General features: G+C 38.0%; 4 protein-coding genes and 1 pseudogene across 9 annotated transcripts in view; 2 read left to right on the top strand and 3 right to left on the bottom strand.

The window, feature by feature from the left end:
* The first annotated feature begins 3611 nt into the window (after positions 1-3611).
* On the top strand, positions 3612-22919 carry ppp2r1ba (protein phosphatase 2, regulatory subunit A, beta a). The gene is made up of 15 exons (XM_079872761.1): positions 3612-3753; positions 4624-4714; positions 4853-4953; positions 5065-5297; positions 9325-9472; positions 9708-9863; positions 12450-12564; positions 13139-13209; positions 16267-16401; positions 18443-18616; positions 18825-18885; positions 19111-19265; positions 20750-20892; positions 20998-21089; positions 21835-22919. Exons 1-15 carry the CDS (start codon positions 3676-3678, stop codon positions 21849-21851), a joined length of 1770 nt encoding a protein of 589 aa, XP_079728887.1. The 5' UTR covers positions 3612-3675; the 3' UTR covers positions 21852-22919.
* Positions 22920-25737: 2818 nt separating this feature from the next.
* On the bottom strand, positions 25738-74702 carry sik2a (salt-inducible kinase 2a). Of its 4 annotated transcripts, XR_013821372.1 has the most exons (16): positions 74297-74688; positions 72957-73073; positions 71521-71584; positions 64370-64531; positions 44038-44162; positions 42729-42852; positions 42264-42490; positions 41278-41430; positions 40766-40924; positions 37246-37462; positions 34965-35213; positions 33627-33754; positions 33327-33446; positions 31115-31181; positions 28857-28951; positions 25738-28679 (listed from the first exon to the last, which is right to left on the bottom strand). XR_013821372.1 is itself a non-coding variant. In XM_079872758.1 (15 exons), the coding sequence occupies exons 1-15, from the start codon at positions 74432-74434 to the stop codon at positions 28250-28252; spliced, it is 2508 nt and encodes an 835-aa protein (XP_079728884.1). In that variant the 5' UTR covers positions 74435-74702; the 3' UTR covers positions 25738-28249. The 4 variants fall into 4 exon arrangements, 3 of the variants coding, with proteins under 3 accessions (XP_079728884.1, XP_079728885.1, XP_079728886.1); XM_079872758.1 differs by lacking the exon at positions 31115-31181 and having other exon boundaries at positions 74297-74702; XM_079872759.1 differs by lacking the exons at positions 31115-31181; positions 71521-71584.
* An 11581-nt stretch (positions 74703-86283) lies between these two features.
* Positions 86284-96412, bottom strand: layna (layilin a; the record flags this gene model as incomplete). Its single annotated transcript, XM_079870461.1, has 8 exons — positions 96312-96412; positions 95903-95920; positions 90474-90771; positions 90241-90398; positions 88777-88821; positions 87714-87800; positions 86718-86820; positions 86284-86635 (listed from the first exon to the last, which is right to left on the bottom strand). Exons 1-8 carry the CDS (start codon positions 96385-96387, stop codon positions 86284-86286), a joined length of 1137 nt encoding a protein of 378 aa, XP_079726587.1. The 5' UTR covers positions 96388-96412.
* A 3-nt stretch (positions 96413-96415) lies between these two features.
* On the bottom strand, positions 96416-116487 carry hoatz (HOATZ cilia and flagella associated protein). 2 transcript variants are annotated; one of them, XM_079870462.1, is made up of 6 exons: positions 116228-116487; positions 115879-115914; positions 115703-115776; positions 101736-101795; positions 98199-98254; positions 96416-96902 (listed from the first exon to the last, which is right to left on the bottom strand). In XM_079870462.1, exons 1-6 carry the CDS (start codon positions 116463-116465, stop codon positions 96836-96838), a joined length of 531 nt encoding a protein of 176 aa, XP_079726588.1. In that variant the 5' UTR covers positions 116466-116487; the 3' UTR covers positions 96416-96835. The 2 variants fall into 2 exon arrangements, with proteins under 2 accessions (XP_079726588.1, XP_079726589.1); XM_079870463.1 differs by having other exon boundaries at positions 116234-116487.
* Positions 116488-119982: 3495 nt separating this feature from the next.
* Positions 119983-121085, top strand: part of LOC307159613 (putative nuclease HARBI1) — a 1400-nt pseudogene continuing 297 nt past the window's right edge. The window contains exons 1-4 of the transcript in view: positions 119983-120404; positions 120575-120688; positions 120802-120911; positions 120999-121085. The exon at positions 120999-121085 is cut by the window's right edge and continues 297 nt beyond it. The product of the transcript in view is annotated as a putative nuclease HARBI1 (transcript). The remainder of the gene's footprint in view (positions 120405-120574; positions 120689-120801; positions 120912-120998) is intronic.

Raw genomic sequence — 121085 nt, 5'->3', positions numbered from 1 at the left:
TTTAACATTGAGCTCATTTTTTTGTAAATTTGGAGTGCTGTCAATACAGAGAACAACGACAAAAATGTTTTACATTTACATCCTGTTTTCGGTCGAAGCCCACAGTAGTTGATTGTCGAGTTCGGGCGAATGATCGTACGTACTAAACCTATGCGCGTGAACTCGACAATCGATTACGGTGGGCTTCGACCGAAAACAGGATGTAAATACAGGTATGTGCGCTGGCTGAAATATCATAATTTTTATTCATATCTTGCACATCTACTGCAGTCAGATTCACCCGCGCTCACTCTAAAGGAATCACTCAACATGGCTGGGCACTTGTAATGACACATCAAGGATGTTAAGAGGCTAAAAGCAGGTTTAAAACTTGCCCCATTGAAGTCAACAGGGTGCAAATTTTAAAAAGAGGATAACACGGTGTAGGCAACACCGATTTTTGTCGTTGTTCTCTGTACTGACAGCACTCCAAATTTACAAAAAAATGTAAATTTTAAGACATGAAATGAATGCTTACAATATTCAGGATAATGCCGAAAGAGCTGTTCTGTACTGTAGGCTAATCGTAATGTCAATGTGTCATGCAAAGAAAAGGGTTTAATTCATTGTAGTCTCACATAACCAGATATAGCCTAGTCTATAGTCTCAACTATAAAATCAAACTATCATAACAGTGTAATTTTTATTAGCCTACGTCATCTGTCCACATGATGCCGGTAAATGCTTTCTTGACTGACATTTTTTATTATTATTTCTAAGCGAAGAATGGAAAAGAATTTTGCCATGAGTATACTGATGCCTTGAATCACGTTCAGTCTCTTGTACGTTTGCATGAGCGATAAGTTTCTGGCTGCAGTTCACTTATCAGCCACCGGTGTCGCTATAACAAGAGTTTCTGTAATTCTACATACAGCATCCTTAATTTTTACATTTTATATAGATTTATAATATTATAAAAGTCAGATATTAAATTCATATATATTTTAATTTCATTGATTTTATATTTTTGGTAATTAATGGTATTTAGCGTAGAGTGTTTGTTTAAAATGCCATCCATGTATGGCTTATTTGATCTATATTAGTCTGGGCACAAAACTGTATCACACTGGCATAAGCACGTCTGTTGTTCCACTCATTATGTGTCAAGTCCACATTTAGGTCAGTGATCCACCATCTGCAAAGCCTCAGATATGATGAAAGCAGGTAAGTGTATTGTCCTCCTGACCATTTGCTTCTTCATCCTGGCAGGATCAGCCACCTGTCGCTGTCTGTCGGCAGACGACACGGCAAAACCAGGAATTACTCAGCCTTTTAAAACCGTAAGCTGTTTTTATTCTCTGTGGCTCTGCCCTTGCTCATAAAAATGCTATTTTGAGAAGCAGCTTCTTGCTAAGATCGTTGCTTGAAAATGCTTTGTGCATCCAGGGCTCCAAAAACTGATGTCATGTCATGGTGATGGTGGTCTGAGTTCCCTTTCCAAACCTGCACAACAACAAAAGAAACTACAAGCTTGATCTCAAGTCACCTTAATAGGGTGAGCTGGATCAATGCTTATGAAGATGAACAGCATCCTTTTTCTAAACACTTACTAACAAAAGCAGGCCCAGTATGAATAATGGATGCCAGTGTGTTTTAATTGAACACAAATTAGCAACTGAATGCAGAACAGATGGTACAGACACAGGCCCATTTAATCATACAAGACATTTTTCTGCGCATATTAAATAACCATTTTCTCAGTTCTCATGACCGTATTACTTCTGCAATGGGTTTGATTATCATTTTATCTTGTCTTATTGTTTATTTGGCGATCGAGTTTTTAAATGCACATTTGTATCTATAATTGATGTGATATGATGTTTTGTTGTTTGTTTGTGGTGTAAGTAACAGGTTGGTAATAAAAGCTTGAATATGCATGGAATACAAGCAAACTATCATTCCAACTAAACATTCCAAACGGCTCTCACAATATTGCTCTTGGAAATTTGATTAATTTTCATCCAAGTTTCTGTACATCTGTGTAAATTAGTCTGATTATGAGAAACGTTGTTATATTAATGGCATACTGTTATAGTTTTTGTTAATATTTGGATTTAGATTGTATTTTCTCTTTTCATTTCAAGTAAATGAAATTTGTACTAAAAGGTGAAGTTTTAGTAATTTTATTGTACGTGTTTAATATGTCTAAATTAAGTTTGAGTTTTTTAGTTAATTACCGTAAGCACTTCCACTTTGAAAATGAGAAATGTTTCATTGGCAACTGAAATAAAATAAGTTTTTTAATATATATTTTTTTATTTCAGTTAATGTTGTTTTAATGGTTTAGTTTTTATTTAAAAATAACAACAAGAAAGGTCTAGAAAAGAAAGGTCAAGTTTTGTGAAGTGCATTGTGGGATACAGTATTCCTTACAGTTGGCTGTGTAGGTGTGTGACAAAATAAATATGTCCAAATTCACAGTACTCATAAAAGTAGACAAAAATACCTGGATCACCTACTTCCGGTGAGATTCTGAAGTGTGCATAAGATGGACATTTTACTATCGCATGAGACCATGGGAGAGGATTTGTGAATGGCAGTGATGTGGCAACGGATGCTGGTAGGTCACATGATAATGACAACACGGTGAATGTAGTATAAGGATTACATTAATACTTTTTTTAGCGGTCACAAAGTAATTATTATTCAAAGTACCTACTCAAGAGAGTATATGATTTCGGAAGCATCCATTTGCTTTAGCAAATGTAAAGTCTCTATGTACATTATGTGGATACTGTAGCCTACACTGCAAACATACTATTATGGCAGAATCGTAAAAGTAGAGTAGTATGCTATTCCATTATATGAAACAAATTAAATGATTAAATGCTTCTTCAACATGATTTGCAACAATATTCCTGTAAATAAAATGGTCAAAAAAATTGGTAACAAGTCATGCAAATATAAAGGAAGTTAAAAGGTCCTTATATACTCCTGGGACAGACTTTCCACATGGGTTTTAGTCATTAGTGATATAATTTGTCCCCAAATGTAGATGCTTTTGATATAGCGAGATATTTTATGTAGCCTAACATTTAAATAGGCTAGTCTACATAGCCTGCTTATTAAAAAAAAGAACCATTTCAGCAGATGGTGCATCAATCATTCTTAATCACTTCTGGAATATTTCATAAGAACTCATGTATTATTCATTTTTCAGCAAATCAAGTATATCTTGGCAATAGTAAAAGCAAATAAAAAAAAAAAAAATCTTCATGGAGATCGGAACATAAAATATGGGACCTATTTCATAACAAATCTATTTCATCACAATTATAGACAACAATTGATATAGTTATTATTCTTCATATATTCTGCCTGCGTCTCCTATGCCTTTTTGACCCCAGTGGAGTTTTTTCTAATTCTAATAGAATAGCCTTCACCTTACATTTCATTTAATAGCCTACAATAAAACTGAAAAGCAAGTTTTGTCTCAAAATATATTGGATGAATAAATATACAACATTTTAAAAAAATATTAAATGTAAATATTAACAGTTGAATGTAGGCTATGCAACACTGGGGTGCGCGCATCTCGAGCTCGTGCGCTGTTTAGTGTACTGGGCTGGGCTCGTGCACAGGCATCAGTGAGAAACCCCGTAGCAGGAACTAGCTAAACAGCGTTTAGCATCCAAGATGGCGGGAGCAGACAGCGACGACTCTCTTTACCCCATTGCTGTGTTAATTGACGAATTAAGAAATGAAGATGTTCAGGTAAACACAATACGTAGATTTACACCAATTTCTACTTTAGAAATACACTCGAACGTGTATGTCTGACTTTACACGAATAGCTAAGCAACCGGTAAGATGGCCTGTCCTAGTTTAGCCTACTGGCTAGTAACGAGAAGATTATTCAGGAATTAAGACACTACAGTATTATATATCAAATTGACTGACAGCTAAAGCCATCCGTATGTCATTTAACACAACCAAATGTATTATTTCATCTGTGTAAAATGACCCAGTTTAGTTTGTAAATAAAGTGTGACGCAGAAAAGTTTGTGTGATTGCTAACATGGCTAAGTTAGCTGTTCTGTGATTTACCTGTTATGTCATTGACTAGCTTAATAGAGAATCCCATAATTTTAGTACAAGACATTTTAAAGCACGGTAAAGGTTTTAGAGAATACGTCTGACACGACTGTTGAATTGGTTGGCATTTGAACACATTCACAGTTTGTCATTTTCAAGAGACGATAATTCAGTAATTAAGACACTAACGTTACATGATGACATATCAAACTTATTAGATAACGTGTTAGTATTAATTAAATGTGGAATACGTATTGCACATTTTGTGCGTAATGTTAAAAATACATTAATGGTTTTCAGTTAACGTCACCAATAGGTGAGCTCATTTCCTCGTATTATAAAGATACAGGACCAAAATCAAGCAAGGAATTAAAAAGTTTAGTGTTTTTGGTCTCAATGTCATTATTCCTTAGTCTGTCATCTATCAAGCCATCATTTTAGAGAAGCATAGACCAGTAGTTTGTTTGGTCCCTCAGCAGGTCAGCTGTTTCACCATCAAATATATTTTAGACTATCTTCTTACAGGTTTCTTTTTTTTTTCACTTATAGTTACGATTGAACAGTATTAAGAAACTGTCCACCATCGCCTTAGCTTTGGGGGTCGAAAGGACACGCACTGAACTTCTACCTTTCCTCACAGGTAAGGTTTTTTGATGACTGCTGGTTTATTTCCTTGTCAAAAATTACTATAACATTTTTATTTTAGGTGTTGTAAACTATTTCACTCATGAATGCTTCTTGTACATAACTTCCAATTTGTCATGTTATGATTGATCAGATACCATCTATGATGAGGATGAAGTTCTGCTTGCCCTTGCTGAACAACTGGGGAACTTCACCCTGCTGGTTGGAGGCCCTGAATATGTGCACTGTCTCCTTGTAAGCTTTATGACTTAGGAAATTGATTAGATAAAATAATTTAACTGTGACAAACTGAATTTAAATTTGTTTGCTTGTGACTTTTCTTACTTGCGTCCTGGGTTTTTTCAGCCCCCTTTGGAGAGTCTGGCTACAGTTGAAGAGACTGTGGTGCGAGACAAGGCAGTGGAGTCCCTGCGGAAGATCTCCCATGAGCACTCTCCAGTGGACCTGGAAGTGCACTTTGAGCCTCTGGTAAAGCGTTTGGCCAGTGGTGACTGGTTCACGTCACGTACCTCTGCCTGTGGTCTCTTCAGTGTCTGCTACCCACGAGTTTCCAGTACAGTCAAAGCTGAGATCCGCCAGTAAGTTCAACATATTTGTTAAGAGTGTTTTACTGTAATCCTCCATTTAGGATTGATCTAGTTAATTCAGGATTGTTCACACAAAGAGCATATTTAACAAAAAAACTCAACAAAAAACAAACCATTTAACAATACAGATTATACTTATGCTGGGTCCACACTGCACGATTTTCGGTCAGATTTTCACTTGCCAACTGTTTTGTGGAAATTGCAGACAAATGTTCGAAATCTCAGGCGATTTAGTGTTTGTTTACGCGAGTGACAGTCATGTTGTGGTTATCAAAGACGCAATCTGAGAGAAGCACTGATTTGTCACAGACCTGCAACAGAACATCATGACTCCTTCATATTCTTCTTTATTTCTTTTTCGCTGCAAATCATTGCAGCGATAACTTGTATCGCAAGCTTCTTCCGGGTGACCACTTTTAACAGGAATAAATCTAATCTCAAGTCAAATCTAATCTGATTTTTCCTGAATCACTTCTCACGTGTTTGGTTGTGAAATGTAGTTTGTAGACCGGACAGATGTCGGCGATTCTTCCTATTGAAATGTTGTGTAATGTGTGACCCCCTGTGTGCACAAAAGATAGTCGTGTCGTGTGAGAAGAACAGCAATTCAACGACTTTGAAAATCGTGTAGTGTTACCGGCATTACTTTAAAAACACAATGAAATTAAAATGATTACATCATTTATCAATGATTTTTCCATGCACACCATTTGTTTTACATTCATGTGCCTTTTTGACCTTTAATTTTTGCTGAATACATATAGTAATTCTTACTTTTACGGTGAGAATCAGCATAAATTACAAAAGGCAGTGCAAGAGATACTGCCGTTTAAATGTATTAAGTTCTGTTTTTGCATTAGTGATGAGAATTTGGGATGAAAATGTTCTTAATCGTCATGTAAATAATCTGACAATGAATAAAATGACCCTAAAACAGGAATAATTTACTATAAAAATAATCGTTTTTTTGATTGGATTAAAACATGAACCAGACTAGGTATGCACGACCGATCTGATATTCAGTATCAGTATAGGCTCCAATGCTGTAATTAACCAAATTGCAATTGCCCCACTAAATGATATTTTTCCACTAAATTTTAAGGTTTTTAAAATAACAGTGTACCCAATATTTTTCCTAGAATTTGGTGCTTAATTGTCCATTCACCAGGTTTGTAATGTTTTTTTTTTGTTATAGGTTATGATTATCAGGGCTCGCAAAATTTCAAAATCGCTGGTAGCCCTTCGGGCAGGCACTCTTCAGATTTTGGTAGCCCGAAATGAATTTTACTAGCCCATATAAAAAGACTACAATTTTTAATGTAGAATATTTATGAGTCAAAACAATGAATCAAAAACTTTTTCAAAACACAAATATCAACAAATATGCATCTGGTAATAACTGAACTGAAATTTGTGTGACCAGTATGGAACATGAATCAGTCTGTGTCTGTGGCTCAGCCCCCAATGAGGGTATGATAAAATAAAATAAAAGTAACTCTTTAGTTTAGGGTCTAATACTCACTATTAACTAGTTTCATTAACATGGAGATGGCAGGGCTTTTTCATCACTGAGGTCCTGAATGTGAGATATGCTAGTTAGGGGGGTTCGGGGGCTCCCCCGAGAAAATTTTGATTCCTCTGATCTACATATGTAGCCTGGTAATACCAAACTCTGCTACTTCGCTTTGCTTCGTAGACAGAGTCTGGCATGGCATAATAGAGAAGTGTTTTCTCTCTCGCGGGGGGCGCTTGTCTGAAGTTTAAAATCATTGGTTACCCGTAAGCCAATCACATAACGTTTGGTTATGGCGTGTGTTATGCGCATGCTCAGCCGCATCTAACTTCCACTGTAAACACATGCATGATGCGAAAACAAAACCATTGAGCGAAATACCGGAGTGAACATGGCTGTGCGCGACTTTTGCAGATTATGTGAAGTAAAAATCTACGCATCCACTGTACAATCAGTGTCTACGTCACGGCTCTCAGCCCGCCTTCTGTTCGTTGATTGGCCCGGCTGTTTTCAGGCCGGAGGAAAACGGAAAGCTATTACGCTGTCTCAGACTGACTACAGAAGCGAAATGAAATTGAGCGGAAGTAAGAAGTCTGACGTAGTCAGGCTACTACATATGTGCATTTTAAGATGTTTTGAAGGGCAAAAAAAATTGGATAACAATAGCTTTAAAACCATGTAAGTGGGCAGCTGATTATTTTTCTCTCCTTATTTTTCGCATCACACTCCTATTCTCTTTGTTTTTCTCTTGCTCTGTCTCTTCCCCTCCTAAAGCTGAGCTTTGACTGATATAGGCTTTTCATTTTTGTCTGTCAGTGAAGAAAGTTAACAAAGGGTCAACTGACAGGTTGATTTATGAATCATTTTCTCAGACACGTTAATTTACTGAAAGCTACTAGGAAAGCTAGGTAGCCTAACTAAGTTGATTAAATTCATTCACAATATGTACACATTCATTATTGATCTTATTCTTAATACAGGGCCGTAGACAGGGCTTTATAATCAAAGAGGTCCTACATTTAAAGTTATTAGGGGGTTCAAATTTTTTATTTCTCTGATATGTCCATTTCAAGATGTTTGAAGGCCCAAAAAGGATAAGAAATAGCTTTAAAACCATGTCAGCGGGCAGTAGATGATACCTGCTCTCACTTCTTATCCATCACTCTTTCTTTTTCTCTCAGTCTCCTCATCTTGCCCTGGTTCTTCCCCACCTAAAGCTGAACTTTTTTAATTTACTGAAGGCTACAAATTGTATATTAATTCTCAACATGTACACATTCATTATTATTCTTGTGCCTATGATGAAAATGGCTTTGTTAATGCTAATGTCCCCTCACAATGACAGTAAACTAATTATTAGTCACATTACAGGCCTATTTTCAGTTCAAAATGGCGAAATTAGACAAAAGTATATTCATTTGCCTGATTATTTTTGTCATTTGTTTCACATTTATGACCTAAAAAAGCTGTTAAATATGAAATGTTTAGTTTAGCTACTTACATCTTATCTCGCACTTGACCGTAAACTGAAGCGAGTCGCTCTGCTCAAATTCGCGCTCAGCAGCTTCTTGTGAACATAAAGCCCGCCTACTTTGATTTGATTGGTCATCTCAAATATTCTGACATTGACGAGCACCACCGACCAATGAGTGACAGACCAATGAGACTCAGATGAACACACGCACACCCTGTTCTCTCTCTTTCTGACGTGCGCGCCGCTGCGGATTGAAGATAAATAACGCGCTGAATCTGATTATAACAAGACTGAAGCGAACACTATTTCAGATAGCCCGTCGGGCAGGCTGGTTATGCATTTTGGTAGCCCGACTGGAAAACACAACGCCCCGGGACGTCGGGCAGGCGATTTTGCGAGCGCTGATTATGTATTTTTATTCATTTGTTATAATGAAGTAGTGTGTATTTAGTAGACTGTGTTCATCAAAATAGTGATCATCAGTTCCACACACACACACACACACAGAGGTAAAGATATTCCACAATGATCAAGAAAAAACAGCACTCGTATCGGCCAAAACTCAGAATTTGGGTATCGTAATTGGATTAGTTATGAAAAATGGTATTGGTGCATCCCTAATCCAGGCATGTTTTTAATGGATTTCATGACATTCACCCCAGTATAAATGCATATTAAATGCATTCAGTCTTGTCACATCACTTCTTTCTCTTGCTTCTCTTGTATCGACAATATCAGCAGCTGTAAAACAGGGCTCCAGAACCAATAGCATCTTTTTGATAGTTGTTTTACAGAACCTATAATGCATTTTGTCATCAGACAAATTTTTGTCCCTGGTCTGACTGGGTACAATTTATGGTTTATTGTGATGATTATTCACTCTGGGAATGAGTAGCCATTTAGACTAAGTGTAATTATAGTTATAGTAGTGTTAATGTTAAAATAACCAAAGTGGAAAGGAATGACTACCTCATCGTCTTCATTTTCCATTTAATTGGACACATGTTACCACATGTACCGTCTCTCCTCAGGCACTTCCGCACCCTGTGTTCTGATGACACTCCCATGGTGCGCCGTGCAGCTGCCTCCAAGCTGGGTGAATTTGCCAAAGTGTTGGAGCTGGAGTATGTTAAGAGTGACATCATTTCCCTCTTCACTGCATTGGCATCTGATGAGCAGGTCTGGTTTCAGTAATACTAACTAAAATGTACACACACTAATTAAACCACATTAAACCACAGCTAAAACCACAAACCACAGCTAAAGGTTTTGAGCACACGTTGCATGACAAGACCAATACAGTCTTGAAAGGTTTTCATTGTGTTTATGTAACTCACTGCTGCAGCAGAATAGTATGGTAAATTTCAAAGTGTTTTCTTCTGACATCTGAATGCAAACATTTACATCACTGTAGGACTCTGTTCGTCTCCTGGCCGTGGAGGCTGGCGTCAGCATTGCCACTCTGTTGCCTCAAGAGGATCTGGAAGCTCTGGTGATGCCCACCCTGCGCCAGGCAGCAGAGGACAAGTCCTGGAGGGTTCGCTACATGGTTGCAGACAAATTCTCAGATGTAAGCATAATTATGTGTGTTAATCATGTAGTTAACTATGTGCAATTACATTTTATTGGAAAATCTAAGTGTTTACCGCAAAGTGCTGTTTGCACGCAGTGGGACAGCTCCCACCCCAAATGGTTCATAATTCTCCACATGATCATAACTACACTACCGTTCAAATGTTTGGGGTCAGTAAGATGTTTTTGAAAGAAGTTTCTTATGCTCGCCAAGGCTGCATATTATTGTGAAATATTATTGCAGTTTAATATAACTGTTTTCTATTTTAATATATTTTAATATGTAATTTATTCCTTTGATGGCATAGCTGTATTTTCAGCATCATGACTCTCGTCTTCAGTGTCACATGATCCTTCAGAAATAATTCTAATATGCTGATTTATAGGGGTGGGAAACTTTTGGAATCTCACGATTCGATTCAAATAGATTTTTGGGGTCACGAATCGCGATTTTGAATCGAAATTCAATTAAATGGATAGATATAATAATTATTTTAGCTCAAATTAAAATTTAACTGGAAAAATAAAGGAAATGAAATGACACTTTAAACACTATACAATAAGGTTTCATTAGTTAACTACATTAGTTAACATGAACTAATGAACTGCACGTCTACAGCATTTATTAATCTTTGTTAATGTTAATTTCAACATTTACTAATCCATTAAAATCAAAAGTTTTGTGTGTTAGCATTAGTTAATGCACTGTGAAGTAACATGAACAAGCAATGTACAGCTGGGTTTTTATTAACTCACGTTAACAAAGATTAACAAATACAGTAACAAATGTATTGCTCATTGTTAGTTCATGTTAGTTAATACATTAATGTTAACAAATAAACCCTTATTGTAAAGTGTTACGTCATTGTTTTATCAATCAATTTATAATATCTAAATATTTTATATTTAACCATTTTACTCATAATAAATTCCTGTCTTTAATTTTGTAAAATGTGGGTAATACTAGTTATATTGTTTATATTTGTTCCCCTGGAACTGTTTTGCCATGTCTGCTTATGTTATGTTTTTAGAGGGCTTGTTTTGCTTTTTTGTGTGATATCTGAATTAAAATGTCATTGGTTTATGTGAGCGTCAAGTTCCAATCAGTGGCTTATCGCTTGGAAAATATAGAAATATAATACAAGCTGTTGCATTCTCAATATTTAGTGACTTAGCCTCAGATACAGGATGTGTTCATTCACTTTTACAAGCATGTATTGTTCATTACCACAAACGCCTGTGTAAAAAGTACCTGTACACAGAGGCAGCACGATCACAAGAAAAGCTTTACGTCTGCTAGTAACGGTTAAGACTATTTTCTATTTGTTAAGATATTGATATGTACTGTTATTGTCGAGTAAGCTTCATTCATATGCTTCCCTGTAAACTGTCCGGGTGCTGGACTGCTCTTGCTGCCTTTGTTCCGAAACCATCACGTTATTAATAGAATATCAGTTCATATGTGAATTGCCCCCCCCCCCCATCCCTACTGATTTGGCGCTCAGGAAACATTTATCATCACAGATGAAAATGGTTCTGTGGCTCAATAGTTTTGTGGAAACAGATAATTTTTCCAGTTCAAAAGAACTGCATTTGAAATGGCAATCTTTTGTAACTGCCATGTGTGATAAATTTAATGCATCCTTGCTGAATAAAAGAAAATCTTGCTGACCCCAAGCTTTTGATTAGTATACAGTTTTAATTTGTCTGATTTTCCTTGCTGCTCTCTTACTCTATGGGAGCAGTTTCAAACAAATCTGCAATCTGTTGAAGCGACTGCGGCTAATTTGTGTGTGCCTTACAAGTGCAATGTGAACAAACTGCGATCAGCAAATTCTTGATGCGGACTGATACATCAAAAGCGACAAGCTTCAATCTTTTATTGTGAGCTTAACTTAAGTGAGTGATATAAATGGAGTAACCACTTTGAGCCAATAAAGGACTCGTCAGACTGATTCAAAACATTAAATCTTGTGAGGTTCATAAATTAACGTTGATTCAGCAGTGGCAGAGCTCTACCATTGAATAGTGATGTAGCAATCACTGTTATATGATCTGTATTTGTGCACCTTTTTTACTTTGTTTTATATTGCTAATGTTATATAAGCTTCCTGGAAACCTCTTCCCTAGTATGCATCAGTGCTAAGGTTCAACAGCTGGTTCCACAGTTTCAGGATGACACCTCATAACAGTTCACTGGTCTCTATAATCCTGCTCTGATACGTATTATTGTGTATTGTTGTGCAACTTGACCTAAATGCAGTTCCATATTATTTTGTCATGTCATTGGATGATTTTGGATTATCCTGAGCCACTTGAAATGTCAGATTTTACTGGAAAAGAAATGTTGAATATAGTCATATAAATTCCCAGAAATAGCCTGGGTGTAAAAAGCAATGAACAGGGATTTTGACCTGCTTTAGAACTGAGTTATGTACCTCATCTCACACACAGTGCTAGAATAGACTTTATTGTATCCTAGCATGCCACGGAAGTGCCTTTGTCCTTCAGTCTGCAGGAAACGCTGAGGTGCTACAGAAAAATGGAAATATGAAATGACATTCTTGTCTTTGTGAATTTACAGTTGCAGAAAGCTGTGGGTCCAGAAATCACAAAGAATGACCTAGTGCCAGCCTTCCAGAACCTTCTGAAAGACTGTGAGGCTGAGGTTCGTGCTGCTGCTGCAAACAAAGTCAAAGGTGAGAGAGAAGGCAACAGAGCAGCCATGTAATGCGTGATCCTGAAGTTGAATACCTCTGCTATTAATTTGGGTAATAGATTTAAATGGAAAATAAGTTATAAGCATCTGTCTGTCGCTATACAAATAAACTTGGCCTCACGTACATCTCTCATTAGTCATGAATCCTAATGAGGTTAATTGCATTATATGAATTGCAGCAAATTTCAGATTTTTTTTTACTTTTATTCCAGAATGTTTTTTTCTTCATTAAATATCACATTTTTAATTTGCTGACATTTGCATCTATTTCTTTCAGCTTTAATGTGTTTAGTTCTTCTCATAAAGAATACAATATTTAACAATTTTTGTAATATAATTAGCATTGCGTTATGAGTGTTTTGTTTGTAGCTGGTATTGTAGCAAACTGTGGTTCAAAGACTGCAGATGACTTCAGAGTCCCATCTAGTCTGCAGTTTGTTTGTAAATTTACTCTTAAGTGGGTCTTTCTCTGAAAATTGTGAAATTTTACTGGTATTGCCTACTGAAATTGGTTTATTGTGATGACCCTAATAGTTTATTTTTCTTATCCTTAGAATTCTGTGAAAATTTGCCAGAGGACAGCAGAGAGACTATCATCATGTCACACATTCTTCCCTGTGTTAAGGTAAAATGCTCAGGCAGCCAAGGCTTCAGTCGCCTTTGGCTAGAACATTTTTTATTTTATTCGCCAGACTTATTACATGGAATGCAAGAACAATGCAAAGTAAAAAAAAGTCTAGATAAATATAAAATATCAATTTCATACAATATTAAAGACAAATAAACAGTCTGTAACAAAATAAGAACAAATAATCAAGCTAAAAGCAATAGCACAAATAAACAATAGAACACATATACAAGTGAAATAAACAGTGCTTTTCAGGTTCTTTAGGTAGATCTAACTCGTTATATACAGATTAGGTACAGAAATTTTAATCAACTTATCAAATGTAAAAAAAAACCACTGCATGTTCTTCACTGTATAAATTAAATATAGATGAATCCTTAAAGGCATAGTTACAAATGTAATTCAGTCAAGCAGTGATGGATTTTTTGCAGTGTGCCTTTAGTAGCTTGATTTACTTTAATAACACAGACACTTTAAAGGTCCCATTCCATGGATTATTTTATTATTTTATAATGTTTCCTGGGGTGCCCTTATAATGTTAGTATGTTTTTTAGATCAATTTTTTTTTATAATTTAGAAATAAAAGGCATATTTCCTAGCCTGATTTCATCACCTGATTTGAACACTCTGTTTGAAGGGGCATGTGTGCTGTGAGACTTCAATGTAAACGCCCTCTGCTGTGATTGGCTGACATGCTTGCATATGAAATATCTGGCATTACATGTGGAACTATCTGGAAAACTTTTACTATTACAGCTATTATACGTTTTTACTATTACAGCTATCGGGATTAACGAATCGTGAGAAGTTTTTTAAGTATTTAGATCTAATCCCATCACATAAAAGGTTGCAGTGATGAGCACTGAGCAGATGACAGTCTGTTGATCGCGTGAAAAAAGCAACGCAGTTTCTGCACTCACTAATGATTTCACCAATGCAAACATGAGGTATATAAATACAGTAAAAGATTCGTTGTGCAGTGTAACAGCGTCATTGATTTCATAACGAGTTTTGGCGCTGTGTGATTGACAGCTTGGGCGATTGAAAAGGGATTGTTCTTTGATCGCTTTCTGTATATTAATCACAGTTTAAGTAAGATTATTTTCATCCTACTAAGAGAAGCGATGTGAAGAGTGATCGCTACTTCCATAGTAAATCACTACTTACCGCTTGCTGGAATATAGTTGAAATTGTCCCCTTCGTCAGTATGAAACGCTGAGAGAAGCCTGCTTGATATTATCCCAGGTTAGAAAAACAGTCCGTGGTGAAATGGACAGAGCAAACTAACAACTTCGAATTAAACTTTTGCGGTATCCGATTATAGATAAACATCAACCACGTCTGTTGACATTTCGCCATCAATACGCCTGTGTTCCTGTGGGCGGAGGTTACGGTTCTAGTGACATCATTAAAGAAGGAAGTAGAGGGATGTAGTCCAATCCAGCTGTTTTTTGTAGGCGACTTCTGTTAAATAAAATATCTCGCTTGGCATTGAACTTTGAGCTTTATAATTTTACAGATATTATTTATACTCTAACAACAACATTACACACTAACTAAAGTTTGAAACATGGGATCACGAAGAACGGGACCTTTAAGACATAATGCACGGATCCAATATACTGAATCTGTACATGTTGTCTTTCTCAACTACGTTTACTAGCCAAGACAGGATTTTTTGCATCATTTTGTTTGAATTTGTCCGTTCCATCGCAAGAAGACTTGAAAGAGACTAGGAAACGAAACGTGGCTTTCTGGGTGTGCGCTTTGAATGTACCAAGTACCGAATTGAGTTCTCCTTTGCGTCGTCTTGCGCTTTGTTTAAATTGGCAATGCTTAAGAACACGTGCAGATTATAATCTTCCATGACGAGGCAGCACTGGCACAATCAGCGATGGTTCCGTCAACTCTTGGCCATCGGGGATTCCTTATTGTGGAGGCCTGCATTTAGATCTAGCGCGTCTATTCACTTGTATGTATAAGCCTTTCTGTTTTTCTCATGTTGCGTGTACATATGTGAGAGAAAGCGACAGAGGGCGCTCTCAGCCAAGTGACGGTGTGTGAAGTTCAGAAGGCAATGAAATTATATCTGCACTAAATAATTTTTTGCCTCAAACTCAATCACAGGTGAGTGTAATCGTACGATTTAAGACCTAGCGGGAAATTGTCGCATATGCTGGTCAGCACTTGTCAACAACATCTCTGCAATCTATCACTTTTCAGGCTGATCGCTTGTTCCTCGTCGTTCCAGTGCTCATCACATTTAATTGGTGTGTTGTTCCAATCCTGGATCAGTTACTGACAGATAACTCTTGAGTCAGCATCTGTTCTTTAAGCGTCTAAGACTTAAGATCAGATTAACAGTGTGTCATTTTGTCTGTAGTCTGACCTACTGGCTGTAGCAACACTAGATCACTTTTTTCTTTGTGTTATATTCTCCTGGATTGTAAAAAGCATCTTGTTCTGTTGAAATGTCTTTTCGCGCAGATTCAAACCGCTGTTGGACAGGTGTTTTGGGGGCTAATATAAGTATTTTTGAGAGTGCCATTTGTTTTGTATATTCCCACAGCATGTCCAAAAAATGTCAAGATTCATGACAGCACAGCACATTTTATTCCAAACCTTTAGTGTAGCTGAGGTACATTAGAATCTTTCTCATGGTGAGAGCTGTGACATCCTTCATTGCAATAGAAACATTCAACATGTTTGTAATTATTATGTGCAGTATTTATTTTTATAGTAATTATTTTATATATTTTTTATTGCATTGCATTAAACAAGATCTTCCATTTTTATTTAATACATTTTATTGAACCCATTTTGAATGTTAGTGTGTGCATATATAGATAGAGATAGATAGAGATATATAGATTATAGATGTGTGTGTGTAACACATGTATGTAATAGTTGTTTTTGCTGGATATTTAGTGATGTTACGCTTGATTTAAAGTGAGATTTCAGTTTATGTAGCCCTCAAGTATAACAAGTGATTGAGAGTTGTATCAAAACATTTTTCTAATTGATGGCATTGTGTTGTTGCACCTCTGTCAACAGGAACTTGTCTCAGACACTAATCAGCATGTGAAGTCTGCTCTGGCGTCAGTCATTATGGGCCTCTCCACCATCTTAGGCAAAGACAACACCATTGAGCACCTGCTTCCCCTTTTCCTGGCCCAGCTCAAAGATGAGGTAAGCCGTGTGTGTGTGTGTGTGTGTGTGTGTGTGTGTGTGTGTGTGTGTGTGTGTGTGTGTGTGTGTGTGTGTGTGTGTGTGTGTGTGTGTGTGTGTGTGTGTGTGTGTGTGTGAGAGAGAGAGAGAGAGAGAGAGAGAGAGCCAGCACAGGTCTGGCTAAGGTAATTTGCGTCATGTTCCAGTCACAGATGATACTTCTGTGCAACTGCTCACTTTGATCCTGTCGAGGTGAGGCATTGCTAATGCTAGCCTTTTAGTGGAAAGCAGAAAGCATTGAAGTGAGAGATGAATGGATGAGTGCGGCACACTATCTCACGTCTCGTCTCTTTATTTTACTGGGGCTTTTTGTTGCTTGCTGCTGTCTGTATTGCGATCGCTCTTCTTAAAGTTGCATGGGAGTAGTCTTTGAACATCTGTCAGTTACACAGACTGCATGAAATAAATAGAACAAAGCCACCTCCTGGACTGCAGCTTGCATTGATCCATGTTTTAAAACAGGAAACGGTTTCCTACTTGGTGTTAGTTCTTGCACTGTTGTTCAGGAGTAGTGCTGTGTAAAAAACAAAAACAAATCCTGTCACATAGTTGTCAACCTGTATGTTGTGATAAATTGACGCTTGTGAAATGATACACTGACATTTAATGGTTAACATCCTTGCTGAGTGCATGCAGAGATTAACATATATTGCAACATGCTGTTGTAATTGCACTGCAAATTGCTTGATTCGAACAGTTTAATGAATCAGACCAACCATTTAGTGAATCATTTTGAATTGATTACACACAAGTAAAACACAAAATCTGCACTTTCATGTGTGGTATTTAAAAAAGCATATTTGGAAAATGGTATCAGTTAGGGCTGGACGAATAATCGAAATGAAACCGCACGCAATTTGGCAAAGGCTGCGATTTATTTTATGCTCAGCTTGTCAGTGAAATAAGGCTCTGATCAGTAGTAAATGCTGCTCCATCTGAAAGCCAGATGGCGCTCTCACGCAGACACGCCATATATACCCCACAGAAGTAGACAACATAAGTCATTCCAGGAAATCGCTGCAGCTGAATAAACTGAAGATTGAAACGTTGTCGATTTAAAATGTTGTCTTTTGTTGGAGCAGAGGTTCATAAATGCTTCGCATGTTTGGAAAGATGTTTGGCCTGTTGCTTTTTCAAATTCACTTAATAAGTGAATCAAACTCACAGTGCTTTCAGATGGACAAGCATTTACTACTGATGAGCCATCCGTCACTGACAAGCTGAGCATAATAAAATAATCGCAATAAACCAAATCGGTATAAGCGCGATTTCATGTTAATTGCGATTAATCGTGCAGCCCTAGTATCAGTGTTTGTCTCTTTAGTATTATTTATATACTATTATCAGGGACTATTATCGCCATTCTGGATCCAAAATACGTCCAAGCCTACGTGCTCGAAACGTGTGTGAGTAGTACCATTACATTTTTCACATTTTTGGAGCCATGGTGTGCTTTTTTTCCTTTTTCCATCGGAGAGAAGAGAAAGCAAGAACGAGAAGCTGGTAACTGTGTGTCAATACTGCAGAAAAGGAGTATTGGAACAGTTTCAGATATTTCAGTATCGATACATATCGAATTATCATTATTTTTGTCAACACTTCTGCACAGATTTAGCACACACATAACTCATGAGTCAATATGAATATTAAATATATCCGAGTTGCGCAGCACCTGTGCATTTCTGGCTTACTTCAACACAACCGCCACTAAGCAGTGAATAAATGTGCGCTGGTTTGTTTGCTTTGAAGGGAATCGTGCAGACCCTGAAGAGTTTGCACCCCTGTTTTATAGTATTTACTCTTTTTGAATTGGCTTATATTTATATATATTTTCAGTTTTCATTTTAAGTAATGAAAATTAAAAATCTTTTATCTTTTCGAAATATTTCTGTTTAGCCTTAACATATTTTGTATTTTAGTTTTGGTAATTAACACAAATGTATTGGTTATTTTTTAGCATGTTTTCTGGAATGTTACAAATTTTGTCATGTCCTTTCTGTAGTGTCCAGAGGTTCGCCTCAACATCATCTCCAACTTGGACTGTGTGAACGAGGTGATTGGAATCCGTCAACTCTCTCAGTCTCTGCTTCCGGCTATTGTTGAGCTGGCTGAAGATGCCAAATGGCGAGTGCGGCTGGCAATTATCGAATACATGCCCCTTCTGGCTGGACAGTTGGTGAGTCCTAACCGTCAATGTCCGTGAATGCTTTATCCTGAAATTGAAATCAGACTGGCCCGTTGGTCAGTTCTTATTTTTCAGTCTCTCTTAAAGCATTTTAACAAACCATCCTATTAACTTATTGACGGAGAGTCGCTTTGGGTCCTGTAAGCTGATCTAACTGATGAGGCATCTTTTTTTTTCTTCTTCTTTCTCGTGCTTCCAGGGTGTAGAGTTCTTCGATGAGAAACTCAATTCTCTGTGCATGGCTTGGCTTGTCGATCATGGTAGGTTACTTATCTTTTTTTTCTTTCTTCATAATTTCCTTTTCATTTAAAGTGTTAAAATGTGTTCAACTCTGGCACAAATGTCCCACACAATGTTAAATGTGAGACTTCGAAAATCGAGCTATTTTTGCAATTCCGTTTGCTTGTAATAGAAAAATTTAAACTGTAGTTATAATGTGTTGGAGTCTGTCAGTAGACTAACACTTTAGTCTCTGTAATCTTTAGTGTATGCCATCAGAGAGGCAGCCACCTGTAACCTGATGAAGCTGGTGGAGAAGTTTGGAGCCGAGTGGGCACAGAACACCATCGTGCCCAAAGTGCTGGGAATGGCTAATGACCCCAACTACCTGCACAGGATGACTACCCTCTTCTGCATTAATGTGAGTCAGACCTGATCTTTAACAAACAGCTGCTAAGTCACAGAGGAATGTATGGGGTTGGTGCTGATGTACTAGCTGGAAAAGCGCAGTTTGCCGTATGTTTTGACATTGAAATATATTACAATCTGTCTTAGTTTAATTATTCTCTTTGTAGAATGGTGCTACATCCATGAAATATTTGACTGTTATCTAAACTTTTCTTTGGTATCAGTCAGGGTTGTTGGACTCAGATTTTAAATAGACTATTATTGTGGACAAAATAATTTACAGTAACAATATTATTGTGTAATATGTAGTTTTGTAGTAATATGGGGCAGTCATGGCCTAGTGGTTAGGGAGTTGAACTGGTAACCCAAAGGTTGCTGGTTCGATTCCAGAACCGGTGGGAAATGACTGAGGTGCCCTTGAGCAAGGCACCTAACCCCTAATCGCTCCCCGGGCGCCACACAAAGGCTGCCCGCTGCTCTGGGTGTGTGTATCCACGTTTGCAGTGTGTGTGTTAACTACTCACTACTCTGCTCCTAATGTGTGTGCATTAACTTGGATGGGTTAAATGCAGAGGTCAAATTCCAAGTATGGGTTACCATACTTGGCCGTCACGTGTCACTTTCACTTTCACTTTCACTTTTGAAAAAAACAAAAGGCTATTGGTCAAATTCATCTTTAAAGGGGAACTATGCAGTTTTTTAGCTTAATTTACCTTAACTGAACAGCTTCAGAGTCATTGGAATGGTTATATGACTTTTTTTCAGGTTGAGTGGTGGCCGTCTCGCTTCTCTCTAGCGCCTGTGAGCGGAAAAACCACCCTTGCAACTTTGGGCCGGCGGGCACTGCATACATACTGCACTGCACACATACATTTATATGCTAGCCTTCTGTGTATCATACAAACCTCAGTGGACATCGTTCTGTGCGTTCGCCGGCTTCTTAGAAAACAAATGCGCATGACCAGAGGTAGAAGATGGGAGGGGGGAGAGTCGCCAACGAGTTTTGACGACGGTGTTGTCAAATATCTATTCCGAAGCTGTAGGCGGAGCTCTATAGAGAATCCGGCAAGCAAAAAGCGAGAAAACAGCGAAGAAATTGCCAAAACTGCATAGTGCCGCTTTAACTTCGTTATTTTTCTCCTTTTTTGGCCATTGAATCAAACTCAAAATACAAGTGTAGGGAGTGTACAAATTACTAGCAAATTACTAGCTGAATTTAAACCTTGTAATTGCAGTTTCTCAAATGGTGATCTTCAAACAAAACGCATGGGAAACTTGATCTGTTCGTATAGAGTTTGATGTTAGCATGTTGCTAAACTAATTGTGTGGTTCTGTAAGCATAAAACAGATATTGGGGCACATATATAAGTTGTTAATTAGGCTTTTTTTGGAAATTGACTAAAATACATCTATAATGGATCGTTTGGATCAAGCCTTCACTTCAGGAGTTTGGGAACAGAGCTCATGATCCCTGATGTGTGAAACTGTCTGTTTTAGGCTCTGTCTGAGGTGTGTGGACAGGACATTACCACCAAACACATGCTCCCTGTAGTTTTAAAGATGTCAAACGACCAGGTAGCCAATGTTCGCTTCAATGTGGCCAAGTCACTTCAGAAGATTGGACCTGTGCTGGACAGCAGGTATGTGATCATCCACATTTGGCCAGAAAAAAAATTTCTCTTCACATTTCTCTTAATGTGACTGACTCACTTTAGCATCATGTTCCCCTGATGTTTTGATTACAGCTGTCTGCAGACTGATGTGAAACCGGTGCTGGAGAAACTGGCATCAGATCAAGATATGGATGTCAAATATTTCGCTCAAGAGGCCATCAGTGGTGAGTTCCACAACTGCTGCTCTTGAGTGTTGTGCAATCAAAAATGCAAACCTAAAAGCTACTGTCATTCTTAAATTCAACCTGAATCGGTGCAAAATGACAACATTATGTAACACTTGAGTTAAAATCAAAATATCAAAATGGGTAGTTCAAAAGGTGCCGATATAATGATGGCGAAGTTCTTTTTCGTTCTTTGCTTGGGAGTTAAAAGAAGTTCAGAATACCTGAGCAGCTGTATACTGTTAGCGAACATCCCGATGCTGCTGGGAGTGACGTTTAGTTAAATATGTTAATGTGCAGCACGCTTTCCTCTCAATAACTAAATAAACACACAGCAAAAATGTCACCAGTGAGTAAAAAGTAGTTAAGAAAGCACCAGATTATAGTGATGTGATGTTTTCACAAGCTTTGCAATTCGGCACTCAAATCATGTTTATGTATGTAGCACATCATACAATAGATTGCTTTAAAGCAAGCAGCTTTACGGTATTAAACATAAAAGAACAGTGTCGCTTTCAGTTAGAATTATATAAAGCAGCCCTCCAGTGTATCTGAAAGCGTTTGGACACGCAAACCATGACGTCATGACTTAAGCAAACTTTTCTGGAAATTGAGCTTTGGTCTGGCTGTTTTAAACTCCAAACAAACTTCCTTTTGGCCTTGTTTTGTTTAAAATGACATCAAACCAGTTCGCTCTTCGATTTATATCAGATTCTTGATTTTTCTTTTTGTTCTCTTCCTACAGTTCTTTCTCTGGCCTAAAGTACCTTCTTGCTGAACGTAAGACCCATCTCAAGCTGACCTCCATTGTATTTATTGACATCCAAGACCATCCACTGGACTGTTTATGGAGAAACAATGTGTTCTGTTCCCTATCAGTGAGAAGTGTTTTAGAGAAACTTGGCTTCTCTAAGTGTTTTTTTTTCTCCAGCTATTCACCACATACCATCTTGCTCTTCGTTCTTACCCTGCAATAGGCCCGGTGAGCCCCTCTTGCTAACCCTTCACTTGCTAACCCTCAGCCTGGGGTCACACACTTAGATGGCGTTTTACTATTCACCTAACAATCTTATGAAGCATCATAGGTTAAGAGAAAAAAATAGATGTATTGATGCATCAGTTGTCTATATTTAACTTGCGTCATCTGTTCTGATGGGCTGAACCATGTTTGCTCTTAGTGCTGATTTTAAGCTCGAGTTGACCTGCGCATGCGCACAGCATGACAAAGGGCCGAATCACTACTGCAACTTTCAACTATCATTTGAATACTGTGCTCCTGTGCCCCGTCGTACACAGATTGTTGTTAAACCAAGACCCCATAAAGCACTAGCCGATGTCTAGTCTTTCAGTGGCGTGCTCTCGTACTGCTCTCAAAGTGCTTATCGTCTTAAAGGGACCACAACAAATTTCCATCAACTGTTTTAAGAGAATGGGCATTCCTAAACGGCCCTTTTTATCTTCAGAAGGCAAGCTTCTCCATTCTGTGCCATTGACCATATTGCACATTTTCTTTTTTTGTTTTGTTTTTAAAAAGATGTTTAACTTTTGTCCTTTATATGAATGCATCTGCATGCCTCTTGCACACAGGTTCCGTAGGCCGTCTGTATATTAAGAAGCTCATTAATCACAGGGCATCTTAAACTCTCTCCCTCAACGCAATGCTTTTTGCCTGTGATGTTGACTGTCCGATTCTTCAGCTTCAGAGTGCAGTCAGTATAGTAGCATATTCTATGTAATGAGTGTCTTTAGAATGTGCTTCGGGTTTTATATGAATATGGTCTCATTGCCCTTGATGGAAGGGAACTCAATAAAGAACGTTATATAACCCCATTTCACTGTGTGTGGACCTTCTGTTATCCGTCAAGCCATATACAGTAAAATGCAATATAGCGTGAGGATGCCTAAACTGGGAGTGGATTGCAGCAGAGCTGTTTATTGAAGGAGGCATATCATGAGAAATCAAATTTTCCTTTATCTAGTTTTTGCACTAAGTTTTCATAGTACATTGAACTTTCAGAACTCAACTTCTGTCCAAAAAACAACAACAAAAAAACCATCCAGAGAATGCAAAAAAAGTTTGAGTTTTCTTTAGAAACTTGCTTGTCCAGTCACAGTGAGGTCATGGCAGGCGAGATAAAATAATACATAAATATGAATAAAACAGAGAACATTGTAACTAGTTTATTATTATTATTATTATTATTATGTGATTTTATGTACACTATACTATTCAAGAGTGTGGGGTTTATTTATATCATTTATTTTTAAAGGATGCATTACATTGATCAAAAGTGACAGTAAACATTTATAAACCTTACTAAATATGTATATTTTTATTTCAAATAAATGCTTTCAATTCAGAAAATAATTCTGAAAATGCATAACAGTTGCCACAAAATGTCAATATTGACAATAATACAATCATTTTTTTAACAAATCAGCATATTAAAATGAAGGACCATGTGACACTTAAGACTGGAATAATGGCTGTTGAAAATTCAGCTTTGCCATCACAGAAAAAAATTACATTTTATAATGTATTTTAAATTGAAGTTATTTCAAGTTGTAATATTTAACAATATTGCTGTTTTACTGATTTTTTTTTTTTTTTTAGCAAATAAATGAAAATTGAATGAAATAATAAAAAAAAATTAATCCAAAAATCAAGTGATCAAGTTTTTGAACGGCATAAATATGCAAAGAAAATGGTTATTGGGCTATTAAAATAATACTGAGTTAATATTTATTATTATATTGTTAAATGTAATTTTTCCATCACCTCTTTTCGTTTTGTTCTCAAAATTGATACATTTCTTCTTTGCAGACAATGAATAGAACATCTCTTAGTGTTGTGCTGGGTCTTCTACAACACAAGAAGAACTAAATGAAAAGTCAGTCAGCCCCAGCAGCTCTGCATATCTTCCTGAAGGATCCTGTTCTGAAGAAAGAGTGCTTGGTTTATTTTTAACCTGTCAAACTCACATAATTGGTATACTCAGTTTGGTTAATAAACCAAAGTGCGTCAGTCAGATTTTTTTTTTTATTCGTTTAGAAATCCAAATCAAGATCTCATCACTAAAGTCCTGGCAGTTTTAAAAACTCATTCATGTTGACACCGGCACACACTTGGCATGCAAGGTCTAACCGGCTGTGAGAGTGGTCACGGCTTTGAGCGTTTGTTCTGACAAGGCTGTTATCTGTCTGAATTGTGAATGCTGTTGTCGTGCCTGCTGATGAACGGTTTACAGCTGGAACATCACGACTCACATTTGAGTGTTAGTGCCATTCTGCACAGATTAATCATCAGGGGAAATTATCCAGCTTTATGGAACACTCCTATTCATTCAACAGCTATCTATAAAGTTACATTTCACACACGATGGCTGTTCTCAGGTTGACATGATATTTGCAACATTTCTCCAATTTGTATTAGGATCTAGACCGGTGACAAATTGCCTGCATCAAATGGCAAATTTAAGAAAAACCGAAGTTTCACTGAAACCTACAACTAGATTTTGTTTAATTACAGTGCTGACAAAACACATTAGTTATTCTCCACACATTGTATTCTGAATGAATTTACAGACAGCGACTGCCACTGTTAGAACGGTGTTTGGATTCCTGAATAAATTTGCATGTTGAACTAATTGTTTGAGAAAATGATTCAATTACCCATTCTTGCTTCTTTCCTGAATGAATCAGTCCTTTTGAGCGAATCGAATAATTGAACGACTCACTCCCAGACAGCAACATAGTGTTGGCCCAGATCCGGGCCACATCTGGTACATGTGGATTCAACGCGTACCAGATGTGGGCCGGATTTGGGCCGACACTATGTTGCTGTCTGGGACACCGTTTTCAACTAAAAACGTAAAAATTGTTATGCATTTTGGCCGTTTGTTTACACGACAACAGTGTTGGATGTTTTTGAAAACGGTCTCTGTGTAAACAACAAAAACGCTAATCTCTGAAGACGATGTCACGCATATTACGTGTTCAATCTATTCATCTCCATCTAATGGCCGGGCAGAAGAATACAGCGTTTTAGTTATTCTCGCGGATCCGTGTGAATGGGGATCGTTTTGACATTGGTGCCATCTGTACCCAGAAAACTCATCTATCAACAACAACATCGACTTTAGTTTCATATTTAAAAAATACATTTTCCCATCATTTTGTATTTCTATATTTAAAAAAGATATATCTGTATCTATGTAAAAATGCATATCTTAACATTATGCAATTTTAATTGCAATGTAAATCTATTCATAACCCATTCTGTGTTCACAATGATGAACCAGTCACAGGTGAAGGGAATATCGATCATCTAAGATTAGATGGTAATCAAACGATCAGTTCTCATAATCATCATGTTGAATGCTGGAGAAATGGGCATTCATAAAGATCTGAACGAATTCGGCAAGGGCAAGCAAGGTGACTGGGTCAGAGTCTCTCTGAAAATGCAAGGCTTGTGGATTGTTCCCAGTCAGCAGTGGTTTGAGGAGGGACAGACCACAAACCAGTGACAGTGTGTTGGGCGCCCAAGGCTCATCTGATCGCGAATGGAGTCTTTTAACCACATGGTCAGAACTGAGGTAGTGTGATGTGAGATGGTATGAACAAAAACATCACTCGTACAAATGATTTCAGTCAAGGAGAGTGTGACCTTTATTTCCCCTTGTGCAAGAAACTCAGCATTTTCAACTGAGTATAACAAAATCCATATTGTGATTACATACTGGGAAACATCTTATCACTGAAAACCGACTATAACAAAACAGTTCACTTTTCAATGTCAGTAATAATATCAACACTAGTCAAAGACTGACTACAAATTTGAAATAGTCACGATAAGATCTTTTTCCTCCAAAGGCATAAAATGACAACACTCACTACCAACACCCATATTTTGAACATCAGAACTATTTCTCTAGATATTGCTATACTTTTGAATATAATGTAGGACCATGACAACTATCTCATGTAGCTGGTTCCAAAAAAAAATCCACATAGTGGACTTTAAAAAAGAACCTAAATGGAGACTTTGGTTCAAGGTATCTTTTAAAAGAGAGTACTTCATACTGCATTTCCAAACAGGAAGTTTTACTTGAAGAATTAAATCTAATAACAAGACATTCTTCGAAAGGAACAACAAGAATTGAAAGGCACAACACGTTAAGTTTCTAAGAAAGAAAAAAAAACAAAAAACAGTTTGAGTAGTAGTGCACGCTGTGTGAGACCATTGTATGTTGATTCTGATTGGTGTAATCCACGTATCTCAAGTCTGAATGTTTACAGTGGCTCTAAAAACAAACATACTGGTGGAAAAGAACAAATACTGTAACCTTGTTCTTTTCTACTTTTCCAGTCCACTTCAAAGTGTCCAAAGTAGGTAGTGTAATTGTAAAGTCAACATGAAATCAAAATATTTCTTTATTTACTTTAACACATGTTGTTTGGTCTTATTGTGCACAACCATCAGTGCATATTATTCCACAGATGATTTGTTTTTGTAATATTTTATCATTGCTCAGCACAACTTTTGTCTGCTGACATCACCTAGGTCATGCATGCTTATTGGCTAATGTTAACCAGCCGTCAAAAAGCTGTTTAGGCAATGTGGTAATACTTGCAATAAGTTTGAATTTCTTACCATTAGTTACTGCTTTAAGTATCATGAAATAAGCGAATAACAATATTTTGCAGCATTTATTAATCTTGGTTAAAGGTCATTTTGTAAATCTACTTTTGTGTATTGTTAATTCATGTTTGTTCATAAATGTTCATTTATGTGAATATAAATAATACATTTTCAACTGCTTTATATGTCTAAATTAACATTAACCTAGATAAATAAATGCTGCAAATTATAGTTTGTTCATTTATATGTAATTATCAAATGTTGACAAATTGAATCTTGAATCAAATTGTAAAGTGTTTGAGGCCATTCAAACAGAAAGCGTTTTTTTGCATTCCACTGCTCAACTTTTCCAAAGTTTTACTATGTAAACATGCGTTAGACGCAGTGCTGGAAATATGGTGGGACTGAGTCCAGGGAGTGAATTTTAGGAAGGGATGGAAGGATTCCAGTTCAAAATGTAGAAGATTTCCAGGATCCACGTAATAGCCGCCAAATGCTATACAAATTTCATACATAAATTTATTGGGTTTTTTTCTGCATCTATGGTTTAAAAATATACAATATGTCCCCAACTAGGAAATATAAACTCGCAATTTCGAAAGAAAATCTGTATTTTTTCCTCTGACCTTGAAACGCACAAAATTGCGAGTTATAAACTCCAAATTGTGAGATATAAACTTGCAATTCAGAGAAAAACTTAGATTTTATAACTCACAATTGCGAGTTTATATCTCACAACTGAGAAAAGAAGTCAGAATTGCGAGTTTATGGTTATATCTCATAATGCTGTTATTTCTTACAAAAAAAGATGTAAACTTGCAATTGTGAAATAAAGCACATCGCAATTCTTTTTACATTTTTTGGTGGAAACAAGCTTCCATAGAATGGCATCTTAGTAGTACTTAGGTCTCGCTCTATATTTTGTTCTCCTGTTTCACAACCCAGACAACAACATGTGACTGGGCCGTGTGGAATCTACGTGTACCAGATGTGGGCCGGATCTGGGCCGACACTATGTTGCTGTCTGGGTAACAAGTACATCATTTTACTAAGGAAAAAATGTCATGCTGACTTTTTTTATCGTACTTATATTTACACATTTCTTTGTTAATGATCTATAATTAAAAAATCACACACTACCAATAATGAAAACTTAGTAGCTACTAATCATTTAAGTATTAAACAAACTACTTATAAAAACACTGAAACTCATAGAACTCTAGAGTATTATATAGGAAAAGGAATATTGCTTCAATACTGATTTTTAAACTCTATGGTAGCTGCACTACATTTCGTATGTGCTTACCGGAAAAAAACAACAACATATCAGGACACTAGCGCATCTCACAAACATCTTTGAAAATGAAGGTCTGTAAGGGTCTACCAAAGGATCAAGTGCACATCTGTAGCATCTGTAAGATGTGACCCAAACCATGGCATTTTGTTCGTCCCTGAGGGAGCTTTTTTTTTTTACCACACTTGTGTCTGAGAGCCAGCCTCAGAGTGCTTTATTTCACATTTAGTTTACGAGTACACACCCTTGTGGGGCCTCTACGGTCTCCACCATCTCGCAGTCCAGGAAAGAAGCTTTAGGTGTGTGTTGTGCCGATGGGCTCTCTGCTTTGCCCGTGGAGAGAGGCGGCTGGGCAGGAATCCATGCGTACAGGGGCTCTGCAGGGAGGGACGGGGTGTAGTTTGTTTGATTGTCTGGTGGCGGAGGCCAGTCTGGAAAGCGGGCTGACTTGGGGCCGTAAGCCAGGGACGAGGCTCCAGGCTCCAGAAAAGGGGTTAGGGTTTGGGTCCATGTGAAGGGAGGGCTGGACAGGGGACTGCTCTGGGGGTCTCTGCAGTCCTGGGGAGGGGGGTAACCATCCTCTGCCAGCTGCATCTGGTGGAAGTAGGCCTGTACCTGAGACTGCTTCTGGAGATAGAGTCTCTTCTGCTGCAGTCTGCACATAGGATTCCAATTGAAAAGGTGTCATAACTGAAAGTTATAGTGTCACCCAGATCCGGCTCACATCTGGCACGTGTGGAATCCACATGTACCAGATATGGCCCGGATCTGGACAGACACTATGTTGCTGTCTGGGCAATTTCAGGACATTTTGAATGCAGTTGTTCCTTACCTGTGCTCTTGGAGTTGTTGCTCTAAAGTGCGTGGTGCAGCCTCTTTACAAAACATCTGCCCACTTCCAAGACCACTTGCCAACTGACTGGCCCTCTGAAATAACAAAAAACAAAACAAGCCATAATAAAAATCTTTTTCAAATAAATATCTTTTTTATTCATGAAACTCTAGATGGTACAGGCTGATGGATCCTTTACATGCAGTCACAAGATTTATTACATGGCACAAGCGAATTGGCCTCCACTGATTCTGCAGCCAGTGAGATTGCTTGCTCAACACTTAAAGGGGTCATGGACTGATAAATCTAATTTTCTTTGAGCTTTTGGCATATAAGAGGTCATCATACTATACAAATATCCAGTAAGTTTCAGAGCTGAAAACTTCCATGTTAGTCCAAAAAAAGCTTTTATTGTAACCAAACTGTGACGAGTTATTTCTGCTATGTAATGATTCATGTAGCTACAGTCAGATGTTCTTTGTCTATGTGTCAGTAAATCAAACCAGTGACTAAACGGTCAACTTCACATTGTTTCTCTTAGTAGGATGAAAATAATCAGTTAGAAATGAGGGAAATCTATTCTAGGGGCTCTATTTTTTAAGTCGACCATTATTTTAGAACGTATTACTTCCTTGGCGCCGTGCCATGCAGCCACACATGACACATGTATCACGTTTATTATTAAAATATTCACAAACGTGTTAACTACATTATGAATTATATGATATATTCCGATTATCAAATATGTGGAAGTGAATGTGTTGTGTCGTTTATAATGGTCATGTTAGTTGATATAACGCGCGATGAGTTTGCACTGAAATACAGAGGATCTGTCGGCTTTACATTAGGTAAATTCATCCATTTTTCCCGAAATACACAAAAGTAAGTGGCCGGTGAACTGGGAGAAGAATAGAGTAAACTTTATTGTTTCATACACAATGTGTATCTGATATGAATATAGCACTTCGTCAAATTATAATTGAAATAATTATTATTGCAGCTTCCATAGACATCAGTGTATGGAACTTGAATTTAGCAAACAATAAATGTATTTTTTTTTTTAACAAACTTGATTTAAATGTCGGAAACCTAAAATAAACATTATGTGGTTGAAAACATTGAATAGTTGTGATATATGAAAAGCACTGAGCATGTCTCTGGCTCAGCACCAGCCAAAGCATATTAGAATTTAGCAGTGACGCACTGAACGTTCTAATCACACCGGTGTGATCATACGTGTCAAAGGGTTAACATAAATCCCGTTTCGGGGGTGGAGGGGGGACAATTTGAAACTGAGGGGCACAAATCAGATCCCCCTGCGGCGCCGACCCTGGTGCAGAAATCGAGTTACAGTGACGAGATCTCTGCATTCATGCGCTCAACATGTCGGATTGGCTACAATGCTCATCACTGCAACCTTTCATACAATGATCTAAATATAATGATATAATCAACAATTTTCACAATTAGTTAACAGAAGTAATAGTAAAAATGTGCTTAAAGGTTTTTAGAGAGATCCACATGTAATACTTAGCTATTTCATATGCAAAGATGTTAGCCAATCAAAGCTTTTAGCCAGAGGGATAAAATCAGGGTAGGATAAATGACTTTTATTTCTAAACTATGACAATTTTAATTTGTAAAAATCATACTAACATTATAAGTGCACACCAGGAAACATTATAAAACAATAAAGCAATGCAGTTCATGACCAATTTAATCAGTGTTTTCTGTAATCTGGTCCTCTGAAACCCTCCACCTCCCCCAGCTCCACCTGTCTAGATCTGCTATGGGATTTATCTATGGATATTAATGCAGCAGTAGCATATCTTACATGCTCACAGCAGCATGTCTGTAAAAACTGTAAACCGTAAAATACGATTAATTGGTTGACAGAAAGTTTCCGTACTATATACGTTGACTAACCGTAATAGATCAAACCTGACATTTAATGTAATTTTACAGTAAAACACTTAAATTTACAGTTTTTGGGAGTGAAAAACTGTAAATTGAAATTCCCAGAATTCCCTGCGTGACACTTCACATTTGATGTATTTTTGTTGAAATAATGGTTTCTTCTTAGTTTTTTTTTGTTTTGTTTTTTTCTAATTAGTTATGCACATTAGGGTTTTATGTTATCTGATGTTGTTCAATTAATGTTTATTACATTTTTATTTTTATGTCATGCGTATTACCATGATGGTGTTTAGTATTTGTGTGAATGACACTGTGCACCTTCTATATATATTAGTATTTACCTTCTCAGCTTGTGGAAAAGCTGCTTGTGATGAGCTTTGATTCATCATGTGACTTTTTCATCACCACCTGTTGGGTGGTTGTCAGTATATTACAAAGGTACAAAACAGATATTAGTACTTCAATAGGTTGGTTAATTAACATTATATCAGTTAATCAAATACTTTTTTCCCCCTGTAAATTTAAGTTAAATTTGAACAACCTAAAATGTTGCTACCGTATTTTTTACGGTAAATTTCTGGCAACCACAATTGCCGTTTTTTACCGTAAATTTAATGATTTTTTTTTTTACAGAGTACCAAAAATCAAGTTTATATAAATAACCAGTTTTAACAGTTTACATGCCAACCAATAGTCCTGCAACATATTTACACATTCCACTTTATTAGCAGAAATACTGTTTTTGTACATTTGCACACTGTGATATCTGAATCAAAGATATGATGCTTATATTTAGTCTGTATCTATTAGTTTATTCAATAATACATAAAAAAGTTATTCATTTTAATTTCTGAATTAAAATTCATAATTGAAAAAAAAAATCATAATAAAGAAAAAACCTCAAGTAATTTGACTGATCTTATATGATCATTTCTCAGAAAAAAACTGCATCATTGCTTATTGATATTTGAAAAATGTTTGTCTGCATGGCCAAAGTCATGTGGTCTAACCAACACGCATAATCCAGCAAACGAAGCAGATCATTTGAGCTTTTTATGATTTAGACAAGGTTAGTTCAGGTATTACAGTTTTTCTCAATCGATTAGACACATTTCTCCAAATGAATGTGGTTGCTCTCAAAACAGTTAAAAAAGCAAACTAGCCACACTCTTATGTTGGCGAAACAGCTCAATATTCACTTCATAATGAAGCACTGCATTTTATTCTAGTAATGCATTTATCAAAAATAAATACTAACATCAATACTACAAGTGTTGATTTGATAACATATTCAGCTATAGATACACAGATACAGGAATGAAAATATTTTTATTTTTCGCGTTCTTGCATTGTGTTCTTCAAAGTTCTTTAATGACGAGTTTAGTTGTATAGCAATGAGTTTTAAAAATGAACAAATAAATGTACTGCAAACATTCAATCAGTGAACTTTATAGATCTTGCCTCTCATTTACATCTGGTCAAAGAATTTCATCAACATCACAGCATATAATTCCACGAGTCATGGATCGTGGGTAAAAAAAGCTGTGAATGCTGGGTCCATCCTTGTGCCTTAACTTCTCCACAAGACTCTTCCATCGTTTGAAGAAGACTTACTTGGTTGTAAGAAGCTCTTCTTGCTTCTCCTAAATCCTCCATTCTTCTTGCTCCATCTCCTCTTCCTGTACCATCTATTCCTTTCCCCTCTTCTCTTTCTACCTCTTTCAATGTTCCTCTCCCTCTCAATATTACCCTTCCTCTCCAAAACCTCTCACTCTTACACCTCTTCCTTTCCCATTCTTCTTCCCATTTATAGTTTTTGTAATTGATAGCTTGGTAAACAATTAGGGAATTCGCATTTCCTGCGTTGTGTGTATTTCTATCTCAGCAGATATTTATTTGGGGCTAACTGAGAACACTCCAAGTGCAACTGAGAATTTAACAAATAATGGAAAAATGGTGCACAAATGATTTTTGTAAAACCAATAAAAAGAGCTGCAATTGTTTTTTCCTGATATATTAAAGTTTTGGTTGGCTGTATGAACTACTGTGAAAACATTTGAGAATTTGATTCAGTTTTTAAAAAAAATATGCATGTGATTTGTAATTTGCATGAAATGAAGGGAAATGTACAACCTGTTTAGGACAACTACAAAGTGTTCAGGTTACTGTATTAACTGTTTTGAGAACACTGACCTGAGTTTGGAGAAATGTGCCAAATCGATTGAGAAAAACTGGTGCAACTCCCCACAAACTTAATGAACACTTAAACAAACTCTTTATTTTGAAAAGTATTATATGATTTAGATATGAATGTTCACATAAATTCATAGTGTATGTAAAATAACCTATTATATTTTACTTGGTTACACCACATGACATTTTTAGAATAATTCAATTGAAACTTTTCTTGAAAATGATAAAAAAGTTTTTCAAAACCATAAGAAACCAACATTAACACAAAGATTACATTTCTAAAAGCTTGGCTCATGTGATTTAAACCATTTCCCCCCCCCTTTTGTTTATTGTGGACACTCATATACACACTTTACCCACCTGCAGTCGTTGAGCGAGGTACTGCGTCTCCAAACTCTGTCTCCTGGATAGCAAATAAGGGTGCATTTTACCCGTGAATGTCAACGTATCTTTTCCACTTAGACATTGGCGTCCTTCTCCCTGAAATTATTAAAGAATAGGTTTTTATATCAGCATAAATACCTTAGTCATCGGTCATCTTCCAAGACTCTTATCTGTATTCTGCCACCTATTTTATTTCAAGTTCAAAGGCACAATACTTATGCTTAAAAATGTAAAAAATAGAAAACAAACTGAGACCAGCACAAATTGCTCTCTGACCTGGTGACTGAATGGATAGTCCTGTGGACTGACGGTGGGGAGTCCTAACACTATCTGGGCTTTGTTCAGCTCCAGGAAGCCCTTGGTTCTGGCCAGGTTCTGAAGGTGCTGTCTGAATGCCACTAAACCTGTTAAACCATAGGTTCAATAAATACAACAGATTTCGAGTCAGATGAACTGGTAGAGATATTCCTGTGACTGCTGCAGGGGTGGTCTGACTCATTGACTACTGCTATAATTAGTACAGAAGTGAATCACTGTGATTATATTCTGCTTTTAAAAGTAGCCATTATTCATAGAAGGTCAGATATCAGTCAGAATGAGGGTTATTTTATCCACTAACAATAAATATTCCAAAACACTGATTATGACATGCAAATACATGCCTGCAGACAGTAAAGTGGTGGGCATGTTTCAATCACACACAGAAGAACAGATGCAGTAGCAGATTTTTTTTGTCTTTTGCTGCAAACTATAGTTTAAGTTTGGTGACTTCTGACCTGTGCATTTCTATAGTGAAAAGACATTTAACCAATAAAGGATCTATGTAACAGAATAACCTCTTGGCTTAACCTCTTGATCCCCAATCTATATACACTTGCAGTCATGATAGTGTGCTCTCTTTAAAGGGATACTTCTCTTCAAAAAGTGAAAATTAGCCCAAGATTTACTCACCCTCAAGTCATCCTAGGTGTATATGACATTCTTCTTTCAGACGAATCAGAGAATAGTTGTTCATCTATCCATCATAAAAGAGCTCCACACATCTCCGAGGGGTTAATAAAGGCCTTCTGAAGTGAAGTGATGCGTTTGTGTAAGAAAAATATCCATATTTAAAACTTTATAAAGTAAAAAAGCTAGATATTATATTTAAATATTTACCAACGCTTCACTTCAGAGGGCCTTTATTAACCGTGTGGAGCACTTTTATGATGGATAGATGCGCTTTGATGGAAAAAACAGAAACGGCCATTCACTGCCATTATAAAGCTTGGAAGAGCCAGGACATTTTTTAATATAACTCGGATTGTATTCGTCTGAAAGTAGAATGTCATATACACCTAGGATGACTTGAGGGTGAGTAAATCATGGGCTAATTTTCATTTTTGGATGAACAACTATCCCTTTAAGAACACTGAATTGGCCCTTTATTTCATTAATATTATATAAGCTGAAAGTACAGTTATATATATCCTGTTGCACATATATGTTGTCCAAAGTAATTTCGCAAGCATAAATGTAGCGTGTCCACTCCTTGAACAAAGTTTGAGAGAAAGGTGATGGATGAAAAAGCTAAATGAAAAATAATGTGCACAAGAAAACACAAATCATCCCGACCTTGAGTGAGAGAAGTGTCTGAAGCCCTTCGCCCCTCTCTGAAACTGACTAGTGAGTGATTATGAGCGTCCCGCCCCTCTGTGTTGAGCGGCTGCAGGGGTTCAGGAGGCTTCTTGCTGAGGAAGACTGGAGCTGTGGAGCTGGCAGGTGTAGTGCTTAGAGCTGGATTCTCTTCAGGCAAGCTGAAGTCACTTTGTGTTGAACCCATGCTGTACTCTGAGTCCATGCTGCCGAGGGACGGGTTCAGACCTGTGGAGAGTAACTGAAGTTTACTCAAGTATATAGATGTAACAGTATTTATTCAGGGTCCAAAATGAATGGCAAGACTCAAATGCAAGTTAAAGCTGACTTTGGAGAGTACATAAACCTTACCAAGTTACAGTGAACTTTAAGAACTGCAACATAATGCATGGTTTACATTACAATGTAAAAACAATAATCCAAGCCTCACTGACCACATTCCAGTCCAGACATAAACATAAACACATCTGTTTACCTGTGAATTCTCTGAATATGCACTTCACCTTACTGACTAGACTGCATTTTTAGTTTTTCCTTTTGTTTATACTTTATCCTTTTTGTTTTAAGATTTAAATTACATTTCATTTCATTTTCTCTAACTTTATTTTATTTATCTTATCTTATTTTTTCTCTTTATTATGTAAAGCACTTTGAATTCCCATTGTGTAGTAAATGTGCTTTATAAATAAACTAGTCTAACATTGATGTAAGTGACATGAGCAGAATCAAACTGTCTACTAAAAAAGTTTCACTGTGTGTTAATGTCAGTAGTAGTTTAGCTAGAATTCCAAGTTTTTCTCTAGTGGGCATAAATAAATTAATTTAAGTTTAATTTAACAATATAATATTAGAGATGCACCGATGTATCGGCCGATAAAATAAATTATTTTCACGAGCTGATGATCATGGCAGATTATATCCTGTCAATCAAAAGGGGGCCGGAAAAACGTGTCAGATTGAATCTCATATTGTCTGTGAAGAAAATCTCTGGTGTTGAATTTAGGGCAAGTTAACGCACCAATAACAAATTAATAGTTAAAAAACAGCAACATTAAAGCAGGCTCTATTTGACCCAATGAATCACCTGTAGTTCAAGCCAGGGTTGCCAGGTCCACGTTTTTTCCCTACACCAAACATTATTTGTAGTGTGCCTCCCTTCTAATAATCACAAAGAGGTTGTTACTTCTGATGAGAAACAAAGCCTCTGCTTTCAAATTCTGGACATTTCATTATGAAACTCAAACAATAAAACAATAATAAATGAAATGTGACGTAACGGATCGATTTAGCGCCTCAGTTTAAGCGGCAGCATGGAGCGTGAGTCTTTTCTTCCACTTTAATACATAGCACAAAATAAACATGAATGAACATCAGAAGGTATATTGAAAGTACAGTACAAGTTGAGAAAAAGTAATGTAATGTAAGATTACATTTATCTCAGGAAAGTTATCCAGTGTTCACAGATCTTTAGTTGGCTATAAAAAATACTAGAGAGGAGCTTATTTACTGTTAATTATATATGTATATTTTGAATACATTTTTTGAAAGAAAACTATCTTATGTGCAACTGAGTTGCATAAAATATTTCCTTTTTTTATTTGAGTGTGATTATTACATAATAAAATAAATACCAGTAGAAAATAATAGCTCTGTTGTTAATTCAAACCTCTAACATCATAGTAATGTACCAAATGAGAGAGTTCCCTGTATAGTTTGCAGCATTATTTGGGAGATTTTTGTCCTTAAGAAAATCAAAACTCTGTATCGGCAAAGACATTTAGTATCGGTGCATCTCTAGTATATATAGTATATGCATACTAATCTGAATTAAAGACTTTTACATTGTTACAAAAACGTATATTTCAAAAAAGAAAATTCTGTTCTTTTGAACTTTCTAATTGTCGTTGAATCCTAAAAAGAGATCCTAAGAGATGTTTCTTGAGCTCTAAATCAGCATATTTGAATGATTTCTGAAGGATCATGCGATGCTGAAGACTGGAGTAATGATGCTGAAAATTCAGCTCTGTGTTCTCATGTATAATTACATTTTAAAATATAATTTCAAGATATTACTGTTTTTACTGTATTTTTTATCAAATAGTCTTGGTGAGCAGAAGATAAAAACATGAAAAAAATCTTACAGACCACAAACTTCTGATCAGTAATACAGTATGTATCTTTAAGACACGATATTTCAATATATATGTGTCTAGACTATAAATGCCTCGACTCAACATACAGTACAAAATGCAGAACTAACCTGTGATGGGCAGCACAGCAGGTTGGTTGGTGACCTCAGACAGAGTGTGCCGGCGCTGACTGAAGCGAGCTGTATGAAAGGCGGCTAGGGGCACAGTGTGCTCCTCCTCTGCCTCAATGCCCTCATCAATGGACGTCTCCATGACGTTGCTAGGCAGCGAGCCGCTGACCTTGCGGACAACGACCGGAGGGAGTGGGTCCAGTAAGCAGCCATCCACCTGAGATATAAATACACACACACACGCACACTGTTGGCAAAACTATTTTGGGCTGAAACAGCTCAGCACTCTTTGGAGGTTTTCACTTTGCTGTTTTCAGATCTGACAACTGAAATCAAAGCTGAAAAGCAATAGATGTGACTACTAGCTGTTCTCCAAGAGGCAAACAAGAACGCTTTGAAATTGATGTGATTATCAGGGAATAAAAATTTAAATTCGACATGAAATGGAAATTCATCTATTTTCTTAATGTTGTAGATCTTATTATTAACAATACATCCATTCATTGTTTTTTTTTTTTGACCTTGTAATTTTTTATCCAAAATGTCAACTTAATCTTCTGGTGAAACGACAGACTTTTCTCTGATGTATGCAGGATTTCTCCAATCAGTTTGTCTGCATAAACCCTGTCCCTTTCTTACAATTGACTGCAAGCTAACTAACAATCAACATACACTTACGTCACTGGTAGTTGTCATTGTTGTGGGTTAGACCCTACTCTGAAGCAGGAGCTAGTTTAGTTTCCCCATAAGGCATTCCTATAACTAAAATTAGTCCCAGTTCTTGCGGTGCGAACAGGCCAAAAAGCAGGTACTTTCACCAATAATAATAGAAACTATGAGAAAACTTTCCTCCGGTGCGAAAGCCCCTAAAGTACTAGTAAAATGGACTACTTTTTGATACATTTGGTACTTTTTTAAGTTTGAAAACCATGGTCACTTTTATTCCATGAACTGTATAAGATTCAAAAGTCTACTTTTGTGTTCTATGGAATAAACAACAGAATATAGGTTTGGAACAACATTATTAAGTTTCATCCAGTGTCAGTGAGTTAACAAACAACAAATATACATATTTTTTAATTTCTATCACTGGTCAGTCTCGTTTAAAATCAGTATTTAATATTAATTTTCTTCTTTTCCTTAAATATCAACAATTATACTATATTTGTAGAGCAGATAGATATCAGTTATTCTATTCTATCTCCTCTTTTGTGCGTAGCATTGACCCTCTTTTCTGTTAGACCAGGAGTTTAAAAAAACTCTAATTCTAAAAAAAAAGAGTATAAAATATATTTCTTTAATATATTAAAATAACTGTCCTGTAAAATAAAAAATGAATATTTGATCATTATAATATTTTTTTTATTCTACACTGCAAGTTACAATACTAATATATATGTCTTAAACTCTTATTTTGGCAGAATATTGGTGAAATCCAGTGAACAGAAATGTTGGGAATGTGTAAATAAAATGAACCTACTGCACAACGAATTACTAAAATGGATGATAAACCCCTTTTGTAAACTCTGCGTTAGACTATGTCTGCAACTCCATGTCCGTGTCATCAGTTTCATTTTTTCAGAGTTATGTAATGCTGCTCTGTCAAATGCCCACAGGCGACCAGCAGCTTTCCTGAATTACAATAAGCCAGTTGAAATAAGTTTGTGAGAGCGTGACCTCAACATGTTTGAAGAGATCCCTAGATTGCCATCTGTTCTGCTCCACAGGTGCTGAGGCTAAATGAATGACTTATCACGCTTCCCCTTCTTCATAAACAAACATTTACATTTTCATTTGGCATTCACTTTAAGTACCACTCACAGTCCATTCAATGGCTACTGTTAAAGTGTGTTTGTTCCCTGGGAATTAAACTCTTGACCTTGGCATTGCAAGCATCGGTTGAGGTACAGGAGCAAACAGAAAAAGACCTTTTGGAGGCCAAATTGGTATGTATATGGCAGAGTCCCCACAGGATGAGTCAACGCTGCACGTCAATTAAAGGAACAGTAGCTGTGGAGATTGCCTTGCGAAAGCCAAGGTGACAAATGTTGTAGTCACGCTTCTCACGAGTGGACTGAGCACCCAGCACTGATCACATGGGTGGCCCATCACTGGCACATCAGGGGCATTTACAAAAACAGGGCCGTGGTGTTGTGTAACAGCAGGCAGCAAAACTGACAGGCTGGCGTTACTGTAACAACAGCCTGCAAATAGATGCAGGCTTCATGTTTCCCCATGATCATATTATATTGTTACATATTACAATGCTATCATATTTTGTGCAGGCAATTAACTTAGAAAAGCCTGACAATATCACTGCTAAACACCTTTAAGTATAGTGGTGTTCCGCCATGTTTCTCACTGACACGCCTCCAATTCGTAAAGATCAGGGTTTAAAGAAAACCCACTCATATTAACGGCATTGAGGTGGTGTTAATGTGCATTCAACTCATAAATACGATCTTTCTGACATGATTTAAACGCACCATAAACTACAGTATGTAGGGCAAGATTTGAGGAACCCTAATCTACAGCAAGGAGACGCCGTTTTCGACACCTCTACCGGACTGTAATGTGCAACGTAGCACCTATGGCGTGAAAAAACAGGTATGCTTGAGCATTTTGTCCTTTTTAGTCACATCTTGTGACATCACGTCCTGTTTTTGGTTCATTTAGATGTCTTTGGTCCATGTTGCGTTCAGTCGAACCGCACCAGAGTTCGTTTGTTTCTTGTTTGGTGTGCATCAGGGTTCGGATGGCAGCGTTCAGAGTGACTTATTCAATGAACCGCACTAACAGAGCAATCGCACCAAAGTTTGTTTTAAGCAAACCAAACCTGTCAAGTGTGAACACAATCTAAAGTGTCAATAACTTTAAGTTGTACAATCTGTGCTACACAAATATATTTACATACCACAATATAAACGATATAGCAAAATCGCTGCCACAATGTACATCATCATATCGCCCAGCCCTGCAACCATGATATAAATGGTTCAGCAAAATCTCTGTCGGTTGACATATTCCAGGTGTCACGAAGCGCATACTGTCATATCGCCTCTTACCAGGTATCATATAAATACCCTTGCCTCTGTCTGAGTCATTCATATATGAATGATTAGCAATGAGTGCTTGAGATACCTACACTGACGCAAACCCCCAGTGGTGACACCAGCCGCTGAAATCATAAAGAGCATTTTTTATTATTTAATATATATACGCAGTTGTTATTTTAAGAGGCTGAAATGCTGCGGAGATACTGCGGGTGAGTAATGAGGAAGAGATCAGGCTGACACGCAGGCAGAGGAACTTCACACGCTGCAGACAAAAGCTCTTATTGCCGTCATACAGCAGCGCCAATGAGTAACGCTGCTATTTAAAACATGCAGGCAGAGCTTACGAAATATAGCCTCAAGCCCGAAAGGAGGATGAGAGATTTCTCTCTGTGCAAGAAGAATCCATTTAATAACCTTTTTTCACTCTTTGTTTTGGTGCTCACTTCAGTTGAAACATAACTGACCTTGGGAGTTGCCACGTCTTCCTCTATGAGCGTCTGATCTGGGGAAGCAGGGGTTTGTGGGAAGGTAAATGTGTCTGTGGTGGACTGCAACAGAACAGGTGAACGCAGGTGACGTGCTGCCTGAGGAGGGACGCACGCTTGGGAGGGAACCGCCATGGTCTGTAAAATACCAATAAATATCATGGTATTGTAACTATCTTGGTTGTACCTTTGTTACATGGACAGGTACTTTTAAGTATTCTTAGACTTTGTATATGTCAAAGTATCATCTGATACTGCATGAATATGTAATGAATATGCTGATGAATCCATAAAAAGGATCCAAAAAGGTCTCAACTTTTACAAGCAACCCACCAAACCTTAAAAGCTTGTTTATATGGTTTACGGTCACAGAGGTTAAACTGAAAGAAGGATGGCTGGAATACAGATTTTGTTTCTCATGATTCCAATATTTACATTTTTATACCAACGCCATTTCAATATGTCTGGGAAGACTTCACAGATGGGGTTACCTTGACAACAGTCTGCTCAGCGACGGTGCTAGGGCGGCGCTGGCTGGCGTGCAAACGCTGTTCCACAGGGAAACTGCTGCGATGCGCTTTCAACCGCTCCACAAGCAGGTAGTAGATAGCAGCAAAGTGGTTATAGCTTTTGTTCTGGAGAGACTGTGACAGGAAAGGCAAGGAGAGCAAGACAGACAAGGAAAGAGAACACTAGAAATGTCACATTTCTATCAGTACGGTTTGAAAAGATTCTGAAAGGCTATACTTTGGAGAAATCAGATTTGGAATTCAGAGGAGAAATTATTTTTAGAAAGAAAAAAAACACTACTAGAGTTCAGAATTGAAGAATTGGCTCAGGATTGTCTATTGAATCAAACTGGGCTCACTCACAGGAATTTGAATTACAGAAATGTAGTAAAACACAAGTTTTGTGGAAAAACATAAATAATAATATCATTGTTTTTGACTAATTGTGGATGTTTATGTATAATTATTTCCCCCCCAAAAATATGTAAATCCAGTAAAAAAAAATGTAAAACAGATTTTAATTTTGACATGCAGCACAACAAAATGTCTTCATAAACTTAATAAAAATAAATACTGAAATTGAACTTATCAATACTTATCAAAGAATATATTGAGAATTTTGGTTCTCAATGAGTGATCTTCCATAATAGTACATAAAAAGAGACATTTAGTTTATTAATATAATGAAATGTATATAATTTAAATATAAATTCCTATAGCTGCTATGTCAAACATCATTTAAGGTTTTTCATAATAGTCCATATGTTTTGCGCATGAAAATCATTTCAATTCAATTTGAAATTTATTTTAATTGAGTTTTCAATTTCATTGTACTTTCTTAAAGTCAAATTTGAATTACAGTTCTACATCCTGTTTGCAACCTTAATTCAAATGCAGTTCGATCTCAGGAACTGCACTTTAATTAATCACATTCCAAACCCTGGCCAAGTAAAAGCTGATCAACTGACCTCAATAGTCTTCTGCTGGTCGATGCCCAGGCTGTGCATGAGTCGCAGCACCTGCTCACTGTGCTCACCCAAGACTGATTTGCTCTCGCAGGGCAAACCCTGTCTGTAGAGCACAGGCCGCTGGGACGGGACCTCCTGCACCATCCAGCGATGTTCTTTGATCTGACTCAGGGACAAACGTCTGGCTGGATCTAGAACCAACATCTTCCTGATCAGGTGCTCACAGTCTGAAAAATTATACATTGAATACGATGAGCTTAAAAGAGATGCTGCCTCCTTCTGAAACTTTATCTTCTGGTGTAAGCAGCAATGTACTAATTATGTAGCATTTAACCCCCAACACTCTCTTTCAGTATTTATTCCAAATAATATAGATAGTGAGGTGGTTGATAAATACCTACTGTATTCATGCCAACTCAAACATGCATGAACAGTCGTATAATTGTGTTATTGTGACTTCCTCACCCTCACTCATGAAGTAGGGGATGCGGAAACGACCCTCCAGGACCCTCTGTCTGAGAACAGGAAGGCTAGGGCCGTCAAATGGAAGAGCGCCACACACCAACACGTACAAAACCACCCCCATACTCTGCATGACACACACATTCACAGAAAATCAATAAATAAACATAAATCTCTGCCTAGGAACTAGCACAAAGGACCACCCACACACAATGCAGGAAATAATAATTATGTTTTCAATCAATTAAATTACCATTAGTTGTTGACGCAATTCTCCATACTGACTGAGATGACAAATCAACAATCGGGAAGAATTTCGTCAGCTGTCTAATACATACATATTAGTTTGATGCCCCTGAATATGGTATTACCATGCTTTTTTGAACATGGTACCATGGTAATACCATGGTTTTGTGGACATGATCATTCCATGCTATTTTTTGGAGAACTAGGTCAAGCCAAGTCAAATTTATTTATATACATGTGGCGTTTTTAACAATACACAATGTAAAGCAGCTTTACAGAAATTCATGATGTTGATGTTTATAATCGCATTTAGCAGATTATCCCATTCTGGGGATACATTTTGCGGCAATACAAGCAATAAAACAGTTGAGATTTGCTATATCAGCCCTACGCAAGTATACTGTATGTATGATAATAAAGTTGGACATACTTATATATACAACTTTATATAAAGAGCTGGGTGATAATATACTTACATTTTATGACTAAATAAATCGGGCAGTTGAGATTTGCTACATAGTATATTTCGCTTTACATGATTGTACTGCATTTGTGTGGATAAATATATCCATCTTTATATAGAGCTGTGCGATTATAAAGTTGACCCTTTTATGACAATATAAACAATCACACAGCTGAGATTTGCTATAGAGCCTATATTGCTGCTAAAAAAAACAGCTAAAACCAGCCAAATCTGGTTGGCTGGTCTTCTAGCCTGGTCATAACTGGCTTAACAGAGGGGTTTTGACCACTTCTTTAGATGATCAGGCTGGTCTCAGCTGGTCAGGCCAGGAGTTGACCAACCAGTTAAAACCAGCTGTACACCAGCTTGGCCGGGCTGGGAGACCAGCTTGACCAGCTTAAACCAGCTCCATTCATCTTCAACAGCTAAGACCAACCAACCAGATAAGGCTGATTTTTAGCTTTTTTCCCCAGCAGGGGCTTTAAGTGATTATGACGTAACCATGTAAATAACATGGTACATGAATATTGTACTCAGTTTTATATATATCAAATTACTATAGTATTTCCATCTGATATAGTCAGTGTACTGCCAAGCTCTTACCCAGATGTCCAGTTGTGGACCCTCATACTGTTGTCCTTCAAACACCTCTGGAGCTGCATATGGTGGGCTTCCACACCAAGTGGTCAGGGGTTCCCCGGGACGGAAGAAGTTTCCAAAGCCAAAATCTGTGGCAGATAAAAAGAAAAAGTCAATGTCAGCATTGACTTTGTATATAGTATACATTCATATATTCGTTCTGCATGGAAGACTTAAAAAAAAAATGTACAAGCATTTACAGGCAACAAAGGTCCGTTGTCTATTGTCAATAGTGTAGCAATGTATGAAGCTCAGCTCACACTGAAGTCACTAAAAGTGTTGCAATTATTATGCAAGTCAATATTCTGCACATTTTATCAATTCCAAACCACATCAATCTAAATAACTATTGTTGATTTTGTATGCAATAATTAACAAGTAGATAACGGGGCTGGTAGTGAAAAACGTCTCGGATCACAACTGTAACCTTGTTCCCCGAGAAGGGAATGAGACGCTGTGTTGAAGATGACTCTTTAGGGAATGCCTCCAGCATGATAGCGTCTGAAGCACGTGTGAAATTAGTCCAAACTTGAGTGGTGTTGCGTCATGACATAATGTGACGGCATACACGGAAGCTACAAAGGGGAGCCGGCACACAACAGTAATAGCTTCTGATAGGTCGAAGCAAGTCATTCTCAGGCACTTAGGAGGTGTGGCAAGGGACGCAGGGCCTCGTTCTCTTCTCAGGGAACAAGGGTTAAAGTCGTACCTTTCAGAGGGAACTTGCACTGCTTAGAAGATGACACAAAATACCCACTGTGCCACACTGACTAGTGCCTATCCTGGTGTGAAGCTTATCTAGGCACAGCTCAGGACGAGAGGACTTGAGAATCCGGCGTGGAGGGCAGATCCAAGCTATAATATCTAATGAAGGTGTGTGGGGAGGCCCAGCCAGCAACATCACAGACTTCTCAAAGGGAAGTCTTTGACAGCAAGGCTTTAGAGGATGCCATTCCTCCAGCTGAGTGGGCTCTTATCAGCAGAGGTGAGGGAAAACTGTGCGCCTCATATGCTGAGGAAATAGCCTCCACAATTCACCTGCTAAATGTCTGCTTTGAGACAGGAGAACCCTTCTTAAGTGACCCTAAACACACTAATAGCTTGTCCGACTTTTTCCAACCGGAGGACCTACGTACATAGGCCTCCAGGGCATAATAAGTGTAGCCTTGATCAGCCAACACATGTGGTGAAGGATGAAAAGCCTGCACGATCACAGACGGTGCCACATTCCATGGCACCTTGGGCACATAGCCTGCCCTAGGGTGGAGAAGGGCCTTTACTCTCCCAGGAGTGAACTCAAGGCAAGATGGAGAAACAGAGAGAGCTTGCAGGTCCCCAACTCTTTTGAGGAACGTAATAGCTAGCAGGTAAGCCATTTTAAGAGTCATTAACTTCCCTTATACCTCGTCAATGGGTTTGAAGGGTACTAGGGATAATCCCTCCAGAATCATGGCCAGGTCCCAAACAAGAACCCTGGCCTGGATGACAGGCCTCATCCTCCGAGCGCCACAAAGGAAACAAGCAATTAATTGGTGTTTCCCCAAAGGGCCAATACTTAATGGTGGGTGGGAGGCAGCTATGGTAGCCATGTAAACCTTCAGTGTGAACAGCAAAATACCACCAGAGAAACATCCTAGGAGGAACTCCAGCACTGAAGCCACTGGGCAGTTAACTGGGTCCAACTGGCGTTCTCTGCACCATAAAACGAACACATTCCACTTTAAGGCATAAAGTTTCCTCGAATTATGTAGGAGAACACAGACATATTGTGTGTTCGCACTAGAACATGACGACCCCTGAGGTCCAGGAGAAAGCACAGCCATCATCCCCAGGCAATTTATGTGCCAAGAGAGATGATGCCCTCTCCACAGACCTCTGGTAAAGCGACCCTCCATAACTACTCTCAAGCCTGTGAGGGATGCATCTGTAGTCACGTCACGACAGAATGCTCCCAAAACAGGACCCTGGGACAGGAACCACAGTTTCTTCCACATAACCAGAGAACGAAGGCATCTACGCGTTACCCTGATCATGCGGAACGAGTTTCCCCTCGGGGAGAACCCCTGGTCCTGAGCCATCACTGTAGGGTTCTCATGTACAGCAGGCCAAAAGGTATTATGTTGGACGCTGCTGCCAAAAGCCCCAGCACTCTCTGAAAGTGTTTGAAAGTGATGGCTTGGCCTAGCTTGATGTTGGTGACTGTGGTCAAGATGGTCGCTATCCTAGCAGAAGACAGCTGTGCCTGCATAGTAGTAGAGTCCCACACTACCCCCAGGAACATAGTTCTCTGCTGGGGAGACAGTAAGCTTTTCTTGACATTGAGTCTCAACCCCAAGCACCTTATATGGCGAAGAACGACATCTCAATGCCGAACTGCCATCTCTTCCAATGGGGCTATGATGAGCCAGTTCTCTATATAATTTAGTATACTTATGCCCTGAAGTCTCAGCAGAGCCAGTGCTGCATCCATACATTTCGTGAAGGTGCGAGGGGATAACGCTAGGCGAACGGAAGAACCAGGTATTGGTATGCTTTTCTTCTCGAAAGCAAACCTCAGGAACTTCCAGCATTGAGGAAGGATGGAAATGTGGAAGTACGCGTCCTTGAGATCTATCGTGAGAAACCAGTCCTCTGACCTCATTTGACTCATGATAATAGGGATAGTTAACATTTTGAACCTGAATCTCCTCAGAGACCAATTCAACACCCTGAGATCTATAATGGGGTGCAACCCTCCATCCTTCTTGGGAACTATGAAGTACCGGCTGTAGAACCCGCGTGAAAAATTTCACTCGAATTTAATTTTGTAATCCCTTTTCACTGTAAACAGGACCCATTGAGATATATTGGGAAGATTCCTCCAAGCTTCCACATACTCTACTAAAGGGGGATCAGTCTCTCGATTATGATTGCTTAAAGGGGTCATATAATGCCATTTTTGTACAAGCTAATATGATTCTTTAGGGTCTAAATTAAAAGTTTGTAATATACTTTAAAAATTCTCATTAGTATTGTAAGAAAACACTCATTTTACCTGGTCAAAAACAGCTGTTTTCAGCACGCCGTTTAAGTCCATGTGTCTTTAAATGATAATGAGCTTTGCTCACTCCGCCCCTCTGTTCTGTGCGTACATCGTTTGTAAGACAATAACACAATAACCATAACACGTTGTTCATTATAAACGTGGGATTATGAATTATATTGAGAACGTCGTACATAGAAAACATGCCGTAATGTACCCTGAGTGTAAACCTTAGCCGCATTCATCGTGAAGCGTGCTAGTGATTTGCAAAGATTAATATAAATATTAATATAAAGGTTAATAAAACGTTACACTCACTTCTTCTTCTGGAGGTTCAGCAGGAACACGAATAGTTGGTACTGATCCTTTTTTCAGGAGCAGCTTAGCAAAACCAGCATTATACTGACCCTCGTTTGTAAAGCAGTCTGGTATGTGAAATGATTCGCGCAAACATGAAAGCATTGACATTGATCGTGGGGAATATTCCCTTCGAAAGCAAAACTCAGCCACTGCGTCTTCAGCAGTTCAAGAACACCCAAGAACAGTTCAAGAGCACCCAAGAACAGAACACCACACAATCGCTTAGACGCCATTCTGCTCATAAACAGTACTCCAGCGTATCAACAATGACGCGCGGACTATGATGACAGACAGCTCGCTCACGAGCAAGGGCGGGTCTGTGTTGAAACGCTGCTGTCAATCAACAATCGTGGGAGGGGCATCCGATCTTGTGACGTCACAAAATCGAACGGCTTGATTTGGGAGAGGGGAAAACATATGAAGATTAAAAATGGATTTTTATCATTTTATGATGGTTGTGTACAGGCACTGCCAACACACATTTCAGTACAATCAACTTGTAAAAGTGCATGTACCATTATATGACCCCTTTAATAATTATGCACAACTGAATATAAGGCGTTTTTCACTTTCAGCCCTCGTTAACAATTATATATCACTTTTAAATGATTATTTACAAAATTAATAGTAGTTATTTAGATTGATGTGGTTTGGAATTGGTAAAATGTGCTTGGGAAAAAAATATGAACAGAATATCGACTTGCATAATAATTATGCATGCACTGTGTGTGGGGAAATGTTTCATCCTCATGTGAAATACCCAATTGCATGGATTTCTATTGAAATGACTGGATTTCACCAAGGAAAATTCACAGAACAGTAGTAAATATGATCGTACATTTACTTGCATATAAGTGAATGCATCCCTTTTTTTTAAATCATAGAAGCTGTCATTTAACTTGTTGAACAGCACAAATAATTTAAGAACCTAAGCCACAATGAAACTAAGTGTGTCTTTGTCAAGCTTCTTCAAATAATTTTTTACACTTGCTGTAGAATATCAGAGTGGTTCTTGCCCATTTTGGTATCATTAATGTGGGCGAATTAGCTCAAATCAATTGAAAGACCAAAGCTTAGGCAGCTGACTTGTTGCCTTGCTGCTGTATAAGCCATTGCCTTCTTAGGGAGCGTTTGCGTTCAAAGTTACCTCACAAAATTGATTTAGTTCAGGTTTCTGAGGCAGAATATCGAGCTAATGATCTACAACAGAATAGAGAGAGCTTTAGTGATAACCAAGCAAATATTTAATTATCACAATACAAATTTAGTTAAGAGCCTGGTTGGTTTGGGATGAGCTATTAAACAAAGTTTGAAACTTGAGGTTAGTTTTTTTTTTAATCCCTAGTGTGAAGCAAACAGTTGTGTTATGCAGCCAATATGGAAACTAATTGCATTTTATTTGACAGATCTGGTCACTGGTGCAAACTAATATATAACACAAGTAATTGTAAATATAAACTGTCCAGATGGCTAAATAGATTCCTGGCTGTGTGTCAGCTCGGGGAGGGTCTGCGTCTACTCATAGACAACCAGCGGTGACGCATTTCCCCTGATCTTTACTCCTGGCATATAATGGACAGGCTCAATTGTGTAATGTAATCTATATAATTTAAAGATTAATTGATGCACGTCACCGCTGATTGACGTAGAGTAATGATTGCATGGGGGCGGGAAGAAAAAACTCATATGCTGTAAGGGTGGATATGAAACAGGATATTGTGTTTTATGTCCACGTAATACAGAAATCAAATTCTAAAAACACATTAACATACAAAACACATAAGTAATGAAGACAAAAGCCTTGATTAGTCAGAGACTGTTTTTTCTGAAAATAAGTTACACCTGACTGTCACCCCGGGTCAGAATTGCATTGCTGAGAGAAAATAAGCAATGCACTATACAAATAAACATGGGCTCACATATTACTTCTTTTATTCGGCACAAATCCAAATTAATCTGCTTTGTGCATTTTTTTGTGCTTAATGTTAAATGAAGTACCAAACAAAGGTTCGGGAGGAGCCTAAACATTCACATTTAATCATCATTACAAGTGTACTATATAAGCACCAGACACTGCGTCATCCCATTGACAAATTCTTCCGGCAGCCCTCCTCCTCCCAGTCTCCTACTCTAATTCTCTCTTTCCTCCTATGTGTAACGAGATAAATATTATAGGTTGTGGGTTCTTTAAGTAAATCCTGCAATAATGGGATTGTGCTTCCTATTGGCTGCGCTGGTGGCGCTGTAGCCCACTGTGTTTGAACGATCTGCAGCAGAGCTAAAGAGAACTGCTGTGGGTGAGTCGTCTCTGTGGTAGCTCCACACTAAAAGTTAAAAATATGTAATTTCATCTCAAATGTTTGACACTTTATAAAAGGATTGCTCACAATAGACACTGATTGCTTTGTAGAGAGTGTTTTCTGTTTATATTTATGAGTATTTTGATAATTTTATATCCGTTTGGATGCACTCAACGATCTTTCTAACTGCGCCATTTTCCGTGTGCTTTCTAACGAGGTGAAATGTATTTTGAATAGGTGGAGCTTTAAACAACATTACGATTTACCATCTTCTCTCTTTCACTGCTCTGTGTGCAGGTAAATGTTTTTTATCATATAGTGTTTAAGAATTTACTCTGTTCATGTAGTATTTTCTGTATTGTTAAGAAATATTTGGTACGAACTGTGTTTTATAAAGTACTTAATTAATGGTTTTACTAAAAATACTAGATGTAATTTCATTTACCCTGGGGGGGGGGGGGGGGGGGTGGATGCTTGTCTTAAGTTTAAAATCATTGATTACCCGTTATGACATGTGTTATGCACAGGCTCAACCGCATCGAACTTCCACCGTAAACACATGTATGATGCGAAAACAAAACCATCGAGCGAAATACCGGAGTGAACATGGCTGTGAACGACTTTTGCAGATTATGTGACGTAAATCTACGCATCCACGGTACAATCAGCGTCTACGTCACGGCTCTCAGCCCGCCCTCTGTCCGTTGATTGGCCGGCTGTTTTGAGGCCGGAGGAAAACGGGAAGAAAGGTCGCTATCTCAGACTGAGTACAGAAGTGAACTGAAATTGAGGGGAAGTACGAAGTCTGACGTAGTCAGGCTAATTGAGAGCAGCAGAGCTAAGGAGAACTGCTGTGGGTGGAGCTTTAAACAACATTACGATTTACCATCTTCTCTCTTTCACTGCTCTGTGTGCAGGAAAATAAAGTCGGCTGTCATCCACATTTCGAGTGTGTGTGCTAATGAAGGGTGGGACAAACCGAATAAAAAGCAAAGGTCACATTGCTGCCGTGATTCAGGACTTCAGTCAAGGTGGTCGAAGATCATCTGAACATCGGACCGGCGGGCCTGTCTTCATTCTTCACTACACAGGACCTTCAGCTAAGCTTTAAGGTTATTCCAGGAATCAAAAAAAAAAAAAAACCTGGAAAGAGACTCTTGAATAGACACTCTGAAGAGGTTTTATTTTATTATTGAATTGAGGTATCACAGCATTTATAGAATAGTGTAAAAAAAAATTCTTTTCTCACTTTTATGCTCTTATTATCTGATTATGGAGCACGCAAGGTTAACTGGATCTCGGTATATGGGCTCTCCAGTTAGTGTTGGTCGAGGGAGAGGTTTATTAACAACACCAATTCCCTTCCCAAACATTAGCAATGGTATGGGGTTAGAAGCTAATGTGAGTCCCGCTCCAAATGGTAACGAGAACCCTATTAGTGTAAATGGCAGCAGTTCTGAAACGACGCAGCCAATTAGTCTTTACCAGTGACATGATGAGTCAGATGGGTATCATAGTGCAGCAAGTAGGCCTACAACTGGCGGACAGTATCCTTGAACATTTGAATTTGCACAGTCAGACAGAAGTTACATCTAAGCATACTCAAAATAGCCACAATAGTAGATACATGCCTGAGCAGAGTTCTACGTCAAGTGCATCGCAGATTCAAGTAGTGCGTCAGAGGGAAGTTAAAGATCCTACAATTTTCAGAGGCAATGCATCAGACACTGTTACACTCGATGATTGGGTGGAGCTCATGAAAAACTTCATAAGAAAGGGATTTCTGCCTACTGAAGAGCAGGGTGAAGAAATTTTAATCCACCTGAGAGGCAAAGCCAAAGATGTTGTTAAAGTGGGTATGCTGTCTAGCGGATTGAATATCAGAACAGATCCTGATGCAATTTACACCATTTTACGGAAGCATTTCAGTTGCCAACAGTATTCTCCTATCCCATTGCAAGATTTCTACACGACTCTTCCAGATCCTCAGGAGGATCCCTTTGATTACTGGTTGCGCCTGAACCATACTGCTGACATTACGGCTGAGTGTCTAAAACAGCAGGGCAAGGTGCTAGACAATCAATTGATTGAAGTCACACGTATGTTCATTAGAAATTGTCCAAATTCGGATCTAGCGCTGACATTTCGTTCAAAAACCATTGACAAATGGACGGCTTATGAATTGCAAGAGATCCTGAACGAGTATCATTCAGAGAAAAGTCTCAGAGCCATGGGACAAGGAATTAGGCCGAATGATTGTGAAAATAAAATTTCTATGAATGAGATGCATGTAAGTCCTGGCCCATGCACAGTGAAAGCTGAACAGGATTCTCTCCAGTCAAAACAGTCAGAAAATATGGCTCTGGAAAAGGTGATCGATATGCTGGAAAGAGTTCTGATGAATAATAGTGGTAATGCACAGGCAAGCAAGGAGTACAGGAAGAGAAGCAGCATGTCTAGAATTCCAGACTTGAATGAGGCGCCATGCTTGGTGTACAAGGACACCTCACATTCTGCTTTTACTCACTGTAAAGACAACAGGCTCTGTTTCCAGTGTTTTTCACCTGACCATCCCAGAAACCGGTGTCCAAAGGAAAGGAAGAATGCTCCCTCGGGCAACCAGCAGTCAAACTAAGTGATCTACGTGTGAGGGAGGATCACATAGATCTTGAGAGTGAAGCTACCGTATCCAGTTTTGGTGATGTGAGAGATTGAGTCCTTATGTGAAATGTTCAGTGATGTAACTTCAGACAAAACAGTCATCTTTCAAGGTGTTCAGAGAGTTCCAAAAGCTGATAGCTTGTTTTACACATCCGTTTCAGTTGAGACTGATCTCATTTCTAAAGCTTTAATTGATAGTGGATCAATGGCATGTACTCTTAGTGAGTCTGCTGAAGAATGATTGTTGAAAAGTAACCCAGATATGACAAGCCAGTCACCACAAGATATTGTCATTGTTGGTTGTGGTGGCCATCATGTTTCCCCTACTGCAATCTATGATCTTAAGGCTACAGTGTACGGCTGCTCCATGACAATTCCTGTTTTGGTTGTGCCTGGGCAGACTGAAGAGATGATAGTGGGCATGAACGTCATAAAGAGAGTCCTGATGCAATTGAGAGAAACCGACGGTTACTGGAGCAGCTTATTGAGAAGTATGAGTCAGTTTTCTCAAAAAACAAAATGGACTGTGGAGAGGCCAAAGGCGTTGTCCATCGGATTAACCTCACTGATGACAGACCCTTCCGTTTTCCATACAGGCTAATACCACCGAGCCAGTATGCTAAACTGAGGACAGCATTAAATGAGATGGAGGAAAAAGGAATCATCCGCAAGTCACATAGTGACTATGCGTCCCCTCTCGTACTAGTCTGGAAGAAGAATGGCGATCTCAGGATCTGCACTGACTTCAGGTGGTTAAATGTGAGGACTGTCAGAGATGCCTGCCCATTACCACACCAGTCCGATGTGTTGGCTGCATTGGGTGGCAACACATTCTTTTCCACCATGGATCTTACCTCAGGGTATTATAATGTCCCCTTAGAGGAAGAACACAAAAAGTACACTGCATTCTCTTCGCCATTTGGTCTCCATGAGTATAATAGGCTTCCTCAGGGTCTCTCTAATACCCCAGCCACTTTCATGAGAATGATGATGTCTATTTTTGGAGATGAGAATTTCAGTAGCGTTCTCTGTTACCTTGATGATTTGATGGTGTTTGCCCCTTCTGAGTCAGTAGCCCTTCAACGCCTTGAAATGGTCCTTTTGCAGTTGGCACATCACAATCTAAAGTTGGGTCCAAAAACATTTTTTTCTTGAGACGATCTGTGAAATTCCTTGGACACATTGTATGTGAAGAAGGGATTAAGACTGATCCTGGTAAAGTTGAGGCAATTAACAACATTCAAGCTTCTGATCTGATGGAACCAGATGGAAAAACGCCATGTCAGAAAAAGATCAGGTCCTTTCTTGGAATGGTTCTATATTATCAACATTTTATTGAAGGATGTTCAGCAAAAGCTAAGCCTCTTTTTAAGTTAACATCAGGTTCAGTCAAACAGACTCCTGTCACGAAAGGACGCAAACCAAGAAAGAAAATTAGTTACCTCAAACTATCCCCAGCTGATTGGACAACTGATTGTGAAGACGCTTTGCGCACCCTAAAACGAGAACTTACAAGTAATGAGACAATGGGCCCTATTTTAACGATCTGAAACGCAAGTATCAAGCGCAAAACGCAAGTAACTTTGTGGGCGGGTCTTGGGCGCTGTTGCTATTATACCGGCGGGATAAATGACTCTTGCGCCCGACGCAAATCTAAAATGGGTTGGTCTGAAGTAGCTTCATTATTCATAGGTGTGGTTTGGGCGTAACGTGAAATAAACCAATCAGAGCGACATCTCACATTCCCTTTAAGAGCAGGCACGCTTGTTCTATAGCGGATTCCTATTATAACGGCGGATTTGCCAGGCGCACGCGAGGTGCGGTTCACAGCCGAGGAGACCGACGTTCTCGTCAGGGACGTTGAGGATTGAGAAACACACCCAAATTAACTTTGGTTAAACAGGCGTATGATAATTTGGGTAAATGTGTAAGCTAGATGTATGCTTTTATAATAAACTGTCTATCTATCTATCGTAATAATGTAGGCTATGATTTGCAAAAATGAAACCTGCTGCGTCTGTGTGTAGATGAGATAAGCAAAGTGTATGCGCGTTGTGCACACGCTACATTGATTATGACCAAGCATGCGCCCTTAAAATAGCATATGAATAACATGCACAACGCACCACTGACTTTAAACTAGTTTTTTTCGGTCAGTGGCGTAATTGTTTTCTAAACCTGCAAAATAGCATGAGGGAACGTTTGCGCCGGAACACGCCTCCTCTTTGCGCTGAACCGCCCCGGGGAGCGCAAGTGTATTTCTTAGTTAACCGACGTGCGTCTGTGGAGGGAAAAGTCCGCTGTGCGCGGGTGCAAAATAGGAATGATACATGCGTCGGTGTACAAAGTCAATTGCGCTGGGTGCAAGATAGGGCCCATTGGCTCATCCAGACTTTGACCAACATTTCATTCTGGCTGTAGATGATGGAGTGGGAGCTGTATTGTCACAAGTTCTGCCAGGTGAAGAGATTGCCAGACCCGTAGCCTTTGCAAGTAGAACTCTGTCTCGCTCACAAATGAACTATCCAGCTCACAGATTAGAGTTCTTTGCATTAAAGTGGGCTATCTGTGAGAAGTTTAGCCATTGGCTAAGAGGACGACACAATGTAGGCATATATAGAGATGGGTAGCAAAACTAGCTTCTTTCAGTTTTGATCTGAAGTATGTCCCGGGAACAAAGAATGTTGTTGCGGATGCTCTGAGTCGTGAGCCATTTGTCCAGTCTTGTATAGGACATCGCCTTATCACTGAACCATACCTGTCTCTCTTGAAGGATGTCAGTGGTGTTGTTGACAATTCTGTTCAAGATGCGTTCAAGTGCACAAGTAATCATCAGGTGGTGCAGAAGAGTGGCAAAGGTTCTTGTGACCCTAACAGTGATGGACTCTTGCCTTCAGGTTATTCCGGGAGCACATTGGCAGCACATTCCACTGGCGGCTTGAGTGAAGTAATGGGGACGGTACCGGTCATCTCACAACCGCAACAGTTAAGCCCTCCGTTACAGCACAGCAACATTGTTAATGAGCAGGAGCAGGACAGCACCTTGTGTCGGATTCGGTACTATATTGAGAGATGTCGGAAACCATCTAAGAAAGAACAAGCAAAGGAATCCAAAAGTGTGCGGAGATTGTTGAAACACCACGATAAACTGGTCATCTGTGATGGTGTACTGTACAAGTTGTGAAAAGCACAAGTTCTCCGTGGAATCCATGATGCAGCAGGACATCAGGGACGTAGTAGAACACTGTCATTAGCGAGACAACGATTCTTCTGGATTGGAATGAGAAAAGATATCGATGATTATGTGAAGAATTGTTGTCGCTGTGTGGTTGGTAAAACCTCAGAACCCAATTCTTGTGCTCCGTTAGAAAGTATTCGAACATCAGAGCCACTTGAGCTGGTATGCATAGACTTTTGGACGGCAGAGCTCAGAGAAGAAAAGTCTGTGGACGTGCTGATTGTGACAGATCATTTTACAAAAATGGCCCATGCTTTTCCATGCCAGAATCAGTCAGCCAAACAAGTTGCAAAAAGGCTCTGGAATGACTTCTTTTTAGTTTATGGATTTCCCAAGAGAATTCAATCTGACCAGGGAGCTAATTTCGAAAGCAAGCTAATCAAGGAACTATTGACCATGGCGGGTGTAGACAAGTCACACACAACACCATACCACCCCATGGGTAATGGTATTGCTGAGAGGTTCAATAGGACTCTTGGAAGCATGATCAGAACATTGCCTCCTAAAGCAAAATCAAAATGGCCACAGATGCTACAGCAACTTACCTTCTGTAACAACTGCACGGAACATGAGACAACGGGTTTTGCGCCATTCTTTATGTTTGGCAGAGTTCCTCGTCTCCCAATTGATGTCCTGTTTCAGAATGTGCTTTTAAATGAGGATGTGGTGGATTTAAAAGATTTTGTGTCCAAGTTGAAGAATGACTTGCGGGAAGCAGCATGTATAGCACAGGTGCACACTTTGAAAGAACAGGAATGACAAGGCAGACTTTACAACAGAAAGGTGAAGGGATGTCCAGTGGCTGTTGGTGATAGAGTGCTGGTTGCGAACAGAGGTGAAATAGGTAGAAGAAAAGTTGCTGACCAATGGGAGTCATTTCCATATGAAGTCATGATTGTGTACCCTGATATCAATGTTTACAGGATTTGGTCAATCAACTCAGACAAAGTGAGGGTAGTCCATAGAAATCTTTTGTTACCCGTGAACTTCCTACCGATTGATGAACCTCAGGGACAGGATCAAAGGTACAATGACGTGAATGATGACATGGCTCAAGGAGACGAAGTCGACCATGATGATGAAATTGCTCAAGGAGATGTTGACCATGATGACAGAACTGCAAACTGGATATTAAGTAATCCTGATGAATTTGTTGAGGAAGATGGTCATACAAACCGTACAGACTTACCTGATGTGTCGGATTGTGTGTCGGAAATCTTGGACTCCGTGAGTGTTGACACTGGGAACCTGAATGAAAGAAGTCAAAGTGCAAAGTGATGTCGAAAGAAGTGATGAAAATGTAACAAGTGATGTCAATTTACCTGAAGTGAATAGTCAAGACTCTGATTCGACTCAAGGAGGACAGTTTAAGCATGAGGTTGCAAAGGAACCTGTGGTGTGCACACAGCCAAGACATGTTGATGCTGCAGTAACTCAAACAAGACTTGGCAGAGTCATTAAGCCTCCTAAAAGACTGATTTATGAAATGAACAAACAATCCATAGAAAGTTCAGACTCTACAGTGAGTTCTTTTGTTTATTTAGTTAAAAGCATTTTCACATAAACAGTGACACTTGATTTCATGCATAGTTGAGAACACAAAGGGAACATATTGATACAGAGATTTGAAATCAAAGTTAGTATATAATGAAATTTTGAGGTGTAACAGGCATCTCTTTAGTCTACTGTAAGATTGGGAGTAGGCGCCTTCCTTGTCTTTATGTACTCCTTATGGGAGAATCAATTGATTGACAGTTAATCATACTCCATGTGCATTTTCTTCTCTTCTTTATTGATTGAAAACATGAAGTGGGAGTTCAATACCCCGTTTTTTTTTCTTTCCCTTTATTTGCTGTTGGTTTTTCTTGTTATGGTATGTCCCCATTAAGCAGGATTTAAGGGGGGTGTATGTAACGAGATATATATTATAGGTAGTGGGTTCTTTAAGTAAATCCTGCAATAATGGGATTGTGCTTCCTATTGGCTGCGCTGGTGGCGCTGTAGCCCACTGTGTTTGAACGATCAGCAGCAGAGCTAAAGAGAACTGCTGTGGGTGAGTCGTCTCTGTGGTAGCTCCACACAAAGTTAAAAATATGTAATTTCATCTCAAATGTTTGACACTTTATAAAAGGATTGCTCACAATAGACACTGATTGCTTTGTAGAGAGTGTTTTCTGTTTATATTTTTGAGTATTTTGATCGTTTTATATCCGTTTGGATGCACTCAATGATCTTTCTAACTGTGTCATTTTCCATGTGCTTTCTAACGAGGTGAAATGTATTTTGAATAGGTGGAGCTTTAAACAACATTACGATTTACCATCTTCTCTCTTTCACTGCTCTGTGTGCAGGTAAATGTTTTTATCATATAGTGTTTAAGAATTTACGTAGAGTTTATGTAGTTGTATTTTCTGTATTGTTAAGAAATATTTGGTACGAACTGTGTTTTATAAAGTACTTAATTCATGGTTTTACTAAAAATACTAGATGTTATTTCCATTAATTTCATACATTTAAGAGTAACATAAAATGGATGATGTAAGCTGTGTAAGCAGTTTTATACGATCACAAACCAAAGTTTAAGAAGGAAAAGACAGCATTGAATTGTTTACAAAGTCTGTAATTTTCCTGGAGAGATTATTACATTTCAGATTTTTATTTTATTTTTGTTTACTGTGTTGTTAAGTACACTATAATGTGAATGAGTAATGTTTACTGTGATATTGAGAGCAGCAGAGCTAAAGAGAACTGCTGTGGGTGGAGCTTTAAACAACATTACGATTTACCATCTTCTCTCTTTCACTGCTCTGTGTGCAGGAAAATAAAGTCGGCTGTCATCCACATTTTGAGTGTGTCTGCTAATGAAGGGTGGGACAAACCGGGTCGAATAAAAAGCAAAGGTCACATATGCGCAGTACTGTTATAGGGGGTTTTAACTCTGAGCTCGAGCTGAGCCTCTGCATCAAGCCTCCTCCAAAGACAGCAAACCAAGTTAGTTTACCATTAACTTTTAAGGCTGAATGGGCAGGTGAACTTGTGAATTGCATTATATCACTTATATAATATTTATTTTATATTTATAACTTATCACTTATTGAAATATAAGTCGCAGCACATTTGAGATGAAAAAAACAAAACAATTAGACTCATTTTCCCAAAAATACGATAGCAAAATTTCTGTCATGTTCATCCTGCCCTTGTACCTTTATTTTGTAATGTGGACTTTAATTAAGCTCACCCCTATCTGCAAACTATTGAAATTTTTAAAAAACACTCAAGTACAGATATGACGCAATGAAGCCTCGTTTACTAAACTCACGTGACTTTATACTTTAAACTTTAAGTTTGATACATGGTTTGAACCACTGAATAAAACAAAACATTCACAAAGGTTTTAAAGCTTAAGTTTCGAAAGCAGCCACCACAAATTGTGAAATCTCCAAAACTATTTGTTGAGATTACATATCAATAACATTAGCACTAAAATCAGATAATCATGGTAAAAATTGCATTTTATCTCAAATTGATCTAAAAACTGTATTTTCAAGCTGTCTCCATTGATTCACAGACGATTACTCTATAAGTAAGGTTTTAGAAGAGATACCAACAGTATCTAAAACTGTGCTCAGATTTGCCAAGATAATGTCTCCAATGAAAAGTTGTTTCAATATAATGAACTCAAACGTTTCTTATTAACTTCTTCCCAGACCAAATGATCTGAGCTATGCTGTTCACATTCATTTTATATCTCTGCTGTGTTAATGATGGTCTCAGTTTCTAAGGAGAGACATCAGAGAAAAAGTTGATACGCCAATGAAACATGACTGTGAACTCCAGCAACATCTAAAACAATGAAATTTCCCTTTGAAAAAATAAATAAAAACCCTTTGAGAAATGACTCTGAAAAGATGGAGGCATGTCTTAAAAAGCCTCTGCTGTGATGAGAAGCACTTCACTTCTGTTATTTAAGTGCATAGTGACACAATGGCAACGCCCTATAATGCATTTTCTGTGTCTCTCTTTCAGCTTGGTATGACATAAATACAGACAAACGGTCTGGCACAAGGATCCATTCTCTGCAGTGACTGGTACTTATGGAGCACAGCATGTTAGACGCCTCTCTGTCATCTTCCACCCCACCAGCGTCTAGTAACAGTCATTATTTTACATCTCAACACTACGACTGCATGCTTGAAAAGGACAAAACAAAAGTTGACTGTTTGCATTGCATACGTATGATGTCAGATTAGGCGCAGGTATTTCAATAAGTTATTTTGTTGATTTGTTAATTGTTCTTAAAGGGGACATAACACACACAGTTTCTGACAATCTCATGTACGGCTAATCTTGAGTACCTATAGAGTAGTATTGCATCCTTCATATCTCTGAAGAGACTTTAGTTTGGTCAGATTTATAAAAGACAGATACGCTGTACAGAGTCTTTCCGAAAACAGCCGCGCTCCTGGAGGCGTGCCATGCAGCACTGCCGACAGCTTCCGTAACCCAAACTTGCACGTTGATGGGCGCGCTCTTGCTCTCTCTCTGGTTGATGTGTGTGCACGCTCTTCCGGGAGAAGTGCCCATACAAGGAATTCTGTCTTTTATGACGTCATACAGGGCCATACTCGTAAAAAACTTTCTGAAACTTATACGAATCTTTATACAAATGTTTAGCATGATAATCCAACTCTTTAAAAGTAGAAATACTGAATTTCAGAATTTTTACTGAATTTCATAATGTATGCATTTGTGGTGAACCAGTATGGGGTTTAACCAAGGGCGAACCAAACACAAATGAATCTTCCAGATGATTCGTTCAAACATTATTCTACGCAGAACTCAACACTCCAGATCCCAAATCAACAGTCTATTCTAGGGCCATAAATGGAGGGGGCTCCAGCCTCCAGCCAGTCTGAGCTAACCAACTAAAAACCCCAGCTAAGAACTTTATGGCCATGCAAGCTTCAAAGAGATGAGATGTAAGTTTAGTCATGTGACGCATATTGTTCCAATAGATATTTGTTTATACTGGTATTGTGCCTGTTATGTGCTATTCACTTTCACACTTTTGCTAAAATGTGTTACTTTGCACACTCTTCATATCACAGTCCTGCAAAGATGATAGAAAATATACTCACATTTTCTATCCTGCGGCAATACATGAGAGCAGTTGTGTTTTAGACCAAACATATGGTGACTGAGTGGAACCTGGTCAGTGAATGGTGAAGTGGAACCTCGTCAGTGAATGGTGAAGTATTTTGCTAAATAAAATTATCCTGTCATAAGAATTGCGTGATAACTTTGTTATTTATTTTTCCATCTGTATCATCTCATTGAGCTTTTATAAGGTTTTACGCATGCGCAGTAAGGTGAATTGAGCTTTTTCAGGCGTTTCAAAAGTTTCTCATCCACACTGAAACGTTGGGAAACACCTGAAAACGCTAGTGTGGACAGAGAGCGTTTTTAAATGAAAACTCAGTTTTTAAATGGATCTGGATTAAATGTAGACGTAGCCCCAGTCAGCAGTGGTGAGAATTAACAGTGGTTTGAGGACGGACAATTCACAAACCACGGTGACAGGGTGTTGGGCACCCAAGGCTCATCGATGGATGAGGGAAACAAAGGTTGTCTGGTCCAAGCCAAAAGAATTTCTACTGTGGCACAAGTCACACAAAATTTTCATGATGGTTATGGGAGAAATGTCACCCCACAGTGCTGCGTAGCTTCAGACCAGTCAGTGTGCCTATAATGACCCCTGTCAATTGTCGAAAATGCCTACAATATTGGGCACATGAGCATTGGAACTGGACATTGGAGAAGTAGAAGAAGGTCGCCTGGTCTGATGGACGGCCGTGTCTGTGTGCGCCGTTTACCTGGGAAAGTAATGCCACCAGGATGCACTGTGGGACGTCGACAAGCCGGTGGAGGGAGTGAGATGATCTGGGCAATGTTCTGCAGGGAAACCTTGGGTCCGGCCATTCATGTGGAGGTAAATGTGACACCTACCTAAACATTTTTGCAGACCAGGTACACCCCTTCATGACAATGCTGTTCCCTGGTGGAAGTGGCCTCTTTCAGCAAGATAATGCACCCTGCCACACTTCACACATTGTTCATGAATGGTGTGCCCTGGCCACCAAATTCTCATTCCAATTGAGCATCTGTGGGATGTGCTGGACTAACAAATTCAATCCACGGCGGCTCCACCTCACAACCTATAGGACTTGAAGGATCTGCTGCAAACGTCTTGGTGCCAGATACCACAGCACACCTTCAGGGCTCTTGTGGAGTCCATGCCTCTGAGGCTCGGCGCTGTTTTGGCAGCACACGGAGGACCAACAGCACATTGAGCAGTTGGTCATAATGCTTTTGGTTCATCTATGTATATATGAATGCACATGCCATGGACACAACACTGTTGAAACTTAATTCATATTTTGCACAAAATTGACTTAAAATGTGACACACTTTTGTCAATAGATCAATCATTCACAGTTAATGGGTAATAAAGATAATCAAAAAAACAGGGTTACGTGAAAAGTGTACTGGATGAACTGGATGAGTTGTGGTCATTCTAACTTAGGAGTACGTCTGTGTTTAAGGAATGAACTGTGCAACTAAATCCAGTTTGAACTGATGTCACTGAGTAAATATGCGATCCTCTGATAGACTTTGGCTGGCATTATGTGTGTGTAAGTGTGTGTGTGTGCCTGCGTACTGTGAGAAAAAGATCTGATTTGACTTGTGAAATGCACCAGAGCCAGTGAGGATCGGGCAATTACACATTTTTATTCCAAGATAAAGCAGAAAATCTTCAGGAAATTGAAGTAGCTGTTTTCAGTTTCAAGAACAAATTAAATAAATAAAAAAGCATAAAAAATGTAATGTCTAATTACTTACTTCTAAGTACTTAATGAATATGACAAAGGATTATTACATTTAACTAAATCCGTTCCTTAAAATAAACATTAACAGAAATAAAATAAAATATTGAAAAACCTTAAACTTATTTTATTTCAGCTAGTTGCCAAGGAAACATTTCTCATTTTCATTTAGTTTAACTTGATGCACTAAAATAACTATAACTGAAATAAAATGAATAAAAACTATATTAAAAAGCAAAACAAAAATGGCACTTTACAATAAGGTCCCAGTTAACATTAGTTAATGCACTGACTAACTTTAACTGACAATGAGCAATGCATGTGTTACAGTATTTATTGATCTTTGTTAATGTTGATTAATACAAATACCAAATTGTTCATTTTTAGTTCATGCTAGCTAAGGTCAATTAAAAAATGTTAACAGAAAACAGAACTTTTTGTTTTAATAATGTCTTAATAAATGTTGAAATTAACATTAACAAAGATTAATAAATGCTTTAGAAGTATTTTGCAATGTGAGTTCATGTTAACTAATGCTAACAAATGAAACCTTGTAAAGTGTAACCACAAAAAGTAATATAAATGACAAAAACACAACAATAATAGTAATACTAAAACTTAATATGAATACTGAAAGTATACAAATAAAAAATAGTTCAAACTATTATGTTTCACTCATATAACAGGGTATAGTATATATGAACTCTTTGACATGAACAGTAGATTTAATTTTCATTCACATATCATTCTTTTTGCCTAATCTAACTTTCTCATCTTGCACTCCATGTGCTTAATCATTGCTAATGTTTGCCCTTGAAATTCAAGGTAAAACCTGAAAAGTGATATTTCTGCGCCAGATTGCACTGAACGGATTTCCTATCCAAAATACTCCAACCGCCCCCACAGCCACTAAACAGCTTATTACAGATAGTCCCGCCCCAAACTCATGCTATTAGTTGAGCCAGAAGTTGACATTTCAGACTGCTCAAACAAGCAGAGCAATGTTTTGACAGAGACAGAGCTTACACTCTTCATAGAAGTCAACAAATGACTTGTAGTTGTTTCATCATATTAAACAGGGATAGAAGAAAAGAATTTCGACATCAAGAAACGTTTAAAGGTGCAGTAAGCGATTTCTGAGAAACACTGTTAAAAGTGGATCGGACTGAGCACCACAACACACCTGTAGCCAATCAGCAGTAGGGGGCGTTTACACTCAAAATATGGGAGGAGAGAGAGTGAGCAAGAGGGAGATTTGAAGAAAGACTGTAGAAAGAGAGATGTCTGAGAGACATTACAAAAGAGAAAAAGGTCAGAGGAATATGACTGGAAAGGAAGGGGTATGATCAGGCAAGAGCTTTAGGACCTGCATTAATATTAGAAAAGCTTTCCAGCGCTGGAGAGAGCCAAGCAGGAAAGCCTGAAAACGGATGCCAAGGTTGTGTTGCTTCTGCTCCATACGTGAGTAACACTGGTTTTGCTATGTTTCACAGAACCAAGATCTGCTGTTATTTGAATGTTAGCTATAGTAACAGGACAGTTTTCAGTGTCATTGTTTGTCTTGCTTGTACACATGCTTTTATATTCTTGTTCATTTTTGTTCTTAATTGTCAATCATTCATCATCTTTGCATTATTTCGCTTTGATCCAGCTATGATAAAGAGACATCCTTTCTTGCATTGCGTGTTCGTGCATTTTGGAGATGGAGCAATGAAGGGAGAGACTGATTTCAAATATCAACAGTGTTCCTCAGAAATCGCTTACAAACCAGTTGGTGTCACTGACACCAATCACAACACCATGTTTTCACAAGGAAAGGTACATCTCTTACCTGCTATCTTCATATTCATGTGAGCATCCAGTAACAAGTTCTCAGCCTTCAGGTCTCTGTGAACAATATTGCGTTCGTGGCAGTACTCCACCGCTGAGAGGATCTGCCAGAACTTCCTCCTCGCATCCATCTCGCTGAGCCGCCCGCGGCTGGCCAGGTAGTCTGTGTTGCCAGACAGGGATCAGGTGTTATTGGGTCGTCATCTGCACATCCAGGCAACATGTCACAGTCATGAATTTTTCATGAAAATGGTATGCAGATTCTGACAATGAGCAGGGAAAGGGCAGGGGAACATCTGTTTAACAGGACTGGTCATAGTAGTCCTGATTAAATACTGTATTGGGCTTGACAAAAATACAGCAGCGAACAAAATCTGTTTGAAGCTGAACAGCTGGGGTTCATCACAGTTATTTGAAATAAATTGAAATGCAAGTAATTTACTTCAAATTAAATTATTTTTATTTTGTCTTGAGATCTGCTTATAATGTTAGTAGTTTGTTGTGCCAAAATCAATTCATGTTCATTTTCAGATATGAACTCGCAATTCTGACTTTTTTTCTTTCAATTCTGACTTTTTTCTCAGAATTGTGGGATATAAACTCTCAATTGTGGGTTAAAAAGTCCAATTCTAAAGAAAAAATACTTTTTTTCTCATAAATGCGAGTTTATATCTCACAATTCTGACTTTTTCTCTCGCAATCTCGCGAGTTAACATCTTGCAATTCTAAATTTCTTCTCTCCGAATTTTGTGATATAAACTCGCAATTACGGGTTATAACGTCAGAATAGTAAGATATAAACTCGCAATTCTGAATTTTGTTCTCAGAATTGTGAGTTTATATCTTGCAATTCTGAATTTATAACATGTAATTGAGCGTTACAAAATATTTATATTATTTTATAATATTATATATTATATTTTTACTTTTGTCATTTTAATTATTTTTATTTCTATTCAGCTTTCATTTATTTTTATTTCAGTTTTAGTAACTGTAGTACTTCAACTTATTTTATTTTAGTTAGTTGTCAAGGAAACATTTCTAATTATTGTTTAGGTTTTCCCGTATAGTATTTGTATCAATACTATATATTTTATTTCAGCTTTGTTTCATTGAATGCAAACCATTTTGAACAGTTAACAAAAATAACACTGGTTCAGACATGTTTCTGAAAGGTACTGTATGTTTTCATAGTATACTGAGCTCTTTTTTTTCTCAAATGATTAAGGGAAATTTATTTCCACAAACAAAGACCCCTTTAATAACACATTATTTTCTCATGTCCTTTTTCATGCATCACAGGTGTTTGTGTAATAATACCTTTCGCTATGTCAGAGTGACGTGAATATGCAACCACCAGCTTTTCATGAATTTCAAATCCAACAAAAACAACCTGTATATTCATTCCCTCCTAAAACAAAAAGCCTGCCTGTCATCCACAGCTGACCACACATTCAAAACAGGACCTGATTGTCAGCCATGCCTGCTTGAAATGCGAGTCGAGCACTGATAAAACAGCAGTCCTCTGAGTTAATCAGTTGACAAGGGCATGGAGATGCCAGTTGCATGCGTATGCATGTGTGCGTCATACGGGCCATGTAGGAGACTTCAAAGGGTGCGCTGTGCATGCGAATGCGAGGCAGTGTGCAGCACGAGTAGGATGGTACGATATTGAGTTGACAGATGGCTTCACATCCCTATGGATTGACTATATGACAACATGTCATTTGCACCCAGCAGGTAGGATAAGGAAATTGAACATTAATCTATATCATACCACACATGATATTTTAACCCAACAAAAATGGAACATCCAGAATGGAGGGAAATATGAAAGAAAATGACTGGGCAGATCAAACATTAAAAAATATTATGATTCAAGTCAAAAGGAGGTGAGCAAACAGCAGGCAAAAGTAAAAAAAAAAAAAAAAAAAGACTGAACCACTTAATTGAATTAATCAGTTATGTTATTTACTACATTTCTGTAGAATTTTATGTACAGAGAATTGTGATAAAGAGCAACTTGAAGGTCATTAACCTCCTCTCAGGTATAAACCCTCAAAAGCAGCAGATATAAAAATATCTCTACAGTTATAGTGAGAATTTCAGATGAGCTGACCTAATCCAAACTAATACCTTTCAAAACCAAATAACATGCAGGTAAAGTTATTCAGGTAAAGTTTCAAGAGGTCCAGGCTCTAAATGTCCATTCAAGCAATGGCCCCACAAAAATCAAAGGTCCAATAAATAAAATGAATAAATACATGTGCAATTCAAGATAATTCACTGTACATGTTCAGGTTGGCAGCAATAAGACCTTGTAAGGAAAAAACAAACAAACACCTGGCACAGTATATACAGGTGCTGGTCATATAATTAGAATATCATCAAAAAGTTGATTTATTTCAGTAATTCCATTAAAAAAGTGAAACTTGTATATTATATAGACTCATTACATGCAAAGTGAGATATCTCAAGCCTTTATTTGTTATAATTTTGATGATTATGGCTTACAGCTTGTGAAAACCACAAAATCAAAATCTCAGAAAATTAGAATATTACATGAAATCACACAGTAATTACACAGTGATACCATGGTCATTGAACCAGGTTTTGGTTATTTTGACAGTGTGGGCAGGTGCAAATCCTGCTGGAAAATGAAGTCAGCATCTCCATAAAGCTTGTCTGCTGAAGGAAGCATGAAGTGCTCTGGAAATGTCCTGGTAGACGGCTGCGTTGAGTGGACAGCACAGTGGACCAACACCAGCCGATGACATGGCTCCCCAAACCAACACAGACTGTGGAAACTTCACACTGGACTTCAAGCATCTTGGATTGTGTGCCTCTCCATTCTTCCTCCAGACTCTGGGACCTTGGTTTCCAAATGAGATGCAAAATTTGCTCTCATCAGAAAAGAGGACTTTGGTCCACTGTGCTTTATTAAATCCAGAGTCAACGCAGCCGTCTACCAGGACATTTCCAGAGCACTTCATGCTTCCTTCATTTTCCAGCAGGATTTGCACCTGCCCACACTGCCAAAATAACCAAAACCTGGTTCAATGACCATGGTATCACTGTGTAATTACTGTGTGATTTCATGTAATATTCTAATTTTCTGAGATTTTGATTTTGTGGTTTTCACAATCTGTAAGACATAATCATCAAAATTATAACAAATAAAGGCTTGAGATATCTCACTTTGTTCACTTTTCACTTTTTTAACGGAATTACTGAAATAAATCAACTTTTTGATGATATTCTAATTATATGACCAGCACCTGTAATGCATGTTGCTTCAAATGCCCTGTTTCTCCACATGGAGAAAAAAAAAAAAACATGTTTGTAATTATATTAATTTATGATAAACGATTCGTGGTCTGGGTGGAACCAATCTTGAGAGCAGTCCAAGTGACCTTTGATCTAAATCATAAATCAAATAAGTGACTAAATATTTAGCATTTAAATCAACTTGCAGTAGACCTTTAATGGACAACACAATGTTTGACCGCATCATTCATGCTCATTCATTTCTATGGGCAAACAGAACATCCTGAGCATGTTTAATTTAGCTGGTTCCATCAAGTTATTTTTGTAGTCATTTTGTATTTTTGATCTAATTTTACATAAAATGATCTTGTGGAAGTCTGAAATAAAGAGTCAAGAAAGAGATGTTGCATCTGATATTGCTTCCGGTTCATTAGAAGTACACTGGAAATGGAAGGTTCAGCTTAGTGCAACTTTAATGTTGTTAAACTGAATGTATGAAGCAAACTGTGAGCTGAAGTATCCACAATGAAAAACAACACTGAAATAAGAGCGTGAGATTTATCTGTCAAAGTCATCATTGGTTCAATTCATTTTATATATTAAAATAAAGCGATTAGTGGGAGCCAACAGCCTCATGGGCAGCGCTCCGAAATATAGTGCTCTTTAGGAGACCCGAGTTTGAATCCCGGCTCGGGGACCTTTCCCGATCCCGTCCTGTCAATTACCTATAATGTATAATCTCAATAAAGGCAAAAACGTCAAACATAAATCTAATAAAAATTAAAGTGATGTACAGCGGCATTAAGGGCACTCTGACCTAAAAAAAAACACCCTGCCTGTAATACATTATGAATGTACTCTGATGTATTCTAAAGTTAAAAGGATAGTTCACCCAAAAATTAACACAAATGACGATATTTTGAAGAATATGGGTAACCAAATAGTTGATGGACCCCACTGATTTCCATTGTATGGAAAAACAAATACTGTATGTCACTGGGGCCCATCAACTGTTTGGTTATCAACATTCTTCAGAATGTCTTCTTTTGTGTTCAGCAGAAGAAATTCATTCGAACAGGTTTGGAACAACTTGAGGGTGAATTTTCATATTTGAGTGAACTGTCCTTTTAAGTCTCGGCCTCCTTGCTGTTATTACTTACCTTTAACTTATAACATTACAGAATTGAAGTCAATATAAGCTAAAAACCTTATTGTCAATCCATGAATAACGCTTTTTCAGTTATGAACGTGCTTGTTTAGATGGGCCTTTTTTATCATAAAGTATAGAACGCTAAATTGTATATTCTAATCAAGATTATGGTATGAGTTATGAGTGAGTTCCTACCTATATCTATAAATGGTCACCATGATTTTGCCAAGTAAGACATGTTCCTGGATCAACATATTTTGTTGACCCTGGAACAACATTCTTTGTCTAAAAATGTACTCCTAACCCTGTCCCTACCCCTAAAACTACCCATAAGTTATCCCTAAAATCAGAGGGAAATAATATGTAAATAAAAGCACCTAACCCTGGTTGTAAGCCTAAACTTGACATAAACTCTAAACTTGTCCTTCAAATCTGATTGGCTGATTGGAATGTTGTTCCAGGATCAACAAAAATGTAGATCAAGAACATGTTTTATGTGGTGAAATTATATTCACCATCTATAAATAAAGGCTTTAGATGACATGAAATTGCAATTCAAATTCTATCATACCTGCAAAATGCATAGATACTGCTCCTATGTCCCCCCACCAATGTTAAAATCAAGTCTACGCCCTTGCTAATCTGTTATCTAATCTGTTTGATTGGATGCACATCCTTTGATGTCAACAAAAGATTCTGGAAAAAAAGTTACTTATTTTACTTATTATTTTACTTATTCTACTTATTTTGACATGACACATTGACATTTCAAGATGTTAGGTCTGGCAACTCTCCATAGACACGGCTCAATCCGAGGGGCGGGATAAACGGCTGTCTTTCAAATTCACTCTGCACGCAATAGGACAGCGCTTCAACCAACCACAGCGTTTTCCCAACAGCGGAGCTAACATTAGTTGATAGATTCAACTTTTGAATCTGACCGGCAAAACTATGAACACACCTTCCTTTTTTAAAAATGACTTAAGTGCCGTTCTTTGCTCTTTTCTCAAAGAAAAACTTAACTCCAAGTCCTCCAGAGTCGCGGCCAACACCGATTCGAAAGACTGTTCGCCAGCAGCAGCCGCCATTCTTTGTTTTCAAGTAGCAGCAACCGTCGCAACTCTGTCGTCATTATGTTAAGCCCGCCCCGCCTACGCTATACACGACGTGATTGGCCTGACCCAATTTAGGTTTTTCCAGCACGAAAGTCAATGGAAAGTTGCTAGACTACCCTGGCTGCAAAATACATTTTGCTGCCGCTAGGGTGCGTCTAGATTTCTAGGCTAGTATTCCTCAACATATGCGTCAAATGATGCTTCTGCCGGTGGGCCCATACAATTAATTATACTTGTGTATTTTTCTCTGTGCGATGGTGCGCTTGATGAATTCATTACACAAAAGTTATTTGTGTCTCGCAAAGAGGAACACACGGACAGCAAATAACGGTAGAATTGTGTGTATTGTGACCCGCCGGGACCCGATGTGAGATCCACCTATCAGAGATACCAACATTCAGGTCTTTTCAGAGATACCAAATGTTTGGAGGTTTCACCATGACAACAACTTCTCCTTGGTCTCTAAAAATGACTGACATTACATTAGTGATCAAATTTAGCACTCTTATGGAAATATGATTATATTTTGTAATTATCATTTAAATCTGACTATTTTTCAAATTCTTTATCATAAATCAACATCTCAGGAAAATGTCAGGGGTTTCTAATCAAAATATATCTCTCTGTTACAAAACAGGGCATTGATTTCATACATGGACTTAAATACCAGGACTTAAATCATGTTTATCAGGTATTTTGGGAGATACACAACAACAACAAATGAATAGGAAAATAAATGATTTATCAAATTTTCTATGAAATATTAAATATTGCCAATTATAACTCCCATTGTTACACTTCTTTGGTTATAAATACATTGTATTGAATGGGTTTACCCATTTATAAACATTTTACCCACATATTGCATAACGTAAAATGGTATATTAATTCTTATGCTCTAGTCTAAACAATGTAATGACATGAAAAAATACTACATTCAAAAAACGTACTTTTTTCGGCTTCTCAGGAGAATATTCTAATTTAACCCAAATACATAGAAAATTCACATATTGTACACTGCAGAAAGAGTGCTATTGTAAACATAGCGTCACTGCATAGATTTAGTGCTGACTCTCGCAGAATGTGCGCTAAGAACAAAGTACGCATGTTGTCAAATACGAGGAGTATATTAACACAACTGAAGACGTACTGACAAAATCACAAGGATGTCTCTGTAAATTATTATCTTATTCCTCTTCTTTGGCAGCAGCTGTCATATCAAATTCTCTCTCTTGCTTTGTCAAACGCAACCTTTTGCCCCTTAATGAGGCTATAAATCTCATTCACTGTCTTTCAAGTATGACTGTAGCTTTACTGCATGGGGCTGTTATGGGTGAGATGATTGTTTCTTTGGTCACGTAGCTCTCATCTAAAACACCAGGACCTTTTTCCATTACAGGTGCCATCACAGGACAAAAAAATCTGCTCAGCTCATCCATTAGCTTTAAGTGAGTGAATCAGTGTATAGATGGATGAAATATGCAGAAATGTGGTTTGACCATCTCAATCCACTGCAGGCATGCATTCACTGCACATGCAATACTTTACAGTGTGGGGTGAATATATGGATCACAATGAAATAGCCTTTGTCTGCACATATAATGAAACGGACGCACTCACCAAATATCTCTCCATTTCTGGCATATTCTGTGACTAGATAGAGCATGTTTTTGGTCTCCATGACCTAATGAAAGAGAAGAGACGTGATTCTTATCCATTGCATGAATGTGGAATGCTATAGCAATGCAATTCATATCACAAAAACCTCAAATCACAAGTGCACAGGAGACGGACAGCATTTTCACCTGTCACTATAATGTTCACACATTTTAGATACATAGGTGTATTTCTGTAAGCTGTCTTTCTCTACACTGCTGTCCTATCTCTGAGAGCACTAGTACCATAGCATTAACATTTCTTCTGAAGTAATATTGTCATCAAATGTTTTAAACATTTCTGTTCCTCTAGACAATAACAAATAATACAATAAATAAATACAATAATGAAAATGTAAAAGTTGTGTAAAATAAATAATTTGTCTATTAATTATTTGATAGATTAGAAATAATGTATTCATTAATTATATTCATGATAATAATAATAATGAGTATTATTAGTATCATTAATTATATTAATGATAATAATAATGAGTATTATTACTATTATCCACTGGTGTTGTTTCATAGTTTTATTGACATTATTTATTTTATTGATTATTACTATTTTTATATTATTATTATTGATAAAATAAGCAAAAACAAACAAATAATACGCTATAAAATAAATAATAACATCAACAAAACTATGAAACAAAACCAGTGGATAATAATAATAAAAATGATTATTATTATTAAATAAAAATAATTATACTTTAAATGAATAAATGTCAACAACAATATGAAACAACACCAGTAGATAATAATAATAATAATTATATTTGTTATTAATTATTATCATTAGAAATAACAAAGTAGTTGTGTCCAAAACGTTGACTAGTACTGTATATCAGTGTGCCACTGTATCTACTACCTTACTTGTACCATGATATCACCACATAATCTTATTTTTTGTAAGGGAATGTTTCTTCATTTCATAGAACTATTTTTGCCTGGTTGTGACGTCTAGTGTTGAACTAATGACCATGTGGGCATTTGGTAGATTTCTATAGGTTACTGATATTCCCAGTTGACTCTGCCAAAGGAACAGTGAGCAGTTTTGTTTTTTTAGAAAGCTGTATGTATAATACCAGACAGACAAATCACAATATGACCACTGTCATGATTGGACTGCTGCTGATGCTGTATTTGTGTTGTGTAACTGTTGATACTGCATCAGCATCCAGGCCCAGAGTGACCTAAAAATCTTACATAACATGACAAGACTAACCCTATAAAGCTCCCAGCCGAAACCACTGGATTCAACAGGCCTTATTCTCTAGAAAAATCTCATGGAACAAATGCTAATACAGGTAAGAAACAAAAATAGCTGGGCAGCTGAAGGGTTATTATCAAAAATGTATTATATACACAATATGCACACGCATGGTCATGCAGTACCTGGTAAAGCTTGATGATGTGAGGATGGTCCAGCAGCTTCATGATCTCCACCTCCCTGTAGATCTTCTCTAGGTTCACCGCATCTAGCTGGGTCTTGTCTATGATCTTAATGGCCACCTGCAATTCAGCAAATGTAAATGTAATGTCTATTGGGCTTTTATTTTGAAGCCACTGATGCATGAATTATTTATAGTTTCCAGAAAAATAAAGGATTATTCACTGAGCTGCACCACAACAATACAATGAAACAGTCATTAGCTTTTAAAAAATTAAAAGACCACTAAAGGTATGACATTTGAGTATATGACTTAACTGTAATGAAGATTTCAAACTAGCATAAAAGCATTGCTCACAGACTGCTTCCTGTCTCATGTCTTTACAGCATCTTTTAAAAAATCATGCAACTGCAACTGGATATACAGCTGTTCCACTTTTGCTTCTAAGTGAGAAATGGTGGGAATCTGCACTTGTATGGTTTTATCTGAATTGATCTTGACTGCAGTCACTCTAAAACTCAAGTTCAGGGTAAACTGACCCTGGCACAGCAACATTGTAATACTAATCTAAACAGACGTCAGAGACATAGGGGCAGATCCGATTATTTACAGAAAATTCACATCAAGCAATGAAAATTTTCATTAATTTATTTAAAACAGCGACCCCGAACATGCAAAATATGTTTCTATACTTATGATTTGCCACTGTGCCCTAGATATCAAAGGTCACGGTTGTTGTTGTTGTTGTTTTTTGGGATCTATTAAGCTATTCAAAAATATATTTTAAAACGTAGCCTAATGCATGAGACAAAAATCAGAGGACCCCTTTAGAGCCTGTTTTATTTCACAAATAACTTTTAATTAAAAAAATTCGTAATTAAAATGCACACACACACACATGTACATTATGCACACACACACACACACACACACACATATATATACACGTGTGTGTGTGTGTGTACTCAAGATGTAAGTCAAATATTTTAGTTTGTGGTTACACCACTCGACATTGTAGAAGTAACATTTTTGTCTTGTACAATAAACGTTGTTCAAAATTGTTTAAAACCAACACGAGTAGCTACATTGCAAATATTAGAACTTGGCACATGTTTGACAAAAACTGCATTTTTAAAATGATATATATTTTTCATCTCGCAGATCCCATTTGTCACAGACCAAAATACAACTTACAAAATATTTAGGTTTAACGATGATGGGCTACACTCTTCCCCTTTCTTACAACACAGATAAAAGTGTAAATGTAAGTTGTTTCCAATGCACGTTAGCGCAGGCACACTGAAAAACACTAGTGTGTGTGTGTGCGTATATTAGGCAACTCACCTCAGATTTTGTGATGCGATGTCTCGCCAGCTTCACAACTGCAAAATTGCCTTTTCCCAGCGTGCGCTCAATATCATAAAATCCCACGCGAACCGGTGCCCGCTGCGACGGCTTTTGGTCCTGGGCGGCCATGACCATAGTTTTCTAGTGAACTACTGGATAAAGATGTGTGTGTGGATGGTTTGGCCACCTTCACCTGCTCTTACAAAGCAATTGAAGTGGCGGGTATGATTTCTAATGCCAAAGCTAAAATGCAAATGGGGCATATGGGTGGCAAGGGCTCCTGCACATTTCTTCGTTGCCAGATCAGGGCTCTACATGACTGAAATGAGACTGAAATGAGAGCGCATTCCGCTCTGATGCGCGGAATGATGTTCTGGCGCTCGACATGCATTGACGTCAGTGCAGAAGGGATTTTATAAAGGGGCGGATCTCACAAAGCGGCTTCAATGTCCGTCGCGGCATGTCACCAGGACAACCTTATCCACTGTGTACGTCAATCTCAAATCAAATTGCGATCTCTACGAACACTTCAACTCGGTTGCGTACATTTGACCTTCAACAAATTGAATGCATTTTATTGTTTACATTTATGAAAACCATCATCTTCTTCAACATAAACAGTTGCGCCGACAAGTACGCATTTTAATTCATTTGTGCATACGTTTTTCATAGAGGTCTGGGTTTGCTCAATGCGTGCAAAAAACAACTGTCATAGTCATAGATAAAAATAAATAAATGAATGAATGAATCACATGGATAGAGATGCTCTCTCTGTGCTTGAAATGCAGCTGACATCATTATATTGCTTCATATTTAGAATTTGTTAAGTGTTTAACACCGCAGTGTAGACAAATGAACCCTAATCTATTATGTATACCAAATGGCTTTGCTTTTTTGCAATATAACAACTTTGAATCTACATTTGGGTATCTATATTAGATAGAATAAGGTTGATTTTTTTTTTTTTTTTTTATATAATTGTTTTAAAATAAATAAAATGTATTAGGTCTATATATGATTTAAATTAGAATTTAGAACTTAATTGAAACAAAAATATTCCTATAAAAATATAAAATTTATTTAAACATCTGTAGATACTGTATGCGCTCACCTGACTCTTGAGCATGTTGTCAGATAGCGACCCCTGCTGTCAAAAACGGCTTCTGCTGTTATGTTCTCTTTTTTTCTCCTTTTTTTCTCCTTTTTTTTTTTTTTTTTTTGCTGTTAAACCAACCAAATAACAAATATATAAATAGTAATTTCTGAACACTTACATACAACAATGAAATACAACAATGGATGACAGCATAAATAAAAATAAAGGAAGACATTAAAAATACTAATTAAATATGAAAATACAGTAGAAGAAAATACAGAGGTAGTGAATTAAGTTACTTAACATTCTACAGATTGCCATACAGCTTCACAAATTTGACACTTTCTTTGTTGTTTGTCTTTTTTAGTATCATAATTAAGTGGTTAAAGCCACAAAGAAAATTATTTAATTTTGGTTATTTAATTTCATTTTAATTAAAGTTGACATTAATACATACATACTATTATATTTATGAATAAAATATTTTGCCAATAAAATGAATACATTTCCTATATATTCAAGAAAAAAATAACAAATTATATCACAATGTTAAATCAATGTTTCTATTATAATATCTTATTACTAGGCTACACCAGGGCTGTTGCATCACAAAATAAAGTCAAGTCACCAAGTCACAGATTGTATCAAAGCAGCTTCACAGTGAAAACATGAAAATAATACAACAAAGTTTGTTTCTAGAAGAAAATTGCGTCATCGTCCCCCTTAAGTAGAGCAGATCAATAATATTGTTGAATATTAAATGTCCCCAACTAAGCAAGCCAAAAGCCAAGGCAACAGTGGCAAGGAACCAAAACTCCATCAGGTGACCGAATGGAAAAAAAAAAACCTTGGGAGAACACAGGCTCAGTTGGGGGCCAGTTCTCCTCTGGCCAACGAGCAAACAGTGTATGATTATGATTCAAGCTGCATTACAGGTCAGAAGTCAGATTGGATCAGAGAATATTATCCAGTTCCATCTGGTCGGAAGTCGGAGTCATCACACCGGTATGGAGACTGATTGATTGATTGATTGATTTCTTTATTTGAAAGGGGACAGTGTACATTAATAAACATTAAAACAATGTAAATGTACCCGAGTTAGCTCAAAAGTGCTAATTTTCATCGGTAGTCCCCCAGCCAGATTTAAACAAGGCAACCTTTAAAAATAATCACAAGTACAAAATCACACAAAAAAAAAAAAAAAATTGCATACAACACATTATGGTTACCAAATACATAAAAATAATAATATAATCTTTAAATACACACATAAAACATTAGTGCCCACAAGTTCGGCTCTCTACAAGCCATTTTTTTGCATTCTTTTTGAATGAAAAGAATGACAAGGACTCTCTAATGGTTGCCGGCACAGTGTTCCATTGCTGAACTGCTCTTTCAGCAATGGAAGTTTGATGTTTGAAGACGAGTTTGATGAGGATCAGTGCTGATGGCTGTCGTGTCGATGAGGCCTTCACTGGGCTGATGAGGCTGGCACTTCAGGGATGGGTCGTGGATGGGTCCAGGTGCAGGTCCACCATCTGATCTGGATCCGGCCCGGATCCGGCTGACTTCAGTAAACCACGGAATAAACAGAAAGACTAACATTAGCGTAGATGCTATTCTACTTATTATGTAACGAGTACATCCGGTGTTATAGGAAGTGTCCCCGGCTCCGGCTGGCCTAGTTTATGCAGCCTAATAATCATTTAACTGATTTGAATAATAGAAATGTAATGTTCTATATGAATGCCAGGTAAAAGAGATGCGTTTTTAGTATAGATTTAAACTGACAGAATGTGTCTGCTTCCCGGACAATGTTAGGAAGACTGTTTCAAAGTTTATGTGCTAAATAGGAAAAGGATCTACCGCCAGCAGTCGATTTTGATATTCTAGGTATTATCAACTGGTCGGAATTTTGAGATCGCAGTAGACGTGAAGGACTATAATGCGTTAAGACCTCGCTCAAGTACTGTGGAGCTAAACCATTTAGTGCTTTGTAAGTAGTCAGCAATATTTAAAAATGTATACAATGTTTAATAGGGAGCCAATGCAGTGTTGACAGAATGGGACTAATATGGTCATACTTCCATGGACTTGGACTTTGTTTATTATGCATGCAGGGCAACCACCCATTACAGCTTTACAATAATCTAGCCTTGAGGTCATGAACGCATGAACTAACTGTTCCACATTGAAAGCATATGTCGTAATTTAGATATATTTTTAAGATGGAAGAATGCGGTTTTACAGATGCTAGAAACGTGGCTCTCAAATGAAAGATTGGTATCAAAGAGCACACCCAGGTTCCTAACCGACGACGAAGACTTGACAGAGCAGCCATCAATTGTGAGACAGTTTTCTGGGTTAATACGTGCAGAGGTTTTTTGTCCAATTATTAATTAGAATCTCTGTTTTTTCAGAATTAAGTAGTAGGAAATGACTAGTCATCCAAATTTTTATATCAGCTATGCATTCCGTTTATTTTGTGAATTGGTGCGTTTTGTTGGAGCGTGAAGAGATATAGAGCTGAGTATCATCAGCATAACAGTGAAAACTAATTCCATGCTGCCTAATGATATCTCCTAAGGGTAGCATGTACAGAGTGAACAGCAACGGTCCTAGTACTGAGCCTTGTGGTACTCCATATTTAACTTTTGATCGATATGACATCTCTTCATTTACTGCTACAAACTGATAATGGTCAGATAAGTATGATTTAAACCATGCTAGTGCAATTCCACTATTGCCAACATAATTTTTGAGTCTATTCAAAAGAATGTTGTGGTCAATAGTGTCAAATGCAGCACTAAGATCCAGTAACAATAATAGAGAGATACAACCACGATCGGATGATAAGAGCAAATAATTTGTGACTCTAATGAGAGCTGTCTCAGTACTATGATATGGTCTAAATCCTGACTGGAAATCCTCGCAGATACCATTTATTTTTTGTACATTGTTTTTTGGTGATTTTTTGCCTTTTATTGTGACAGGACAGTATAGAGTGGACAAGAAGCGAGGTGGGAGAGAGACAGGGGACGGGATCAGGAAAGGTCCACGAGCCGGGACTCAAACTCGGGCCGCCCGAGCGCAACAGCGCTACATGTCGGCGTACTGACCACGAGGCCATCGGCGCAGACGCAGATTTAATTTCTTTCTAAAAAGGAACAAAGTTGTGAGGGTCTAACATACATGTTGTCGATTAAAGGGATGGTTCGGAGTAATTTCAACCTAGGGTCCTTTGCACCATGACCTTATGGCTTAATGCTTAGCACTAATGCAGGGTTTCTCAAACTCGGTCCTGGAGGGCCACTGTCCTGCACAGTTTAGCTCCAACCCTGATCAAACACACCTAGCAGTGAGTTTTTGATCCTGAAGACATTGATTAGCTTGCTCGGGTGTGTTGGAGCTAAACTGTGCAGGACAGTGGCCCTCCAGGACCGAGTTTGAGAAACCTTGCACTAATGGATCCAAGGTTGTATCTCGTAAATTACCCCCCTAATAATGCCTGGAATGGTACCAAACTTATACAGTATACAAATAGGCTCTGTACTCATAAAATGAGGCATTGGAAAGTTTGTAAGTACATCAGGAGTTTATTTAAATAGCACTTGCCTGATGGCTTATGCAACCGCTAACCCGGACGTCAAGGTCACTTCCGTGATTTGGGAAAAGCCCGTAAAAGTCCTGGCAGAACGCGAGGCATGAGGATGTAGTGTACATCCGAACCATCTCTTTAAGATGATTTAACGAGTTTAGACAATTCTCCCTCTCCTATAGCAATGAATGAATTAAATTTTTGATGCTATACTGTAGTAGACGGCTGCATAGTTATAATTTTCTCTCTAATATTATCAATCTTGTAAGTAAAGAAGTTCATAAAGTCATTACTGCTGCGCTGTTTGGAAACATCCGGTGTTGAAGCTTTATTTTTTGTTAATTTAGCCACTGTTTCGAATAAATACCTAGGGTAGTGTTTACTTCTAAAAGTGTTGAAAAATAAGCAGATCTAGCCATTTTTAAGGCCTTTCTGTATGCAATCGTGCTCTCTTTTCACGAAATGTGAAAAACTTCTAATTTTGTTTTCTTCCAGCTACGCTCCATTTTTCTGGCTGCTCTCTTAAGAGCCTGAATGTGCCTGAATGAGTCAATAATTTCTGTTGCAACATCGAGTTCTTCTAGGCTATCTGGGATGCTGACGAGATGAAACTGATTAGGAAGATTATTTATAGAGCACTCTTTAGTGCCAGAAGCGTTCTACCATATATTTCTACCATATTTATAACACAGAGTCGGCTTTGCAACCTTGGATAAATTAAGTATACATGAGATTAAATAATGATCTGAGATGTCATCGCTCTGCTGCAGAATTTCAACGGCATCAACACTGATTCCATGTGACAATATTCTAAAGTATGATTACGACAATGAGTAGGTCCTGACACGTGTTGTCTAACTCCAACAGAGTTTAGAATGTCTGTAAATGCTAATCCCAATGCATCTTTTTCATTATCTACATGGATATTAAAATCACCAACAATTAGGACTTTATCTGCAGCCAGTACTAACTCTGATAGAAAATCAGCAAATTCTTTTATAAAATCTGTATGGTGCCCTGGTGGCCTGTATACAGTAGTCAGCACAAATGTCAAACGGGATTTATCACTTACGCAAGATAATGTTACAGAAAGCATCATCACTTCAAAATAATTATATTTGAAACTAGACTTCTGAGTAATACTATGCTATAAATTACAGCAATACCTCCCCTCTTTTCCTTTTAAACGAGCCTCGTGTTTATAGCAGTAATCTTGTGGGGTGGACTCATTGAAAGTAATGTAATTGTCTGGTTTTACCCAAGTTTCTGTCAAACACAGAACATCTAGGTTATGATGCTTTTGAAGAAAGGGATTGAATATTCAGCAACCCAAGCTTTTTCATTTGTTCATCTGCATTATATTTGTTTTTTATTTGTTGAACATCAATCAAATTTGTACCCTTAAATGGGTTTGGGAGTAATTTTGTATTTCCTAGTTCGGGGAATGTCTCTATGTGATGATATCTAGGTGAAAGAGTCCATGTGATGGGATTTATCTGACCTCAGTGACGTGAGACAGCTAGCAGACAGTTGGTTTAGCCAGTGAAGGATGGAGCCATTCGTGGTAGGCTGGATGAGCGGTTCCGGTTCCTGAAGGATTTGGATCAGGGGCAGGGTCTCTCTCCTGACGCAGTGGACGAGCTGCGCCACACCACAGATCTGGTTCTTCGGGCCACCAGACAAACTGATGCCTCGATTGGAAGGTTGATGGCAGCGATGATGGCCATGGAGAGACATCTGTGACTGAACCTGGCTGACATCGGGGAGAAAGAAAAGGCCCGGTTTCGCAATCTGAACTTTTCGGCGCTCCCGTTGAGACGGTGGTAGAAAAGTTCAGAGAGGCCAAGGCACGCTCGGCTGCATTTAAATCATGCATTCCACCTCTCTTCTTCCTTTCCCCCCTATTTTCTTTACCCCAGGTGTTTCTTACAGCAGGCCTGAGGCCTGGACCGATGATGATATTTTCCCATTAAATGGAATGCTTCTGAAGGTCTGGAGTCGGGCTTGGTAGTGAGCGTGCCCCTTCTAGCTTTTGGGTGGTAGGCCTTCATTTTACTGTAAGAATGTAATTAAGGCCGCCACTCTACGAGCACTAGGATGATCTTGTTAGGTCATTATTATAAGGTTGTTTAACTTTAGACCTTGGTTCCCTGTTTAGAAAGTATTAAGGGGTATGTTTGATAGGTATTAAATTAGGAATTTAGGGCCCTGAAGTTCCTGTTTTTATAGGTAGGTTTGCATACCTTATCATAGGCCTCCTCTTGTGTTAGGTTTATGTAATAGGTGGTGCCAATGTGTGTGCATGTGAGCTTCAAACAGGTTTTGCTCAGCGTGAGATGGCTTCCTCCCATTTGGGTTTGTCTCCTGAGGCCACCGCTTACCAAGCGTTGGCCCTCATTGGGCCACCTTGTATTTGAATAGCAGGTCTCCTCTCACTTCTGAGAGTTGTTATGAGACTATAGCTTTGAATTTCAGACATAGGATATTCAAGTGCCATCCCCACGAAGGCTGCCTTAATATCTGGCTTAGGCATGTGTATTAGGAGTTTGTTGGAAATGATCTGCTAAAAGCTTTTTCGTACCGAGCCCCTCAGTATACAGTATCAGTAAGAGCGTAGGCTCTTTAGATTTAGATCATCTACAGCTTATCTCGGTAAGGTCTAGCTTTTTCTAGCCTCCTCTTTCTACAAGAGTCGTATAGCCTAGGCCCGCCTCTGCATTAGGCGATTATGCTAGTAGATGTTAAGGGTAGAATAAATAGCAGCATAGGTAGCAGGCTATTCCTAAGCCTCCCATGCAGATATATTCTGGGTGTTGTCAGACCTGTCTCTCTCTGGAAAGAGAGAGTTGGAAGCAGTAATGCTGAGGTCTCAGTTTTCAGAGGTGTATATTGCAGCTAATTTCCCAGCTAGTCTTTAGGTTGGATATCTAGGCCCCTTGAATTGGTAGCTGAGGCCTCCATTTCCCTTGGGATTAATGTTTTTTTGGCTACCCACAGCTCTAGTCTATTCACCCTGCACCACTGGAGCTCTTTTTAGTACTCCCTCCCATTGGGACAAGTTTTAAGTACACTCCCTTAGAGCCTAAGCATGCCATGGGCTGACGCTTTTGATAATTGAAGTTTTAGGCCTTTCTATAGGCCTCCTCGATAGTCAGGTAATGTAAGATTGTACTCCGCTTGTTTAAAGCATTGATAGCGCTCTAGCTGAGTACACTGTCCATTGGCAATGTAAAGTAGGAAAAACTGGGCCTATAGTATTTATATGAGCACATGATAGCTGAGGCTAGTTCTGCTAAGAAGTATCGCTATCAAGTAGTAGGCTTTCACAGGCCTCCTTGAAGGTGGTTCTACTATCTTGTGGGTTTTTAGCAATAAATAAGATCATCACGTTGCAGGCTTCCTTTGATCCTCCCTGATTCTAGCCCAGAGCCTGGTCAAATATATATATATTATTTTCATAGCTACCCTAAGTCTGGTTAGAAGGTTGAAGGACTCTCACAAGGCCTCCCTGCTAGATTAGCCCTAGAGCTGGAGGCGCTCCCCTTATCTAGGGTCCCTTTAGAGTGCCCAGCCTCCACAATGTTTTAAAGCACTGTGTAGATCCAGGATTGAGTAGAGTTACTCCCCTCGTTTGCAAGAATGCCCGTCTCTATGTTCCGGTTTCACTATTGGTTTTGTGAGAGACTCTGTTTGGGAAAACAGACAGGTTGTTGGCAACACTAGGTCAGTAGATTTGATCAGGTCAGCCCCCCTGGTGACATGTGGGGTTGACTCTTATGTCCCCCTCAGAAAGTGATTGGACGGGATTCCTTTCGGACCCCCTGGCCATAGTCCCTTAAAGGAACCCCTTCCTTGGAAGCTGTTGGTTCCAAGCCTTTGAGCAGCCTTGGTAGGCCTTCCATTGTTCGGAGGCCTCTTTGAGGCTTATAACTTGGGCAGTGATCGTAGGGAATAATGTCACTGACAGCCTGTATGTGACCAGAAGTTTTCTTTGGCGTTTCAGGTTGAAACTGCCAGTTCAGACGTTTTGTCCTGAGCCATAATTGGCATGCACTCTCCTCATCGACGCAGTGCGAGTTCCCTTTTGAAAGAGAACGTCTAGGTTACGACAATAACATCTGTTCCGTGAGAACAGGGAGCGAGACACTGCATCGTTAGCTATGCCTCGGGGCTGCATGCTGAACAGTCCCTTCAGACGAAAGTGGATGACATGTTCTCTTGGCGCCCCTTTTATACTTCCGGGTCGCAGTAGTAGTGACGTGTGATTGGATAGCTTTTCAGACACCGATTCACGTGGAGGGCGTTCCCCTGTCATCGACGCAGTGTCTCATTCCCTGTTCTCAGGGAACAGAGGTTACAGTCATAACCTAGATCAGTGGTTCTCAACTCCAGTCCTCGGGACCTGCTGCTCTGCACATTTTGTATGTCTCTCTTATCTGACACACTCAAATCAGTTCATGGAGTCTTTCCTGACGAGCTGATGATCTGATTCAGGTGTGTTAAATAAGGGAGACATACAAAATGTGCAGAGCAGTGGGTCCCGAGGACTGGAGTTGAGAACCACTGACCTAGATGTTATATGACATATTGTTCTCCAGCTGTTTTATTTACCATTTTCCGCGGTTGAAACACTGATTGATCGATTACATGAGACATAATACATTTTGGTAATAATTTTGTAATTATTTGTAATAATTGCGGAGATTGTCTGTGATCTTAATCCCATGCGAATTGGCCATGTCTGTAATTTGTAAAGTAAAAATTCCCCCGCAAATGACCTACCATATTTTGCCAAACACCAAGGTCCTGTGATAATTTTAGTCCCGTGCGAATCGGCATCTCTGTGATTTGGCGGGGTCGTTTATCATTTTTTTAAGGTTTTTGTTTCCTGTGCACTTTTTTATCCATCTTTCGCGAAGAATGGAGGCTGCGTTGGAGTGTTTTGATAGTATTTTGGGTGCTGGGTCATATCATATTGCTGTACACCATGATACGATACAACTATACAATTTGCAGAAAGAGAAAGCTGAAAACCATCCAAAGAGCAAAAACAAAAATAATGATTAGATGGAGATGGATGACATGTATTGCAGCATGTGGTAAGGAACATTCTTCTGTTTATGATATATCATACAGCTAGACCTATAATAACGACAAGACATTTCCAAGCAATAGCCTATCATATCCGGGAGATAAGTCAGTAATTTCGAGTAAAATCACAGGCTTTGTTTATCCCGTGCGAATGCGCCACACGAAATTCAGATGTGGGTGGGTAATTTCTAAATCACACGAGGTCCCCAGATAATACTAATCCAGTGCGAATAGGGCTTTCAAAAGTAACCTTCTCTGTCTTGTCTGTCGGTTTCAGTCTCCTCTTTGCTTCTCGGCTTTTCACTGTGTGAGAAAATTGATGTGTGGCGTGAGAGCTGGCAGCCCTGTACTACACATGCATGTAACTGACTGGTGATATATTTGCCCAAATATGAAAGTAAATATATTTAGTTTCAATTTCATTCATTTGTTTTTGTTTATTGAGGCTTCATTAACATCACTGCATACACATTACAATATTTGCATAAGAAACTTGAAGGCTGTTTGACCATTCATTATTTCACTGAAAAAGACAGTCTGCAAGAGATTGTCACAGTGTAATTAAGTACTGAGGCCGATACAGCACATCCAGTAAAAGCAGCATAACATGGTCATGCAAACCAATCAGTTTGTGTTCATCCTTCAGAGTTTGGCTTTAAAGATGCATTAAAAACTGGTAAGTATTACTGTTCTTTTCACAATGGTCATAGGAGCCTATGAAAACTAGGATAGTATAGGCTTAAATAAAAAAAGTAAACAAGCGAATGTCAGATAATCATTACCCGTAAACTTAAGATGTTGTTGCATTGAAACTCTGGTAGAGAGTAAATTGATGGTAAATCTGTAGAATTCTAGGAATTAGTTTTTCTCATTCATTTAATACATTTCGGAAATCTAAAACATTCACACATTCCACACATATTAAGGCTCCTTGAGCTCTAGCGCAAACCTGATTTGGTAACCTATCCACTTTTTTTGCAACGCTGAAGAAAGCTATTTTCTTTAAATGTGCGCGACTTCCGGTTCATTTATCCGCAATAAACAAATAACTAGAAGAATAACAAAGTGCAGTAAATGGTGAGCAACAAACCAGCGTGTTTATGATTACGATAACTATCAAACATTTCCCTTATAAAGTAATATGCTTATATTGTTATCATTATGACCAAGTTAAAGGTAGGGTAGGCAATTTGTTTTATAAACACTTTTTGTTATACTGCTTGAAACTCTTTTCACATCCTGATAGCAATCAAAAATAGAAGTAATCTAAATATTAAAACATTTAGGCCTACATATACAGTATATTCTGTGGAAGTCACAGGACCAAAAAATATTTGTCCAATCACTGCATTCGGTCCGAAAGCCACAAAGAAACAGCAGCCACGTTTTACAGTTCCTCCAGAATCAAAACAACAAGCTTATGCTGCGTTCACGCCATGTCGTAACCGCAATTACAAAATGGCAACCCCGTGAAGTTCTACCCGAAGCTGTTCACAGCCTGACTCAGATTTATGCGTTTCTATGTCAACACTATCAACGCCGAAATGAATCTGAAGCAGTCAGGTGGTACAGCTAGAGCACAAGTTGTTTACGTTCATTATTATTGTAATGTTATGCGCTTTCATACATGAGGTAATTTGACACCATCTCTTTTCTCACGCCACTTTCAGATGCTGCTTTGTGTGTTCATGTATTTTGAAGGAGGGTGGGATCTCATGCTTTCAAAGCTAGCATGCTATTGCTAGCCTGTTCGAAATTGCCTACCCTACCTTTAATTGGATAGGCTGCATGACGTTAACTAACAATGTACGATACTATAGCTGTATACTCTGATATACTCATCGCTGGCTGATAACAGAAAACATACTAAATTTGAGCATGGAAACAAGCACTTCCTGTAAAGCTGTTTTGAAACAAAATGTGTTGTGAAAAGCAAACTTGAATTGAACATTAAAATACAGGTAAGATACAAGTTTTTGTACAAATACAATAACTGGAAGCGAATGACACTTGAAGCCTTAAACATTCAAGTTAAAAATGACCACACTCATTCTTATGTTAAAAATAAAGTGGATACTTGAATTATAGATAATATTGGATATCTGCACCAAGGAAATACTTGGGCAAGACATCGATAGGTAAGCTATTATCATTCTTAAGAAGAGAATACAGTGTTAAATGATAATGTCATCTTTTATATCAGTAGCCATATAACTCATCCATCCATCCTTGGTCTCTGTAGTATCTCCCGCTTCCACGGCCTTGCAGCGTGTCATACATATCGTTGGTCACAAAGCCGCTCTCAGTGCTGGCCAGTGTCACAAAACCACTTTCAGTGTCCCGGCCTGCCAGGTTGTCATAATCTCCAGTTGGAGTGTCTGGAGAAGAACCCAGGAAGGAAGTGTTTTTGATGTCAGGCCGTGTGCCGGCCAGGTCTGATTCATGCTGCCTTCGGATGACCTTGTAGACGTCAGGGCTCGGGCTGTTGCATCTTTCTCCAGCAGCCCAGTATCCTGGATCCTTTGGAGGGGTCTCAGTCTGTTCTTTCTTCCTGCATGCACAGATTATGTTTTTTACTATCAAATTTAAAATGACAGGCTTTCTTCAGTGAAGAGATCAGTGAAACAACGCACCTCTTTGTGAACAGCTTAAAGCAGAAAACTCCCGTCGCCACAATCAGCAGCAGTAGAAGTGGTATGGTTGGCAGCACAATGTAAGTGACATTGAGAGCATTGTCTGAAAGACATGCAGGATATTGGTTAAAATATTGGTTAAAATATTGGTGGATATTGGTGAAAAGTATACAGCCTTTAAACATCATTCAAAAGTTTGGATTAATGTTTCTGAAAGAAGTCTCTTATGTAATGGCAAAGCTGAATTTTCAGCATCATTACTCCAGTCTTCAATGCCACATTAAGTTCAAAAGAACATAATTTATAAAAAATTGAAATTGTTATTATAATTTAAAAAGTCTTTACTGTCACTTTTGATCAATTTAATTCATCCTCGCTGAATAAAAGTATCCATTTAAAAAAAAAAAACAAAAAAAATTCTTACTGACCCCAAAGTTTTGAACAGTGGTGTATACTTTTTTATATTTTACATACTTTTACTTTTTTTAAAAACAGGTATTCAGTTTTCCAGTGTTGATTCAACATAGTTTAGCATGAGTTATGGGAAATGTAGAATGTGAGGGAATGACAATAGTCTAATGTGAAGTGCCCTCTGGTGGCTCTCAAGGGCACTCCAGCTGGTGACCGTTACACTCTGGTTGTGTCCGAAATTGCCCCCTTCACCCTTATATTGCACATTTCATGTTTATGTCTTTTTATGACCATTTTGAAGTGTCAAAGTTTTGATAACATGGACATCTATTGAGGGACAAAATCTCTAAGTTTTCATTAAAATATCTTTATTTGTGGTTTGAAGATGAACGACCGGTTTGGAACGACATGAGGGTGAGTACAAGACAGAAATTTAATTTTAATTCGAAACCATACAACTACTATATGTTTATACCGTGTTTAACTGAAGAAGAAAAAATGCCAGTCTTTTGGACCTACTCTATTTAGTTAATAGGTATCCATGACATGAGAGTCTTCAACCATGTCTGTGAGAAAAAGATTCACCTGGAGGTTCAGATACGACCACCCTCATGCCATCATCCTTTTCTGTGACAGAGGGGTATCTGGGTATTCTGGGTGTCGGAAAAGCATCTGTAATATACGAGAATTAGGTTTTTGTGTATTATCTGGTGTAAGACATCAATAAAACAGCACATTAAACAAATTAAAAGTATTAAACAAAGAAACAAGCCCATACAAATAAACCAATAAATGCAGACTTTCCCATATTTCACAAATGGTGGATTAAAATGAGTCCATCCAACATTAGGCCAGTGGTTCTCAAACTTTTTGACTCCAAGGCCCCCCTTTGTCCAAGACAATATTTGAAAGTCCTGCTATGTAAGCTGATATGTATGTTTGATACTTTTGTTGTAATAAAAATTAATAAAATCAAAAATATCAGTTTAATGATGTACATGTTCATTTGTAGTATTTTGTTTTGCATTGTAATTCATATTACCCTTGTGAAAAATAAGTACACTTTAGCATACTTTAATAATAATACTTATTACGAAAATATGCTTAAAGGAAAGTTCACCCGAGAATTTAAATTCTGTCATCATTTACTCCCTCCTCAAGTTGTTCCAAACCTGTATGAGTGTTTTTTTTTTGTCCTGGTAAACACAAAGGAAGATATTTGGAAGAATATGGAAGTCAATGTTGCCCCACAACTGTTTGGTTACCCATATTCTTAAAAATTTCTTTTTTTGTGAACAACTTAATGGTGAGTTGGGTGAACTATGCCTTTAAGTGCAAATTGCATGTAATGTAAATCTAAAATTAGTTTTGTTTTAAAATATACTCTTAAATTTGAAGTACAATACAAGTGACATTTAATACAATTATGGGCACTTCTTTTTCACAAGGTTATGTTAATATAACTACATTTAAATTATTTTAAGACTTATTGAGGCCCTCCTGGAATTTCCTGAAGCCTCCTACTGGTTGAGAACCACTACATCAGCTGTCTTTATTTTATAAAAAAAACAAAATAATTTGTACTAATTGTTCAGAGGCACTATATTAATATACACATTAATAATAAAAAATTAGATATCAAGCTTACCTTTAAATGTTTCATTTTCTGCAGGGATTGGTGCTGGAGGTTTATCTGAAACATCACATGATGACCATGTTATATCACACACTAAACAGGGGTACATTTCCCAAAGCCAACTGATCGCAAGTTCCGTCACTACCAACAGAGCAAAACTTGCGACCATAGTTGGCTAACGATGCTTTTGGGAAACGCACCCCAGTTCTTGTTGCTCTAGGAAGCTTTAATCAAAAATTGAAAATGTGAATGGTAAATGAGAACTTCCCCAAGTCAGGATATTGTGCTCTCCAGATATGTGGACTCTTCTTCAATGTAAGCGAATGGGATTTATATGCATTTTTTATTGTTTATTAGATCGAAATCATAAGCCTGTTTGTTTTAAAAAATAATAGCACGGCTCTCTTTATAAAGCTGCACCGTTTTCAGTGCAGGATGAGTAACATGTAAGGGATAATGTACATCCAGCCAGTTGTTATCGCAGAATAAACCCCAACAGGGTGATCAGGTCTTAATTCACCCTGAAGGGGTTTATTCTGTGATAACATCTGGCTGGATGTACATTATCTCGCTTATTTCATGGCTACTTGCCACATAAGTAAATAATTAGATATGAAATAGACCATTGATCTGAGTTGAAATATTTGATTTGCTCTTTAAATGCAAAGCTTCCACAGAGAGAGCAGTTGCTAGCAAGTGGCAAGTTCAAACTATACAGACATTTAAGGGATATGGTACTGTAATAATAAATAAAATTAAATAATAATAGCTAATAAAATATTAAAAACTCAAATCAATATTTTGTGTACAGTTATTTAATTATGTCATCCGGTACCGCGGACTCGCTCTCTTGTTTCATACAAATGCAGCTGCTGCCAATTTGCGACGATTGTTTTGTACACTGTAATGGATTATAAGATAACAAACAGGTGTCGATTTTAAAACAGTTTAATCTCAAATTAATATTTCTTATCCCCATAATTAGTTATGTGGCAAAATACTGTGTAATAAGTGGTATGACGGTACCGTATACCTTAAATGACCATAGAGTTTGAACTTTGAACTTGCCGCTTGCTAGCAACTGCCTTCTCCGTGGAAGCGTTTAAAGAGCTAATAAAGTATATGACTTGATCAATGTCTAATTATTTACAGCAAGTGGCCGCATAATAAGCAGGAAAATGTACATCCAGTCGGTTTTTATCGTAGAATAAACCCCTTCAGGATGATGCAAGACGTCCTGATCACCCCGTCAGGGTTTATTTTGCAATAACAACCGGCTGAGTCCATTATACCTAACATAACATACAAGTGGATGGCACAATTGACCAATCAGAATCAAGTATTCTACAGAGCCGTGTAATTAGCAAGTTTAATGCTTAGGTTTGTTCAAATCACCAAACCAAGAACTGTATGAGCAATATCATAAGTAAAATGAATTGACTGAGAAATTATTTGAATAAAATATGCCATCCCAACCTTTGGTGTACTTGCAGATAAAGTTGTTTTTGGTTTCACAATTGTCGTCATTCCACTGGAACATGTAAGGACCACCCTGACCCGGAGGAGCAGAGGGCTGATGATACATCACTACACACACCTCATACCCACAAGAAGGCTCATCCAAGTGCCAGTTCCTGTCACACACACAAAACAATAAGCAAAAGGACCTACATAGGGAATGTGTCCATCAAATGCAGCTCTCGTCACACCTGAAGGTTGCTTGGCTTCCATCCAGCCAGTAGTATTGAGATGGGCAGTCTCCGTTTTTCTCCTCGTAGTCTTGATCCCTACGAAGCCCAATCCAAAAGTCACCATCTGATGCTTTTAGTTCATGGATGAAATTTTCTATCAGTCTCTGCTCAGTCTTAGACTCAATACTGAGAAGGTCTCCGCCATCACTCCTGCAGGCTCGACTCGCATCTTCAAAATTGAGTTTACGTTGGCTGTCCTGAAAGTAGGCAATTTTATAGCAGGGCTTCTCAGTGCCACGCTTGCATATCTGTTGACCTTAAGAGACACATTATAGATGTTAGAAAAGACAACGGAATGTAACTATATTGAAATATATTGATTCATCCCATGGACTTTTATTTAGAACACTTAAAGGTGCTCTAAGCTAAGCGATGTCACACGTTTTTTAGGCCAAAACATTTTTTGTCACATACAGCACACATCTCCTCACTATCCGCTAGCTGCCTGTCCCCTGAACTTTAAAAAAACGTGGTCTCTGTAGACACCCCAGGCTCCACAAACAACAAGGAAAACAAACTGGGCTAACCCGCACCACAAAACACAACAAACTGTTCCAGCCAATAACCGACAAGAAGGATTTGGGGGTGGGGTTTGGGGGGGTTAGTGCGCGGATAAGGAGGAGGGAGGGTTTAGCTAGCCTCCGTTTTGTTTGATACTTTAAACGTCAACAAGAAGTGACATCACCCAACATCACTTAGACTAGAGCACCTTTAAAAGGATGGTTCACCCAAAAATTAAAATTCTGTCATCATTTAATCGCCCTCAAGTTGTTGAACACAAAAGAAGATATTTTGAAGAATATAGGCCCAACAGTTGATGGGCCCCATTGACTTCCATAGTATGAAATTGAAAAAAAATACTATCAATTGTTTAGTTACCGGCATTCTTCCAAATATCTTCTTTTGTGTTCAGCAGAAGAAATTCATACAGGTTTGGAACAACTTAATGATGAGTAAATGATGACAGAATTTTCATTTTTGGGTGAACTATCACTTTGTATTTAGAAAATGAAACAAAAACAAATGTGTTGTGATGTAGAGTGGAGTGTGTCTCAATCAGATCCCTAGTTCAGTAGTCAGGGCACTGATCAGGGAGTCAGCCATTTTAAAGGCTGTCTCAATTGAAAAATCCTACCAGTGCACTGAAACGTTTGCTCCCTAAAGAAAATACCCAAAATGCAAGGTGAAAACCAGGGAGCTCATTATGTTCCCCTAATGGAAGTTCTGAAGCGCGAAACATAAATGTAGTGAGCCAATTTACCACACACAATGCATGTGATAGATGTTTTTTTTAAAACCATTATTTAATTATATTCCAGCATAAACATACATCACTAGGCAGATAATGAACATAATCTAACTAAAATTTATCATTTATTTATGGCTGAAATGATGCATGTACATGTAACAAGCAAAGTATTTTATCATTATGTGTTTTAAATAACATTAACATTAAATAATGTTGGAAAGATATCAGTTCTGTTTTTTTTTTTGTTCATAAATACTAATAGTGATGTTTTACGAGGACATTGTCATGTAGTCATACATAGTGTCAAAGTGTCCCAATGTGTAGTAAACCAGGGTCCTCACTGTCCTTAATTTGTGTACAAGATATACTGATTCATGGCCTAGGAAGCTGGGATTTAGACACACCCCATATCTCAAAAAGTGCATGCAATACTTTTAATGCTTATCTAAACCTTAAGAGATGTATTTTTACTATACATACAGCGAACATGCCGGCTAATGCAATGTCCCGTTCCCGCCTCTCAGGAAACCGAGGTTACAATAGTAAATGGAGACGTTCCCTTTCGAGAGCGGTAACTCTACATTGCGTAGCAACGCTGCGGGAACTGTGTTAAATCCCGCCGTGAGAGTAGTGAAGATAAGCCCTGGGAAACTGGGTCAAGCTACACCAGCCACGGAAGAGACAGACAGTCAGCCAATAGCCGCGCCACTAGGAGTGCTCCCATCTGATAGGTGGAACTAGACCAATGAGACATCAGCTCCAACCCTATCCAAATTTGCATATCCCTGACAGGGCAAACAGTGCTCTGAGCTTCAGCGTCACGCGAGGATGACGGCTCAGCAGATAAAGCGGGCAGGGAAACAACCTGTGCTTTGAAAGGTGTAGAAAGTGACTTCGACACGTAGCCCCGTCTCGGCCGGAGAGTGACGGTGCAGTTGCCGGGTCCGAAACAGATACAATTATCGTTCACCGAGAATGCGTGTAAGTCTCCAATGCGCTTCGCAGAGGTGAGAGCAAGGAGTAAAGCCATTTTCAGGGAGAGCTCCTTCACCGCAATCGAAGCTAGGGGCTCGAATGGCGGTAGAGAGAGAGCCCTTAAAACTAGAGCTAGATCCCACGGCGGCACAGATGGCGGCCGTGAAGGACACAATCTCTTCCCTCCCCTGAGAAATCTGGTCACCAGAGTGTGCTTACCGATCGATTGCCTGTCAACTGGGAAACTAAAAAAAACAAACAATAGCGGCCACATACACCTTCAGCGTGGATGTCAAACTGTCTGTGCTGTAGGAAGCGCAAAACATCTGACACGGAAGAAATCACCGGGTCGATATCGATGTCCTGGCACCATTTTGCAAAAACTCCCCATTTTAGAGCATAAGTGTGCCTTGTAAAAGGCGCGTGCGCCTCCAGGAGTGTGCCCTGCACTCGTGAATGCAGAGTGTCTCGCTCATTTAAGGTCCCTGAAGCAGCCACACATGAAGGTTCCACAGCTTGAACCTGGGGTGCCTTATCGTGCCATTTGCCTGAAACAGCAGGTTCTTCCTGAGGGGGATTTGCCATGGGGGAGCCACCATTATCTCTCTCAGGTCCGCAAACCAGGACTGGTTCGGCCAGTTCGGGGCCACGAGGATCACTGACGCTCTCTCTTCCCTGATTTTGCATAACACCATAGGCAGAATCTTCACCGGAGGGAACGCGTAAAGCCTGGCTTTCAGCCAACGCGATGTCAGAGCATCTCCCGTCAGCGGGGAGTGAGATAGCGAAAAGAACATCTGACAGTGAGGGTTCTCGCTTGTGGCAGACAGATCCACGTCCGCCCTCCCGAATCGATCCCAAATCATTCGCACCGATCCGGGGTGAAGCCTCCACTCTCCTTGAGGAATCCTGTTCCTCGAAAGCATGTCCGCTCCACGGTTTAAGAGACTGGAGATATGCACCGCTCTGATGGAGAGAAAGTGTCGATCCGCCCACAACAGGAGACTCGCCGCCTGTTTGAAAAGAGCTCTGGAGCGCACGCCACCCTGGCGATTTATGTTGGAAACCACAGACATGTTGTCGGTTCGAATCAGTACATGCTGCTGCTCCAACCTCGACCGAAAAGCTTCCAGGGCTAAGGACACCACCTTTAATTCCAAACGGTTTATGTACCACTCTCTCTATGACTCCGACCACAGACCTGAGTCAGGCATGCCCAAGCACACTGCTCCCCAGCCTGAGGTCGATGCATCCGTCGAGACCATGGTGCGTTGTGTCACTATTCCCAAAGGCACTCCGGGGCTGAACATATCCGGGTTGCGCTACGGTCTCAGAGCACTGACGCAAGTGTGAGTGACCAGAATGCGCGTGTGACCTGAAGACCACGCCCTCGGCGGGACTCGAGTTTTCAGCCAAAACTCCAGCGACCGCATATGCAACAGGCCCACACACTTGGAAAATGTGCGGGGGGCTAGGGCCAGTCCGAACGGAAGCACTGAATACTGGTATGCTGTGCTTTCGAAAGCAAATCTCAGGAAGCGTCAGTGGCACGTCGCTATTTGAACATATTCGAATGCGAAGTACGCGTCCTTTAAATCCACTGAAGCGAACCAGTCCCTGAGACGGATCTGTGCTAGGATCTGCTTCAGTGTTGTCATCCTGAACGCGCGCTTGTGTAGTGCTCGGTTGATGGGTCTCAGGTCCAGAATCGGACGGAGTCCTCCATCCTTCTTTGGCACCAAAGAAGTAATAGCGCTCAGAGGGACACACTCTATTGCGCCTTTCTCGAGCAGACTGAGAACTTCTTGTCTCAGAACAGGGACGTTTTGGGGCAATGTCAGTGACGGGACCACGCCATTGAAGCAGGGTGGTCTGCGTCTGAACTGAAGAGAATATCCGTGTTGAATTATTCCCAGTAGCCACGGTGAAACGCCCGGAATAGCCCTCCACGCGTCTAGGAAATGACACAGTGGTCGCGTTGTAGTTATGGGCAGGGCGAGTGACACAGTGTTGGATGTAAGAGGAGGGAATAGCTCTTTTTGTGAAGGAATACATGTTTTTATTGTGGAACTCACACAAACAGACACAGCATTTACACAAACATTGCATTTGTCACCTACAGGAACAGAGGGGACACGATGCAGAACACAGCGCTTAGGGGCGGGGCCTCCAGCGAACTGACTCTCTCGCGGCACGGGCTTCTCCTCTGACCCTGACGCTTCCTCACAGGTCCCGTCCACTGCTTGCAGTGAACATCCGGTTTGGAGCGCAGTGTGCGCACATGGAGTCCGTGAAGGCCGCCTCGCCGTGGGCGAGGCCCAGGCAGGCAACACAGAACTCATGGTCGTCGGGCGGGTCTATGGGACCCGCACAAATTAGGCAAGTTGACACTATCGAATGCTTAGAGAAAAAGGTCACTAGTCCTCCTGGTGCAGCTTCCATGATGGCAGCGTGAAGAGATTCTGACGCAATTGTCGCATCCGTGCATTTTATACTGCCCGCGAACCTGTCAGTATTTGCATACTTCGTGACAATTGGCCAGCTGTTCCAAGCTGGCGTTAGCCATAAGATTTCAGCAAAAGTGGAGAAGGGAAAAGTCTACATTCCCGCAGCGTTGCTATGCAATGTAGAGTTACTGCTTTTGAAAGGGAACCCATGGTGCAATGCTTTAGCAGTCTTAAAGTTACAACAGCAATGACAACACTGAAAAGTGAGACTGAACTCAAGTGCATTGTCAGTACAAAATGTCGGCCAAATGGCAAAATGGCAATCTTTTTTTCTCCAGAACACAAATTTCAGTTACATGTTTGATTATTTTTCTAAATAGCAATGGTTTTTCAGACAGCAAATCCAGGGACTCCCAATTTAAAATAAATAAATAAACGAATAAATAAATCCCTTTCACTAAGAACATTAACAACAACGTATAGCAGATCATTACTCAATTGAAAAAAGTGCTACGGGTTTGTGAAATAGACTACAAATAGGCTAGTCTACCTTTCCATGAGAGTGTAAAATTTAAATAATAAAAATGGAAAAATTAAATGTAATTATGTTTCTGTTATGATTACTTTTTGCTCTATGGATACCACATAAATATATAGAAATGAGATGGACTATTATTTAATTTAGAGAAAGCCATTGGTGTCTGAGGCAGACATACCTCTGGGCTCGTAAATGTCTGCACCGCAGGGAGGATGGACAGCACATCGGGTTTACAAGTGGTGAAGAGAGAAAACAGCCACTGTTAAAGCATCATCTAAAGAAGTCACTCACTCCCTGTATTCAAGCATCTAATTCAAATTACTTGAACAGGAAAACGAACGAGTCTGATAGTTACGTGAGCGAAAACGACAACAACAAAGTCAATGAAAAACCTAGAATAGAAAACGGTTTCTAGCATATTATAAAGAACCTTAGGTTGTCAAAAGGGCAGTATAGATTAAAGTAATATATAAAATCTGACTTGTTCAATTTAGCAAGCTTTTCCTCCAAATATTACTACATAGCCTAGATTTTAATATTTTAAAAAAGTCGAATGCAAAATTTTCTCTCTTAAATGTGCAACTCACCGCCCAGAATCTTTGATGCGCACGCGGAGATGCTGAATAAAACCAAAACGAAGGAACATTTTCTCATCAGTTCCATTTTATCACCTTTGATCAAACTTCCATGGGTCTTAAAAGTAATTTCACGAAGACAATGCGATTCCGAGAAAATAAAAAAGGAACATCCAACAACAAGAGGGCTTCATCCAGTAGAAAACTAATCACCTGTCCCGTTATCCGCTGAAATCTTTGTGAACATCCAGAGAGGCAGCTTAGAGTGAGACGAGGGCGCGTGATTGAACGAACACACAGACGAACATAACACGTCACCAACTGACAATAACTAACACGCCATGGGCTTTTATTAGTAGATATGAACAAATTCCGTAACAGTTTACAAGTAGCCTATACTGTGCTTAATGTTCTTCTTCAGATATTGTAAAAGATACAAATATGATATAGCCTACACATTTAAGTAAACTTCTTTAACATTTGTCTACAATGGTAAAAATACATGTTCTTCATGGACTAGTCTTTCATCAATTTGTTTACTGGAGCTTCAGAACTTCTTTCTGGTCTTCATCCACAGGTGATGAAAATCTCTCTGGAGCCAGTCTAAAAAAAAAAAAAAAAAAAACCCACACATAAATGATTTCAAGGTTTTCAAAATTGAAATTAGTTTAGTTAACACTTTATTTGTGTTATATGCACTTACTATAGTAATAACAGTAAATTATGCATCGCATGCATTAAATGTAACTAATCCTTATCCAAACACAATCTAAATGATGCATTGCATGCATTAAATGTAACTAATCCTAATCCAAACACAATCTAAATGTTAATTAATATTACTCAATTAAATTAATTAGTAATTAAATGTATAATTACACTGTAACAATGACACATTGAAATAAAGGGGTTACACTTTATTTTAAGGTGTCATTGTTACAGTGTAATTATATATTTAAGTACTGAGTAATATTAAGAAACTACATGTACTTACTATAGGGTCAGGGTAGGATTAGGATTTGGTTGAGGGTTAGTTGCATGTAATTATGCATAACTTACTGTTATTAATATGGTAAGTACATGTAACATATGTAACAAGGACACTGTAAAATAAAGTGTTACCAATAAAGTGTAACTATATAAAACAATATTTTATATTATTTTATACAAAATACTTAATGCATTTTCTGTTTTGCGTTGTATTTAGATGCAGCAAACAAGTTAATCTCAGCATTATCATAATATGTTTCATGCTTGCACATTTAACTTAATGTTGCTAGAAACCAATCTGCTGCACACAGGCTAATTAAAGTCTTCCTACATGACATTAAGTAAAGGATTTTGCAATGATGCATTTATCAGAAAGGGAATTGTTTTGTATAATAGGGCAGGTAATCAATGCTCGTTTGAGATGTCTGTACAGAGCACAAGAGCAGAGCAGAAAAGATCAGACAGATTTCAGATCAATAACTAAGACTCAATATAAGCTTAAGTTGGTTTTCCAATAACCCTTCATCACTCAGTCTGGAGATCAATTTTACTAGGCTAAGAATCCAGTTATTTCCCCTCTCTCTCAAGCTGACATACAATTCCCCCCTTACCTGTTTACATGTTTAAATAATACTTGGGGGTGAGGCCCGATGTGGTTTTCCCTTTTATAATTGGATGTGATTTATGCTGTCCGTAGCAGTAAATTACTATTAAGCACACAATTACTATTACTTTATTAAATGCAGTAATACACTGCACTGCACAATCACCTTATATAAAGTTTATTGCGCTAGTATCCCTAAGTTGCAGTGATAGATACAGTGAAAACTAATTTTCTAGATGAAATTATAATCAGGTACAGTATGTTAATCTCTGACAGAGAAAAGAAATAACATTTTGTAGAGGTACCTTTTTTCTACTGGGTTGCCTTTTCTTGGTTTGTGTTGGTAAGAAATCATCTCCTTCTGTTGAATATACATATTAATTCTGCATGATATTAAATACAAGGGACTTGTGACACACACACACACACACACACACACACACATTGTTTTTCTGTTTTATGATGACTCCACAAAAAACATTCAATATAACGTTTTTATATGTAATACAAACATAATTTAGAATGACTTTTCTTCACATGGGGAACGAAATTTTGTCCCCACAACATCAATGTTTGTTTGATCAAAAATACAGTAAAACAATAATATAATGTAATATATAATTTTTTTTACAAATTAAAACATGGTTTTCTATTTTAATATATGTTTTTAATAATGTTTTTTCATTGTCACATGATCCTTCAGAAGTCATTCTTATATGCTGATTTGGTGCTCAATAAATATCAATAAATATGTATTATCACCATTATTTGTTTACTTTTTTACTATTATTTCTTCTTATTAATATATATATTTTTTAACAGCATAAATACTTTTGATCGATTTAATGCATCCTTGCTGAATAAAAGTCTTAAAATCTTTAAGACCTAAAACTTTTGAACAGTACTGGTAGTAATCATTTTTGGGGGGCTGGGATGGGTTGTTATCCATCTCAGTTTTGGCTGTAAAATAGTTTTCAAGTTTAAAGTTAATACATACAGGGGTTGGACAATGAAACTGAATCACCTGGTTTCACCACAATCATTTATTTCTATGGTGTAGAGCCTCCTTTTGCAGCCAATACAGCATCAGTTTGCCTTGGAAATGACAAATACAAGTCATTCACAGTGGCAGAGGGATATTGAGCCATTCTTCTTCCAGAACAGTGTCCATTTCATTTATGCGCTTTTCCATTACCAGTACCAGCTCAACTCGACTCGACTCGATTCGCCTCGTCTCGTCTCAACTCGCTTTTCGCTCCGTTTTACATGGAGACCGTTCATAGCGACGCCGCAGGAAACTGCCATGACTTAATCTTCTAAGTTACGCGACACACACCCGCTACCCACACACACAGGACAATGGAGGAAATCGAGTGTATGCTGTTTTTGGATGTTTTTGTTTTTGCTGTTTTTTATTCAGGATACTCCATCTGGCGCGTGCAATGATGACGCAGTGAATAGTGACGATTCTCTCTGACCAATCAGCAGTCTGCCGGGTTTTCACGTCACATTTTAGTATCGCCTCAGCTCGCTCAGAACCTCGCCGGAGGTGATACGAAAAAAAGTACCTGGAAGCAGGTACAGGTACAACTTTTACACAGTGGAAAACCAAACAAAGGCGAGTCGAGTCGAGTCGAGCCGAGGCGAGCTGGTACTGTGTAGTGGAAAAGCGCCATTATACCTGGTGGGGGAAAACGTTTTCTGATTTGCTCCTCCAAAATACCCAAAAGTGGTGACAGTGCAGGTCATGGGAGATGTTCAACTTCACTTTCATGTTCATCAAACCATTCTGTCACATGTTTTGCTGTTTGTATTGGTGGAGTATATGCTGATTCACTGCATCCTCTTCAGGATACAACTTTTGAACCAACAGGTGCACATGGTCCTCCAGAATGGTTCGTTTGTCCTTGGAAGTGATGCGCCCATCAAGCACAGTAGAGAATGCCATGACATTGCAGCCCAAACCATCACTGATCCACCCCGTGCTTCACTATGGGCATGCAACAGTCCAGGTGTTAAGCCTCTTTTGGGCTTCAACACGCCGTAACTCCCACAGATGTGGGAAAGACAGAAGGTGGACTCGTTAGAGAACAATACGTTTCACATTGTTTATAGCCCAAGATTTGCAATGTTGGCACCAATACAAGCGACATTTGGCATTGGCATGAGTGACCAAAAGTTGCTATAGCAGCCTGACCATGAATATTGACTCTGTGGAGCTCCCGACAAACAGTTTTGGTGGAAATAGGAGAGTCAAGGTGTGCATTTAATTCTGCAGTGAGTTGGGCAGCTGTGTTTTTTTTTTTTCTTTTGTGTGGATATAATCCGGGTTAGTACCTGGACATCTCTTTCAGACAGCTTCCTCTTGCATTGACAGTTACTCCTGTTGGATGTGGTTCATTCTACGTGGTGGTATGCCGTCATTACCCTGGATACCACAGCTCTCCATACACCACAAAGACTTGCTGTCCAGGGGGCGTATTACAGAAACTTTCTATCTTAAGTCTTCAGTTAAGATCTGACAAGTTAATTTAGGATTTTTCACAAATTTGTATTACAGAAGCAAATCTTAAGTTGATTTAGGACTCTTATTCTATCTTACAAAATATAGTTAGGAAATCTTAAACCCCTCCTTCGAGTTTGGTAACCAGCTCTCAGGTCTGTTACCAAGCAACCAATGACACGCAAACAGCTCCTATGAAGTAAAATGGAAAAACTGGAGAATGGAGAAACAAAATAAGTGGTGCTGTTCATTTAGTGAAGTTTTGATAAGCTTGGTAGAAAAGGCAAAGCCTAATCCTTTTATTTCATGGGAGTCTGTAACTATTTGTCAGAGTTTTGTCATCAAAATGCAGCACATCATTTGGGTGTTCACAGTCTTTCCGCCATCAAACATCGCTGTTCTTTATCTTGTATCATTAATAAATGTGATACCATTCTCAGACAGGGTGATTATTGTGTGATTTTTACAGGCTTTCAAATAATTTTGAAGTTAGGACACCATTGGGGTTGTCTTAAAGTTAAGACTTTAAGGATTAAGGATTTTTTGTGGAGTTAGGATGCTTCTGTAATACCCTTTTCCTATCTGTATAGTTAAGATAAGATAATGCATTTAAGAAATATCACTTTGTAATAGTTTTTGTCCTAAATGAGGTCCTAACTGAAATTGCCATGGTTACCAAACAGATAAGATTCAGGATTCTAAAGTTAGGATCTTTCTGTAATGCGCCCCCTGGTCACAGATGAGCAAGCGAGACATGCAGCAACAATTTGTATTCTTTTGAACTCTGATACTGTATGTCTCCCATTATGTTGTGTGGAATATGATCCGCATATATAGGCGTGAAACCTCCAAAACTATTGCCCATTGTTTCAGTTTCATTGTCCAACCCCACGTACATACATGCATACATACACTATGGCCTTTCTAAAGAAAAAATTACTTCAGGTCAACTTGTATTAGCAAACTAGGTTTGTAAGGTACTCAGCAGGGGCTGGATAAAGCACCACTACCCCATAATCATCAGGCTGCTCCCGAGAGAGACATCAAAGTCTTGAGGAAACCCACCCCCTCCTATACTTTCCTCATCTGTAGGGGAGGATGCCCTAAGAAATGCTGAGGCTCTAGGGAAAAAGTGCTGAGGAAGAAAGAGAGAGCACTCTAATGAATGAGAGAGAAATAAAACACTTGGCTGTCTGAGGAACCCTGTCCTGCAGCATCCAAATATGCAACGGCTGTGTTAGCAGAAGACCCAAGATGAGGTTAAGGCTGATCCAAACTGAACTGAGAGACCTGAGCAGATGTTTTAACCTAATGGGGCAGAGTACTTTATTATTCTTACCTTAATTCGCTCATCCCTCTGCTTTTTCAGAAGTGCAATAATCTGGTCACGCTTCTTGGCCTAACACAAATATGAAATATGAATCAGAATCAGAATGAGATTTATTGCTAAGAATGTTTATACACACAAGGAATTTATCTTGATGGCAGAAGAAGCTCCCAGTGTTCATTGCATAATAGTTACTGATGTTATGTATCAACACCTACATTGATGCCCATCCGTAAAAGATGGTTCACCATGATACATATAATTGTGTTGAGTATAACAGCACTGCTGAAGTATATTCCAGCCGACAGCTGCACTTACTAAACAAGCCTCACAATTTTGATTTAATGCCCATAGTTTCTGGCTGCACTTAATGTCATTTCATTAAATCCATTACATGCTTGTAGATTATAACTATTTTTCAAGCCAATGTCACTTTATGGCAGGTTAATCAGTTATAGTAATGTAATGTAATGTCGTTGTTGATTATAATCACCCAATGTAAACATCTGTCATATTGCATATCTGCTAAAACTTAATTTTCCACATTGAAGTAAACACTACAATCACCATGATGATTAGCACAATATATATATATATATATATATATATATATATATATATATATATATATATATATATATATATATATATATATATATAAATTATTTTACATTTTTTAATTCAGCCTCAAATGCTTTTTTGACAGTGCAGACTGCAGAGCCAGATTTTATGAAAACCTCCAGTGTATGATCCTCTGATGAGGGATGGGAATGAGGTTAATTTGCTAAGAGTGATCTCATAAAATGGATCTGTCCTCCAGAGGGCCATCCATCTTGGGGATTCCAGGTTGATTACTCACAGCATGAATACAGACATTACAGAGAGGGTACTGCCCACTGAACTGCTCGACACGCTATCTTCAGATGCAAGGAGATGAATGACGGACCAAATTGTGAAGAACACATTAAACACCAGTTTATATAGAATATGGAAGGCTAGAGTATACAGCACATGGTAGAGATGGACGGTCACACATTACATTGAAACTTAAGATCATTCTAGAAAACATAATTATTAAAAAAAATAATGAAAAATAATTGGACCTGACTCTATGTACATTTTATCCTAAAATTGTGATAAAACAAAATTCACAGACATACATTCATTAGCCTATATGTCAACTACCATTGAATAACTGAAAATGTTTCTTCTCTAATTTCAGCTTTGTGATGTAATAATCTACATCTATGAATGAAACTCATATTTGGACATTTTGCATAACCGCATTGTCATGTTTTGAGTTCTGTTCATGTTTGAGGGTATGTTTACACGACAATGATATGCTTAAAACGGAGAAGTTTTTCCTTTGAGTTTTCCCCGTACAGACGACACCATTGTCAAAACGATCCCCATTCACACAGATCCGCGAAAAATACAAAAAACGCTGTATTCTGCTGCCAGGCCAGTAGATGGCGATGAAACAATATAGACTTTTCTTTCTTTTTTTTTTTAATACAGTTTTATTGAAGAAATTTCAAAACAAACAATAGAAAGACATTACATTTCAAATGCTAGGGGGAGGTACAGATAGTATTATAGGAATACTTTAAAGAGTGTACATGCTTGTAAAATCCTAACAGCTTTTTGTTTCTTCGAGGGCAATATTGACTCAATATAAAGCTTCACTTCATTTTCAAATGCAACAAAACATGGCTTTTTCCCTGAAAAATTGCATTTATGAATGTGAAACTTAGCCATCAAAATAAAAAAATTAATAAAATAAGTGCGGGGTTGTTTATCTTTTGAATTTACAATACCTAGTAGAACATCTTTCCACAGTAATGTAAAATTTTCATCAATATTTCCAACAATGAAATAAAGAACATTTTGCCAAAAAAAAAAAAGACACATAAGGGCAGTGCCAAAATAAATGAACAACTGTCTCTGGCTTCTTTTTGCAAAAACTACAACTTTCATCAATATCTTTTTTAAATCTGGATAAATAGTGTTTAGCAGGGTATATTCTATGAAGGAGTTTAAAAGATACTTCTTTAACCTTGTTTGTTAAGAGAAAGCGATTGGGTAGAAGCCAGACTTTTTTCCAGTCAACATCACTCACAAACTGACTCCAATACGCACTAACATTTGGTCTCGAAACAACATCCTTCTGGAAAAGGCCTCTTATTGGCCTGTTATAATTATAATGAGAGGAGAAACATATTTTACCTACAAGAGATTGATTTGGTGAGAGGGGTGGAATTTGCTGGTAATCTAGTCTTTTTTGTTGTTTAAATAACATACATATTTTAGAAGAAATTGCTCCAAAAACAGTTGCAAATTCCCTTGGTGGTATAGGAATATTATATTTGACCATGAATTCCCTATAAGTAAAAAGAAGGCCATCTGAATTAAATAATTGGTCTACCAAAACAATATTATTTCGAAACCAATTTTCAAAGAAAATTGTTTTATTTTTGAAAAGAATGTCCTTATTATTCCAGATAAAGTATTTGTGTGGTGAAAAGTTGTGTTTGTAAATTAAACTCCATGCTAGAAAAGCTTGACGATGAAATGCAGAAAGTTTCACAGAAATGTTGTTGATATCAAAATTGGAAACAAGAAAGAAATTTATGCCATCCAGACTAGATAAAATATGGAGGGGAATAATATTCCAAATAGAGACTGGATACCTAACAAGTTGTCTAATCCACTTGATTTTAAATGTATTGTTTAATGTAGCAAAGTTTAAAAAATTGAGACCACCATTTTCATACGAGTTCATTAATACTGATTTTCTTATATAATGTATCCTATTTTTCCAAACAAAACCAAAAAGCATCTTGTCAATCTCCCTCGAAATTTTATCATCAACCTGAAGAGCCATAGCTGTATAAGTTAACCGGGATATACCTTCTGCTTTGGAAATTAGAACTCTCCCTCTTAATGACAAGTCTCTTAGAAGCCATTGATTAAACGTCCTTTGAGTTTTTTGAATAACAGCATTAAAATTGAATGAACTTCTATTTTTTTGATTCTTATTTATTGTAATTCCTAGGTATTTGACTTCTGTTTTTACTGGAATGTTACAATAAGATGCCACTGAACATTCTTTGACAGCCATAAGTTCACATTTCTTTACATTCAGATAAACACCAGATGCTTTAGAAAATTCTTCTATTATTTTAATTGCAATGGGTATTTGGTTCTCGTTTTGGAGAAAGAGGGTGGTGTCATCTGCTAATTGTGTTATAACAAGTTCTCTATCAATAATAGTCATACCTTTAATTGTACTGGCTTTAATATGATCAGCAAGGAGTTGACTTATAATCAGAAATAAATAAGGAGAGACAGGGAAACCCTGCCTAATCCCTCTAGACAAATTAAATCTACTAGAAGTGCCACCCAACAATTTAATTGAACTGTTGTTGTTCTTATAAAGGGTTTTAATTGCGCTAGTGAAGAAATTTCCAAAACCAAATTTTCTAAGTGACTTAAAAATAAATTGATGCTCTACGGAGTCAAAAGCCTTACAGAAATCAAGGAAAAGAATGAACCCATTATCTTCATTAAACTCAGGATAATCCAAAATATCTAAAACTAATCTTATATTGTTTGTGATATGCCTATTCCTCATGAAGCCAGATTGTGTTTCATCGATAATTGAATCTAATACAACTTTGAGTCTTTTAGCGAATATCAGGGCAAATATTTTATAATCATTGTTCAGTAAACTAATTGGTCGCCAATTATCAAGACAAAGTAAATCCTTTTTTGGTTTGGGGATTAAAGTGATTAAACCTTGAGTCAAGGTGGGTGGAACGCATTGATTATTGATACTTTCAGTAAACATCTTGAGCAAAAAAGGGGCCAAATCTTTAATAAATTGCATATAAAATTCAGCGGTCAAACCGTCCGTACCTGGCGATTTATTATTTTTCAAGTGATTAATTGCCTTTATCACTTCCGCAATAGAAATGGGCATATCGCAAAGTTCCTTTTCATTTTTGTCAATAGTTTTCACCTCTATAGAACTCAGAAAGGCATCAGATACCTCTGGAGAATAATTGGATGCATACATTTTCTTAAAAAATTCACAACAGTATCTCTGTCCTAAGTTGAGACACTCTCACACTGTACCCCTTCTTTTAATGCACCTTAGACACTACACATAACATAAAAAAAAAAAAAAAATTGATATATATATATATATAGGAGAATAGTATAGAAAATAGGGACTGAAGAGATGTGGGGGGAGGGTTATCTTATATTATCTTATTATATTATCTTCTATTATTATTTTACTATCTAAAAATGTATTTATCTATAGAGAGGGCTGACAATGGTAATTGTTATATAGGAGAAAATATAGAAATAAAAAACAAAAATTGACTAATACAATGTTGGCAGTATGATGGTAGTGAGGAGTGATGGTAATGAAGATGGTAATAAATAATAAATGGTTACTTTGCTTATGCATATACACACACTCACACACTCACACACACACACACCCACACCCACACACCTATACATTTAAACACTTTTATTTCAATTCTGGAATTCAGGAATTACTATATTGTTCGTTACTGCACTATTTTGGTCTGTATGTCTGTCTATAATAAAAAAAAAAAAAAAAAAAAAAAAAAAAAAATTCACAACAGTAATTAGAAATTAGTTTATGGTCCTTTGTTATAACCCCATTCACATTTAATTTACCAATGTTGTTATTAATATGGTGTCTCTCTAAATTAAAAAAGTATTGTGAATTTTGTTCACCTTCTTCGAGCCAACGTCTCCTTGAACGTACAAACGCACCTTCAGCTTGCTTTCTATATAGATCGTCTAGTTTGATTTGCAGATCTGACAATTGTAATTTTTCTTCAATCATCAAATTATCTGGGGATTTATTTGCTAGTTTTGTTATTTCAACAACTATGTCGGTTTCTTTAGCTCTTTTGTGTTTGGCTATCTGTCTGCCAAATTTCCTTAAATATTTAGTGACTTCAAATTTCAGAAGTTCCCAATTTGAGCAAAATGCATTCCTCCTTAAAAGCTACTTATCAACCTAGTGAAGTAAAGAATTGTTAAGCTTCCAATATGATCCATTCATTAAACAACTTGTATTAGAGAATTTAATATTAATCCTGATAGCTTTATGATCTGTGAGCGGAGTAGAAATAATGTCAACTTCTACATCTTTGTTAAAACTCTCAGACAATAACCAGAAGTCAATTCTAGATTGACTAGATCCTGATTTATTACTCCATGTAAATGACTTATTATGTGAAAATTTGGCTCTCCAAATATCTGTAAGGCTGAATTTATCCATGAAGTTTTTAAGATTGTTGTTATTTATATTAGGTCGACCTGGTGGCCATTTATCCATAGTTCCATTTAGTATAATATTAAAATCCCCTCCAATTAACAAAATTGCATTTGGATATTTATTTAACCAACCAATAAATACATTCTCTATGTATTCGAAAAGATTATTATTTCCCAAAGTGTTATTATACCCATACACATTTGCTAATATTAGTATTTTATCAACATACATAATTACTTGGCAAATAAAATGCCCTGCAGGATCACATTCTGTATGAAGAACATCTCCATTAAATCTATTCTTTAAAGTAATTACTCCAGCGGAGTGTTCAGATCCATGCGCAAACCATACTGAGTTACCCCATTGTGAAGTCCAAAACTTTGTATCTTCTTTAATAGAGTGAGCTTCTTGTACAAAACAAATCCGCCCTAAACTGTTTGGCAAAGAGAAAAAGAGCTTTCCTTTTAACTATATTTCTTAACCCCCTAGCATTAAACGAAATAAGTGATAAATGTGACAGATTAGTTAAAGAATAGAGAACTAAAATGTCTGGTCAATCTGGTATAAACGTTGAAATCAAAGTGGTATCGAGATCAGCACCCATTGAATAATTGCAGTAATTATGTGTAGGAAAATACCTTATTTAAATAACCACGTTAGCGGTCTAAAAATAAATTCTCTTACTTCTTGTTTAATATTAACATTTTGATAGAACAGAAAGAACAGTATAACATAGGCTGCTGTTAAATTTTTTAACAACTGGCCATACCTTTCTGAACACAGGTTGTTGCCCGGACGTAAGTGTTAACTAATGTCCATTGGTAACGAAGTTCACAGCAGCATCTTGGCGTTCAGTACAACAAATGAACTCAAATTTATGAGAATCTTGAGAAAGTAGCCTAGAAAAAAGCTCTTTGTCTCACCCCGTAACTTCAGTACCATCAATAAAAGCACGGCCTCCGACAAAGTAGGCAGATTTGCCATCATCGCGCGCCTTTTTGATTAGAGGCCACAATTTCTGTCTGCAATCTCTGTCCTCCTTCGTCAGATCTTCCTTAAACTGCATGCCTTGATTCCGGAGAAACTCACTACTTTTAGCCGCCTTCCATACAGCATCTCTGAATCTCCTGGCAGTGAACCGAATGATTATTGCGCGGGGCCTCGTCTCATTAGCACGTTTGGTTCCCAGCCGGTGAGCGACATCTATAGAATCTGGTAGTTTCGTTGCTTCTTGTGGCAGCACTTCTTGGCACACGCGGATAACCTCCTCTCGCACATTCTCGGTGGTCGTCTCTGGCAGACCGTTGAGTCTCAGGTTCCAGCGTCTACCGTACCGTTCCAAATCCGTCACCCGATTCATACATAACCTGGATGTTTGTTCCCCCCTGTCCATTCGTTTCTCCATGTAAAGCATTTTGCTTTTTAGCTCTTATTTCTGCACAGGCGTTTTGGACCATCGTTTCCAGAGCATCACTTCGTGTATTGATAAGATTAGAGAGCGTTGTTACAATCTCATCGGCATTAGATACACTACCAGAGTGAACTTTGACGAATGTTGTTTTTTTTGCAAGTGGAGGTTTGCTTGGAGTTATAGGGTATGGCGGAAATTCTTCATCTTCTCCCAGATGCGTGTCTTCAATCATACTGCTTTCGTAATCATGGCCATCTTTAGCCGACACACGTGAATCAGATTTTCCGGAGTCACTGGTCCTTTTTTGTGCAGATTTAGGCATGTTTAAGGTCAAAGATATCATAGATTGGTACAGAATATCTTACGATCTAAAGCATATACGAATTCTGCTGACAGCTATCTTACCTACTTTCCTACTAAAAGTTAGGCACCGAGAGCTCGAAACTTTTGACTGTTCACGCCGCCATCTTGCCGGAACCGAAACAATATAGACTGAACACTTAATACGCATGTGCATAACATCATCGTCTTCAGAGATTAGCATTTTTGTTGTTTACATGGAGACCGTTTTAAAAAACTTGCACTTTAAAACCCGTTTTTAAAAGTTTGCGCTTTCAGGCACCCAAAATGCCATAGTCGTGTAAACGAACAGCCAAAGGGCATAAAAAGTTTTGCCGAAAAACAATGTCATGTAAACAGCCCCTCAGGCTTAAATACACAGGCAAACAAGAGGAACTAATGAGACTGATTAACAAGACACACCTGAACTCAACTAACACAATCAGTAACCATAGAAACAAACAGGGAGAGAATGAAGGAGAACTAAAGTAATTAACAGATTAGAAGATTAACTGAGAAACTCAAACGGAATTTTTCTCAAGCCAGAAGATCTGAACACGCAGCGCTGGCTGAAGCATAGAGTTTTATTGAGCGGGGGATGATGGGAAGTGGGTAAGTGGTTAGAGTCTCTGGATCGAGTTCACAGTAGGTGGCGGTAATGTGCGAAATTGGTGCGAACTGCCAAAAAAACGGGAAGAAGAAGAAGAACTCAAACAGAACTCAAACCGTGACATGCATAATATGACCACAGTTTAAAAAAATCTTTATGCTCATCAGGTTCTGTGGCAAGTGCGGTTTCTTTAGTCTGTAAAACAAAACAACAAGTTTCTTGTCCCAGCAGTGCTGCCTAAAAGGGACAAATCAATGCTTCCTTTTTATTGTACGCAGATGAATTGATCTGCAAGACCAATGATTTCCAGCTAATCTGATTAGTAGATGTGGTTAGTGCAGTGTTGGGAGAGAAAGTAGCTATGTAGAGAGATTCATCACTGCACAAATGTAGGGCTTAAGAGCATCTAAGCAGGCTCTTAAGGATTCTGCCAGCTAGATAGCATTACAACTGACTCCTCTGCGAGAAAATTTACACGAGTCAGACAGCGATGGAAACCTTAAAATTAAATCTGCAAATTTATTGGATACCTCTGTTTGAAAGCACTGAAAGTGCACAATCAATCAGCATAATAACCGCCTGGTAATATGAAGCACAACATATCAGGTGCTTCAACAGCATAAATGATGCAAGGATGTATTACTGTTAACATCAAAATTTAGGGTATGGGGTGTGTTCAAATTCCTAGCATCAAAGTATCAGCAATAGTTATAGTGCTTGCTGTATCACCATTAAAATATCTACTTTATACCAGTTCTATTTTATGTTGTTATCTTAAATTATCTGTGATGCTCCTCAGATATAGGCTACTCATTGTGCTAATGCGGTGTGCTGAGCACTACTGGCGAACCCAGCCTGCCAGATCCACACTTAGAAACCCTGCTGATCTAAAATCATCTTTCATCAGAGATCTATAACTGCCCCCCACAGGCTGGCTCATTAGCTTTTTATGCAGCAATGCACTGTCTAGAATTAAAGATCACAGCAAAGGGAGAATCAAGACAAACTCGTGGCATCTAGTCCACAATCATGATTACATGTGTATTTTCAGGAAACTGAAGTATGCCACATGCAGTGGATATAAAAATCCTACACCCCTTTTAAACAGTTTTTGTAATGTAAAAAAAAAACAAAAAAACATAAATCATATGAAACATATCATAACAATGTTATGAGTTTGGTATCTTTCTCTTTCTCCCTCTTCTGGCTACACTCGCATACACACACCCAGCAAACATTGGTCCGACTGCAACGTCGTGTCCCTGGCAAAAAATAGTCGCGGTAGGACGGCATAAATCGGTAAAAATATGTAACACAGAACATTTCCTAAAAATGCATTCAGATACATTTGTACATACAGTTCTCTGGGGTTGCATGTATAATTGTTATTTTGACTTTTAGCTACATGTAGTTCAATATAATAGTGTATCGGGTGAGAGGACGTCACCTGGCGACGTCTTTTACACGTGCATTTATAATCCATCATGACCCTCTATAATCCTTGCATGGTTAATACTGTTTAATTAATTTAATTGCCCAAGTAGTTTTTAAGAGGTTGTGAAGACGTCCAATGACGTCCTTTACATGTCTAGTCAAGCAAGACAGAAAAAAAACAGGAATTATCTTTATGAAATATTTTTTATATTCTATTTGTATACAAAGTAAATATATTTTCTTTATCTTCTTTAAATACATTATAATCACAACGTGCCCAGTGTGGTTAAGTGATTGCAAAGCCACTGCATTTTAGTCATTATTTCAACCTGTTGTACCTGATGTATTCGTTGTTATTTTTTTATGGAATGTATGCATATACATGTAAAACAGAAATATATCCGGTCACCATTTATGTCTGAGTTGGATGTTATTGCCAAAATGTGCTGCTAAGATGTAGTAACAAAAGATCTCGAGATATTACAAAATTCCGCGATAGGATAGATTATCTCGCGAGATGTTAACGCATTCTCCCCATAGACTCCGGAACATTGAACAACCATGAGGAGAGGAGGAATTGAGGAGGGAGTTGTATCGATATTATTAACAATCTACTGTTGGGTAAGTACATTTTGTATTATTAGATTAATGTGCTTGAGTTTTACTTGTTTGACAAATGAACCGAAAGAAATGATGCCCACATTGTCAACTGAAATTTACTTGGCTAAAGTTTGGCTAAAATTAGCTAGAAGGCTAAAAGTTACTTTGAACTTCTACAACAACGGTATACCATAGTATAAAGTATGTTTAATGATACAGTCAAAGTTATTACTGTAACTTATTAATGTAGCCTTTTGAGAGTTTCTTTCAGAAAGTAAATGTTTATCCTTTTAAACTTTATACCCTTTTTCTATTCAGGGGACATCACAGCCCACCTGTCTTTATCAGAAATGTCCTGTTCACATTCTCACAGTTACACACCTAGTTAAGGGTCTTTCTCAAGGGCACCACAGTGGTATTGAAGAGGCAGGGGACAAATGCTGTTCCCCCCGCCCCCAACTGATCTAACACCAATTTAAAGCAGAACATCTTTTATACAATAAAATAAAATGTAATGCATATTGATTACCTTTTTCTAATGTTTCATTCATGATTCATTCATCTTGTTCCATGGTTTTTTAAATTTAGCTGTAGACCATACAAATATTTAGAAAATAAGTGCATGTCATTTACCTCAAATGTTTTATTTGATTTATTTTAAAAAATAAATACAATTTCTTATTTCTTTTCCCTTAGATGCTGTGAAGAGGTGGAGCCCAAATGCTACAGACTCTGAAATTGATGCAGCAATAGCAGAACACCTGAAACACGTCCAGGAAGAGCTGGGGGTGGTGGATACAAAAAATGAGCCAAACAATGTGTTTAAGGGATAGTTCACCCAAAAATGAAAATTGTCATTTACTCAACCTCATGTTTCAAACCTGTATACCTTTCTATGGTATGCTAAACACAAAGATGTTTGGAAGAATGTTTGTAACCAAGCAGATATCGCTTCCCATTAACTACCATAATCATTTTTTTCCTCCAATAATGGTAGTCAATGGTTGCTCTATTTGCTTGGTTACAAACATTCTTCAAAATATCTTCTTTTGTGTTCAGCAGAAGAAAGAAACTCATACAGGCTTGGAACATGAGGGTGAGTAAATGACAGAATTTTCATTTTTGGGTGAACTATCCCTTTATATAATAATTCAGTATTTTGTAATTGGTATTTTAGTTTGGTTAACAAATGTTAAACATTGAAAAAAGTAAAGAGAAATTTTGGCTGTTCAAGATCAATAAAATGTTGTGCTAAATCAGAACATGCTTCTTTTTTGCTTATGTCCACAAATAATGTATTCTTGTTTGTGATGTACACATCATTAAAATGTTTTATTGACGTTCAGGTCTGACTGGACCAATTTTGGACCTTTTTCGAACCTTTGTCAAGATGTGTAAACCTCAAGACTTGATTGCCTTTCACGATGTTACACAATAGGTCTGTGATTATTTTATATATGCAGGCTTATATAAACACTTAAATTATGCAGCAACACATTTAAACACACAGACGACGACGCATTTAGACGTCCAGGGACGCGCAGAAGAGACGTGGAATTCACAGTCAGATGACGTCGAAGACGTCCGTTCAACTTTCATTTTGGAACTATTTTTCAACCATGACGGGACGTGTCGGACGGACGTCTTTTCAACGGTCATTAAACGTTCAAATGTTTGCTGGGCACACACACACCCTTCATTACGCTCACACATAATTACACGCACCTTTACTCTCTCCCAGCTGTTCCTAGTTTCTACTTGCCATCGCGCTAATTCTCCCACACCTGATCTCGTTTCCCCTCTGATTGTGTTTGCTACTTCTAGCTTTCTCTTTTCCTGCTTCTTTGCCAGATTATTACATGCATCTCTTTGCAAGGAGCTCTCTCTCTAAACTGTTCGTGTACCTGTCTTGTCCGAGTCCTGTTGGGATCTAATTCTCTGTGAATGCTATTATTCACTAACTCTGTACTCTGCCCAGTTCACCCGCTGCTGAAGACTGGCTTGTGCCTTTACCTTGCCTGCTGCCAACCTATTCCTCTCTGAGAGACCTGAGGCTTGTCGCTGCCTGACCCTGGGCTTTTCTGCTGTGCTCAGCTGTCATTTTCTACTTAAGGATTTTTGTTTTTTGCCTTAACGCCCAGATAGTTGGCGGTTTATGTTCTATACTTATACAAGAAGTTTTCTGTTTTTACCTTCATCTGGAGTCATTCCCTTGTTTATCATTAAAGACATTGTTATTTTGCACTTTTGCTTTTGGGTCCTCTCTTACCTCTTATGACAAACAAACCATAAACATCACAATCACAGCTCTTACGGGTGCTTGTGAAGACATATCTCAACAGGTAAATGTAGGAGTTTAAATAAAAGGTCCAACATATTAGGAATATGTATAGCTGTGTATGTGTCATGAGAGTAAGCAACTGAGTTTCTATATATATATATATATATATATATATATATACACTCTAAAATTTTGGGTCAAATATGGTCTCACCCAACGTTGGGTTAAAAAATGCAATTTAAAAATGGACAAATTGCATTTTGGACAAAATCAAAAATGGACAAAAATTCAATTTAAAAATGGACAAATTGCATTGGTTACATTAAAAATGTAAACCAACGGCTGGGTTTGTCCATTTTTAAATTGAATTTTTAACCCAACGTTGGGTGAGACCATATTTGACCCAAAATTGGGTTAACACAACCCAGCAGTTTTTAGAGTGTATATATATATATATATACACTGCCCTGCCAAAAAAGTTGTTTGGATTTAAATAGGCAAATGCTTAAGAGTCTTGAAATTAATTAATTGAATCATCATTATTGCAGTTAATTTTTATGTTTCTAGCATCCTATATGTTTGGCAACAGTTCTTCTAACCCTAATTGGAGTGTGTAGCTTTTCATTTCTTAACCATGTAGGAAGGAAGACACTGGAGTAGACTTTACAGAGTGCTTTACTCTTGCATTGTCAACCATCTACTCCAGCACATCCCAAAGACTTTCAATGAATTTAAGGTCTGGAGTCAGAGGAGCCAATTCATGTGTGAAAATCATTTTTCATGCTCCAAACTATTCTTTAACAATTTGAGCCTGATGAATATTGACATTAGCCGTGTTTCCACTGCAGGAACTTTCCCCAAGAACTAGGGACTTTGGGGTAGTAGTACTATTTGTGTTTCGACCGCAGGAACCAGGGTCTAAATGAAGTTCCGGGTAAAAATTTCCCCCTCAGAAATTCCCTGCTCACGAAATAGTACTTTTTCAAAGTTCAGGAACTTTCGGGGGTGGGACTTGGGCGCTGAACATGCTGATTAGTTGAGTTCATGCAGAATTATGATTGGTTGACTCCACGCAGCATTTTATTTCAACCACCATTTTTGTTTGAAATCAATTCGAATCAACAATGTAGCGTTCAGTCTAAATACGACTGATGGACTCACATAGAGGTTCAGGCTTTATTAAGCTTATATGCAGAGGACAAAATCCAGTGGGAACTGGAAAGTCACGCACAGTCCTACGTCACCGGACTAATTTGCCTAATCTTCACGGTCCTTTAGACCAGTGTGCAACCCTGCTCCTGGAGGCACACCAACAGTGCACATTTTGGATGTCTCCCTTATTTGACCCATATATTTCTGGTCTTAGAGTCTCTATTAACGAGCTGATGAGTTGATTAGGAATTAGGATTAGGAAGAGTTGGAAAATATGTAGTGTTGGTTTGTCTCCAGGAACAGGGTTGGGTAACACTGCTTTAGACAGTGATGAAAAACCAGACACCAACAGGTCTGGGGGAAAAGGTTCCAGGGACAAATTGTTCCAGGGTAATTTCGGTGGAAACGTGGCTATTGTCATCCTGGAATATGGCCATGATGTGTCTTCCTACATGGTTGTTTAAGAAATGAAAAGCTACACACTCCATCAATTACGGTTAGAAAATCAGTTGCCAAACATATAACATGCTAGAAACATAATAATCACCCCAATAACGATCCAATCATAGACACAGTATGCAATGTATACTGTATATACACAGAGTATACGGTTAGAATATATATATATATGCCTATAACATTGTGGTGTATCTATGTAAGCCCTACATAATGAAAAATAAGAATACTTTATAGACAGAGTATTTCTGCAGAGGGTAAAAAAGGTTTGTTTGGAAGAATTCAGCAGAATAAAACAGCATTTTTCTTAAGCACTCAAAACAGTTTAATGAAGCTGGTTTGTTAACATGCAGTGCCACTGAGACCTCACCATCTCCATGTATTTCCGTCTCTCTTCTTGTTTTTGCTTCAAATAAACATCCTGCTGGATTTCATCATCCCTCTCTACCAAGAAAACAAACAGGCCAAAGCAGATTACATTTAATAATAATACAATACAATACAATATAATACACTTATACAATCATTATAGCCTATTATACTTACTTGACCATGACGCTTGCTTTGCGGCAGTATTTGTGGCTAAAAAATAAAATAACAGCTAACGTTAGATATCATTCTTCTTTATCTTATCTTATTTTATTCTAATATTTATCTTTAAATTATCTTTATTTTAATCCTTTTCATGCGCCACCACAACGTTGGAACAGTAGAAACTACAATTTCTACTTTACACGACAAAATATAGGCTAAATTACTTTTAAGCCCATTTAACAGCATTTTCTCTAATGGTGCAATTAGAAAAAGCACTGCAAGCACAACATTAAATGTGTTTAAGCGTTTCACAGCTCATTCAGACAATTTGCACAAAGTACATTGAATCAATGAACGTCACACTTACAGTGTGGGGTATTCGCAACTTGTAACCGCTGTCTGATGTCAGCAGAAACGAGGCGAGACTCTATTGGAGGCTGTAGGGAAAGGGAGTTCCAGAAAACCTTTGCATATGCCACATCTTCTTGTGACGCTCCTTCAAATACCGTATAAAGTTTTTCGATTTCTGAAAGACTGTCTAAAACCTCTTCGTTTAGTTCTTCAGTCATAATAGTTAACGAGCTTTCTGTTCTAGCCATGGGTAACAGCCACGTGACGATGTGTTACGGTTGCCATGGTGACTAAACGCTCAGACTAGTAAACGGAAGTGCGGGGATTGGCAACTCTGCAAAATATTCAGTTTTAAACAAGGAAACAAAATAATAAAAAAACAATACTAAATAATTATTTATTTATTTTTTAACAGTAAGTTTAAGTTAGGCTAGACATTTTAACAGATAATAATGTTTTCATGTACATTACTTAATAGTAATGTAGAACTTCATAGAATGTGTTTTGAAATAAAAATCTGTTTTATACCCAACAAGACGAGCCCGTAATTGTAGAGTAAAATATTTTTAGCATACGTGTTTGTAAGAATTAGTTTACACGAAATTATTAAATTACATATAATTTAAGATGAACAAAAGTAAAATGGCGTTTCCAGAAATCCCTGATGCGTGTTTCATTCTATTTTACTTAAATGGTTGTTTCTTCTTATTATTTTAATCAGTTATGTTTGTTATATTGATAGCGTAACACTGCACTGATGTCTTAAACAGTAGTAGGCTACATGTTTATAACCGACTGACACTGTAGCCTACATAGAAACCAAGAAATATCATTGACTATATGATAGTGTAGCCTATTTGTGGCTTCCCTACTGTCTGTACTATCAATGCCATATTACTGTATATAAAGGTACAAATCATATTTAATCATATTTATTAAATCAATCTAAAAAATAGGCCTGCAGCAAAGTGTAAATGCATGCACACACACACACACACACACACACACACACACACACACACACACACACACACACACACACACACACACACACACACACACACACACACACACATTTTTTACAGCATTTTTCTAATGTAAATTTAAAATAATACAATTTAAATCAAATTTATAATTTATAATTTACAATTATACAAAAATGCAATTTATACATATACCACAAAATCGAATCAATTAAAAAAAATCAGAAAGATGTGTGATATGTTTCACTTTATTTCCGGATGTATTTCATTACAAAGCTCATATAATTATAAAAACACAGCAAAAACAAATTGTTGTTTTACAACTGGTCTTCACCTGGTAGTGAGGTTAGTGATTACTATAAGGATTGTAATCAACTAACTGCACTGCCTGATGACCACACAGTAGCCTCTGGCAGAGTCCATTTCCATCATTGTTTTATCCTCATGTCTCCTGCAGAACCCGCACAAATCCACCAGAGTCATGTCAGACCTGCATCTCACAAAAGCTGTTTTTAAAATGACAAATAGACCAAAATGATACATAAACACCGTCAAATAATTGTATCAGCTCTGTGTTTCCTTGTAGGTCGTTGTGTTGGCAGTATGGTTAGTGATTATAGATTATATAAAACAATCAGCTAACAACACTGCCTACAAACCAACCCCAACAGGTTAATATATCAACACATTAATCTGTTTGTACCGTGTAAACCTAAAGGAAGAAAAGACAAACAATAAAGTCACTTGGCAAACAAACAATAGCCTTAATTGATATAGGCCTATAGGCTAAATCTATAATATAGGCTACATACCAAAATCGAAGAAAGAAGTAGCCTAATGCCCACTGAATGCTAAGACATAACAAATATGAATGATTTTAGTCTTTCAGTGAGAAGTCACCTGACTGAATTCTTCTGCACTGCAGGTTTGTGTTCATCTGTTGTTGTTACCACCCTGCTGGCGTCACATCTCCAGGTGAGGTTGAATGTGAATATAGCTACCTCTTTTTAATTATAGGCAACTTTACCTGTCAAATAAAACAATTCATAACTGGAAAACGAAGGTCCTCATAACGATCATTTAAAGTGAGCCGAAACTCATGTGTGAGAAGAAACTCATCGTGAGCTCTCTGTCCCGTCGTCTTTCAAAGTCCCTCTGCTTTGGATTCCAACACAAGCTGTCTGCATTTATAGCCAGGCCTGATATTGTATGGTCAAATTCAGCGCCGTCTGAGGCGGGAGCCGCTTGAGCGCGAACTACGGCGCTCACCGCTGCTGATACTGGCGCTATTTCTCCTATAGCCTACAATACAGAGATGCGCGCCATACAAAGAGCGAAACTATAAAACCGTAAAATCAGTGGAATGTAGGCCTACTTAATTAGCTCAAACCAATAAACTCTTAATAAAATTACTTTCACTAAATATAAACAATACAACGTCATCTTTACACTTGTGCACTCCCCCAAACACTGAACTAAATAATCTTTTGATTAATCTAACTTATTCTGAGCACACTAAATAAAAGTAGGCTGAGCCTAAGATTTACGCAATTAATAATAAACTTCCATCAAACGGAATTTAATAATTCTTACATACTGTTCACATTATGAATTAAGAATGTTAAATGAGTAAAAAAAAAAAATAGAGCTTAATAAAACATTTTGTATAAATCGTACACTTAAATATAAACATATTAAATATATAAACATACTTAAATATTTGTAATTTATGAATATGAATCACATAAACTCCGTTCCCTTGTTCCATTTAGATTTATACAAAATGTTTCATTAACCTCTAGTTTTTTTATTCATTTTATATTATTAATTCATAATATGTAAGTATTATTCAATTCAATTTGATGAAATTTTACTATTAATTGAAATGCGTAAATCTTGAAAAAAGGCTTACATTTTTTTTCAAAAATGGATAGACAACATATAGGCCTAGACTTTGTAATTTTCCGTGAATGAAAAAAATTGTTTGACATAGACTAGACGTACCATTCATTATGGTGTACAATATTAAGGTCCAATATTTACAGTCTTTAAGAACTTGAATGTGCATTTATCTGTATTTCCCAACAGCTTCTAAAGCTAACCCAATCATATTGTAGAGTCGGAATGATCAGTTTATAATCCACAGTAATATCAAAGGATTAAAATATGCATTGCTCAGCAGTTACCTGTTATCATTCCTTAGGTTGAAAGAAAGAAAAGTCAAGCGTAACGAGGCTTGGAAACAACAAACTGCCTCTGAGGCCCATATCTATGTCAACACTGAAAAGTTATGTTGTTAGCAGTTGGGAGGCAATGCTATACAGTGTTTAGTGGACAATGGCTCTCAGGACAACGTTACCAGAGAGACCATTCAGTCCACGTGAGGACAGGTCTAGGCTTGCCCACAGGGACTAGGTAAAAAAAAAATACAAAATAAAATCACCAGGTCCTTGCAGACCCAACCTGTTCAAAGGGAACACGTTTGCTCAGCTGTTCTGTGAAGCTAATCAAATCTCTGTATGTTCTCTATATTGTTTTGGTTATCAACCAGGGGCCTGTACCATGAAGCCGGTTTAGGTGGCTAGCCAGCTATGTTTCAGTTTAGTTTCCGCCAACCCTGGGTTTTAGGTACTATGAAAGTAGCTTGGCTTTAATCGGTGTTCGTTGCCATGGTATCTTACGCTGCACGGCTAACCTGCTCTGGGGAAAGAAACATATAGGTTCTTTGCATATATGCAAAGAAACATATAGGTGACGTAACTTATTCCCAGTGTCTGTTGCCATGACTTCACCTTTTCTTCCAAACCCTGTGGACATCTCAGCGCAAATTGTTTGACGAGCACTTCGTAGAGAGAGTTTTTAGGGACAGATAAAATCCATTTGACTTTCCTGATACTTGTATGAAAGATACAGATTTTCCGCGGAAGGAATGTCTTATCTTTGTGAACTTCTTGAGCCGCACATAACAAATGTGACTCGTCAAAGCCATGCCCTTACTGTACCGCAAATGGGATGTATTGCGTTTTTTTGCAAGTGGTACATACTTGTATGCGGTCGGGGATGCAGAGAATCTAGGGAAAAACACGGTCTGTTGAACCATTCGAAAGGTGGTCCTCGCTCTGCAGGGGTACATAAATAGCTTCATTGTGTTCCCTGGACATTTATCGACCATGTCCATAAAAGAGGGCTTTTATAAAATTGCCGGTAAGATATCTTGATAGGGTGACATCACAAGAACAAATTTAACATTTCACACTCATTTTTTTTCTTCTTCAAAAAAGCATATTTCACACTTAGAAATCTATTATACAATAGTCTGCAGTAGCTACCTGTTAAGAATGATTTTAAATATATATTTTTAATTCCTATGATAGGATTCCCTAGAGTCATAGGAGCAATAGACTGCACACATGTTGCAATCTCCACAGCTCTAGGAGAACATGAGGCAGATTATGTGAACAAAGTCCTTTCACAGCCTTAATGTTCAGGTAGGGCTACTATATAGCCTATGTGAAATGATTTTTATTTGCATTGAGATCAATCTTTAAATAAATAGTAACTAACAGATAGGACAATTATTTACTGTACATTTCATCTGCAGATGACTTGTGATCATGAATGCATGATCACAAGTTTGGATGCCAAATGGCCTGGCTCAGTGCATGACTCACATTTTCCGTGAGTCTATTTTGTGTCAGCGCTTTGAGGAAGGCAAGTTAAATTTGGTACAGTACACTTTAAAGTTTCAATTTTAATAGCAAAACTTACACAATTTTCCCCTTTTCTGTTCTATGACAGGGCTTTTTGATGGCCTGTTGGTAGGAGATAGAGGTTATGCATGCCAGAGGTTTTTGCTAACCCCCTATCCTGACCCTCAGACAGGGC

Source organism: Squalius cephalus (assembly GCF_949319135.1).
Source record: "Squalius cephalus genome assembly, chromosome: 5".
Classification (NCBI taxonomy): Eukaryota; Metazoa; Chordata; class Actinopteri; order Cypriniformes; family Leuciscidae; genus Squalius; species Squalius cephalus.
This window is presented reverse-complemented; position numbering and strand designations above follow the sequence as displayed.

Bases quoted from the DNA above. Each gene is read 5' to 3' on its own strand.
- ppp2r1ba (XM_079872761.1), top strand. From the start codon at position 3,676: ATGGCGGGAGCAGACAGCGACGACTCTCTTTACCCCATTGCTGTGTTA. The intron at 4,715-4,852 runs GTAAGGTTTTTT...ATGATTGATCAG, and splicing joins ACTTCTACCTTTCCTCACAG to ATACCATCTATGATGAGGAT. The intron at 5,298-9,324 runs GTAAGTTCAACA...GTCTCTCCTCAG, and splicing joins GTCAAAGCTGAGATCCGCCA to GCACTTCCGCACCCTGTGTT.
- sik2a (XM_079872758.1), bottom strand. From the start codon at position 74,434: ATGGTCATGGCCGCCCAGGACCAAAAGCCGTCGCAGCGGGCACCGGTT. The intron at 42,853-44,037 runs GTAAGAGCTTGG...TGTGTCATGCAG, and splicing joins GTCCACAACTGGACATCTGG to AGTATGGGGGTGGTTTTGTA. The intron at 35,214-37,245 runs GTTAGTTCTGCA...TACTCTCCACAG, and splicing joins TGCTGTGCTGCCCATCACAG to GTCTGAACCCGTCCCTCGGC.
- hoatz (XM_079870462.1), bottom strand. From the start codon at position 116,465: ATGGCTAGAACAGAAAGCTCGTTAACTATTATGACTGAAGAACTAAAC. The intron at 115,777-115,878 runs GTAAGTATAATA...TTTTCTTGGTAG, and splicing joins AAAGCAAGCGTCATGGTCAA to AGAGGGATGATGAAATCCAG. The intron at 98,255-101,735 runs GTAAGAATAATA...TATATTCAACAG, and splicing joins AGAGGGATGAGCGAATTAAG to AAGGAGATGATTTCTTACCA.